The sequence below is a fragment of the Schistocerca serialis genome, chromosome 6, assembly GCF_023864345.2.
Source record: "Schistocerca serialis cubense isolate TAMUIC-IGC-003099 chromosome 6, iqSchSeri2.2, whole genome shotgun sequence".
Taxonomy (NCBI): domain Eukaryota; kingdom Metazoa; phylum Arthropoda; class Insecta; order Orthoptera; family Acrididae; genus Schistocerca; species Schistocerca serialis.
The window spans coordinates 659,442,199-659,586,377 of NC_064643.1; the positions used below are offsets into that span (position 1 = coordinate 659,442,199).

Below are 144,179 nucleotides of genomic sequence, written 5' to 3' on the forward strand. Positions count from 1 at the left end.
AATTTGTTTATGTTGATGGTCAAGTGCCACTCCGTGCACCCAGTGGTTTTCCTCTACAGGTCTTTCCGCGTTTTGTTAAATTCTCTGATGTCACGGCTTCTCTCTATGCAACAGAATCACTCTCGAAAAGCCTCATGGATGTTCACACTTTATCTACTAGCTCATTTACGTATATTGTGTGGAGTATTTGTGCCATAACAGTTTCCTGGGATATGCCCAAAATCATTTTTAAACGTGAAGGCTTCCCTCCATTCACATGACATGCTGTGCTCTGTTTCTTAGAAACTCTTCAGTCAACCCACTCAGATTGTCTGATATTCCATACGCTCCTGTTTTGTTCATTAGATGGCAGTGTAGAATTGCGTAAAACGCTTTTCGGAAGACAGAGATCACGGTAACTACTCGGACGCCTCAATTCTGTGTCTCGTGAAAGAACAAAGAGAGCTCGGTGTACAGTATCCATTTCAATTAATAGTTGTACTCCACCAGTTAGTTTTCGGAGAATATTACCGAATGCGAGGAAGAAATTCCTTTACGAACGTCGTTCCGGCGAGGCGTCCTCTTTTGCCGCACCAGGGGAACGCTATGGTGGGCACTCTGCAGGCAAGCGCTTCGCAACCTCACACTCGCACGAACTCCTGCCGGAGTCCACTTCGCGTACCGCCTTTGATCTTGCGCAATACGAGCCGCAGCACGCATTCCACTACGCACAGAAGGAATGTCTTGCTTTTGCATGCGGAGACGACTATCGCGAGAAATTTTTACTGTGTGAACGGGCTGCCAGACTGCATTTGGTTTCACGCTTGACAGAATCTGGGATACGAAGGGAAAGAAGTCAACACAAATCCATGTAGAAAATTGAGTAGATACCTTGCGTTTATTTAATGTCTATGTGGTTTTATTATGCTGGTAAAAGGGTTGATTGTCCTCACTTGTCATTTCTTATGATGCTATTAGTGACTATGAAATCTACATCTACATCTACATCTACATCGATACTCCGCAAGCCACCCAACGGTGTGTGGCGGAGGGCACTTTAGGTGCCACTGTCATTACCTCCCTTTCCTGTTCCAATCGCGTATGGTTCGTGGGAAGAACGACTGTCTGAAAGCCTCCGTGCGCGCTCTAATCTCTCTAATTTTACATTCGTGATCTCCTCGGGAGGTATAAGTAGGGGGAAGCAATATATTCGATACCTCATCCAGAAACGCACCCTCTCGAAACCTGGCGAGCAAGCTACACCGCGATGCAGAGCGCCTCTCTTGCAGAGTCTGCCACTTGAGTTTATTAAACATCTCCGTAACGCTATCACGGTTACCAAATAACCCTGTGACGAAACGCGCCGCTCTTCTTTGTATCTTCTCTATCTCCTCCATCAAACCGATCTGGTACGGATCCCACACTGATGAGCAATACTCAAGTATAGGTCGAACGAGTGTTTTGTAAGCCACCTCCTTTGTTGATGGACTACATTTTCTAAGCACTCTCCCAATGAATCTCAACCTGGTACCCGCCTTATCAACAATTAATTTTATATGATGATTCCACTTCAAATCGTTCCGCACGCATACTCCCAGATATTTTACAGACGTAACTGCTACCAGTGTTTGTTCCGCTATCATATAATCACACAATAAAGGATCCTTCTTTCTATGTATTCGCAATACATTACATTTGTCTATGTTAAGGGTCAGTTGCCACTCCCTGCAGCAAGTGCCTATCCGCTGCAGATCTTCCTGCATTTCGCTACAATTTTCTAATGCTGCAACTTCTCTGTATACTACAGCATCATCCGCGAGAAGCCGCATGGAACTTCCGACACTATCTACTAAGTCATTTATATATATTGTGAAAAGCAATGGTCCCATAACACTCCCCTGTGGCACGCCAGAGGTTACTTTAACGTCTGTAGACGTCTCTCCATTGATAACAACATGCTGTGTTCTGTTTGCTAAAAACTCTTCAATCCAGCCACACAGCTGGTCTGATATTCCGTAGGCTCTTACTTTGTTTATCAGGCGACAGTGCGGAACTGTATCGAACGCCTTCCGGAAGTCAAGAAAAATAGCATCTACCTGGGAGCTTGTATCTAATATTTTCTGGGTCTCATGAACAAATAAGGCGAGTTGGGTCTCACACGATCGCTGTTTCCGGAATCCATGTTGATTCCTACATAGTAGATTCTGGGTTTCCAGAAATGACATGATACGCGAGCAAAAAACATGTTCTAAAATTCTACAACAAATCGACGTCAGAGATATAGGTCTATAGTTTTGCGCATCTGCTCGACGACCCTTCTTGAAGACTGGGACAATCTGTGCTCTTTTCCAATCATTTGGAACCCTCCGTTCCTCTAGAGACTTGCGGTACACGGCTGTTAGAAGGGGGGCAAGTTCTTTCGCGTACTCTGTGTAGAATCGAATTGGTATCCCGTCAGGTCCAGTGGACTTTCCTCTGTTGAGTGATTCCAGTTGCTTTTGCTTCAGTTGAAAACGTAAGTTCTACCTACGTTGTCACACTCTTTTTAACTCTGATATTACCACGTAACAGGCTTTTGGATGAAGGAATGCGCTATCAATATAAAATACTCCTACTTGAATTAAATATTTCTGAATGTAACTTTGTGAGATTGATGACTGATGTATTGCGCCAGGAATTATAGATAACTTGACTGTTTATGTAGACAATATACCACTGGCAACTCCCACATGGGAAGAACTTACCGCTCTATTGGACAGGGTGCTATAGGAAAAGGAGGTATGAAATTAAAGTTACAGAGGTCGGAGTGTGGTAGAGACAAAATAAAATTCTTAGCAGGGAAAGTATATTACCTGATCCTTCAAAATTATCAGTCATGGAAAAGTTTGAAGCATCCAGGAATAAAAAGCAGCTCAGGCCAATGAACGATTTGTTAGGGTTTTAACGCCATTTTGTAAAGATCACTTGTTTAATACACCTTGTTAAAGACGAACTTCCGCATTGAGTTCGGACTGAAGAGTGCCTGTCAGATTTTGAAGAATTACAAAACTGTTTGATGAGTAGTCCTCTATTACATATTTCAAATTTTTCAAAACACTGTTCCATATCAGTTGACGCAAATGGTTACGGGATTGCAGTAGAAGTGTTTCAGACTGAAACAGAAGGAACGTAATAAGAGAGGAACATAAAAAAAAAACTGCGTCTACGAGTCGTTCACTCAAAATTACGGAATTTCTCTACCAGAGGCACTGACTATTGTGTTTGGTTTACAGAATCATTATTTGTTAGGTCACAATGTGATAATATATAGTGATCACAGCGTATCACATTCTTATTCATGGTAGATTAAGAATCATTTGTACCTGAAGTAGAACGTTCTAATAATAGAACTCGATAACATTCATGAAATAATACAGCTGTATCAAGTTTATAAACTGTATTGTAAATAATAACGGTTACAAAGAATCTTAAAGAGGCACTTCAGAGGTAAAGTTCTACTGTTAGTTCCATTCTAAAATTTCTGGCCGAGAAATTTAAATGCAGTCGAGCTCAATTTTTTTTTCTGTAACTGAACTCTATGTAAAAACTGAGAAGATTGTAAATTGTTAAACAACAGAGCCATTAATTATTACATGTCCTTTAAAGGAGCCATTTAAATACCTGTACCTAGGGCGGTTAACGGCAGACGTTGTTTTGCGGCCCACTGCGCTCCTATGTAAATACAGCGAGGAGACAGTGGTGGGTCCACACTTTGCGCTGAGATACCAAACTGTCCGCATCAGACAAACGCCCGCATGCGTTGTACCTCGGCTGACATCAGAGCTCCGCAGACAGGAATGCGTTTTCGTTTAACGTAGGAAGTAAACTCGTGAGAACTGTATACCGTCCTGGATCCCTTGGATTTCACGGAAGAAACTGTTTGTGTGCCACTCGTAATGGTGGCAGAACCGAGTGGCCAGTGACTACATTATTTCACACTTTTAAGGCGTGCATTAACGTTTGTTAATTAGAAGTCATTTTACTTGGAAATTACCGTAAAAGTCGCCTCTGAACTGTTAATAGTGCTGTTTCTTGCTGGGATATTAGTTACAATACTAAGACCTACATCTTTAGTGTGTAAACTCTTACAGTTTATAGCAATGAGTTAAAACCCAAAACTTTTATTTACAGTCATAAATGGTTCAAATGGCTCTGAGCACTATGCGACTTAACTTCTGAGACCATCAGTCGCCTAGAACTTAGAACTAATTAAACCTAACTAACCGAAGGACATCACACACATCCATGCCCGAGGCAGGATTCGAACCTGCGACAGCAGCAGTCGCTCGGCTCCAGACTGAAGCGCCCAGAACCGCACGGCCACTCCGGCCGGCTTTACAGTCGTAGTTCCGGACCTGCCGAGTAAGCAGCAAGTGGAAAGATTTTCCATAAGTGATCACAAAGAGTAATGTGGACTTTCAGACTGGAAATTATGGTCAGTTTGCTATCCACCGCTTTCTGGCTCTTGTAGGTTATAGAGGTTGGTGGAAAGGACGTACTGTCTATTCATAATGGCGTAATGAACTAACGACCATATGATTATTACTCGCCATTTCACAATTTGGTTTGCCATTGCTTCCTCTTTTTTTAATTTTCTATTACCTACCCCTAACGATAGATTGGGCTGTAGAAATTCAACAGACCTCTGTCAGGGGCTGTTCAATCAAATAACAGGCGAACAAGTGGTGGAGCATAAGGAGCCACACCTGATTATAATAATGGGAGGATTTTCAGTTTCGATCTTTTTCTTGCAACGAATGAGCAGAGCATCTTAACTCTGGTACAGTGACCGCTATACTCGTATCTGAGTCGACTGCAGAGAATATGAATGATGGCGACTGCTCCCCCTTCGCCAGAATGGCTTGTGCAGCTGTGGACTGTGCAACTGAGGGAGCTATCCATACAACATGTTGGCAATCTTCCGTCCTTGGTAGCATATTGATGCCCATTCAGGGCCAATTTTCATCAAATTGAGTGTCTCAGGCTTAATAGACTCTCACCAACACCTTGTACTTTAATCTCCAAACTACAAAGCTCATGTCAGTTATTTCTTTCAGAATCGTTTAGTGTCTGTACCAGTTTCTATAGGGAAGACATTACCACTAGCCCTTAAATATTTCGCGGTCAGTGGTTCGTCAAAACATACTAGGTATAAGCATTTCTTTGGGGCCTCACACGTGATTTGAGTCTACACTCGAAATTTCTAATGTCAACGTACGATATCAGTCGACAAATCTGGTAAATAGCTTATTAGTAAACATTTTGTGAAGAGATAGACGAATGTGGGCAATGATCATGAAGATTGTTACTGAACGTATTACAGTTAATTTCTTATCTTTAGTCTTTTTATCTTGTGCCTTCTACTTTGTGATTCTTTATTGGCATTCCAGCTGCCGTTTCTGATGTGAATTATACTAAAGACCCAAAGAAATTGGTAAACCTGCCTACTGTCGTGTAGGGCACCCGCGAGCACGCAGAAGTTCCACAACACGACGTGGCCTGGACTCGACTAATGTCTGGAGTACTGCTGAAGGGAACTGACACCATGAATCCTGCAGGGCTGTCCACAAATCCGTAAGAGTCTGAGACGGTGGAGATCTCTTCTGAACAGCACGTTGCAAGGCATCCCTGACATGCTCAATAATGTTCGTGTCTGGGAAGTCTGGTGGCCAGCGTAAGCGGTTAAACTTGGAAGAGTGTTTTTGGAGCCACTCTATAGCAATTCCGGACGTGTGGGGTGACGCAATGTCCTGCGGAACGCACAATGGGTATGAATGGATAGAGGTGATCATTCAGGATGTTTACGTACGTGTCACCTGTAAGAGTCGTATCTAGACGTACCTATCACTCCAACTGCACAGGCACCACTCCATTACAGAGCCTCCACCAGCTTGAACAGTCCCCTGCTGTCATGCAGGGTTCATGGATTCATGAGGTTGTCTCCGTATCCGTACACGTCCATCCGCTAAATACAATCTGAAACGAGAGTCATCCGAACAGGCATGTTTCCAGTCATCAAGAGCCTAATGTCGGTCTTCACGGGCACAGGCGAGGCATAAAGCTTTGTGTCGTGCAGTCATCAAGGGTACACGAGCGGGCCATCGGCTCCGAAAGCTCATATCGATGATGTTTCTCTGAATGGTTCTCACGCTGACACTTGTTGATGGCCCAACATTGAAATCCGCAGCAATTTGCGGAAGGAATGCACCTCTGTTATATTGAACGATTCTCTTCAGCCGTCGTTGGTCCCGTTCTTGCAGGATCTTTTTCCGGCCGCGGCGGTGCCAGAGATTTTATGTTTTACCGGATTCCCATATCCGCGGTACACCGGTGAAATGGTCGTACGGGAAAATCCCAACTTCATCGCTACCTCGGAGATTCTGTGTCCCATAGCTCGTGCGCCGACAGTAACACCAAGTTCAGACTGACTTAAATCTTGATAACATGCCGTTGTAGCAGATGTAACGGGTCTAATAACTGTTGCTTTACCGACGGCAGTGCCTTATTCTGCACGTTTACATATTTCTGTATTTGAATACGCATGCCTCTACGAGTTTCTTTGGCGCTTCAGTGTAGAAGTGAGATGGCCGTTATGGTAATTATGTCGGTAGTTGTTCGGCACGGTTTTGTAAATATATTTGCTGTTATCATTGAACAAGTCACATAGAAACGCTGAGTCCTACACTCCGTTACCAAGCTTGCAGGTGAGGAAACAGCCATAGTTCTACGAAGGTAAAATATCTAGGTCACACGGGCATTAGAATACGCGGAACCGCATGCTCTTTATTTTAAAGATAACACTCGTAGAATGAATGTAACGTTGCCATAAAATTATGCTATATATAAAAGTACTTTGAGAGGATATGTTTCCTTGTCTTTTTTGCAAGAAGCCGAAATCTACAGTGAGGCTCTTTATTGCCCTCTACAAAGCAGTGTTTTACTCGGTTTTGCTACGGACAAGAATCTCCTCTACCAGCTGTCACATTAATACAGCAACGGAAAAGCTGTTATGCGATTTCGTTAAATCTAATTACAAAATAACGCCGTATGTCGTTAGTTCTAGTATTCACGCTAATCGTCTAACAAAACGGGGAAAAGATTCGTAATTGTGGTGTACGATGGCTTGTCGGTAACAATAGCCTATCGCATTCTGGTTTCGTTTCACTGCCGTGGACGCGATAATAATGCTGCTTCAGTTATGATGGGCGTGTAGTAGTTGAGGAGCCATTCCTTGCCGACGTTACACGATAATCACGTACTGCTGGCAGCGCTGAAGACAGGATGTAATTACACGTTTCTGCGGAATGTCAGCACGGAGACTACTTCTGAATATTCGCAGAGAGATGTGAGGCTACGCGTGCTGTAATTGACATGTTGTATCTAACACAGAACGCAGTGCCGTATTCCACTGACGGTAATTACCACGGATATGTTCGGCGCCGATCCTTGGGTAAATTTGCTGCCGTTATCGAACTGGCAGCGTAGTAGCGCTGTATCGTAAGCTCCGTTAGCAACCTCCAAGGTAAGGAAGCAGCCATCTTTCTACCCATTTATGTGTCTAAACCATTTTGGAATCATGGAGTAAATAGTTGATTGGAATGTAAATTCTTATCTAAAGCGTTGTCAGACATTTCATTAGGAGCAATCAAGATATCATAAGACATAAAAATGGACATAACAGACTAGTCACTGATTTCGTCTGTGGTGAGCATTAAATCTGCCATCCAAGTTCAGTTTCGGTCCTCAATCAATTCAAACAAATGACAGAACGGCTAAGAATAATGTAAAACTCAACATCTACGGTTGTCTTGGCCTTAGTTTCGTCCGTAATGACGATGGGACGTTGAAAGAAATACCCTTCCTCCTGGATACAGAGCGCTGACTACAAATTCAGGTTGACAGAAGGAAGTAAGTATGTTATTGTGTTTGAAATAAAAAGTTTGTCGCACAGCAAATCTGAGATACTAACGAAAATATGTAGTCGAATGTTTCTTGAATTCTGGGAAGGACAATGACTACAATGTTTGCGTATTATGATAAACACAGAGTGGTTTGAATATGAACGTAATACAAAAGAGCTGGATATTGAAATTTCTTGGTTACTTAGAAAATTCAATTAGGTCAACCACCTATTACACATACTATGTGATCAAAAGCATCCGGACGTGGCAGAAAATGACTTACAAGTTCGTGGCGCCCTCCATTGGTAATGCTTTAATTCAGTGTGGTGTTGGCCCACCCTTAGCGATGATGACAGTTCCACTCTCGCAGGCATACGTTCAGTCAGGTGCTCGAAGATTTCTTGCGGAATGGCAGCCAGTTCTCCACGGAGTGCTGCACTGAGAAGAGGTATCGATGTCGGTCGGTGAGGCCTGGCACGAAGTCAGCGTTCCAAAACATTCCAGAGGTGTTCTGTAGCATACTGGTCAGGACCCTGTGCAGGCAAGTCCGTTACATGGATGTTATTGCCATGTAACCACTCCGCCATAGACCGTGCATTATGAACAGGTGCTCGATAGTGTTGAAAGGTGCAATCGCAATCTCCGCTTTGCTCTTCAACAGTGGGAAGCGAGAAGGGGCTTAAAACATCAATGTTTTCTTGTGTTGTGATAGTTCCACGCAAGAAAACAAGGGGGCGAGCTCCCTCCATGAAAAACACGACCACTCCATAACACCACCGCCTCCGAATTTTACTGTTGGCACCACACACACTGGCAGATGACGTACACCGGGCATTCGCCATACCCACACCCTGTCATCTGATCGTCACACTGTGTACCGTGAATCGTCACTCCACCCAACGTTTTTGCACTGTTCAATAGTCCAGTGTTTACGTTCCTTACACCAAGCGAGGCGTCTATTGGCATTTACCAGCTTCATGTGTGGCTTATGAGCAGTCGCTAGACCATGAAATCCAAGTTTTCTCACCTCACACCTAAGTGTCGTAGTACTTTCACTGGGTCCTGATGCTGTTTGGAATTCCTATGTGATGGTCTGGATAGATGTCTGCATATTACACATTACGACCCTCTTCAACTGTCGGCGGTCTCTGTCAGTCCACACATGAGGTCGGCGTGTACGCTTTTGTGCTGTACGTGTCCCGTCACGTTTCCACTTAACTACCACATCGGAAACAGTGGACCTAGGGATCTTTAGGTGTGTGGAAATCTCACGTACAGACGTATGGCCCAAGTGACACCCAATCACCTGCCCACGTTGTCCGCCCCAATAGCTGAGTGGTCAACGCGACGTAATGCCGTGAAAAGGGCCCAGGTTCGATTGCCGGCTGGGTCAGAGATTTTCTCCGCTCAGGGACTGGGTGTCGTGTTATTCTCCTCATCATCCTATGATCCCCATCGACTCGCAAATCGCCGAAGTGGCATCAACTCAAAAGACTTTCACCATGCGACTGGTCTACCCGACAGGAGGCCCTAGCCTTACGACATTTCCATTCTACCTGACCACGTTCGAAGACCGTGAGTTCCGCGGAGCAGCGCATTCTGCTCTCTCATCATGTTGAATGACTACTGAGGTCGCTGATATGGAGTACCTGGCAGTGGGTTGCAACACAATGCACCTAATATAAAAAAGGTATGTTTTGGGGGTGTCCGGATACTTTTGATCACATAGTGTAAGCAGTGTGTGACAGAAGTATTCATCCAATAATTGGTTTAATCTAAAAAAATAATTAAAAAATTGGCATGAATGTAGTGCTCACATTATTAGTAAAATATTAATATATTCCCAAGTAACTTTATGGCAACTTATTGATTGGCGACTCCATGTTGTCTTGTGCACTACGACCAGGTAACAGGTATACTTGAAAAAAGAGACAGCATTGGTCGTATATTTTTTACTATTGCAAAATCGATTTTCTGTCACTGAGTGACCATCTTCAGTGCTATATTGTATAACTTAAATTGGGATGCACTGTTGTCACTAAGCTTACGGCAATCACATGTGATTGCCGTAAGCTTAGTGACAACAGTGCATCCCAATTTAAGTTATACAATATAGCACTGAAGATGGTCACTCAGTGACAGAAAATCGATTTTGCAATAGTAAAAAATATACGACCAATGCTGTCTCTTTTTTCAAGTTTATGGCAACTGTTGTTCATGTATGTGAGGAGATTCACACGTATAGTAACAGTAGTACCATCTCATCGACCAGACTCTTACCTGACCTTCACCTCTCAACGATCTGAGAAGGAGCTGAATCTATGATTACCCCAATCACAAAGATTGTGCGAAGCTGTTGCAGTAAGGTGACACAATGATAAGACATCATAAAATATGTATTTCAGTGGAGGAATCTTCTTCAAAAAGCGGCATTTATTCCTTATGGAAATTTTGCTTCAGTTGTTTTAGTAGGTATTTATAGACAATGTAAGTAGTTAAGTACTGCGAGTTCTGGACAGGGTAACGATCTTATCTCAAGGTCACTGATAATGACTTCCAGTCTCCAGTTACATACTTGTGATAGTTATATTCAACCCCAACCCCAGTCCCCTCCAACAGGAAATAATCACATGTCTACGTGGCTCATCCAAGGTCATACCTACACACTTTAGACTAGTTAAATTCAAAGTCATGACATGACTATATACCGATTATGTCGTCTTGTGCCATATAAAATCGGCGGGAAACCCCTCCTATCCCTCAGCCAATTGGAACAAACTAAAATAGCACGAAAACCCTCACCTCTGATCTGGGACCAACAAGATTCGAGCTCCACACCCACTCCTCAGTCTTTATAGCTAGCTCAGTTGCATAGGCCTCTTCATTCGAGGTCAGTGGATTATTTACAGAGGTTCAAGTTTGTTATAAACATGTTTTAATAACAATAGGTCCATGATAAAAGAGTTTGGGAATAATTAGAATGATGTAAGAAATTAACTAATAACAATATTTGTGGAGTTCAGTTAGTTGACAGTATTGTTACATTTTTGTTAGCAGTTTCTTCACCATTGGTCATTCTCTATAAATTTTCGTCATTTTCTTTCTATAGGTGGGAAATAAAAATAATGGCTAACAGCAACAGGTGAACAGAAACCATACATACGCACACATATATATATACACATATTGTACAGTGAGGCAAGCATATTCACACATACATAATTATGACAGGTACTTCATCCAAATATTCTACTAACATATTCGACATTTTCAAATAAAATAACCAGCCAGACAATCATTTAATTACTAGTGAGTGTATGGGAAGGATCCAGTGTCTCCCCAACCCCCTCCGATGGACCATTCCCCATCATTACGTGTTAGCCCTGCTTTTAGCTACAGTGCAGTACGTACCTCACGGATTTGCGATCGGAAAACTGCTTGGCGCGCAGTATGTGAAGCGGCGCCAGTATAGTTGAGCAGACTCATCTTTTGTTCAAAAATGCCTGGCGTACAACATGTGAAGCAGCGCCAGTCTCCTTGAGCAGATCCGGCTTGTATTCCTCAACTGAGTGAGCCTTTGAGGCTAACAAACCTCTGTGTGTCCCCTGCATAACAGCGGTATGTATACGTATTCGAGCTAGCCCTGCAAACTCCACCATCTGTAAACATTGACCTCACCTTTCATCAGTCTGATAACATTCTTCTTTTGTGGTGCAATTCCACAAGGATTATCATTCACATATCGAGTTGTGTAGAATTTATCGTGATTGTACTTAATTACTTCATATGGTTTGCAACCTTCCATCCAGCCGATGGAAGTCTCTGTAAAAGTACAAATTAACTTGCGATCGGTGAAGTTTTCCTTTGCAAACTTCTACTTGAATCGATACTTATTGAGTCCGGACAGGTTTGGAACATGTATACCAATACCGACAAGCTTCCTGAACTGCTCTGAAACCTTCGCTGTCTCTACAGAGAGCTGTCCTTCATTGAAGATGGTGGCCTTTGTGAAATTTGGCTTTTTCACTAACACCCCATCCCAACCCCCAGAAAAGGAAAGTAATTTAGTTACATTTTATAATCTCTTCCATGTCTTTTTCTGAAAATTCAATCGTTCATTAAATAGGCGAAATATTTTTGAAAGTCACATATCGCAGAAGCTCTCTGTTTCGTGTTTACATTAATGCACTCCTTCAAACACTGATGTTGCTTGAAGAAGATGCTGCTGGTAATTCTAACACGTTTCATCCCCACACTGAGGCACTACTGGAGATTTCTGTAATGCAGAATATATCGCAGCCTATTTTCCGCCATTGTCAGCAGCTTTGTTTCAGAACCATTTCACGAGACTAGGTGCTACAGAAGCAGTGAGAAGTCACTGTACTTATCATGCATATGGGCAGGATGTGCCAACTCTCCCTCCAGAATCCATCACCAAACTCTGCAGCCCCATCATAGACCTTTTCCTTCAGCCCAATGATTTCCTTTTCGGACAACCATCGGAACAGTCTCCAAATGCCAGACTTCACTCCATGGCATAGACATCCACATGGTGTTTACATCAAAGTGAAAGATGTGACACACAATGCCATATCGCCTCACCCTCATCCAAAAACCAGCTTTCCCTCCAACAGCCATTAAGAAAACAACTATTAAGAAAACAACAAAACGCTGACATCATCTCTCCCACATATAAAACATTGCAAACTATGCCAGATGACATTCAGCACATGGACACCAGACCTCGCCTTCCGACATTTTCCCCTGCCATCCTTATCTTCATTCTCTCTAGGTGAGATCTAACGTTTCTCAAGTCCAGATTCCTGCTCTCAGGATAAAGAAATACCTTCCATACCTCCATGACCAACAAATTACCCCAAAAGAAGATTCCATATTACTGAAGTTGCTGAACTCCAGTTTTACACTGGCTAATTCTCTAAAATTCCTAGTGTCTCTGAGCTTTCTTAGCACCTCCCACCACCACACCCTGGGCCAAACAATCTCAGCCTCTCCACTGCCCTCCCATCGTGACTGCAGTGATTGCCAAGATCGACCTTAACATCACAGATGAGGAAGGGCATCTGAAATGGGAAACCACCTAGATACAGAAGTTCAGAAAGCCCCTCAGATCAATATCGACCTTTGCCACATTTGCCTCATTCGGTTTTTTCCTTGGATGTGTCTCCACTATGGATTTTCTCCTTACAAAGGGAATCCTTGTATGCCACTGACTTAAGATCAGTCCTTCCAAATCCCATCTTGAGTTCTACCGCTGCCAGAAACGATTCCATTCAAATTATTACGTCATTGCAGTTTCTGGAAAACCACCACTTGTTCACACTGCAGAACATTCCATTTTCCTTAACAAAGCCTTAGCTCTGCTTCCCATCTTACGTGCAACATCTGTGAAAACTACCACCCAAACTATTCTGTGAAACGCAAAGCCAAGTCACAAACTACAAACCAGCTAACGCCACGCACCCCAAATACTCATTCCAGTTACTTCCCACTTCTGAAGATATCATAAAATACAGGAAAGTCACCCTCCAAAACATCAATCCAGCTTAACATCCATACCCATTCAAACAGGTATCCCTTCATGCCTGTTTCAACTTTGATCTCCGTCAACATCCTGGTCTAAACCAATAAACCCTCAGGAGCCTTCACCCACACAAACAATGCTTATGCCTTATAATGGAGAGATAGCACTACAAATTACAGTACCACAATGTCTGTTCCTTACCAACCAACAGACGTCTTTCAATACGTACCATGTCCCAGCACAATTTCCATGCCATCATTCTTAATGAAACATTTCTCCCAAGTTGTGACACCAGTAGAACGTCTCCTTATATCCCAACTGGGTAAACTTGGGGACTACATCCCTTCACCATCCACATCGCTACATTACCTTGATATTACCCATCATCTCGTATGCAAATGTTGCATATATATCCGCCCAACCTAAGTTTTATAAGTTCCTCCAAACCATGCATTTCATCTCGCTTTCCCAATCTGTCTATTGCCCCCACTCCCCCCCCCCCCCCCCACAAGGATCCTCCATCATCTCCTCAAATTCCTGTCTCTCCCACACCAAGCCTCTTTCTATCTCCCGCATTATCCACAAACCTGATATGTGTGATGTCATTGTTTCACCTATCATCACAAAAACTTATATAGTGCCACGCCTTTATTAACACATCCCACCGTCCCTACACATACACACACTGCATAACCTATCACATCAGAAATTTAATCGACTTCCTCTTGCATCCAATTAATTTCAATCCATTATTTATCTGTCCTACCAGCCATATCTTTCTCCACCTATTTGCACTCCACATCAGGCTCTCCCTTCTATCCTCTCCACTCCTGATATCTCGACCTGTCTACCCTTTAAACTGATCCTTCATTTCCCTCTTTGTCAGTATCGTCTCTCATTCCAAAAGCGTTAAAAGTTCAGACCCCCGACTAACCTAACGTTCAATCACCCCACGCCGTCTTTACCCAGCGCAGCTCCTTCAGCTTTTTAGTGAAAGGGCAGATCTTCTTTCTAATGAACATCGCCATTCTGTTAGTTTTTGAATATCTATTTTATCTTTTTATCTTTACCTGTCACATGCTTTATTTCCTTTTTAAGTTTGAAATGAAGAAAACATCATTGTATATTTGTAATCGCATCTACACTATATCTCAAACCCCATCGTATTTTGCTTGCGTAAATATCACTTGTAATGTCTTCACATACTTCCTGTAAATAGTCTATGTTTGAAGATCGGTATGTTGTACTGCTGACAACCCAAACAAGGGCAAGATAGTCCATCATACAGACCATAAGCCCCACAGATACTGATAAGACTGCTGCCCGTATTCAGAAACCACAGGTATCCGTCCATTGTGGTTGCGCCTATGGTATCGCCCTCTGTGTTGTAAAGGTACATAAGCCACCCCACCTCGATAAGCTCCACAATTGAAGTGGGAATATCTATGTTACATGTCTAACTTATTTTGTTTCACCTGGTTCATGAATAAATGTTTATGGTACACAAAGAAACGTATGGTTTCAGTTGGAGTGACTGTAAATTATCTGGTATTTCTTTTGTGTTCTTTCATGTGATAACAGGATTTTCCTTTCTTAGGCTCTGCTAGCTGATTCTTGATGGCTAGGTAAGTAAATAAAGGGTTATATCGACCAAGATACTATAGACTTAAGAGTTACATTGAACGATAATTCTGTTGAAGTCTGTGGCACACTACATATACAGGTTTCCAGAACGTAGAACACTTAGTCTAATTCGGTAGTATTCGGCAACACCAGTTCGTCTATGTAATAACATGAAATTTAATAGATCGTGAGGATTTCCAGAGAAATGCAGAAAGCAGAAACCAATTATTTGTTATCTGCTCCCGAGTAATCTATTTACAGTAGCTGTAATCAGTGTCGAACGGCCAGAAGTCAAACTCCTTTCCTAAATGAAGTGCCTAACGCAGCTATTGGATGCAGACACGAACTTACAGAGTGTCTTGGTGTTGAAAGATTTCTGCCTCCCAGTTTGTAGCTCATGAGGAGAGGAGAGGCACTAATCCTCACTTTCTGATTCCTAAACGTATCACCACAGCATCCAGCGTTAGTACATCTCTCCACAGTGTCTCATGGGGTAGGAGGATATGACAGTTTTGATTGTGGTAAGTTAATCAAACAGGGACGTGATGCTCGGGAATTTGATGTTGTCAGAGAGAAATAGGTGGTCTCTCCTCGTCATCAACAATTTAAACATGACTCTAAGCACCATATGTGAAGTTCAAAGTCGTTAATAGTGGTCAGACACATTTGAGACACAACATTCCTTCTATGCAATAGAAGGAGAACAGGAGATGAGAGGAGATGAAGGATGGGGAGATGAAAGGAGATGAGGGGATTCAAGAGGAGGGGAAGGGAATGAGGAGAAGAGCAGGGAGAGGAGAGGAGAGGAGAGAGAGGGGAGCTTGTGGGAAGCAGTAGGGAGAGGGCTTGGGAGGGAGCAGTGGGAGTAGACATGGGAGTGGGTGCAAGGGGTGTGTTGTGCAGGAGCCTGGGAGTAAGGGTCAGGGGGCCTAAATGAGCCAGCTGGATGGAGAAGGTAATGAGAGGGGGAATGGAGAATACATGGGGAGGAGGAGGGGCAGGGAGCAAGAAATGGTGGTGTAGTGGGAATGGTGAGGGTAAGGGCTGTTGTAGAGCTGGAGGGATAGCCAGAGAGGAAGGTGATGGGAAGAGCTGTGAGGCAGAATGGAGGGGGAGGGGAGAGAGAATGGGGCGAGAAGAGGAGGAGAGGTGATAGGGTATGAGAGAATAAAATAAGAGAGAAGTAAGCTTTTTCAAAGTAGGGTACTTCCAGCTAACAATCCAACCCACCTTTATCATCCTCTACAAATGTCAATTATTTCGAAGTTATTTTGATACTTGTTTTGTTTTTTATTAACATTATGCATTATGGAACTTTCGTAGACTCTGTTTTGAATGTGAAAATAAAATGCATGGTATGGTATTGCTCCAGTTCCATTTGCTGGAAGATCACCCCAAACTTGTGCACTTGCAGCATAGGTGAGGCATCATGAAGAGTGAACAAGAAGACAACAGGAATGTGGCGATGGACTTCCTGGTCACCCTGATGCACGCGTGGGCCCTCGTATCACGATCGATCTCTGGGCCGTGGCTGCTAGTCCATCACTTTTATAAAGCCATAGTATTCATCTGTATGGGGTCGCTGCTCGTCTCTGAGCTCATCGCCATAGGAATCGGCGGCGACGACATGCTCACCCTGTCGCTGAACACCTGCGTCATGCTTTCTAACGCAGTCGCTATATACAAGGTAATATCACAGTAAAATTGTGAAATTAATCTGATACAATGGTGTGCAGTTCAAAACTGAGTCGTTTTCCGACCAGTCCATTTTGCTTCACATTTTAAATTTGTCCTACGATTATGCTTTGTAGAACCACAAAAAATGGTATACTTAGGATACATCTTTCTATGTCAAAACGAGAACGGCGACCAATGTATCAGTAAGAGCTGATGTGTGCCTTACTCACTTTCCTACTCACAAGAGTAGTCAATCGCTTTGTAACGAGGACAGATATGAAAATGAATTTCTTTTAATCAGAAACGAGTAATTTTCAAGTAGACGTTGCGTCACCACACTGCTGAATAATAACAAACCAGCTGTAGTAAGAACATACACAGGTCAGAATTTACGTTTAAGTGAAACTTACAACAGAACAAAGTACATCCACTACTAGAGAACGAAGACCAGATAATTATAATTAAAGTAGACTGAAATTCAAACAAGGATACTGTTATGCCAAAACGTCATGGCTAGCGCCCGCTGCGAAAATGAATGTGGCAAAGTAATGTTACGGGCACATGATGCGATAAGGGCAGTATATAACGGAACAGAGGCGGGTGAGGACACATCATGGCGACATTATGAGTAGCAGATTGGGGAAACGTATGGCGTCCGCGATTAAGACAAGGGGCAGACTTTTATGGCGCAGCACATTGGAAATGAGCATTTTAGAAACGGCAGAGGTGGTCGGCTGTTCGCATGCTGTGCAAGATGGCTCGAGAGTAAAACAAGTTGTTCGAAGTCCACGCCGCAGCAAGGAAGATGGTGATAGAAGAAATGCCCTCTCTTTAAAGGAGGCGATCAGTGGCATATCTGAAGACAGAGTATACTGGTGGTGCCGGCACAAACGTTTCGCAGCACACGCTTCAACGCACACTGCTGAACAAGGGTCTCCACAGTGGACAAAATTTACATGTTTCAATGTTAAGCCAACGGGATTTCATTAGATGCGGCATCATCGAGATTGAAGGGAAGGTGAATAGAATCGTGTTTCCCGGGTGGGTGAATCACTTTCCTCCTTACAGTTAGTGGACCTTCGTGTCTGGATACACCGTAATAGAGACGAACGATTGCTCGAAACACATTATCGACGCAACCCGGTAATGGCAATAGAAATCTACGTAGCACATGTACCTGGGCGTCCGTGAGACCTTGTGGCGGTATGCCACATAACATGATAAAAATGATATTGAGTAACGTCGCAAAAATATCAAAACTGACGTCGATACTCAGAAAAATAACAAAGACTCAGTAATCAATCATTATGATCTGCAAACGTAATTGCAATCTGTTTTTTGTGCAAACATATCGCTTGTTCTTCCTTTTTGTTTCTTCGTAGTGTAAGAAGCCATTTTATTATGAGTCACGAAAACGTCTCATATAATATGTTGCCTACATGTAACCAAATATTACTTAAAAGTTTTGCTAATGTTTATCTGTACCAGTGGTAAGTTTAAATTCTTTACGCAAAATTTTATAGGAGAACTTTGGCGCAGAGGGCAGCGCCATTGATCTAAATGGTAACGGCCCAAAGTCGTTATAAATATATCAGTAATCGCCAAATTTTACAAGTAAAATTAAATGTAAAATGTAGATTCCTGATCATAAGCTGTACTTCCTTCGAAACAATAACAGCATTCACTTCGGACCCCTATTTGAGCCTGACATTTCCGAAACACTAGCGGAGTCTGCTGGATGGTGGTGTCCTTTAATATAAAAACACCGTGTTGGGCAAACCGGCTGCGAGATACACCACAGCTTACTTACGAAAATAGTATTCCACTTATGAATTAGCTCCAATAACATTAACTCCAAATTTTCATAATATATAAATACCAATATATAAGGCACCACCATAACCTGTGGCAATAGCCAGGCCCGCATGAGACTTGTGGACAACGTAAAATATTATTGTACACCAACTGCGCTCCCTTCGTGTTTCACTTATTCCTTGACGCCGGTGGAATCTTCCAGTAGGATAACTCTTTGTGTTTCAGAGCTAAAATGGCGGAGCAGTGATCTAACGAACGTGACAGTGAATGCACGATGTGTTGGCGACACGCCCCCCCCCCCTCCCCCGCCGGAGGTACGACTCCTCCCTCGGGCATGGGTGTGTGTGTGTTGTTCTTAGCATAGGTTAGTTTAAGTTAATTTAAGTAGCAGTTTTGGCCCTTAGGAATTCACACACATTTTTTTTGTTGGCGACATAATTCGTCTGTCACCTGATGTCAACCGTATAGAGTTGATCTATCACACTGTCGGATCCCTTCTCTGAGCTCACAAATCACCAGACCATAATCTATGTGAACTGTACTTGTACGCTGGCGAAAACGTATTAAGGCAAGGACTTGTAGAATCTCTGGGAGGGAGAATCACTGATGTGTGGAATTTCGAAGATGGACCATATTGCTATTAAGCAGGTAGTCTAAATATTCTGGCTAATTTGTGTATTTGCATAAGAACAAGAATTATGAGGTGTGAGTTTCGTTATTTACGTTGACAATTGGCATGGTGGTCTAATAAAGTATCCTGTATACAAGTTTATGTCCTTGCGTCTCGTATTTCCGCAAATTTTCAAAAAATAGCTCTGAGCACTGTGGGACTTAACATCTGAGGTCGTTAGTCTCCTAGAAATTAGAACTACTTAAACATAAGTGACCTAAGGACTTCACACACATACATGCTCGAGGCAGGATTCGAACCTGCGACCGTAGCGATCACGCGGTTCCAGACTGAAGCGCCTAGAAACGCTCGGCCACAGCGGCCAGCCGCATATTTTCAAGAAAATAATGAAGTCAGTCGAGAATAACAGCTAGCAGGCCTTTGTAGGATGCATAGTATGAAAAACAGAAAAAAACTATTATATTGAATTGAAATACAAAATAGGAAAAAGGTTTATTACATTTGATAATCATGTTTAAATATTGACATAATCAACAGATTCTTATTTAACAAAAATGTTAGTAATTCCCTTGGATAGTAACACAATTAAGAGCAACATTTTAGAGAAATTGTAACGAACGACGCTGAGCTATTCTGAAACATTCGGCGTAGAATGACAGACACTACAGCTAAAATACTATAAAAAGTTATCAAGTAGAACACAATCTAACATTCACCGCCACCTGAACTACTAAAGCCCGCGCTCCAACTTACTGCTTAAATGTGTAGAAACAGTAATAAGATAGGCAGTTTTTGTTTTCGAGAAAGTAATGTATACGTAACGTAGGGCTTAAGTCTCAAAGGTATGTGCAGGTGAGGGCCAGGGATCGTTCCGCCATAGCCCTCCATGTGAGTTTGATGTTTCTCTGTTATACTGCCTCGCTCAGCGGCTAAGTCCCACTCAAGGTCACCCGCCTTACACAGTAGCATACGGAAAACGCACACAGCCATCGAAATAACCCACCCACCTCCCCAGGGGTCGTGACCCCTGCAACCCACAGAAGATCCATTGTTGTACGATTGTTGCGCTCGCTTACGCCATTGTTGTACGATTGTTGCGCGTCCCGTATATTTACTTGATCCGTGCTGCAGAAGAACTCACTTCCGGTATGTGTCATTCTTATGGAGATTGTTGCGCTTGCTTACGTCATTGTTGTACGATTGTTGCGCGTCCCGTATATTTACTTGATCCGTGTTGCACAAGAATTCACTTCCGGTCTGTGTTATTCTTACGGAGATTACGGCGCTGATAACGAATAATTGCTTAAAAATAACTTATTTAAACAGTATACGTACTGTTTGGGTGATCTACTGAGTTTAGGAGAGGGGACGGTGGCTGGGTATTGTGTATTACGCGTTTTACTGCACTTGACCTTGAATTCGGACTTAGTTTCTGGCCGCTGCAACACAACACGGGTCCTAGTATTACTAGACCCATGTTGCAGAAGAATTAATTTCCGGTTGCGCAACGGCGCTGATAACGGCTGCTAAGCCTGGCTGCAGGGGTCCAGCGGCACTTCCTGTCTCAGTGCCAGTCGCTCCCCGCTCCCGCCGAGCAGTGCGGATCTGTAGTGCTTCACATTAAGAGGAGCGTCTAGCGTTGTATTTTAGAGATGTATGGTATGCCAGCCATCCCCCGCACCTTGGCGACCCCACTATATTTTCAATAGAGAATCTCAAATCTGATATTGACCACCCGCTTATTAGGCAGGGGCGACTAGTCGGCAGGTGGCGAATGTGTACGACTGACTCAATGCACCTTGGAAAGATAAGATCGCTCCGTAGCGTCAGAGAGGAAACTCTGCCATTTCGACGAACTTTTCATCTTGCCGACGTCTCACGTGTGGGCACTGTTAATAACAAAGTCCACATTGAGTAGTGAAGGGAAAGGAAGGGAGTGGCGACTGATCGGCATTTGCAAACTATGGGAAAGGTGGCTTACCATTCGTTGGCAATCGCAGATTCCCGAAAATGATCCGACTGCTTGGCATAATGATCGCACCAATTTTTACACGAGAATTTACGTAGCCAGCGTCTGAGACGTTCGTTTAGTTTGATATACCACCAATTTTGATTAATTTTGGAGGGTACAGGTATAGAGAACAAGTTTTTAGAGCGAATAGAGTGAGACTTTTTTGTACACAGTGGCTGAAGGGACGCAAACTTGGCAGAGGATCATTCCCTGCCATTGCATTTCACCTCTGCACTCTTTAACTTTACAGTTTACATAGCAATGTGGTGAGCGAGCGACAATCTTCAGGGATTATGCAAGCTCTGATATCACTTGATATTAATCGGTCACTCGTTTTGGCTGTGGTTTTGCTGTTGGGCTTCCTCGCATTCTTATCCACTACTATCACCAGATTGTGTCCGCCTGCTTAGCTGGGTGGTAACGTGCTCGCTTCCAGTGCAAGCGGGCCCGGGATCTATTCCCGGCCGGGTTGGAGATTTTCTCTATTCCCGTCCGGTTTGGAGATTTTCTCCGTTCGGGGACTGGGTGTTGTGTTGTCCTCATCATCAATTCATCTTCATCACCAGCGCGCAAGTCGCCCAATGTGGCATCGACTGAAATAAGACTTGCACTTGGCGGTCGAACGTCCCCACCTGGAGCCTCCCGGCAAACGATGTCGTACACTCATTTCATTTTTTTTTTTTTTTACAAAACTGTGGCAATTATCACGATCAGAGCGACCCTGCGATTAAACCTGATTACACTCTGTGTGCAGCTGAGTTACCTGAGAAATTTCCTTTCCTTTATGACCTACACTGCTCACCCTAACAGATTATCGTACTTATTTCCATTAACTTTGGCCTTACACACGTTTCCTTTAAGAAAGCTAATATGTTTACTTGTGTACGTCCGGCGATAATCTCCATTAAACTCAGTTCTCAATAAGTTATAAAGTGTGTGAACACCTATTTCATTCCAGTAGGCATCTGTCTCCAATACGGCTCTCATATTTACTATCATATTCTTGTAAGATTCCCCGCTATAGTTCATATGTCAGCATCATCCTTTTCTTCTGTTTCCTTGCGTTTACGACATTACCATGCATTTGCATCCTAGTGGGACGATTTGCATATCGAGTGCGGGTACTCGGTGCATATCAAAGGCTCGTTTAGCACAACATGGCCCTAGCCAAAGAGGTGGCTTTTACTGTCACATAAAGAGTGTTTCCTGCAGGTCAAAACGAAGTAGCGGCTCAGCACGTTATAGTGTTAGGTGGAGATTTCAATTTACCAGATATATACTGCGACACTCAGATGTTTAGGACGTGAGGTAGGGACAAAGCATCGAGTGACATTATACTTAGTGCACTATCCGAAAATTACCTCGCGCAATAAAACAGAGAACCGACTCGTGGAGATAACATCTTGGACCTACTGATAACAAACAGCAGACCCGAGCTTTTCGACTCTAAGCGCAGAACGGGGAATCAGTGATCATAAGGCCGTTGCAGCATCCCTGAATATGGAAGTAAACAGGAATATAAAAAAGAGGGAGGAAGGTTTATCTGTTTAGCAATAGTAATAGAAGGCAGATTTCAGACTACCTAACAGATCAAAACGAAAATTTCTGTTCCGAGACTGACAATGTTGAGTGTTTATGGAAAAAGGTCAAGACAATCGTAAAATGCGTTTTAGACAGGCACGTGCCGAGTAAAACTGTGAGGGACGGGAAAAACCCACCTTGGTTCAACAACAAAGTTAGGAAACTACTGCGAAAGCAATGACAGCTTCAGTGCAAGTTTAAACGCAGCCAAAACCTCTCAGACAAACAGAAGCTAAACGATATCAAAGTTAGCGTATGGAGGGCTATGCGTGAAGTGTTCAGTGAATTCGAAAGTAGAATTCTATGTACCGACTTGACAAGGGTCATTGAGCAGATGCGCAAAACTATAGACCTATATCTCTGACGTCGATTTGTTGTAGAATTTTAGAACATGTTTTTTGCTCGCGCATCATGTCGTTTCTGGAAACCCAGAATCTGCTCTGCAGGAATCAACGTTGAAACACGTATGTAACGTAGCAGCGATGGTGAGGCATGATAAAATCTTTGACCAGAGAGCCTTTTATCGTGGTAGGTCTGCGCTTGACCGCGCGAGTGTTACGAGCAGTACTCTAGTAGTCGTCGTGCAGTGCACTCTGTCGGTAGCAGTAGCTCAGTTCAGTTGCGTCCAGTAGTCGGTCGGTAGTAGTCGTGCAGTACAGTTGCGAGCAGTCTGTCAGTGGGCAGTCTGTGAGCAGTGCAGTATGTCGGTAGTAGCAGTCCAGTGCAGTTGTGTGTGAAGAGTCGGCGGGCGTCGACACGGCATTCTGGTCAAGATACAGGACGAGGTATATTACTTTTAAATGCGCTCAGCTAATAATGTAAATTAACTGTAACTAATTTGTGCAATAATCGCCCCAATAATAATTTTGATTTCAAAGCAATTTTTTACAAAAGAAGCACTTAATTGAACTAACGATCTCCTTCCATTTCCTTTAAAGAAAAGTTTCAGTCAAATTTCAAAAAAAAATAAAATATTATTTGCAATGCATTTCCTCCAAGCCGTGGCCAACAATAAGAGCAGAAGTTTGACATGCAGTTATACTGAGGTAAGAAATTAATTCTGATTTTTTTGCACACGGCCAAAGACCGATATTTCGGTTTAATTGGATTTTCATTGTCACTGAAGTTTCATTGGCATTGAATTGTTTTTCATTATTTTCGTGACAGCTTACACCTTGAGTCAGATTGCGATTCTCATTATCATTGTCATTAAATTTATTTGCTGGGAGGTTACATTAGGTTGTATTCTAGTTAACATTTAATTATTGTGTTTCAAAATTTCTCTGGGAGGTTACACTTAGCACAATGTCCATTAGCAATTAAAATAATAACTTCAAAATTTTTCTGTGGGGAGGTTACACTTGGCGACACCTAGTCCAGGATCGTATTTCGTTGAGAATCTTTTGAAAAACAGTCAGATATCTGCTCTTATTTGCTTAGATATAATTAGGATTTGGCGCAACGCTTTTACTAAAATTGTGACTTTCTTTCTACATGTCAACGGCAATTCGTTGCTCTGTTGTATTTGTTTGTTGCCTTTTTGTATTTGTGCTTATTTCTTTTGTGAATAATTCTGACTATTGTAAAAATGCCGCGAAAGACTGTGAATAGTGTATCGCGAGGTATTATGAATGAAATTACCGACTCAAACAACTTTACCGATAGGACTTGTGACACGCAATGTAATGATGACAATCCTGCGTTCACTGACAATCAATGCGTTCCAACCACTAATGATGACTTTTGTCTTAATGATGAACAAACGAACTCGGTTATGTCCTCTGTTGATTTGACGACAATCGATGACGCGGGACGCTCTATTGTAATGAGCGCTGCCCAGCCTAACACAACCGGTTTACTAAATTTACGTGATGAACACACAAATTTGACTAATGAAAATGAAAAGGTTACACAAAGTACGACGGATTTATTTAATTCCGAAATAGTGTCTGACAGTGTACATCCGACTGATAATCCTTTTTGTAAATTGCAGAATGACCAAATGGTCACACAAAGCGCGACAATTGCAGGTACACCGTTAAACAGCACTAAGAATAGAAATGCTAATTTTGGTTCGGATCAAATTATGGCACTATTGCTGCAACGAGTTAACCAAATTATTGAAAAACAAGACAACCTTAGTGAGGGTAACAAACAACTTAGTGAACAGGTCAAACAACATAACGAAAAACAAGAAAAACTTAGTTAACAGGTCAAACAAGATAACGAAAAACTCAAACAACACTTAAATGAAAAATTAGACGACAATTCCAGACAGCTTAGTGAACAAATTAGAGCCGTTGCCGCGCAGTGCCACGACACTAAGGAACAGTTGCGCGTGGAAATTGAGGCTAATTCAAAAAAAAGTAGCGAAGAAATTAAGTCTGTTGCTCAGGAATTAAGGGAATGGCAAACAGCTGCAACAGAATCACTCAGAGACGAAATTAGCGGAGTCGCTAAACAATGCTCTGAAAAAGCTACACAATTACGCGACGAGTTTAAAGCAATGACAGCAGAACTTTCGCGCACAATGGATGAAAAGATCGACGCGAAATTCGACCAACAGAACACTCAGATCGACGATCGCTTTAATCTCCACATACAAAACAGTGATACGCGTTTCCGCAAATTTATTCAGGATCAAAATAAAGTCAAACGTCAAGTCATGGAAACAATCACTGCACAAAGACAAGAAGACAAACGTAAAATGTTCGCGAAAGCGAAGACGTATGAAGACAATAATATTACTACAGTGTCCGACAAAATTAATACCATAGAACAGTTGAACGCGGAATTCATCTCGTGGTCGTGCGGTAGCGTTCTCGCTTCCCACGCCCGGGTTCCCGGGTTCGATTCCCGGCGGGGTCGGGGATTTTCTCTGCCTCGTGATGGCTGGGTGTTGTGTGATGTCCTTAGGTTAGTTAGGTTTAAGTAGTTCTAAGTTCTAGGGGACTGATGACCATAGCTGTTAAGTCCCATAGTGCTCAGAGCCAACGCGGAATTACGTGATGAAATTTCTGATCTTAAATCAAAAACAGATACACACACAGTAAATATTCAAACAGTGACAGACAGATTCGAACAATTAGAACTAACACAGGATTGCGATGTCATTAAAGCTGATGTTAAAAAACTGAGCGAAACTACACGTAAGTTGCAAAAACAGATTAATGCGTCCGATTCTAAAACCGATGATCAGGCAAAAATACTGACTGAAAAATATGATGAATTAGCCAGTCGTATTGATGAAATTGAAAGTAATAATGATAATAAATCAGACGATACTGCACCGATTTCATTTAACCAAACACCTGAATTACAAAATTTACAGCAGACAATTAATGAGATCGATTCGTCTAATAACACGTTGCGTAGAAAATTGTCGAGTTTACAACAAGAAGTAACAGAGATGAAAAACATATCAGTTAATAACATACCACAACAGACGCCACTTTATGAACATTTGTCAGACTCACGCAGCGCGTGTAATTTGGGTAATCTACAGAGAGTACGGGAGTTAGATTCCGAACAACCACAGTTCAATAGATTATCTTACAATCCTGAACCTGTTCCATCAAACAGAGACGATAATTTCGATTACAAACACTTTCTGTCGGTGAGAAAGTTTAAAGTGTTTAAAAACGACAGAACACAGATTCACCCGCCGACTCTTCAAACACAACTGCACTGGACTGCTACTACCGACATACTGCACTGCTCACAGACAGCCCACTGACAGACTGCTCGCAACTGTACTGCACGACTACTACCGACCGACTACCGGACGCAACTGAACTGAGCTACTGCTACCGACAGACTGCTGCTCGCAACGACTACTAACAGAGTACTGCTCGCAACACTCGCGCGGTCAAGCGCAGACTAACTACGATAAAAGGCTCTCTGGTCAAAGATTTTATCATGCCTCACCATTGCTGCTACGTTACATACGTGTTTCAACGTAGATTCCAGAAACAGCGATCGAGTGAGACCCAACTCGCTTTATTTGTTCATGAGACCCAGATAATATTAGATACAGACTCCCAGATATATGCCATTTTCCTTGACTTCATGAAGGCGTTCGATACAGTTCCGCACTGTCGCCTGATAAACAAAGTAAGAGCCTACGGAATATCAGACCAGCTTTGTGGCTGGATTGAAGAGTTTTTAGCATACAGAACACAGCATGTTGTTCTCAATGGAGAGACGTCTACAGACGTTAAAGTAACCTCTGGCGTGCCACAGGGGAGTGTTATGGGACCATTGCTTTTCACAATATATATAAATCACCTAGTAGATAGTGTTGAAGTTCCATGTGGCTTTTCGCTGATGATGCTGTAGTATACACAGAAGTTACAGCATTAGAAAATTGCACCGAAAGGCAGGAAGATCTGCAGCAGGATAGGCACTTGGTGCAGGGAGTGGCAACTGACCCATAACATAGACAAATGTAATGTATTGCGAATACATAGGAAGAAGGATCCTTTATTGTATGATTATATGATAGTGGAACCAACACTTGGAGCAGTTACTTCTGTATAATATCTGGGAGTGTGCGTGCGGAACGATTTGAAGTGGAATGATCATATAAAATTAATTGTTGGTAATGCGGGTACCAGGATGAGATTCATTGGGGGAGTCCCTAGGAAATGTAGTCCATCGACAAAGGAGGAGGCTTACAAAACACTCGTTCGACTTATACTTGAGTATTGATCATCAGTGTGGGATCCGTACCAGGTCGGGTTGACGGAGGAGGTAGAGAAGATCCAAAGAAGAGCGGCGCGTTTCGTCACAGGGTTATTTGGTAAGCGTGATAGGGTTACGGAGATGTTTAGCAAACTCAAGTGGCAGACCCTGCAGGAGAGGAGCTCTGCATCGCGGTGTAGCTTGCTGTCCAGATTTCGAGAGGGTGCGTTTCTGGATGCTTCCCCCTACTTATACCTGCCGTGGAGATCACGAATGTAAAATTAGAGAGATTCGAGCGCGCACGGAGGCTTTCCGGCAGCCGTTCTTCCCGCGAACCATACGCAACTGAAACAGGAAAGCGAGGTAATGACAGTGGCATGTAAAGTGCCCTCCGCCACACACCGTTGGGTGGCTTGCGGAGTATAAATGTAGATGTAGATGTACCGATCTTCATCTCAGTGTGTACTGTGTGAGATTTAGTTTTATAACACCTGCAAGTTCAAAACAAATTCATTTTCACTAGAAGAACCGTGTTCTAGGTAGCCAGTTGACTCTGATATCTCAGTGATCCATTGTCGCATCTATTCCTCCCCTGGTAGCCTCCGTCAAGATACACCTTTTTAGGATGTCTTTCAGGCTTCTTTTTTACCTTCCTAATATGCATCCGCTCCCTAGTTTCAGAATAGTACAAAAAATTTGTATTGACTTTCTTTGTCTAAAATAAGACGGTATAATCTCATTTACATTGCTGGCCATTATAATTGCTACACCATGAAGATGACGTGCTACAGACACGAAATTTAACTGACATGAAGAAGATGCTGTGATATGCAAATGATTAGCTTTTCAGAGCATTCACACAAGGTTGGCGCCGGTGGCGACACCTACAACGTGCTGACATGAGGAAAGTTTCCAACCGATTTCTCATACACAAACAGCAGTTGACCGGCGTTGCCTGGTGAAAAGTTGTTGTGATGCTTCGTGTAAGGAGGGAAATGCGTGCCATCACGTTTCCGACTTTCATAAATGTCGGATTGTAGCCTATCGCGATTGCGGTATATCGTATCGCGACATTGCTGTACGCGTTGGTCGAGATCCAATGACTGTTAGCAGAATATGGAATCGGTGGGTTCAGGAGGGTAATACGGAACGCCGTGCTGGATCCCAACGGCGTCGTATCACTAGCACTCGAGATGACAGGCATCTTATCCGCATGGCTATAACGGCTCGTGCAACCACGTCTCGATCCCTGAGTCAACAGATGGGGACGATTGCAAGACAAAAACCATCAGCACGAACAGTTCGACGACGTTTGCAGCAGCATGGATTATCAGCTAGGAGACCGTGGCTGCGGTTACCCTTGACGCTGCATCACATACAGGAGTGCCTACGATGGTGCACTCAACGACGAACCTGGGTGCACGAATGGCAAAACGTAATTTTTTCGGATGAATCAACGTTCTGTCTACAGCATCATGATGGTAGCATCCGTGTTTGGCGACATCGCGGTGAACGCACTATGGAAGCGTCTATTCGTCATCGCCATACTGGCGTATCACCCGGCTGTGATGCTATGGCGTGCCATTGGTTACACGTCTTGGTCACCTCTTGTTCGCATCGACGGCACTTTGAACAGTGGACGTTACATTTCAGATGTGTTACGACCCGTGGCTCTACCCTTCATTCGATACCTGCGATGCCCTACATTTCAGCAGGATAATGCACGAACGCTGTTGCAGGTCCAGTACGGGTCTTTGTGGATACAGAAACTGTTCGACTGCTGCCCTGGCCAGCACATTCTCCAGATCTCTCACCAATTGAAAACATCTGGTCAATAGTGGCCGAGCGACTGGCTCGTCACAATACGCCAGTCACTACTCCTGATAAACTGCGGTGTCGCGTCGAAGCTGCTTGGGCAGCTGTATCTGTATACGCCATCCAAGCTCTGTTTGACTCAATGCCCAGGCGTATCAAGGCCGTTATTACGGCCAGAGTTGGTTGTTCTGGGTACTGATTTCTCAGGATCTATGGTTCAAATGTCTCTGAGCACTATGGGACCTAACATCTATGGTCATCAGTCCCATAGAACTTAGAACTACTTAAACCTAACTAACCTAAGGACATCACACAACACCCAGTCATCACGAGGCAGAGAAATCAGGATCCACGCACCCAAATGGCGTGAAAATGTAATCACATGTCAGTTCTAGTATAACATATTTGTCCAATGAATACCCGTTTCTCTTCTGCATTTCTTCTTGGTATAGCAATGTTATTGGCCAGTAGCGTAGTAACATAGTAATATTATACCAGTTTACGTAACAACATAAAAAATTTCTGGTTGAATTTGCCTCTTGTGATTTCCGCCAATGACAGTCTTCTTCTCTGATATTAGTAAGGCTCGCCCCCCATCATCTTTCCTTGCTGCGTAAGTTTCGAGGCAGTCCACTGTCGCACCCTACAAGAGTAGTACGGCATATGTGATAGCACTGAAGTGAAAATATTTTATTTTTTTTTAAATGAAGCGGAACCGTTACAATAAGTATAAAGTTCGGAAAACAAGCAGTGAAGTCTAACATCCATGCTATCACATCAGCCAAACATTCGGCGATATTGTGTCAGGTATCGATGTGTCAGTACCAAAGTATTACGTGTACACTGTTCATTAAGACTTTCAGATCAATGTCGTGTATCACTTAATCGAAACACAGGGGGGGGGGGGGCGCAGTGGTTAGACACTGGACTCGCATTCGGGAGGACGACGGTTCAATCCCGCGTCCGGCAATCCTGATTTAGGTTTTCCGTGATTTCCATAAATCGCTCCAGGCCGGCATGGTTCCTTTCAAAGGGCGCGGCCAACTTCCTTCCCCGTCCTTCCCTAATCCCATGAGATCGATGACCTCACTGTCTGGTCTCCTTCCCCAAACCAACCAACCAACTTAATCCAACTGGTACTGTATTTGTACACTGGGCATCAATAATTGTTGGTGGAAAAAGTGTAACGAGTCTTAAAGGAAAATTAGAGCTTTACGTACCATCAAAAAGACGGTTCACCATTGACTCTTAAATTGTTTGCCAATGATGCTGTTGTGTACCACCTTACAAAGTCATCAGATGATCAATACAAATTGCAAACTATATGGTGCGATACACGGTAAATCACACAAATCTAAAGGCTGTAAATGCTACTACATACTTATGGATTACAGTTACGAATAACTTAAGTTGTAACGATCACTTAGCTAATGTTATGGGTAAAGTAAACGAAAAACTACTAGCACTGAGAAAGTCATGCAGATCTATTAAAGGGACGGCCTACGTTTCGACTGTACGTCCCCTCCTGGAGTACTGCTAAGCGGTGTGTTTCAAATGGCTCTGAACACTGTGGGACTTAACTTCTGAGGTCATCAGTCCCCTAGAACTTAGAACTACTTAAACCTAACTAACCTAAGGACATCACACACATCCATGCCCGAGGCAGAATTCGAACCTGCGACCATAGTGGTCCGCGGTTTCAAACTGTAGCGCCTAGAACCGCTCGGCCACAACGGCCGGCGAGAGGTGTGGTGTGGGGACAGCACCGGATAGAATCGACAGAGGACATCGAAAAAGTTCAAAGAAGGGCACCTCGTTTTCTACTATCGGGAAATAGGGGAGTGAACACGACCGATATGAAACGCGAATCTTTAAAACAAAGACGTTTCTCGTTGCGGCAGACTCTTTCATGGAACTTCGTTCACCAGCTTTCTCCTCAGATTGTGAAAATATTTTGTTGGCGTCCACCTACGTAGGTTGGAATGACCATCATAATCAAATCAGAGAACTCACTCACATTAAGAGTTCGTTTTCCCCGCCTATGTTCGAGAGTGGGACGATAGAGAACCGATTTGAAGGTGGCCCGTCGATAGCTCTGTCAGGCACTTGATTTTGAATTACAGAGTAACGATGTAGATGTAGAACTGCCACATCTATTACATGTTTGATAAGGTAGATATCAAATGAACGCACACGCCAGAAAAACAGCGGTGTCAAAATTTCTATGACGAAGACTTTGACGTACTTCACCAAATATGATTACTCTTTGTACGACATCAATACCGCTAGAGGAACAGCGGTACCATCGACTAAAGAACGTGCGTGAAAATGCATTATTGTCTGGATGAATTGTGATTGCGGTTCGCCTATTTGTTGATTGATCTCTTTTCTGGAGCAGAAATATTTCTGATGATCGTCTTTTTCTCTTGCTTCAGAGACAACGTTTAATTATGTGTGACTTATTCATGAATTAGTTAGATGGTATGATTTTTCAATCATTTAGAGTCTCGTAATTTTAAAGAACTGCAGTGAAGTCACACTGACTGTTAAACGATCATTAGTTTCAAAATGTGAAAAAGTTTCTCAGACCCCGTTACGATTCCCAAATTTGTTAGTTACCTAAATTATATAATGTTTCCACAAGTTTCGAAGTGTAAACCTCAGTCTCAGTGCACAAAGGCAATACAACAATATTTAACAAAAGTACAGACAGATGTTAAATTTATTCTGTACAATCTTTTCATATGTAGTGGTCAGCTTTGTTCATATGAAATGGCTGTCTTCTTTTGGCGTGTTCAGTTGCCATCATTGCTATGAAGATAAGTGAACACCCCAAAGAAAGGCAGCCATTTCGCGTGAACAAGGATGACGACATCACATGAAGCACGGTATAGAATAACTTCAGTACCTACATGTAGTTCTGTTAAAAAAATTTATCTTGCTGTTGTAACCTCAAGATGAGGTTTATATGTCGAAACATGTTGCATCATTAGATAGTTTATGTTGTTGACAAAGTTAGCGACTTTGGAGGACACCGAAAAACCTATTTACACTCCTGCGAATCCTGATTGGCTACAAGCGTACACTTAAGAGAAAAATGTGAATTTTCTTGACCGTCTAAAATTCAGACGAAATTTATTTTTGTTGTACACATGTAAATGTCGTGTGAGTAGGGCCTCCCTTCGGGTAGACCGTTCGCCGTTCGCCGGGTGCAAGTCTTTCTGGTTGACGCCAGTTCGGCGACTTGGGCTTCCATGGAGATGAAATGATGATGATTAGGGCAACACAACACCCAGTCCCTGAGCCGGGAATCGAACCCAGTCCCTTAGGATTGACATTATGTCGCGCTGACCACTCAGCTACCGGGGGCGGACTTCGTTGCATATATCATGTGGTATAAAGTTCTTCCACCATTGTACTCCCATAGAAAACTAAAAATCGTTGATTTCACTGTTTAAACTTTTGCAGTGCCATCAAGATTTTCCAGTGCCATCAAGATCCATTGTTGCATCATTTTAAAAAAAGTTCATGTGTTTTAGCAAGCAGCATATCAGTGGAGGCAATATGATCTGAACGTCGATATTAAACTATTTGATATCCATTAAGCGAACGATTTGGAACTAGATTCCCACCATCATCTTACTATATTGTGATGTGTTACCGATTTCTCCCATTGTAAGAAGTAAAAAAAACTTTTATATAACACCGCATCGTGAAACAGCTGCTACTGGTTTTTAATTTTGTTTCCCAACTTCCTTTAGGCACTAATATGCTCTCTTCAGTTGGCCTCGTTTGTGTAAAAGTATGGTACAGGTTTTAATAATTTAAGACTGAATTTGAAATACCGTGCATCGTTTATGACTTGTGTGTAACAAGATAACACTATGCACATTGTATATTAGACGTAATGTCATGTGTAAAGTAAGGAGGAATAATCACTTTATTTAATCTACACTCCTGGAAATGGAAAAAAGAACACATTGACACCAGTGTGTCAGACCCACCATACTTGCTCCGGACACTGCGAGAGGGCTGTACAAGCAATGATCACACGCACGGCACAGCGGACACACCAGGAACCGCGGTGTTGGCCGTCGAATGGCGCTAGCTGCGCAGCATTTGTGCACCGCCGCCGTCAGTGTCAGCCAGTTTGCCGTGGCATACGGAGCTCCATCGCAGTCTTTAACACTGGTAGCATGCCGCGACAGCGTGGACGTGAACCGTATGTGCAGTTGACGGACTTTGAGCGAGGGCGTATAGTGGGCATGCGGGAGGCCGGGTGGACGTACCGCCGAATTGCTCGACACGTGGGGCGTGAGGTCTCCACAGTACATCGATGTTGTCGCCAGTGGTCGGCGGAAGGTGCACGTGCCCGTCGACCTGGGACCGGACCGCAGCGACGCACGGATGCACGCCAAAACCGTAGGATCCTACGCAGTGCCGTAGGGGACCGCACCGCCACTTCCCAGTATATTAGGGACACTGTTGCTCCTGGGGTATCGGCGAGGACCATTCGCAACTGTCTCCATGAAGCTGGGCTACGGTCCCGCACACCGTTAGGCCGTCTTCCGCTCACGCCCCAACATCGTGCAGCCCGCCTCCAGTGGTGTCGCGACAGGCGTGAATGGAGGGACGAATCGAGACGTGTCGTCTTCAGCGATGAGAGTCGCTTCTGCCTTGGTGCCAATGATGGTCGTATGCGTGTTTGGCGCCGTGCAGGTGAGCGCCACAATCAGGACTGCATACGACCAAGGCACAGAGGGCCAACACCCGGCATCATGGTGTGGGGAGCGATCTCCTACACTGGCCGTACACCACTGGTGATCGTCGAGGGGACACTGAATAGTGCACGGTACATCCAAACCGTCATCGAACCCATCGTTCTACCATTCCTAGACCGGCAAGGGAACTTGCTGTTCCAACAGGACAATGCACGTCCGCATGTATCCTGTGCCACCCAACGTGCTCTAGAAAGTGTAAGTCAACTACCCTGGCCAGCAAGATCTCCGGATCTGTCCCCCATTGAGCATGTTTGGGACTGGATGAAGCGTCGTCTCACGCGGTCTGCACGTTCAGCACGAACGCTGGTCCAACTGAGGCGCCAGTTGGAAATGGCATGGCAAGCCGTTCCACAGGACTACATCCAGCATCTCTACGATCGTCTCCATGGGAGAATAGCAGCCTGCATTGCTGCGAAAGGTGGATATACACTGTACTAGTGCCGACATTGTGCATGCTCTGTTGCCTGTGTCTATGTGCCTGTGGTTCTGTCAGTGTGACCATGTGATGTATCTGACCCCAGGAATGTGTCAATAAAGTTTCCCCTTCCTGGGACAATGAATTCAAGGTGTTCTTATTTCAATTTCCAGGAGTGTAGCTCTGTGATTTATGCCAATGTTATATTCTACAGTGACAGTAGGTATCATACTAAGTTAATCTCCATTACTACATAGTGCTTCCTCGTTGTGTCGGTTGATATGTTTCCACCATACGTTCGCAGGTAACTTGTTTCTTCCGTCTGTGAAATATACGAAATGGAAAAAGTAGTCAAAGAGAGGAGTTATACGACTGCTGCTCTTCACCTTCACATCATGTTGCTTTTGCCTTGTGTGAAATTAATTTGAATGTTAGTTTGTGTGTGTATCGTAGGGTCGTAGGGAAAAGCAATAGTGTGTGTGTGTGTGTGTGTGTGTGTGTGTGCGTGTGAGGGAGGGACGGAGGGGTGGGGAGAGAAACAGAGAGAGAGAGAGAGAGAGAGACAGGGGGGGGCGGGTTTGTGTTGTTTGCGGAAGTGTCTTTCCGTAAATAGTTACGTATGGGAAATAAAAATACAAACTGGTTTATATTCATGCTGTAGCTTATTGTGTGTGTAAAGTTTCCTCTGTTGTTAGTTGTAGGTACACACTATTACTTTCTGTAAAGCCGTTCATACCGGGCTCATTATTATTTGAGCAGTATTCTTCCTCCGTGAGAGGATCGCCAAAAAACGAGTGGAATGTGTTACGTTTTAATGCTCTGTACTGCACAATACAATTTTAAAACATATAATAGTTTGACCTACTACGCAAAACAGACTCTCTGGAATGGCAGGTTAGCTAAGAGTTGTCACTTTCGTGGAATTAAAGAAAAATGGCTCTGAGCACTATGGGACTTAACATCTGTAGTCATCAGTCCCCTAGAACTTAGAACTACTTAAACCTAACTAACCTAAGGACATCACACACATCCATGGCCGAGGCAGGATTCGAACCTGCGACCGTAGCAGTCCCGTGGTGCCGGACTGAGCGCCTGAACCACTAGACCACCGCGGCCGGCTTGGAATTAACCTCGAAAGATTTTGAATGTTGTGTTGTGTATTGTTTGTGAATGCGTTAAGTACTATATCTATATTGTCGCATCAGAGGCTGAGTAACATCGTGATGAAGTGGTTATGCTACTAAACTATTGAATAGACAGTCGGGAGTTCAAAACTCACGTCAACTTCAAAACTTTTATTCCTCTATTCGGTTCGCGTACATTCTACGAGTATCCACAAATGTCGAGAATCATTGTACTGGAAAGTTCTGTATCTGTATATACGTGCGGTAGCGTTCACGCTTCCCACGCCCGGGTTTCCGGGTTCGATTCCTGGCGGGGTCAGGGATTTTCTCTGCCTCGTGATGACTGGGTGTTGTGTGATGTCCTTAGGTTAGTTAGGTTTAAGTAGTTCTAAGTTCTAGGGGACTGATGACCATAGCTGTTAAGTCCCATAGTGCTCAGAGCCAAATCTGTATATATACTGTATGTGTTCTAGCCGGACGCAGTTCCCTCCGCACTCTTGTATGTGCAAATGCTGAATAAACCTTCATTAAGAGAAGTTAGTGTTCGTCATTCATCTAATAACACCATCTTCTACGTGACATTATTCTGGTGGAGGCGCCGAGTATTGTGATAGCGCACATTATCGACGACACAGTGGCTCCCATCAGGCCACTACAGAGCCGCCGTTTACGTGGCGAGAAACCCGAGTTCCAGCCATGTTCAACAGACCGCAACCTATCGGAGACAGAAGAAGAAGAGGACGTTACGATGATAGCTACTGTGAGCCACCACATCAGACATCCTTCCAGGTACTCTGGTGGCGATGGCCAAGATCCAAACAAGTGACTGAAGATATATGAGCCTATAGCCAAATATAACAAATGGGATGACACTGTGTGTTTGGCTAACGTATTTTTCTACTTGGAGTGCTCTGCCAAGCAATGGTATGAGAACAACGATGAGAAGTTCACAAGCTGGGAAGTATTCCAGGCGCAACAGCGCAAGAATTTCGGCGACACACATCGACAGAAGTGCAAGGCTGAAGATAAATTAAAGTACAGGGCACAGTATCCAGGAGACACTGCAGTATCCTACATTCAAGACGCCTTGGAGCTGTGTAAAATAGTGGATCCTAGAACGAAGGAGGAAGATAAGGTTGCTCAGCCGTGCACGGCTCGTGTTCACGCCATTTATTGTTTTGTCATCTTCTATTACGATACTGCCGCCTCTTTTTCTCATTCCATTTATTGGTGTCACTACCTTCCTGCCTTACTTGCCCGTGAACGCCAGCAGCAGCGCGTATCGATAAGTCGATAAGTGCAGTGTCGTACCATCTGTGGAGCGACCGATAGTATTTCAGGGTCGGCGTGCGTCTGGCATTCAGTTGGAGACGGACCAGCAGTGCAGTCGGGACACAGCAGCATGAAGTCGGGGACTGAGCGCCGCCGGCCGTTGTGGCCGAGCGGTTCTAGGCGCTTCAGTCTGGAACCGCGTGACCGCTACGGTCGCAGGTTCGAATCCTGCCTCGGGCATGGATGTGTGTGATGTCCTTAGGTTAGTTAGGTTTAACTAGTTCTATGGGACTGATGACCATAGATGTGAAGTACCATAGTGCTCAGAGCCATTTGAACCATTTGACTGAGCGCCAGTGCTCGCCGACCGCTGGCGACACACATGAACTGTCCGACTGAGGCAGATTGGAGCGGAACGGCCGTTGGTTGGTCGTTCGGTTGGTCGTCTCATCGGCCGACGTATATTTAGTCCTTTCGCTGTTTCCGGGCCTGGGCAGTCGGTCGGTTGGCGTGGAGCAGCAAGGAAGTCTCCATCACTCTTACTTTGGCCGGGGCCGCTGGCGGTGTGCACGCGCGGTTGCATTGTGGGCTGCTGCTTGCGAGTGCTACGAAGTTCGTCGCCCACCGATCTTGGACATCAAGTTGAGTCCTCACTTAACCTACTATCAAGCCTCAGCTGTTTACATTTCTTCGTTTGATCCTCGTTGTTGCTTTTTGGGACATTGCCGCGAGCAGCGAGGTGTGTGTGTTCAAGTCGGCTAAGATTCCAGCCGTCATCCTATGGAGTTTAACTTAATTTATTTCCCGTTATTGAAGTTGACCTGCGGTATACTCTGCCTTGTGGCCGTTGACGTTCCGGTTACCTACCCTGATCGTTGACATAATTTTCGGCAGTGTATTTTCCTCGTCGTGTTGTTGCTGTCCAGCGTGGCGAGTAGTTCGACAGCTGAGGTGTTGTTAGTCGTTGTGGGCGCCAATATTCTGTGTGTCGTTGTATTGAAATCCTGTGGTCGTTTTGCTGGTTGCGTGGAGCGGAACTGATCTTGTTCATTGGTCGGTCGGCTGTCTGTCGGTTGGGTTGCCTTCAGATTAAGAAGTCGTTGGACAGGCTGCCTGTCTCACCTAAACTGGCGTTAGTGTTATAACCCCAGGCCAACGCTTGGGAACTTGTGAGCACTGTTCCTTGTGTGTTACATAGTAATTTCACACTTCGAGTTTTAGCTATTTTGTTGATCTGCTGCCTTCAACCGAGTATCAAGATCTCTTAAATTAATGTTCTTGTCTTGCCCTTAAGGCATGAGATTGTTATTCTTTATAGAGGACTTCAACCGAATTTTATATGAAATGTTTTAAGATACCGGCCTTCTGCCTTTTAAAATTGAAACTCTTCTTTCTAGGGCTTCAGCCATTAATTTATTTGCTGATGTGTGGCCTTCAGGCGAGTTTTAATATCTCTTAAATTAATAATTTTGTCTTACCCTTAAGGCATAAGATTGTTATGCTTTTGTGTGGGCCTTCAGCCAAATTTTGGGTGAAATATTTTGAGATATGGCCTTCTGCCTTTTGATTAAATTACTTATTATTGCTTAATATGCGGCCTCCAGCCAAGTTGCATTAAAATTAAATTGCTAAGGCCTTCAGCCTGATTAGATTGTGAAAATATTTTTGGGTGAACCCTCCAGAAGAACCTTGAATTTCAATAACTTGCTTAGGCCGTGCGTTTTGAATTTTGAGTGTGGTTTTCAGCCGATCTAAAGTTAATCAGAGGAGGTCGATTAAAGTTTGGAGTGTTTTGCATCCGTATTGTAATATTGTGTGTTGATAAACAAAGTTCGTACGTTGAGTGCAACTGACAGCAAGTTATTTAGGCTCCTATCCACAACCTAATCCGCTCTGTCCTGGTAGCCCAGGAATTTCAGTTAGGACTTGTATCAAGCCCTACTCCTGAAGGACGTTTCGACAGCAGACGACTTCATAAAATGGTTCCAGTATATCGAGACAACGCATCAAAAACGAATTTCACGCAAGAAGTTTAAACGGATTCCAAACGTTGTATCGATGTCTGTGATGGAGGAAGCAACTGATTTCACAAGTGGTCTTCGTCAGATAGTGAGAGAGGAAAGTCAGAAGGCACTTGGATTGCACGGCGAGCAATAAACCGAGACCTTTCAAGAGGTCATAAGGAAAGAAGTGGAACAGACATTGAAATCTCTCGTCCTTCATTTCCCTTTAAAAAGGTGAAAAAGTCGAGACCCAGGCGAAGTTAAGTCGCTGCAGGCCGCATGAGGAACCTGTTTGGGCACCAAGGAAAACTGACGTCTGGATGACACAGGATTACCAACCAGTATGTTTCCACTGCGGAAGACCGTGACATATGGCGCGCTATTGTCAAGAACGGCGGCGAATATTTGATGACGCCCGCGCCAGAAGACAGCAGACTGAACTTATTCGACGCCAACTCCGGGACGACGAAGATGAACAAGAAGATGTGAGTGCAGGGCGACGTAGGTCACCATCGCCGCAAGCTTGCCGCTGTAGAGGACGCTCCCCAACACGCCCATCAAGGTCTCCATCGCTGTTTAGAAGCTGCAGCCGATCACCTAGCCGCCAAAACCTGGAAAACTGAAGAGTGCGACCTTCCTTAGTGGTGAGGCCGCCGAAGAGAAAAATCCTCCGCCGTCGATCACTACAAAAATGATAGGAAACTACGTCGATATTCTTATTGGTGGCCGACCAGCCCAAGCTCTTGTGGACTCTGGAGCAACATATTCAGTCATTCCGAAGAAATACCGTCGCCAGTTGCAGAAAACCGTATTAGTCGACAGCAAAACATCTCTGCTGAAGGTGGCTAACGAGAAATATGTAAGACTTACAGGAAGATGTACCATTCGTGAGGGTATAAGTGGCCATACACAGTCCTTAGAATTAATCATCTAACAAGAGCGTAGTCATTTCGTCATTCTCCGATTGTACCTTTAGAAAGCCCCTCAGTCAATTATAGACTGCGGTCACTCGAAGATTATGTTAGACGAGATGAGATACTGTGGACAGGAAGATGCGCATCCGAGTGTGTGGAGACTATGTGTGCTGGTTGAAGTGATCATTTCCGTGGTCAGCGCTAGAATGGTAACAGTCACGTGCCATGCCATGCATCAACCCATGGATCTTGTAGTGGAATGAAAGAGGAACGTATTACTGGAGAATAACTTGGTCATCCCAGCCTCTGTCGTCTCGTTTAAGAACGGATTCGGCGAATTGTGGATAGTTAACTGTCGCCGAGAACCACAGATCTTTCCAAGACGTATGTGAGTAGCAAACGCAGAACCGTTAATTGCCAAACAGCTGAGCATCATAAAAACCTCCCGTGCCGAGTCTGTGGGGGAAATTAGCGCTACCACAACGAGATAAGATCTTCTAGGTCGACTATCACCAAATCTCACTAAGGAACAACAGCAGAAGCTACTTGGCATCCTTCAAGAGCTCTCTGAATGCTTAAATCCACAGGTGAAGAGCAAATTAGACAAATCGACGGTGAAGCACCGGATTAGCAATGGGGACCATCAACCAATAAGCCAGAGAGCATACCGTGTGTCAGTAACGGAACGTCGAATAATTCGTGACGAGGTGGAGAAGATGATGGAGAATGACATCATTCAGCCTTCGCAGAGCCCATGGTCATCACCAGTGGTCCTCGTCAGGAAGAAGGATGGCAGTTGGCGTTTTTGTGTTGATTACAGGAAGCTTAATAAGATAACTAAAAAGGACATTTACCCTCTTCTGCGAATTTGCGGTACACTAGAGTGTCTGAAGTGGGATAAGTTTTTCTCAACCATGGACATGTGCTATGGATACTGGTAAATCGAAGTAGATGAGGCAGATCGTGAGAAGACTGCATTCATCACCTATGAGGTTTCACGTAATACCATTTGGTTAGTGTAATGCACCAGCAACTTTCGAACGGATGATGGATAGCCTTCTTAGGCACCTGAAGTGCACGATGTGTCTTTGTTATTTAGATTACATTATACAATTCTCAGAGACATTTGATGAACATATAAAAAGACTGACGGCCGTTCTTAAGTGTCTCCAGCAAGGCGGACTGAAACTTAATTCAAGAAAGTATCTCTTTGGCCAAATGAAATCAAAATACTTGGACACCTTGTGTCAAACGAGCGTGTGCGGCCAGCCCCAGAAAAGGTGAGATCTATAACGGAATTTCCTATTCCAGAAAGTATTAGACATGTGAGAAACTTCCTCGGATTATGTTCTTATTACTGTCGTTTTATCACAGACTTTTGTTTCAAATACAGGCCACTGCAAGAGTTGATAAAAGCTGACGCTAAATTTATCTTACTTTGTTATGCTAATTACCGCTATTCTGATCAGATGAAGCGTCATCTGTCGGACATTTTGTGAACTTTTGTATTTATTAGGTTCTAATAAAACCCCTTGTCATTCCAAGCATGTGTGTCAATTTGTACCTCTCTATCTACATTATTCGGTGATTTACTCAGTTTTCAAATTTATACTGACTTTTTGATCATCCAGTGTATATGTCTATATGTGTGTGTGTGTGTGTTCTGGCCGGAGGCAGTTGACTCCGGGCTTTTGCGCCGCTTCCGAGTTATTTAGCATTGAAGTTAGCCAATCAGATCGTCGCGCGCGTAAATTCAAGTTTCAGCTAACGAGACAAAGCACTCGTTGGGCACACATTTTCTGACTACCCTGTATATGAATCTTGACAGTTGTGGATACTTATAGAATGTACTCGAACCGCATATATGTCCACCATCATTCCTCAACAACAGCTGTAGTCGAGGAATAATGTTGTGAACAGCACTGTAAAGCATGTCCGGAGTTATGGTGAGGCATTGGCGTCGGATGTTGTCTTTCAGCATCCCTAGAGATGTCGGTCGATTACGAAACACTTGCGACTTCAGATAACCCCAAAGCCTATAATCGTACGGACTGAGGTCTGGGGACCTGGGAGGCCAAGCATGACGAATGTGGCGTCTGAGCACGCGACCATCACCAAACGACGCGCGCAAGAGATCTTTCACGCGTCTAGCAATATGGGGTGTTTTTTTTTTTTTGTTCTAATAAAACCCCATGTCATTCCAAGCATGTTTGTCAATTTTTACCTCTCTATCTACATTATTCCGTGGTTTATTAAGTTTTCAAATTTATACTGACTTTTTGATCACCCGGTATAATGTATGTGTTCTGGCCGAAGGCAGTTCGCTCCGAGCTCTTGTATGTGCAAGTGTTGCATAAACCTTCGTTAAGTGAAGTTACTGTTCGCATTCATCTAATTACAACTACTTCTACGTGACAATGTTATCTGTTCTCTGCGCTACATCCTGTGGAAATTTTTGTAACTACAGTATAGTATTAGCCATGTGTTGCTTCTGTGTTTATCACAACGTCATTTCTATTTTTGTTGACACTGATATTCTACATGTAATGTAATGTTTCCTCAGTGACTTATGTACTTCCTTTGTCAAGCCGTTTTTTTGTTTGATGTGTTACGACCATTTTCCCTTGGTGTTTTCGGTGTCACTTTTAGTTCTTGCATGTGCTTGATTTAGTACAGGGAGTTGTGGTAAGACTGAATGGCATGTAGCCGTACGTGAATTTTGAAAGATTCTACGAAATTAAATACGCAAGGCAGTAGCAAATAAAGAAATCTTACTTATTCTGCGTGTGCATTATAACAGGAAAAATACATACTTATATTAGTATGTATGTATAGGGTATATAATTTACGACACAGAGTTACCGCATCTTGCAGCAGCAGTTGCTCCAATCCGGAGGAGGAGGAGATTAACTTTTAACGTCCCGTCGACAACGAGATCATTAGAGATGGAGCACCAACTCAGATTATGGAAGGATGGGGAAGGAAGTTGGCGGTGCCATTTCTGAGGAACCATCCCGGCATTTGCCTGAAGCAATTTAGGGAAATCACGGAAAACTTAATCTGGATGGCCGGACGCGTGTGTGAACCGTCGTCCTCCAGAATGCGAGTCCTGTGTGCTAACCACTGCGCCACCTCGCTCGGTGTTCCAATCTGGTTGGATGAAAGAAATTATCTCGGTCATGTGGAGCACTACAGCCGATGTATTTTAACCGACAATAGTAACCACCTCAGCCGTGTAATTATCCCAGTGAGGTGGTTTAAATTAATCATTAAAATGACAGAAGTGCTTACGTCATTCGACGTTTCGTCAACTCCATGTCAGAGTTCGTCACTTGCACCGGCTGCAAAGTGGTGGTAAGGAAGTCTCTCACAGCTCATGAGCAGACGTTTCCAAGTGAAGATATAGGCTATCTGGAAGACGTGATGCCGATGCTAACAGTCGGACACCACTGTATCGAGACTGGGAAGGTAATCTTGGACAACAGGCGGTCTATCGTTATCTTGTCGAAAGATAATGTCGCTGAGGAAGGAACATCTACTGGCCTCAGTCATAAATGCAGCGACTGTTGTCTACGTTAATCAGATGTGAAAGTGCTGTGTAGTCAGCGGCATTCCACATTTTTTCATGAGGTACTGATTCCAAATGAGGATGAAGCATGCGATCTGACAACGTCCATTCTCCTCGGAGCTTGCACATGCAGTTACAGCTATTGCGACGCTGCATCGGAAAAGATTCTCGTCTGTAGGAACGACGTTCTGCCTCTCCTGTGTTCGTCGTCTTTGTTGCTCCCATCATCGTAGGTGCGCTTCGTGACACGGAAAGTCACAGCAATTGTCCCCATCCTGATAAACCATCGTACACCAAAAGTCGCTACACTGCCAGTGGTCGTATCGTCTTTGTGTAAATGGGCTCCATTTCGTGACTCAGGGTAGAGGTGGTGGACAAAAGTATGAAAAAATGGGAAGAAACGGATGCTTAAACACGGATGCAGATGGTAACATTAACAACGGGCTGCGCCGATGCATTTGATTGCGAGCGGCATATGTATAATGTTGTTATATATTGTGAGTGTGAGTAGAGGGCAGTGTTCTGTGAAGTTGTGAGTGACGTTGGAGCTGACTGAATTCGAACGCCGACAAATTGATGCCGCTCATGCGGTGGGGGCTTGCATAAGCAAAGTAGACGAAGTGTTTGGTGTATGATGAGGAGCTCTGTCGAAGATTTACGCCGTATACAAGGAAAATGGAGTGAAATCATCGAATAAGTCACAACGGGGAAGGAAGTGTATGTTCAGTGTATTAAAGATGGTTCAAAATGGTTCAAATGGCCCTCAGCACTATGGGGCTGAGCATCTGAGGTCATCAGTCCCCTACACTTATAACTACTTAAACCTAACTAAGCTAACAACATCACATACACCCATGCCCGAGGCAGGTTTGGAACCTGCGACCGTAGCAGCAGCGCGGTTCCGGACTGAAGCGCCTAGAACCACACGGCCACAACGGTCGGCATTAAACATGCACTGTGGAGCAATGGAAGAAAGTAATTTTGTCGGATGAATCTTGTTTCACACTGTATTCAACTTCTTGCCGAGTTTACTTGTGGAAGAGTGAAACATGGCGAGGGTTCAGTGATTATTTTAGCAGCCATATCGTGGTGTTCCATTGTCACTCTGGGAGGTCGGAGTACTGTCAAGGATTAAGTGAGCCTTTCGGCTGATCACATCCACTCTATGGTACAGTGGTTGTTACGCAATGGGAATACTGTGTTTCAAGACGCCAGGGCTCTGTTCACAATGCTCGCATCGTCCAGGGAGGGTTTTTCGAGCACAAGGATGTGTTGTCAGATTTTCTCTGCCCACCACAGCCACAAGACCTCCGTATCACTGAGTCTTTGTGGTCTCGCTTGGAGTGAACAACCAGTGATGGCTATCTACCTAGATTATCGTTACCTGTACTTTCCAATAAGTTGCAGCAAGAATGGTATAAAAATAAGATCCCCTTAAAACCATACAGGACGTGTTTTACCAAATGGTTCAAAAGGCTCTAAGCGCTATGGGACTTAACATCTGAGGTCATCAGTCCCCTACACTTAGAACTACTTAAACCTAACTAAGCTAAGGACAGCACTCACATCCATGCCCGAGGCAGGATTCGAACCTGCGGCTGTAGCAGCAGCGCGGTTCCGGACTGAAACGCCGAGAACCGCTCGCCACAGCGGCCGGCCGTGTATTACCTATTCTGCGACGACTGCAAGCTGTTTTGAATGCCAGCGGTTATCCAAGACCGTATTAGGCATGGTAAATCGCTGTGTTTGTGGTGTTTCTATACCTCGGCCCCCTCCTTCCCTTTGTACGTGACGCGTCTGTAAGGTCCCGCACGGTGGAGTAAACCTGGCGCACGTCGGATCGTGACGTTGGAGCTCTGCAAGTCGTTGAGAATGGCTCTCCTGAACAAATCAATTTCATATTCGTGACAGTCATAGAACTCTACTGACGTGAGCATGAGTATCGTGAAATGATTACTTGTATTCTCCACAGCGCACGGTCCTGCCATGTCCGACATAAAATGCAGAGAGTTCCTGGTCTTTGATGTGGCGGAACACGATTATCTCAAAGACAAGCAACATTTAAAGCTGATATCAGATTGAGGAACATGGCTTGTAGAACTTCGGCATTTTTTATAGCTTTACTCACACGTACATTATGCTGATGTGTTGGAATGCTAATTACTTACTGTTACGAATCCATACTGAAAAGCAATATCTCCGAATCTTTAGTTCTGTTGTCGCTTGAGGTATTACATGTCATGTGTGCAGATCGGTCGACTTTCTCGCGTCACTGATACAAGTTATAACCATCTACCGCTAGAGCCAGTGCTTGGGAAACACCATTCTGTAGTTAAGGAGTTCGTCCGCTCATGGAAAACTCTCTCTTTTAGCATTAACAGATCACACACGAGTGCCGGATCTGACACCTTTGAGTCACTCCAATCAGTCACCCTCCATACATCCCCAACGTGGTGCGGTCCAGTTTTCGGATGAGTACAAAGCTTAGTGATGAAACGATACAAGCGAAGGTGGGACTGGGGCTCCATCAACAAAGTCATACACTCTACAAAAAAAAAAAAAAAAAATCAACAAATTGGTCTCTCGCTGGTAATAGTGTGTTCCTCGCCACAGTGACTATGTTGGGAAATAAGTATGCACATTCATGCTCATAAATTAAGGATAATTGCAGAATGTGGTGCCACACAACGAGGCACTACACAAAATGGCACTAATAGCATAAGCACATAGGGAACACACACGACACAAATCTTTAAGTCCACGGTATTGGTGATAAGTTGAGAAAACCGTCCCGAAACACATGTGCTACAAAACGCCCTGTTTCCTGCGCATGTATCCGGACATCAATATGGGATATGATCACCATGCCCTCTTACACAGGCCACACAACGGGTTGGCATACTTTGGATCAGGTGGTCGAGCAGCTGCTGGGGTATAGCCTCCCAATCTTGCACCAGTGCACGTCGGAGCTCCTGAAGTGTCCTAGGGGTTAGAAGACGTGCAGCGATACGTCGACCGAGAGCATCCCAGACGTGCTCGATGGGGTTTAGGTCTGGAAAACAGGCAGGCCACTCCATTCGCCTGATATCTTCTGTTTGAAAGTATTCCTCCACGATCGCAGCTCGGTGGGGGCGTGCGTTGGCATCCATCAGGAGGAAGGTGGGACCCACTGCACCCCTGAAAAGGCGGACATACTGGTGCAAAATGACGTCTCGATACACCTGACCTGTTACAGTTCCTCTGTCAAAGATATGCAGGGGTGTACGTACACCAATCATAATCACACCCCACACCATCAAACCACGACCTTCATACAGGTCCCTTTCAAGGACATTAAGAGGTTGGATCTGGTTCCTGGTTCACGCCAGACTCGTCCGTGAACACAACCTGGGACCACTGTTCCAATGACCATGTACTGTGTCCTTGACACCAGGCTTTACGGGCTCCCCTGTAACCAGGGGTCAGTGGAATGCATCTTGCAGGTCTCCAGGTAAATAAACCATGTCTGTTCAGTCGTCTGTAGACTGTGTGTCCGGAGACAACTGTTCCAGTGGCTTCGGTAAGGCCCCGAGCAAGGCTACCTGCAGTACTCCGTGGCCGTCTGCGGGCACTGATGGTGAGCTATCGGTCTTCTTGTGGTGTTGTACACTGTGGACGTCCCGTACTGTTGCGTCTGGACACGTTTCCTGTCACCTGGAATCGTTGCTCTAATCCTGAGATCACACTCTGTGTCACACGGAGGGCCCACGCTACGACCCACTATGTTTGACCAACCTCCAGTCGTCCTAGTAGTCTGCGCCTCATAACGTCATCAATATGTGTTCTTTGAGCCATTTTCGACACACAGTCACCATTAGCACGTCTGAAAACGTCTGCACACTTACTCGCAGCACCGCACTCTGACATGCACCAACACACCTCTGCGTATGTGGACTGCTGCCAGCGCCACCGTGCGACGACGGCTGGTGACATGCACCGCATGGTCATACCCCGAGATGATTTAAACCCGAAAACTGCTCATCAGAGGGTTTATTCACCATGTATCAGCAATATACACTCCTGGCCATTAAATTTGCTACACCACGAAGATGACGTGCTACAGACGCGAAACGTAACCGACAGGAAGAAGATGCTGTGATATGCAAATGATTAGCTTATCAGAGCATTCACACAAGGTTGGCACCGGTGGCGGCATCTACAACGTGCTGACATGACGAAAGTTTCCAACCGATTTCTCACATACAAACAGCAGTTGACCGGCGATGCCTGGTGAAACGTTGTTGTGATGCCTCGTGTAAGGAGGAGAAATGCGTACCGTCACGTATCCGATTTTGATAAAGGTCGCATTCTAGCCTATCGCGATTGCGGTTTATCGTATCGCGACATTGCTGCTCGCGTTGGGTGAGATCCAATACTGTTATCAGAGTATGGAATCGGTGGGTTCAGGAGGGTAATACGGAACGGCTTGCTGCATCCCAACGGCCTCGTATCACTAGCAGTGGAGACAAAAGGCATCTCATCCGCATGGCTGTAACGGATCGTGCAGCCACACTCGATCCCTGAGTCAACAGATGTGGACGTTTGCAAGACAAAATCCATCTGCACGAACAGTTCGACGACGTTTGCAGCAGCATGGACTATCAGCTCGGAGACCTTGACTGCGGTTACCCTTGACGCTGCATCACAGACAGGAGTGCCTGCGATGGTGTACTCAACGACGAACCTGGGTGCACGAATGGCAAAACGTCATTATTTCGGATGAATCCACGTTATGTTTACAGCATCTTGATTTTCGCATCCGTGTTTGGCGACATCGCGGTGTACGCACATTGGAAGCGTGTATTCGTCATCACGATACTGGCGTATCACCAGACGGGATGGTATGGGGCGCCATTGACGGCACTTTGAACAGTGGACGTTAGATTTCAGATGTGTTACGTCCCGTGGCTCTACCCTTCATTCGATCCCTGCGAAACACTACATTTTAGCAGGATAACGCTCGACCGCATGTTGCAGGACCTGCACGGGCCTTTCTGGATACAGAAAATGTTCGACTGCTGTCCTGGCCAGCACATTCTCCAGATCTCTCACCAACTGAAAACGTCTGGTCAATTGTGGCCGAGCAACTGGCTCGTCACAATACACCAGTCACTACTCTCGATTAACTGTGGTATCGTGTTGAAGCTGCTTGGGCAGCTGTATCTGTATACACCATCCAATCTCTGTTTGACTCAATGCCCAGGCGTATCAAGGCCGTTATTACGATCAGAGGTGGTTGTTCCGTGTACTGATTTCTCAGGATCTATGCACCCAAATTGCGTGAAAATGTAATCACATGTCAGTCTAGTATAATATATTCCTCCAATGAATACCCGTTTATCATCTGCATTTCTTAACTACCAGTGGGCCCATGTAGGCACAGGTAGTGCTCTTCCTCAATTTGTGTTGTTGCATGCCGTGTTCTAGAATCTGCTTCCTTTCTCCCTCCCCGCGCAGCTGGTGCTGTCGACAGTGTGGCCGGGGCGCTACCGCAGTCTGGTGGCACACGTGGTGCGCTCCCTGCCCGACTACCTGAGTCACGACGCCGCGGGGCGCCGCCGCCTGGTGGCAGACTCTCGCACCGCCTACACGTTCACCATGGGATTCGTCGTCTGCGGACACGTCACGGTCGCCTCCTGGTCTCTGCTGCCGCTGCTACTGAAGCCTGTGGAGAAGCTTCGCCTGCCCCTCGTCGCCTGGACTCCGTTCGACTCCAGCTGCGGCCTCGGATTTCTAGTCAGTAATGTACACTCTGCAGTCTACATCTACATCTACATCCATACTCTGCAAGCCACCTGTCGGTGTGTGGCGGAGAGTACCTCGAGTACCTCTTTCGGTTCTCCCTTCTATTTCAGTCTCGTATTGTTCGTGGAAAGAAAGATTGTCGGTATGGCTCTGTGTGGGCTCTAATCTCTCTGATTTTATCCTCACGGTCTCTTCGCGAGATATACGTAGGAGGGAGCAATATACTGCTTGACTCACCGCTGAAGGTAAGTTCTCGGAACTTCAACAAAAGCCCGTACCGAACTACCGAGCATCTCTCCTGCAGAGTCCTCCACTGGAGTTTGTCTATCATCTTCGTAACGCTTTCGCGATTACTAAATGATTCTGTAACGAAGGGCGCTGATCTCCGTTGGATCTTCTCTATCTCCTCTATCAACCCCACCTGGTCCGGATCCCACACTGGTGAGCAGTATTCAAGCAGTGGGCGAACTCTTTTACTGTAACTTACTTCCTTAGCTTTCTTCCAATGAATCTCAGTCTGGCATCTGCATTACCATTAGTTTTATATGGTCATTCCAATTTAAATCACTCCTAATTTATGGAATTAAATGCTTCCAGTTGCTGAGCTGCTATATTGTAGGTAAATGATGAAGGATCTTTCTTTCTATGTATTGGCAGCACATTACACTTGTCTACATTGAGAATCATCAATTGCCATTCCCTGCACCATGCGTCAATTCTTGCAGATCCTCCTGCATTTCAATACAAATTTCCATTGTTACAACCTCTCGATATACTATAGCATCATCCGCAGAAAGCTTCAGTGAACTTATGATATTATCCACAAGGTCATATATATATATATATATATATATATATATATATATATATATATATATATATATATATGGTGAGTCACCTAACATTACCGCTGGATATATTTCGTTAACCACATCAAATACTCAAATACTGACGAATCGATTTCACAGACCGAAAGTGAGGAGAGGGGCTAGTGTAATTGTTTAATTCAAACCATACAAAAATGCACGGAAGTATGTTTTTTAACACAGACCTACGTTTTTTTAAATGGAACCACGTTCGGTTTGTTAGCACATCTGAACATATAAACAAATACGTAATCAGTGCCGTTTGTTGCATTGTAAAATGTTAATTACATCCGGAGATATTGTAACCTAAAGTTGACGCTTGAGTACCATTCCTCCGCTGTTCGATCGTGTGTATCGGAGAGCACCGAATTACGTAGGGATACAAAAGGGAACGGTGATGGACCTTAGGTACAGAAGAGACTGGAACAGCACATTACGTCCACATGCTAACACCTTTTTATTGGTCTTTTTCACTGACGCACATGTACATTACCATGAGGAGTGAGGTACACGTACACACGTGGTTTCCGTTTTCAATTACGGAATGGAATAGAGTGTGTCCCGACATGTCAGGCCAATAGATGTTCAATGTGGTGGCCATCATTTGCTGCACAGAATTTGCAATCTGTGGCGTAATGAATGTCGTACACGCCGCATTACATCTGGTGTAATGTCGCCGCAGGCTGCCACAATACGTTGTTTCATATCCTCTGGAGTTGTAGGCACATCACGGTACACATTCTCCTTTAACGTACCCCACAGAAAGAAGTCCAGAGGTGTAAGATCAGGAGAAAAGGCTGGCCAATTTATGCGTCCTCCACGTCCTATGAAACGCCCTGTCAACAGGGAACATCCTGTCAAGGGTCAGCCTAGTGTTAACTGCGGAATGTGCAGGTACACCATCATGCTGATACCACATACGTCGACGCGTTTCCAGTGGGACATTGTCAAGCAACGTGTACGTGTGTACGTGTACCTCATCCCTCATGGTAATGTACATGTGCGTCAGTGAAAAAGACCAATAAAAATGTGTTAGCATGTGGACGTAATGTGCTGTTCCAGTCTTTTCTGTACCTAAGGTCCATCACCGTTCCCTTTGGATCCCTACGTAATTCGGTGCTCTCCGATACACACGATCGAACAGCGGAGGAGTGGTACTCAAGCGTCAACTTTAGGCTGCAATATCTCCGGATGTAATTAACATTTTAGAATGCAACAAACGGCACTGATTACGTATTTGTTTATATGTTCAGATGTACTAACAAAACTAACGTGGTTCCATTTAAAAAAACGTAGGTTTGTGTTAAAGAACATACTTCAGTGCATTTTTGTATGGTTTGTATTAAACAATTACACTAGCCCCTCGCCTCACGTTCGGTCTGTGGAATCGATTCGTCAGTATTTGATGTGGTTTACGAAATATATCCAGCGGTGACGTTAGGTGACTCATCCTGTATATATTGTGAATAGCAACGGTCCTGAAATCACTCTTACTTCGGAAGACTTCTCTCCATTGAGAACGAGATGCTGCGTCCGCCTCCGGTAGCTGAGTGGTCAGTGCGACAGACCGTCAATCCTAAGGGCCCGGGTTTGATTCCCGGCTGGGTCGGAGATTTTCTCCGCTCAGGGACTGCATGTTGTGTTGTCCTAATCATCATCATTTCATCCTCATAGACGCGCAAGTCGCCGATGTGGCGACAATTAGAAAGACTTGCACCAGGCGAGTGGTCTACCCGACCGAAGGCCCTCGTCACACGCCATTATTATTATTATGACATACAGCGTTCTGTTAGCTAAGATCTCTTCAAACCAGTCACACAATTGGTCTGATAGTCCATATGTTGTTACCTTGTTCATTAAACGACAGTGGGGAACTGTATCAAACGCCTTGCAGAAGTCAAGAAACACGGCATCTACGTGGGAACCCATGTCTATGGCCCTCTGAGTCTCGTGGACGAATAGTGCGATCTGCGTTTCACACGATCGTCTTTTTCGAAACCCATGCTGATTCCTACAGTGTGGATTTCTAGTCTCCAGAAAAGTCATTATGCTCGAACATAATACGTGTTCCAAGCCTCTACAACTGGTCGACGTTAGAGATAAAGGTCTATTGTTCTGCACATCTGTTCGACGTCCCTTCTTGAAAACGGGGATGACCTGTGCCCTTTTCCAATCCTTTGGAACGCTACGCTCTTCTAGGGACCTACGGTACACCGCTGCACGAAAGGGGGGGGGGGGGGGGGGGGCAAGCCCCTTCGCGTACTCTGTGTAAAATCGAACTGGTGTCCCATCAGGTCCAGCGGCCTTTCCTCTTTTGAGCGATTTTAATTGTTTCTCTATCCATTTTTCATCTATTTCGATATCTACGTCGAGGGCCGATTCAAATTTGACTGCTACATTTAAGTAGCCATAAAGTTGCATTCAGAACTTTCAGCACAACAGTTCAAGTTTTATATAAAAGGTTACGCTAATTCCACACACAATATATATTCAAATAATTTTAAAGTTTACCTTTGACGAAAAAAGGCATTTAAAGTGAAAACTACACAAAATGAACATAATATTATATTTTAATGTTGTTGCTACTGAAACTCAAAAACCCTGCACTCCAAATTTTACTTTTTGCCACATTTTTATTGTTCATTACACACGTAATAATAAAAACATAAAATTTACTGATTAAACATTTAATAAAAGAAAATTACGCTAGTACTTTTTAAGTCTTTAGTTTCCTTCTCAGAGGCCTTCTATGCACTCACCTGGAAATCTTTGTGGGGATTTCAGGTCACTTCTGCTTCTTGCAACAAATATAAAGTGCCTTTCTCTTCTTTTTTCGATCACAGTAGGAGCATGTTTTGCGTTTTTCCTACCGTTATACAAGAACTTCAACTCTTGGTTCTGCTACACCCAAACCATGATGAAGGATGCACGTAGCTCACGGGGTAAGCGATAATTGTTGACTAGCTTCTATCTGTTGTGTCACTAAGGAGGTTACAAACTTCTTCAAAACCCAGGGCGCTTCACCTGAGTATTGTCCTTGTAGGAAAAATAACGCCATGTGCCATCTTTGGAAGAGGCTTGGACGAGCAGCCATATTTTTTTTCGATTTTCTGGCAGAACCTCTTTCTAATGAGTCAGTCTCCGCACATCTGTCTTTATCAACTTTGTCACTTGTTTCATTCTAGGAATTCACAGTTGGTAAAGTAAATTCGCCTTGACTTTCTCACTGTTTATATGCTGTATTAGGTTCGTTTTCAATTTCGTGGTCACTGTATGACCCAATTTCGCTTCCTGACGTGTCGTCAGACCATTTTAAAACAGTATCCTCAAAGTCAGGGTCCATTAAACATGAACAGTAGTCGAAGATCTGGCTACTGAACCCATAACGCAAAGTCAAGTTGCGGTCTTAGAAACTGCTAGCATCAAAGGAGCAGTAAAATTATAGGTCCAAACGGCTACTGGTAAACGAAACCACGGCAGTTTGGGTAAAGAACAACTAGACAAACGATGTAATCTCCTACTTCACCATTATGTATTATCAACAGAGCAACAATAAACTCTGGTGGTCTGTGACACGACACCTGGCACGTTATGGTTTAAAGGGCGCTGGGTGTATGCTTGCCGGCTAACCACTTCTCTTATCACCACGGCTGCCGTCTAAACGGTGCAGTAGCTTGTGGCGAGAGAACACAGCAGACTGTTACGACAGTAGAATACTTCTTACACATATTCCTCAAGTCTGGCAGAGAATGAAACAAATGGACCGTAGTAAATTACTAGTTTAGCTGGTGTTTTATGGCTGGTGTTTTATGTTGATCCCAGAAGACAACAAAAAGAAATAGGATGTTGAGGGTTAAAGACTTGCACCAGGCGAAATGTCTATCCGACCGGAGGTCCTAGCCACACGACACTTCATTTTCATCTGGCCAACAAGAGAAGAGACGATGACGGGACATTTCTTACACTTTTTGAGCACTTGAGAAATGGTGATATATTTTTCAACTATAATCTGAAGCCAAAAAGACGACGCGCCACTAAGGAATTATCCGAATGGGATGAAAATCGGTAAATGTGATGGACGTGTATAGGCAAGCAGTTGATTACAGTGTCTGAAAATAATGGTTGATATTCAAGGGGAAGCGTTTCAAAAATTGGGGAAGTCAGTAATGCGTTGGTCCACCTGTGGGTCTTATGCAAGCAGTTATTCGGCTTGGCACCTGTGGACAGTGTTGCTGGATGTTCTCCTCAGGGGTATCATGCCAAATTCTGTACACCTGGCGACTTAGACAGTCAAAATACCCAGATGATTGGAGGGCCCTGCCCATAATGCTCCAAATGTTCTCTGTTGGGGAGAGATACAGCTACCTCGTTGGCCGAACCAGGATCTGCCAAGCACGAAGACAAGCGGTAGAAACTCTCGTCGTGCGCGGATGCGCATTATGGTGCTTAAATGTGAGCCCAGGGTGGCTTTACATGATGGGCAACAAAACGGGGCGTATAACGTCGTCGACGTACTGCTGTGCCGTGCCTGACCACCAAAGGGGTCCTGCTATGAAAAAAATAAATTGCAACCCAGACCATCTCTCCTGGTTATCGGGCCATATGGAGGGCGTCAATGAGCTTGGTATCCCACCACTGCCCGGGGCGCCTCCTGTCAATCTGTCACTTGCCATCGGGTTCATTTCGAAGTTGGACTTATTACTGAAGGCAATTACACTCCAGGCAAAGACGTGCAACAATTTTTAAAATTTATTTTAGTGTGAATATTTAAACTTTTGACGATCTGTTTATAAGCATAAAGCCTTCAACCCAACGTCGCAACAAATACTTGAGGCAATGAACCCTATCAGTACACATGTTGATACCCAATCCAGGTGACTGAAAAAAAATGAAAGGTCTCAAATATGACTGTAACTTTTATTCCTTTTCGAAAGGATTCCAACAAAATTGTTAAGGCTTTCGTGGCCACTTGTTGACTTGCAAACCAAAGGTGTGGTATAGATACGTCGATGATACTTTCGTTGTGTGGAGCCATGGTGAAGAATAGCTCGGTGACTTCCTAAGACACTTGAACAGCCTCCATGCCATCATAAAATTTACCGTGGAACTGAAAAGGACAAAAATTTGCCATTTCTAGATGTGCTGATCGCAAGGGATGGCGAAAACCCGGGACACAGCGTGTATCGAAAACCGACACATAGGGACTCATACCTGCACAAACTATCAGACCACTACCCGAGCCAGAAAAGAGGCATGATTAATACGCTCGTAACGCGAGCCGGACGAATATGTGAGCCGCAGCACCTCAGACGCGAAATGCCACAACTAGAAAGTGTTCTGAGTAGCAATGGGTACTCCTCAAATGGTATTACAACTGTAACAGAGTCAAACACACGGTGAAGTAAGGAACCAGAAAAAGAAATGTCAGGTACGGCCTTTCTGCCATACATTCCCAGAGTGACGGACAGAATCGGCCGTATATTGCGCAAACATGGCGTAAAGACGATTTTCAAATCGACAAGATCAATGAGTGTCTTAGATCGGCAAAGGAGAAAAGGAACCCACTTGCAATGTCGGGAATATACCGTATACCAGCAAATGCGGAAAAGTTTATGTCGAAATCACTGTACGATCAATCAACACCAGGATCAAAGAAGATAAGCGATATTGCAGGTTGGCGCAGGTGGAGAAATCGGCCGTGGCAGAGCACGCACTGAGTAAGACCGACCACGTAATAAAATTCAACGACACGGAAGTTCTGGCTGTAGAGAAGCACTATCACACGCGCTACTTCAGAGAAGCTGTATAAATACAAAAACATGCGAACACCTTCAACAAGAAAGAGGAAAGCCTTAAGGTAAACGGATCCTGGCTTCCCGTACTGCAACAAACGACCGTCGCAGGTAGCAAGAGGAGAACCGCACCGGAAATGACCGCGGGGAAGTCCTCGGACGTTGGCGCGCCAGGTACATATAGTCTGCGGCCGAGAGCTCGGCACCAGTTCACCACCGGCATTGGAGGGTGAAGCTTTGACAATGCCAGCAACTCGTGCTGGCGAAACGTCAGTAAAATCATTAGACGAACATCAACCGAAGAACCCGAGACAGGTTCCAACAACATCATTTACCTGAAAGGTATTTAACAGACCTATATATTAAAAGAAAATGTTGTAATAGACAAAAATCTCAAATGCAAAACGATGTTTAAGAAGAAATCTATTTACTTAATCTAGAAATCTAATGAATCAAGTTACTAGGTTTCGGAGGGGTATATGATAGCGGCGATGTGCTAATATCCTTGTGAAGTGTTGGTGATGCCTGTCTTGTGATGAAATGAAATGGTCTTATCGCTTTAATGGCCGGCATTCCCCACGTGGGATGTTCGGCCGACGAGATGCAAGTCTTTTTCTCGACACCACATCGGACGCGTAGCATGTCGATGGTGTTGAAATGGTGATGACGACAACACAACACCCAATCCCCGAGCACAGATAATCTCAAACCCGGCCTTGTGATGTAAGCGACCCCGATATGTTAGGATAAGCAGTCATACTTGGATTTACGGATGCTTTTTTGCGCTTTTCTCAATTGCAGAAATGAACGACAACATTCTCAGTGGAATTCCATTATTTCATCGTCACTACGACTGTCTAAGGAAGTAATCGTACAAGTAAAATGAGAAAAAAACGTGAGATCAAATATAATTTCGCCGAACGGTGTGGCCGAGTGGTTCTAGGCACTTCAGTCTGGAACCGCACGAGCACTACGGTTGCAGGTTCGAATCCTGCCTCTGGCATGGATGTTAGATGTCCTTAGGTTAGTTAGGTTTAAGTAGTTCTAAGGTCTAGGGGACTGATGATCTCAGATGTTAAATCCCATAGTGCTCAGAGCCATTTGAACCAAATATAATTTCACGCCAAAAGACACAGAAGGATTTAAAAATACAGCAGGAGTCCGATACCGCCAGATGTGAATGCCAACCGTAGCCCCTATTCCATTGGGCGCCCTTATACCACATAGTCCACTGCTTTTGAATAGCAGCAATGGGGCCACCGTGCTTAACATAATCATCCGATGGACACGTCACAATCACAAGTATTACGTGCCTTAGCCTCATGACACACTGCGGACAGGTTTGGAATTAAATCATGGATAATGACGCAAATACCGATGGTCAGGAACTTTTCGCCATCATCCGTCTTCTCCTCCTGCTACAATCGGACAGTGTGAATATTTGTCCACCAGTATCGTAAGTGGCTTACCTACTAGTTGAGCACCAACAATCAACCGTGCGTTACCTTGTGTGTTTGTATTCCTAAGCGAGGAAATTGCTGATGTCATCGGTCTCTAGACTTACACACCACTTAAACTAACTTATGCTAAGAAAAACATACACACCCATGCCCGAGGGAGGACTCGAACATCCGGCAGGACACTTTCTCTCTTTCTCTCTCAGTCCGAACAGGTGTTGGAGGCCCCAACGGTACCGACCGGTCGCCGTGTCATCCTCAGACCACAGGCTTCACTGGAGCGGCCGCGTAATCCGTGACATGTCGCCCCTGACCGCGAGGCCACTCCGCTCTGCATTCGTTAGCGACTTCGGCTTTCGAGGCGTGGCCAGTTTCGAATACAAAACCTAACTCAAAATGAATAGAGCTTTTAGCCACGTTCCTTTCGGCTAAAAATGCTGTACTTTAACCAGTAACTCTTCTCACAATCTTTATTCATTTTAATATTTTATGTAGGCGATGATGAACAGATTTTTGTAAGGTTAAATACTGCATTATAAAATACACTGCTGTACGGTTAATTTTATATTGAACAGAATAGATTTCGGTGCGAGTTGCAAGTACCAACTGTGAGATTTTGAAATCTCTAGTAGTCGATTGTTGGACCGAAATCTATTTTCTTCTACAAAAAATAGCAGTACAGCTATTATTGTTATAATGCAATTCATTGATTGTTTCAGAATTTATATCACAGCTGTGCTAAACGTGCATACGCACAGAACAGCACTCCATTCAGAAACTGTTGCTGCATTTCTGCACTGCTAACACTTACCATTTTCTTCTTAGTTACTTTAACCTCTAAGTTGCTTAAGACTTAAAAGTACGTTCAGAATCGTCTGTTCACTAGTTCAACATGTTATTTCTATGCCAAATGAAAATCTAACAGCGCATCAAATAACACCGTATTGGTTATTATTCAGTGCTACAAATAATAATGGTGGCGTTATATCGCTCCCAGTCTTTGTTGTTATACCTCTAACGCTTGTCAGTAAAGGTTTCGTCTCATCCACTACCATGCAGCTGTGTCTAAATTTGTCATTCTGATTCTACAGTTGTCACACTTCCTTGTCTTGTAAATCAGTTTAACTGTTTACTTTAATAAAAATGCAAATTTCAACAGTGAACAGTACTGCCTCTTCAGTTGACAAGCGGTACAAATCATTTATATAACTCAAGCATTACAGAGGGCCTCACACAGAGATTACAAGCACCTCATCAATAACTTTCGTGTATCATGTAAAGCAGTTATTGTTTTCATGATATGTTTCTCCCCTCTATTATTCAGTTACTTGCAGAATGTTGCAGACAACTCTGCGTCTCTATTTCTGTTGACAATAGTACATGTTTCTGTGGTACACACTGACAGAAAAAATCGATATAATTAATGTCACGTAGTGAAATTTCGGGAATACATTTGTTTGTGTAGCATATTTAAGTGATTTACATTGCCAGATGACAGCGCGAGGAAAGCCATTACCAATGTGAAATGCTGGCACATTAATATCCAGCATAACTATCAGAGTGTTGAATGCAAACATGCAAATGTGCGTACTTTGTGCTCTATAGACTCCGGACGTCAGTTTGTAGGCTGGAGTTCCGTGCCTGTTGCATTTGATCGTTCAATACAGGTACGGTTAATGCTGCTTGCAGATGACGCTGGAATTTTCGTCCGATGATGTTCCATATGTGCTCGGCTGGAGACAGATCCACTGATAGAGCACGCCCAGGCCACACTTCGACACTCTGTGGTTCATACTGGGTTACAACAACAGTCTGAAGGCGAGTCTTAACCTGTTGGAAAACTGTCCCTGGAGTTCTGTTCATGAATGGCAGCACAACAGGTAGAATCACCATACTTACATACAAATGTGCAATCAGGATGCGTGAGGCAACCACGAGAATGTTCCTTTTGTCCTATAAAATCTCACCTCAGACCATAACTCCATCTGTAGGTCCATTGAGTCTAGCAGACAGATTGGCTGGATGCAGATCCTCATTTGGCCTCCTCCTACCCAACACTAGGCCATCACTGACACTGGGGCAGAACCATCTTCCATCAGACAACACAGCAGACCTCCAAGACTGTCTGCAGTATCACAGAAGAAGCATCAAGCTTCTCGTGCCGCTAGTACACGGCATCGTTTAAACTCAGTGATGCGCTGACAACGGAGTCCTAGTCCCCTTAAAGGTTTTTCTCAAGAACATCAACTCATCTCATGCAATCTCAAACGTAACTACCGCTCACGACAGTTACGGCGTGTATGTAAGACAAACCTGATTTGCACTCTCATTGTGGCGCTACTAATGCCCCTCCCATACGACTGGCGCGAATTTCGAATGCGCGTCACATTCCACATGTGGAAACACACCTACCAACATTCGTGTATGTCGCCAAGCTCCTTGTTGGAGTTGCGATTTTTTTCTCCGTCAGTGTGTATTTCTGGTCTTGTGTTTCCTATTTGTAACATTATTAAAGCCTGTGCGTAATGGAAAAATTTTGTGGGATGATGTTACCACCTTTCATCTACGTGAGTTCTTTTTCCATCCCTGAATTTGTCATCCTCCTGTGGCATTCGCTGTGTTATTCAGTGGTTTGGTATTTAACTAATTAGTGAATGAAAATGATAACGTTATTTCATTACAGTGAGTAATTATAAAATAATTTTTTTCCTGGCTAAAGGTTTGGTCAAGTTGCTAAAGAAATCCAAGTTAAAGTGTTGTCTGTAAGTTGTGTAAGTGTCACTAAATCACAGTTCGTACAACAGATTCCACGCAACTATCTATTATTTAAACTAGTTGTCACTTGAGAGGCAACGGGCAGCAGGGCTCCCGCCACCAATAAACCAATGGCAGCCGGCGCTGTCGGCTGCCACTGCGTTGCCACTTCGCTCTGCTGAGCTGACTAAGGCATTGTGCCAGCCAGTCCTCAGCGAGCCGCTGTAGACGTGCGGGTGAGAGTTTTGAGTGACTTGTAGCTTAGCGAGTTTACAATGTCTGATGAAAGCAGTCGCAAGAGAGGGAGGCCGAGAGGCTGCACACTTCTCGGCAACCTCCAAAAAGTGGCGGACATGGCGTCGTTATACGCAGTCAGGTGCGTTAATATGTGTGTTCCTTAAGGGAGTATTTTGAGAGAGAGTGGGATGCAGGAGTGCCTCTCGTTCCTTTGGATAAGGTGGTGGAGCGAACTGCAGCTGCTCTGCAAGTTAGCGAACGATCAGTAATAAGAATCTCCAAGGAGATATTCACGAAAGAAGGCTCAAGTGAATCGTCTAAATTGGAGACACCTGGGAAAAAGTGGCGACTAGAGAAGAGGGTCATAAAACTGGACTCCTTTCAGGAAGATGCCTTTCGTCGTCAAATATACGCATTTTATTCGAGGAAGAAGTATCCAACACTCAAAAAACTACATGCTACCCTCACAGCGGCTGACCTGTTTCAGGGTAGTAAATCGTCTTTGTTACGAGTCGTGAAAATGTTAGGATTCCATCTCTGGCAGAAAGTTACTAATGAAACGCCAAGATATTGCAGCCTGGCGATGCCGGCTTCTTAGAGAATTGGTGGAGACAAATTTTGATGATATCGTTTGGCTTGATGAAACGTGGGTGAATGCAGGACACAATTTAAAAAAAGGCTGGACAGACGGTACCATCAGCGGTAGAATGGCAGCTCCGATCGGCAGAGGAAAAAGGATAATTGTAGCACATGCCGGAATTTAAAAAGGCTTCATTCCAAATTGTCTGCTGCTATTCAGTTCAAATAAGACCTCCGACTACCACGAAGAGATGAACCATAATACTTTTGTGAAATGGTTTGAAGACTGTGTGCTCCAAAACTTAACAAAAAACTCTATCATTGTTACGGATAACGCTCCTTATCACTCAGTAATACGAAATAAAGCACCTACAAAGGCAACAAGGAAAATGACATTGTTAGCTGGTTACAGAAACAGAAGGTACAGTTCGACAGTAATTTGACAAGGGCAGAATTATTAGAACTTGTGTCGCAACACAAGCCAAAGAACCCGATTTACATTGTGGATGAAGTAGAAAAAAAATACGAGCATAAAGTGCTCCGATTGCCTCCTTACCATTGCCATTTCAACGCTATAGAGTTGATTTGGGCTCAGGTTAAACGGCATATTGCTGCAGAAAATAAGAAAGTCACAATAACCGAAGTGGAACGCCTTTTGAAAGAGGCAGTTGAAATTGTGACGTCGGAAGACTGGCAGAAGGTAGTACATCAGGTGAAAGGAGTGACACAGGACGCTTCGACAATGAAGGTATCTTACAACAAAGTGTCGAAGACTTGATTATAGTGGCCGAGCGGTTCTAGGCGCTACAGCCTCGAGCTGCGAGACCGCTACGGTCGCAGGTTCGAATCCTGCCTCGGGCATGGATATTTATGATGTCCTTAAGTTAGTTAGGTTTAAGTATTTCTAAGTTATATGGGACTGAAGAGCTCAGAATTAAGTCCCATAGTACTGAGAGCCATTTGAACCATTTGAACTTGTATATAACTGTCAATACGAGCAGCGACACGGATAGTTCCACTGACACTGACTCTGAATTAAGTGGTGTTTTCGCATTGTCTGATTAGTGTGTAGTGTACTTACTGCCATTAAATACTGTGCTTGTGAATTTATTTCGATTAATTCTTATTCTTGTTGTGAGACTAAGATATACTGTTTGGCCAGCTCTCGTCATCTCCTTACGGTAAGTTAGACTCAATTTTAATTGTATTTCATTTTGTATACACACGAAGGTGTTATTCAATGTGTGTAATAGTTTTCGAGATATGCAATCTAAAGAAGAAAAAAAAGAAGAAAGAAGGAAGACGGGAAAATTTCTCACACTTCAATATTTAATGTAACAACGGCCCTAATTAAAATGAAGAAAATATATTTGATATGCTTATAGATACCACTGAGGCCGATACTGTACGTAAATGTCAAAATATTTACATAATATTTATAGGAGATTTTATAATATTTATTTTATAATATTTATAGGAGATTTTAAACGTCATGCTTGTTTCGAGCTCAGAATTGATAGGGTTGCTTAAAAACGCTGTTGTCAGAAATTTGTATACAGAAAGCATAATGCACTACGATAACTTTTAAGGAGCCTTTGCCGAGTGTGTTATTTTGGTAATGAATGAAAAAAAATATTTTTCTATGAGTTTTTCAGTAATGACGTGATAAGTTAGAAGCTGTTTGCGAAATCGAGAATTTAAATGGTTTCAAACAAATTAACACAACTCTTCTCCTAATTAAAATTAAGAATGGAGATTTGACACATTGAGAGACATTGTAGAGATATACATCATATGTGGGTTTGAAATTTTTTACTTACTTTTTGTAGAAGATACAGGATTTAAAACGATTTTCTGTCTCCGGGGGTAGCGATGCGCTGAGGCGGCTGCCTCCAGCCAGTACGTGACGTGACAATGCCGCAACTTCGGAGAGCAAACGTCAAGTGACCACTACTTTAAAACAGACTGAACTGATTATGATGGAAACAGTTATCTTCAGCAAAATGATCATTAAAACCACCGAATATCAGCCGCGCACAACGCTGACGTATATTACCTGAAACAACATTCTTCGCAGCTCGTGCGTAATCAATTTCGGCTCCATACATCAGCAAGAAAAAAGTTGGTTATATGGATCGTGCTATGAGCACTGTTTTTAAAGAACCAATCTGATTCGAATTTTTGCATTGAAATGAGTTCGGGACCACAGTTGCACATTTATCTACACACATTTTTATTACCTTTGGTATTTATGTCTGCAGAGTTGCGTAATTAGAATTTGCAGCTGTGATAATTATTAAGATGGTGGCAGACAATTGACAGAGACTTTCTGTTGCCAGAGCAAAATACCTTTTAACAGGATAAGTATCTGAACTAATGCAGATCAAACTTTACTTTTATACTGTGCACTATTTACACTAATTTTCGTCAAGCAAACTTTTGATACTTTGCTAAGAAACACAGATAAAAATGCGATCCAATTCGGTATCATCAATGGCTGCTCTCCTTGCAGTGGAAAGAAATAATTAACACAGATAATGCTTATTGAGAGAGGAATTAAACTTACAAATAATTATTCACTCATATTTATTATAATAATGAACTCTATTCTCAAGCAATAATTAACAAATAATTACAATTTCTTAACAGACCTCAGTTTGATATGCGTCTTGCGCCCGCAACCTATAAAAGCCAACCAAAAACGGCAAAAACAAAGGAAGACGAACGCTGATCATAAAAGGAATTTACAATTATCATTATCTTCGTATGATACACATCGATATGTCCAATTACATCATAAAATATTATATAACTAGTTAACATTTATCATCGTTTTCTTTTCTTTTACTGTTTTTCTATATATGGGATAGATAATGTTTATAACTGTTAGAGACATAATATCCACTCGTCGCACTGTAGCTAAAATTTATCTCGTGGATATAACTTTGCCCCTGGGGCTGAGAAAAAAAAATCTGTTGAATCGAGTACTTTAAATGACTTCAGTGACTGTATTATCTCGGATGTTGCTGCGGATACTTCCCGGATTAACGTATCCCCCCCCCCCATTTGGGTTCACTGCACTCGGAAACCAGGGGATAAAACCGTCCAAGGAGCTTCAAGAAAATACAGTCACCTACTTTTAAGTCAGGCTTGACATGAATGTAATAAAATATGCTGGAAAAAAGCAAATTTATGACTATGTTGTAAGCATCTGGGATAATGAATGTTTTTTCATGGTGGTATATCATAAAATATCCAAAGTTAATGTCACTGATTCATCGAATGTCATAACAATATGCCGCTAACGTCGTAAGATCGCCCCCGTGTCGAGCCGTTGGAATGCAGACAGGTAGTGACTGCTTTGCTTCTCCTTTCCCACGTCCCTCAGTTTAAGACTGGTACATGAAATGTCAAAATATAAGCATCTGTGACAAGATAAATATTATTCTGATTGTGTGGAAAATTTTATTAGTGTCCATTTCACTCGCATACACACGGATGGAATTAGACTGTTTTTGGAAGGTGTTCTGTATTTTGACACTGTTCAACACAATGAAGTGATTTGCATGTAAGTTTATCACAATATGCACATTTTGAACACTGCACCGTTAATCATACAAGTGTCCGTAGTGTGCTTCGTTTACTTTAGCGGAATGTAAATATTTTAGCGACGCGCTGCGTAGCCAACGTTGCATTATTGTTTTGCCGCGCGTCTGGCTGTACAGTCTGACACATTAAGTTTGGCACACGTAGACGCTTCGTATCAAACTACTAAAGGTCATCAGTTCATGTAAATTATTAATACAGTCGAGTGTACTCAACGTTCATAGCGTGGCTGCTAACTTTGACACTCTAAGAGCGTTCATAATGTTACATGATCACAGTTTTTGTCACTGTTCACTATTATTCACAATATAAAACACAGTTCTTCACGCATCCACTAGCTCCTGCGAAACACGCTTCGCTGGTCTGATTTCTGTCAGTAGTTTTCCACAGAACTTTAACAGACAATTTATATGCAAATGACACTTTTCAAGTAATGAGGTCTGGTACACTTGCCATGACTGAATAACAAAATTTAAAATTTTACACTGTCACATAAGCATGAGACAATATAAAACTTTCAGAATCTGCAACATTATCTTGACCATGAGATCTTTACTGAACTGTCCAGATAACAGCACATTTCCAATTTTATTACAGATACACATATTTATATATTTCTATTTTTTTATTGAGATTGTTATTTACCATGTTTTTGGGACAGATGTACATGTTCGGCTTACCTAACTGGAATGTTGCTCATAAGAGCATTTTTTATGACTTTGTAAAGAAACCGTGTACGTAAATCAGCACACATACAGATCTCGCTTCACTAGTGGTGAAAGCAGTCTTTTTTTTTATTTTATTTTATTTTTACAGTCACACAGCTCACACACCACAACACTCGCTACGTGTGTGGCACTACATGACACAATCTTACGAAAATATTTTTATTGTATCCATTCTTACACATGAACAAACACGTTATTTAAAAATTTTAATCATTTCTATCCTACGTATGGAAAGGTAAATTTCCTCGCATTTAATGCAAGTGAACTTTTATCAAGTTATTGATCCCTTTTAGAGCAAAAATACATTTATTATGGAGATTCTCTACTCCTTTTTTCAAATAATTCAAGCCTATTACAGTGTAATACTTGACATAAAAGCTTATAAGCTAATACATACATAATATTATAACTTTATTACTGCTAATTATCTTTCCATAAACATTATACTTGCGGTTATGCGATAGTGCACTTGCACTTCTGATTGGTCCTTTGTATATTCCAACATTTAAATTAGTTTTCCTATAGCAAATATTTTTTATGTCTTTATGACAATACAGTCCTTTTCTCTTTCCCGTATTGATATTCTCTAGTATATAGCACCCCTCATGTGAGATATTAGCTATTTTATATGGTCCTTCATACACTAATTGCCATTTTTTATTTTTTCTCTAGATTATCAATGCCTTGGGATGCGTCCTCAATAATACTAACTCATCGATACAATGTTGTTGTGTTTTAGTAAGTTTTTTGTCACTCTTCGCCTTGCGGAGCTCTGCTTGGCGATTTACGTTTTGTAGAGCTGTATCTAGTATCTCCTGATAAGTTAATTGTTCCTCTTCGATCTTCGGTATTGGATTAACTCATTCGCTCTGGTAATATTGGTGGAAAGCACTATCATCTTGCTGAAACAATGCGTCCCTGATGTTCTTCCATATCGGATCCTTTTCTTGGCACTGTTTCAGCCTTTCCCACAACGTTAAATATTTTTGTCTGTTAGCTTTGTCCTTTATAAATAGAATTTTATATTCTGTATAACTCTCTATTAGAGCTGCAAACGCTGGTAATCCTCGTGGTAGCCTAGATAATGCGTCGTCAATTACATTATCTGGTCCATGGACATGTCTAATTTGAAAGTGATACTCATGCAAGGCGAGAGTCCCTCGAGCTAAGCGCCCGTGCAGTAATTTGCATGTTAACATGAAACTCAGAGCTTGGTGGTCACATAAAACATTGACATGATTCCTATAAACATAGTATCTAAATGTTTTAAAGGCAAATACTACGGCAAGTGCCCCAAGTTCGGTCACGGTGTAGGATCGTTCACATTTGGTTAAGATCCTACTTGCAAATCCAATCATCTTGAGTTCTAGCTTGTTGTTGAAACAGGCATGCTCAGATCCCATAATTTTATGCATCTGTTGCAATATAGAAATCATTTGACATATCCGGCTGATGTAAAATTGATGCATTGATAAGTCCCTCTTTGATATTGTCAAAGATTTCTTTGCGTTTAGATGTACAGCACCATTTTGCATTTTTCTTTAGCAAACTCAATAACGCTTCACTGTTAAGCTGTTGAGTTGTTAAATATCTTCTGAAGAAAGATGCTAAGCCAATGAAACTCTTAAGTTGTACGGAAAATTTGCAACTGCCTCCATTTTGCTATGGTCTGGTTTTATACCTTGTGGTGATATTACACGACCAAGGAATTTTATTTCCTCCCTAGCAAACTTAGATTTCTTCAAAGTCTCTGTCACTCCTCTTGCTAGAAACTTGTCTGGCACGTCTTGTATTAAATGAAGGTGTTCTTCCCAGGTATTTGTTGCTAGCAATAGGTCTTCCACATATGCTGTGACTCAACCTAATAACTGGGGTCCTAGTACGTGATCCAACGCTACTATGAGCACACCGGCACTGATATTTAATCCAAAGGGAAGAACACGAAACTTATAGCTTCGGACTCCAAACAAAAGGGCGGTATATTGCCTGGATTCTTCTGATAAGAGGATTTCCCAAAATGAAGAACGCAAACCCAGTGAGGTTAGATATTTCTTGCCAAAAACCTTCTGGATTTGTTCGTCTAAATTTTCAGGTCTCGTTCACACTGGCACTATAATCTTATTGATGTCTCGTGCGTCGAGAACTAAGCGTATACTTTTATCTGCTTTGATTATTGCTAATAGGGGACTGCTATATGGCGAATTAGATGTTTCAGTAATGCCTCAATCCACCGTTTTTCGGATTTATTTCATCACTTCGTTTTTCTTAGTCCAGGGAACCGAGTAAGACGCTATACAATAGGTCTTGTGGCGATATACTTTCATATTATACTGGTAATCGTCTATGATTCCAAGGCGTTCAATGAATACTTCGAAATATCCGGATAATAATTCCGTTAATTGTCTAGCCTCTGAAGCATTAATGCAAGTGGCCTCCTGTACTTTCTCTTCTATTTATGTGACGACGTCACTCACGTTGCTGTGTGAATCGTTATTTCCATTTTTTGTGACACATTTGTGGGTGCTTATGATACAACGCTAATAACTTCTGTTTGCTGACAGAGAGAGATTCATTTTTCTCATCAGCGGAAGGTTCGCACCGAATTTCCGATTCAGCATTAATATTATCGGTCTCTGCTGGTACTTAAGTGCACATGTCCCATGGGCGAGATCAATTACAACTTCCCTTTCCCAAGGAAACTTCCACCTGTGTCTGGTATTTTATACTCTGTGCCTTTTTTCCAAATGATCCTATAACCTTGCAACTTGCAACAGGAAAAATCAGGCACCTTCTTATCTCCGAAACCTTCTTGAAAAACTGCGTGTTCATAACTGATACATTTGCCCCTGTGTCGTGCAGAATGGTAGTCGTTACACCAGTTACAGCTCCGGTGACACTTGCTTGGATATTTTCCCTTTGTGGCTTATCAGAGACAGCAGGGTCCTGATATAGTTCATCTTCGATCCTGTTGCCATCCTGATACCTTATCATGTTAATTTTTTGTTTCGTCGACCTACTGCTTTCATTGTTGCTCTCGGTCACCTGGCGAAGGACTACAGGGACCGAAATTAGTTTATTAGATTCTGAGTGTTTTCTTTTGCTTCTGAAGGCACCTCCCACTATTCTAAAATTTTGTGAGTTTTCAGTCGGAGGTGGCCTGCTTCGATCCCACCACGGTGGATATTGATTGCTTGATATAGGTACAGCCTGTACATAGTTTATTGGCTGACCTGAATTGAAAGAACTTTGCTGCGGCTGCCAATGACTTGGCCCTGACTGTCGCCAATATTCACTGTCACCCCGCATATTTTTAGGCTTGTCTTTATGTGGACTGTCTGACCTGTTGTCATTTCATCTCTTTCGATTGCTATTGTTATTGTTTGGATTTTCATTGTGGTACTGTCTCTGGTTACCATTCGGTTGTTGGTGTTCTTCAGCCATTTGATAATTACTGTTATAATTATTAGGATAACTAAAATTTTGGTTGTATGGATTCCTATTATTATTATTATTATTATTATTATTATTATTGTATTTTCTGTTACTATATGCTTTACAATTATTTTACGTCGGACTACCTTCGCCCCTATTTCCATTGTTTCCATTCCATGAATTTTTCTCATTAGGAATATGGTATTGCTGATCACGTGAGAATTTTTTGTGGCGTCTTCTTGCACTAAATCCAGAGAATCAATAAGAGGACAGAAATTCTTTCAGATCGGTGTCTGGAACATTAAATAAATTTTCTCTAATTTGTATGGGTAATCTAGCTTTTAACACTTGAAATAAGTCTCTGGTGGTTGCTGGCTCATCCCAGGTCGTGTTAATATATTTTTCAAAGTACTTCCTTAAGGGACCTGACTTCGGATTGTACATTTCTGCATTGTAAACAGCTTTATGGAGTCACTCATGAGTATACGCTGACCAGAATTGATCTAGGAACGCCTTCTCAAAGTCGTGGAAAGTCTTGCAAGTTTCTGCTGCATTTAATGCCCTGAGTGAAGCATCACCAGAAATATGTGAAACCACAAACAGTATTTTCTCTTCTTCCGACCATGAATTTGGAAGAACACTTTTGGAGTTTCGAATGAAAACTACTGGATGTATGTTTTTCTTGCTTTCTTCGTTAAATATTTGAAACTGTCTATGCTTAATCAGGCTTTCTTCATGCATCAAAGTAGTTAAGTGCATAGAATTGCTATCATTCGCAGGTGGTGTGGTTACTTTATTACAAGTACATTCTATTTCACTATTATTGCTTCTCGGTGTCACATATTGCTCTGTTAATATATGTTGTTTACCAAAATTTGATCTGCCTTGTGGTGAATTAAAATTCGCTGTTAGATTATCTGTGATCTTTTGCCTGTCAGTATCAATATTGTCATTACTGCATACTGTCACATTTTCAAAGTTTGGATTTTCAGAGTTCAGTACGCTGGCTACTTCTGTTCGGACTTCCTTTCGGATTTCCGAGGAAATGTCCTCCTGCATTGTTTCCACAGCGGTAGCCAAAGCTTTGAATTGATTCTCTAGTTTATATACTTCAGTTTGAAGGCTATTGACCTGAACTGGAATGTTTGTTAACGGTTCAATAGTCGTTTTTACTGCGTCGATCTCCTGCTTAAAGTGTGTACAAATAGCATTATCACGATCGACAAACACTTGATTTATCCTACAGAAGTTTCTTTATCTCTTTCCAGAAAAATATTGTTTATGTTTTCCATAAATTTCTTTTCCTTTTTTTGGTCCCTGAGCTCCTGTTGTTCTTTTATAAGCTTTTCCTGTCTACGTTTTTCCTCTTCCTGCTGACGTTGTCTTTCACGCCCCTGCTCTTTAAGCTCACGTTGTCTTTTACGCTCCTGTTCTTTAATAGTAAACTTTTCAAATAATGCTCTTAGCATATCCTGTATCGGCATAGCTTGAGCATTGCTAACTTCTGCCTGTTGCCCAGAAGAAATATTGTCATTAATTCCTAACTGGTTGACTGCAGGAGTGTCAGTTTGTTTTGGAAACTACATCTACATCTACATTTATACTTCGTAAGCCACCCAACGGTGTGTGGCGGAGGGCACTTTACGTGCTACTGTCATTACCTCCCTTTCCTGTTCCAGTCGCGTATGGTTCGCAGGAAGAACGACTGTCTGAAAGCCTCCGTGCGCGCTCTAATCTCTCTAATTTTACATTCGTGATCTCCTCGGGAGTTATAAGTAGGGGGAAGCAATATATTCGATACCTCATCCAGAAACGCACCCTCTCGAAACCTGGCGAGCAAGCTACACCGCGATGCAGAGCGCCTCTCTTGCAGAGTCTGCCACTTGAGTTTATTAAACATCTCCGTAACGCTATCACGGTTACCAAATAACCCTGTGACGAAACGCGCCGCTCTACTTTGGATCTTCTCTATCTCCTCCGTCAGACCGATCTGGTACGGATCCCACACTGATGAGCAATACTCAAGTATAGGTCGAACGAGTGTTTTGTAAGCCACCTCCTTTGTTGATGGACTACATTTTCTAAGCACTCTCCCAATGAATCTCTACCTGGTACCCGCCTTACCAACAATTAATTTTATATGATCATTCCACTTCAAATCGTTCCGCACGCATACTCCCAGATATTTTACGGAAGTAACTGCTACCACTGTTTGTTCCGCTATCATATAACCATACATTAAAGGATCCTTCTTTCTATGTATTCGCAATACATTACATTTGTCGATGTTAAGGGACAGTTGCCACTCCCTGCACCAAGTGCCTATCCGCTGCAGATCTTCCTGCATTTCGCTACAGTTTTCTAATGCTGCAACTTCTCTGTATACTACAGCATCATCCGCGAAAAGCCGCATGGAACTTCCGACACTATCTACAAGGTCATTTATATATATTGTGAAAATCAATGGTCCCATAACACTCCCCTGTGGCACGCCAGAGGTTACTTTAACGTCTGTAGACGTCTCTCCATTGATAACAACATGCTGTGTTCTGTTTGCTAAAAACTCTTCAATCCAGCCACACAGCTGGTCTGATATTCCGTAGGCTCTTACTTTGTTTATCAGGCGACAGTGCGGAACTGTATCGAACGCCTTCCGGAAGTCAAGAAAAATAGCATCTACCTGGGAGCCTGTATCTAATATTTTCTGGGTCTCATGGACAAACAAAGCGAGTTGGGTCTCACACGATCGCTGTTTCCGGAATCCATGTTGATTCGTACATAGTAGATTCTGGGTTTCCAAAAACGACATGATACTCGAGCAAAAAACATGTTCTAAAATTCTACAACAGATCGACGTCAGAGATATAGGTCTATAGTTTTGCGCATCTGCTCGACGACCCTTCTTGAAGACTGGGACTACCTGTGCTCTTTTCCAATCATTTGGAACCCTCCGTTCCTCTAGAGACTTGCGGTACACGGCTGTTAGAAGGGGGGCAAGTTCTTTCGCGTACTCTGTGTACAATCGAATTGGTATCCCGTCAGGTCCAGTGGACTTTCCTCTATTGAGTGATTTTAGTTGCTTTTCTATTCCTTGGACACTTATTTCGATGTCAGCCATTTTTTTGTTTGTGCGAGGATTTAGAGAAGGAATTGCAGTGCGGTCCTCCTCTGTGAAACAGCTTTGGAAAAAGGTGTTTAATATTTCACCTTTACGCGTGTCATCCTCTGTTTCAATGCCATCATCATCCCGGAGAGTCTGGATATGCTGTTTCGAGCCACTTACTGATTTAACGTAAGACCAGAACTTCCTAGGATTTTCTGTCAAGTCGTTACATAGAATTTTACTTTCGAGTTCACTGAACGCTTCACGCATAGCCCTCCTTACGCTAACTTTGACATCGTTTAGCTTCTGTTTGTCTGAGAGGTTTTGGCTGCGTTTAAACTTAGAGTGAAGCTCTCTTTGCTTTCGCAGTAGTTTCCAAACTTTGTTGTTGTACCACGGTGGGTTTTTCCCGTCCCTCACAGTTTTACTCGGCACGTACCTGTCTAAAACGCATTTTACGATTGCCTTGAACTTTTTCCATAAACACTCAACATTGTCAGTGTCGGAACAGAAATTTTCGTTTTGATCTGTTAGGTAGTCTGGAATCTGCCTTCTATTACTCTTGCTAAACAGTTTTACTATCACTCGGGACACCAGTTACTAAATTATCATTCATAATAAAATTTTCTGATAATTCGGCAGAAGTATGGGTAGATTGTTCTACCTGAGACTCTGATGTCAGTTCGGCATCAGTATGCTCATTCAGTTTAATCTCTTTCTTTTGCTTAACCATTGTATCACCAATATAGCACAACAAATATATAAATCACTGACAAGCACTAACTGACACAAAATAATCTTATAATTAACACATATACACAAATAACACTTTCTAAATAATTCACTCTGTGCACAAAATCTTTTGTAGAATTGCTACACTTGAAAATAATACTCTCGCAGGCAGAATATTCAATTATTACTACTTATGGCTGTAGCTAGTACTGTCAACTGTTCGTGTAACAGTCGACGCTTGTTTGTTGTACGTTGCTGTATAACTACCGATCATGAACGCCTGTTTGTACCTTTGTTGCTAGTGAGTAGTCGACAGCACTGCCTAGATGACGCTACTCGTGTTTCTCGCACGTACAGCGCAGATTCAGATTCGTAAAGCAGTTTGGTAGCAAGATGTCAATGCTCATGAAACAAGTAAGAATACTATGATTAATAGTAATAGATCACAATTTCAGTTATTAAAATGAATAAATGTGCACTTGAGGCCCCACGTTGGGCGCCAGTGTGGCGTTCGCTGTGTTATTCAGTGGTTTGGTATTTAACTAATACGTAAATTAAAATGATAATGTTATTTCATTACAGTGAGTAATTACAAAATAACTTTTTCCCGGCTAAAGATTTGGTCAAGTTGCTAAAGAAATCCAAGTTAACGTTTTGTTAAAGTGTTGTCTGTAAGTTGTGTAAGTGGCACTAAATCACAGTTCATACAACAGATTCTATACAACTATTGATTATGGTGGAAACAATTATCTTCAGCAAAATGATCATTTGCTATATGTGGGATGGATGATATTTATAGCTGTTAGAAGCATAATTTCCTCTCGTTGCACTGTAGCTAAAATTTATCCGTGGATGTTACACTCCGCATTTTCAAATCTATATGCTCTCATTACTACCAAACTTTGCGACTAGGCTCTACGCTTCTTCCCCTGCCGCTGTGCACGTTTAATTGTTTTCATATTTTCATTACCGTTCCACTGGAAATTATATTTGTTGGTACATTTCCTGTTTCCGAGAACGGTTTCCTAAATATTGTCATTGCCCTTACACTACTTGGAGCAGGTCGTCAGATACCTGTGCCACTCTTTCGTAAATCTCTTTTTTGCCGTCGCTGCGATTTGTTGCCCTATCAGAATCCATCTCTGTTCCTTTTCACGTGTATTCTTTCGATTTCTTGAATCACAATTTTTATGATTCCATGGATGAAAATTCCCTTTGCTGCTAGGCGAAACAACTTTCCGGTGCCGGCAGTTGTTACCGAGCAGTTCTAGGCGCTTCAGTCCGGAATCGCGCTGCTGCTACGGTCACAGGCTCGAATCCTGCCTCGGCCATGGATGTGTGTGCTGTCCTTAGCTTAGTTAGGTTTAAGTAGTTCTAAGCCTACGGAACTGATGACCTCATATGTTAAGTCCCCTATTGCTGAGAGCCATTTGAATTTTTTTTACTTTCCGGTGTAAGCAATTCACTCTTATTAATGCAGTTCGTGACCCTCTAACAACTATTAACTAATTCTTCTAGAGTCAGTATGAACTAGGACCGTTAGTAGTTAGCTGGAGACGATTGCATGATAATTACTGAACTTTAATAACGGTGATTACTGGAGTAGACAAGTTCTCCGTTGCCTGCATGCGGTGAGATCTGTCATCCATTTACCCGTCGGCTGCTGCCCCGACCTTGGCTGGCATCGAACTTGTTTTCTTCTAGCACAGGTTCTTTTGACAGTTACTTGAACTAATGAACAGGACAACAGGTGAACCTACAGATCAGAAAAGATGCATCTGTTCTGGTAAAATCACAGTATATTGCACTTCCAGCAGCACACAACAGGAAGATGAGTTAGCCAGAGTTACAAGTACGACGGTAAATTTATAAAAAAGCATTTCCTGAGTCTTTTTGCTGCAGGTGAACAATACTACAAAGAAAACATTGAATCGATAGTAAAACCTTGAATTAGCTTTGTCCAGCCCCTGAACTATGCGAGAGTGCGAGGAGAGAAACCACGGAGACCGTTGATTATCGGCAAGAAAGGTGACGGAAGTCCGGGCAGGGCACTTCGTACAATTACTCAGTAATCATTTTAAATACCGCTCAGTCTATGGCTTGCCAAACGATAATCAGGATAACCGCCAACGCCGCTGAATGTAGATAACGATAGAACTTAGTTACTGTCATCTCGGCAGTGTTACGACCGCGACGGGGAACGGTGTACTAAATTTGATCGCCGATGCCAAGATGGCGGTTGGCGCCGGAAAAAACGACCGTTGTGGTTGTTATTATCCGTTTCACTCAGTCCACTAGTAAAAACTGCCTCTTCGTGGCATCTCTCACGAGGAGCCCTCAGCACAATACTTTTGTGTCGACTAGAAGATGGGCGTACAGCCATCGCAACTAGCATGGCTGTTACCTTCAGCACCCTTGCTTAGTGGTCAGAGGCCCCAACTCAAAGGTTTGTTCTCTTACTTTGGCGGAAATTCAGCTGAAACGGTGGGCCCTCTGCTGTCCTTCCGTGGCTAGTAGCCATGGACTGAATTTGAAGCTAATGGTCGACGAGCGTGGGCCGATATTCGCCTTCTTGCAGTATCGCAGAATTAACTAAATTTGTACCCTAATAATTTATCCACTCCACGAGCCCTATTGCAAGGTTAGTCAAACCAACGGTTGTCTAGAAATGGTTTGGTGATATTAGTATGAAATAGCATGATTTAATTTAATCTTTGCAATCCCGCTTTGTCACTGAGCCGGACCATGCTTCAGTGTAGGCTGGTCATAGGCTTTGTGACCAGTCCACGAAAAGTCTCCACTCTACAAACTGAAATGTGGTAGGAATCTGGTGTTGAGTTTAAAGATTCTCAGCCATAATGAATTTAATAACGTTTCTAAAAACACTAATGCATTTATTTTTTAAAAGCAAACATCCAGGAATACCGTTAACTGAACAGACTAAATTTCAATAACCAACTGGTGACAAACTCCTCAAAAGGGCAACAGTATAAAATCACTTCCTTTTTGTAAAGAATATTAAATGAAATAAAAGAAAAATACATTTACATTACCAACAGCAAAACATATGATAAAATGGTTATGTCACAAATATCGACCAACGGCTATTTCCAGTAATTATCAAAACCCATTGCCATCTGAGCAGATAATTGACTGACAATGGTAGTTCAAATTTATGATTATAGAGGCGGTGGCAGACACGACGCCAGTAGGAATGTTGTTGTTGTTGTTGTTGTAGTCTTCAGTTCTGAGACTGGTTTGATGCAGCTCTCCATACTACCCTATCCTGTCCAAGCTTCTTCCTCTCCCAGTACTTACTGCAACCTACATCCTTCTGAATCGGCTTAGTGTATTCATCTCTTGGTCTCCCTCTACGATTTTTATCCTCCACGCTGCCCTCCAATGCTAAAATTTGTGATCCCCTGATGCCTCAGAACATGTCCTACCAACCGAACCCTTCTTCTTGTCAAGTTGTGCCTCTTCTCACCAATTCTATTCAATACCTCCTCATCAGTTATGTGATCTACCCACCTAATCTTGAGCATTCTTCTGTAGCACCACATTTCGAAAGCTTCTATTCTCTTCTTGGCCAAACTATTTATCGTCCATGTTTCACTTCCATACATGGCTACACTCCATACAAACACTTTCAGAAACGACTTCCTGACACTTAAATCTATACTCGATGTTAACAAATTTCTCTTCTTCAGAAACGCTTTCCTTGCCATTGACAGTCTATATTTTATATCCTCTCTACTTCGACCATCATCAGTTATTTTGCTCCCCAAATAGCAACACTCCTTTACTACTTTAAGTGTATTATTTCCTAATCTAATTCCCTCAGCATCACTCGACTTACTTCGACTACATTCCATTATCTTCGTTTTGATTTTGTTGATGTTCATCTTATATCCTCCTTTCAAAACACTGACCATTCCGTTGAACTGCTCTTTCAAGTCCTTTGCTGTCTCTGACAGAATTACAATGTCATCGGCGAACCTCAAAGTTTTTATTTCTTCTCCATGGATTTTAACACCTACTCCGAATTTTCTTTTGTTTCCTTTACTTCTTGCTCAATATACAGATTGAATAACATCGGTGAGAGGCTACAACCCTGTCTCACTCCCATCCCAACCACTGCTTCCCTTTCGTGCCCCTCTACTCTTACAACTGCCATCTTGTTTCTGTACAAATTGTAAATAGCCTTTCGCTCCCTGTATTTTACCCCTGTCACCTTTAGAATTCGAAAGAGAGTATTCCAGTCAACATTGTCAAAAGCATTCTCTAAGTCTACAAATGCTAGAAACCTTGGTTTGCCTTTCCTTAATCTTTCTTCTAAGATAAGTCGTAAGGTCAGTATTGCCTCACGTGTTCCAATATTTCTACGGAATCCAAACTGATCTTCCCCGAGGTCGGCTTCTACCAGTTTTTCCATTCGTCTATAAAGAATTCGCGTTAGTATTTTGCAGCTGTGCCCTACTAAAATGATAGTTCGGTAATTTTCACATCTGTCAACACCTGCTTTTTTTGGGATTGGAATCATTATATTCTTCTTGAAGTCTGAGGGTATTTCGCCTGTCTCATACATCTTGCTCACCAGATGGTAGAGTTTTGCCAGGACTGGCTCTCGCAAGGCCGTCAGTAGTTCTAATGGAATGTTGTCTACTCCCGGGGTCTTGTTTGGACTCAGGTCTTTCAGTGCTCTGTCAAACTCCTCACGCAGTATCGTATCACCCATTTCATCTCCATCAGCATCCTCTTCCATTTCCGTAATACTGTCCTCAAGTACATCGCCCTTGTATAGACTCTCTATACATTCCATCCATCTTTCTGCTTTCCCTTCTTTGCTTAGAACTGGGTTCCCATCTGAGCTCTTGATATTCATACAAGTGGCTCTCTTTTCTCCAAAGGTCTCTTTAATTTTCCTGTAGGCAGTATCTATCTTGCCCCTAGTGAGATAAGCCTGTACACCCTGACACGTGTTCTCTAGTCATCCTTGCTTGGCCAATTTGCACTTCCTGTCGATCTCATTTTTGAGACGTTTCTATTCCTTTTTGCCTGCTTCATATATTGCATTTTTATGTTTTCTCCATGCATCAATTAAATTCAATATTTCTTCTGTTACCCAAAGATTTCTACTAGCCATTGTCTTTACCTACTTGATCCTCTGTTACCTTCACTACTTCATCCCTCAGAGCTACCCATTCTTCCTCTACTATATTTCTTTCCCCCATTCCTGTCAGTTGTTCCCATATGCTCACGTTTATCCAGGTCCCATCTCCTTAAATTCCCACCTTTTTGCAGTTTCTTCAGTTTTAATCTACAGTTCATAACAAATAGATTGTAGTCAGAGTCCACGTCTGCCCCTGGAAATGTCTTACAGTTTAAAACCTGGTTCCCAAATCTCTGTCTTACCATAATATAATCTGTCTGATATCTTCTAGTATATCCAGTATTCTTCCATGTATACAACATTCTTTTATGATTCTTGAACCAAGTGTTAGCTATGATTAAGTTATGCTCTGTGCAAAATTCTACCAGACGGCTTCTTCTTTCATTTCTTACCCCCAATCCATATTCACTTACTATTTTCCTTCTCTCCCTTTTCCTACTCTCGAATTCCAGTCACCCATGACTATTAAATTTTCGTCTCCCTTCACTACCTGAATAATTTCTTTTGTCTCATCAAACCTTTCAAGAATTTCTTCATCATCTGCAGAGCTAGTTGGCATATAAACTTGTACTACTGTGATAGGCATGGGCTTCGTGTCTGTCTTGGCCACAATAATGCGTTTGCTATGCTGTTTGGAGTAGCTTACCCGCACTCCTATTATTTTATTCATTATTAAACCCACTCCGGCATAACCGCTATTTGATTTTGTATTTATAACTCTGTATTCACCTGACCAAAAGTCTTATTCCTCCTGCCACCAAACTTCACTAATTCCCACTATATCTAACTTAAACCTATCCATTTCCCATTATAAATTTTCTAACCTACCTGCCCGATTAAGGGATCTGACATTCCATGCTCCGATCCGTAGAACGCCAGTTTTCATTCTCCTGATAACGGCGTCCTCTTGAATAGTCCCCGCCCGGAGGTCCGAATGGGGGTCTATTTTACCTCCGGAATATTTTACCCAAGAGGACGCCATGATCATTTAACCATACAGTAAAGCTGCATGCCTCGGGAAAAATTACGGCTGTAATTTCCCCTTGCTTTCAACCATTCGCATTACCAGAACAGCAAGGCCGTTTTGGTTAGTGTTACAGGGTCAGATCAGTCAATCATCCAGACTGTTGCCCCTGAAACTACTGAAAAGGCTGCTGCCCCTCTTCAGGAACCACACGTTTGTCTGGCCTCTCAACAGATACCCCTCCGTTGTGGTTGCACCTACGGCACGGCCATCTGTATCGCTGAGGCCCGCAAGCCTCCCCACCAACGGCAAGGACCATGGTTTATGGGGGTGGGGAGGCAGTAGGAATGATTATTCCAGTAGGAATAATCCCTCATTTTGTATTAACGTATGACGGCGGTTGCCGCTACCACAGTACTAGAAATCTTTATTAAAAATTTCAGTCATGATACTCAGGCATTTTTAAAAAGATCACGGTTAACAAGAGATACAATCACCGATCCTGTAACACAGAGACAACTGGTCAATTATTTAATGAAAGTTAACATACTACAAATGCAGAAATTCTACTGTAACTTTTTTTTTTTTTTTTTTTTTTTTTTTTTTTTTTTTTTTTTAGATAGAAACAATTCAGTAAACAGCTAGAGCTCGTGATACTGACCAACAGGTAACTATAGACATGCCTCATAAATGAGGTAGCCAGATTCCACAATTTTCACTGACTATAAAGAATAATTCATAAATCAGAAGAATTACAACTGAAGTCTATACCCTTAGATTTTAAAATCAGTTTGGAATAATGACGGCCACAAACCCACACACATTGACAGAAATGGGCTCAAGTAGTACCAGCATCCCATCCTCATCGTCAGTTGTTGGGTCCTGCTCACTCGTCTCGTATAGGGTGCCTAAGGGATGCTGCCTTCTCGGAATGCTGTACAACAATTGAAGCAAATAACATGAGTAGCTTTATTCCTATAAAGCAGATTGACAATTCTTAACTTTGGAGTTACATCGGTGTCGCAAATGACATGCAAACAGCAATAATCTTCGCTATAGACAAATCCCAGTAAGCATTTGATACGGATCGCTACAATCTTTTCTGCGAGGGCCGGTCTACAACAGTTCACTAATGTCAGGCCGAGGTTGGCAGGAGCGGCGCTTATATTCACTTCTTGCAGAGGCCGTTCCAGGCGCGGCACGGTCGTTGTCAGCGGGATATTGACTGACGTTTTCTAACCGCCTTCTCTGGTCCTGCGTTCTTCCTCTTCGTTCCGTCGCTTGTGGTTACGCCAGAACAGAAATTACACTCCTTTCTACATCATCTGTGTTCACATCGTCACCTCCACTATTCATTTTATGTCTTTTCTGATTGTCCTTTGTATTTACGCCAGCCACAATTTTGGTATCAACATGTGCCAAGTGCAATCTCGAAGTTTTCTCCTCAAAATTTATGTTGACGCTCGGTTAATTATTTGAAGTTTTCCTTCTCATCCATCACCTCCTTCTGTAACATATTTTTTTCTGTTTCATTTTATGTATCTCTCGATCCTTTACTCTGCTGTCATTTTGCGTCTTGACAAGTTCCACTATGACTTTTAACTTCGTAATCTATCCCTCATGGCTGTTAAATCGTTTATTCTGTTTCTATTGCTTGCCTGTTACTTCCTCAAAAGTATTTTCAGTATTGTTCATCACCGAGTTTTTGTTCTCTAGCAAATTATTCGCTTTTTCTCCTTACGTGCTCCCTCTGGTACCCGCCCATTTTTATTATTATTTGTTTTTGGTCTTCACCCTGTTTGATACTCGTCATTATTTGGAACAGTAAATGTAAATGGTCTGGCTTTACTCGGGTATTCGCCGTGCAGCTCCCGTGCGTGTCTCCAGCTGGCTCTGTAGGTCAGAGTATCGTAAAAATAAGGGCTGGAGGCCATCTTCTGCTTGTTCACCGCGGCCGGTCTCCTCTCGGGTTAACTGCATGTGCCCCCGTTCCGCCAGCTGCGCACCCCGCGTCGTCTCACTTCCCTCAGTACTCTCTCTCTCTCTCTCTCTTTTCCGCTTCTGCGGCCTATCCACTTGCACCGTCGCCTGTGTTTCGTGTGTAACGCCCACTGCTAGCATTTCGCGTGAGTCATCACTCCGCCGCAATATCGAAAGGCCATAGTCCTCCGCTTCCGCTTTCGTTGTACTTCTCCGCCCCGTCCTTGCCACTGTCTCTGGCATTCGTTCTGGCGGCTACATTTGTTTTTTCTCTTCATTTTCTGTTGCGCCTAATGGTTGATTTTTTGTGCGCGCCCGAGTCGAGCCCGTCGCTCGATTCGAATATACGCTGCCCTGTTGATATGTTACACGAAACTTGTGCTGTCCTTTCTTCCTGTCCGCGTGTTCCACCACGTGTCGTGTTGTGTGTGCCGCGATGGCTTTGCCACGTCACGCTTACCTGTTTCGTCGAATTCCGGTCCTACATTTCTCGAGAACTACAGTAGCTTTTTCTTAAAATTCCGTTCTTCTAAACGTACCTCATCATCCTCATTCTTTTTCCTGTCATGTAATTTACGGTCTCGTTCTCATAACTGTTAATTTGAATGTCCCACAAACAAACGAAAGTATCCCCACATAATTAGTCCCATAAACATTCTTTGTATATTAAATAATATAACTACGCACACTTCTAATTGCAGTTCATTCCAGTTCAACTCTGTTCAGCACAGTTTACGTGACTAGAACGCGTATCTCATTTATGATCTCATCACACGAAACAAATTGTTTATATTTTCAAACGGTTCTGGTACTGTTAGTATCCTCATATCCTTGATACTCTTCTAAATGCCTGCATGTGTAATTTCACGGAGTACCTAACTGTTCAATTCAAGGAAATTCAATAAGTTTTACTGTTCTCCTTCCTGTCGATTTATTCAGAATTTTCCACCTTTCTGACTCATAGCATGGTTACCAAGTATAGATACCCAACCTGTTTCTTCATGCTTAAGATACCACTAGTTGTAACGTCGCTGTATGGTAAGTTGTTAAAGGCTGTTTTATTGGCTGGCCTGACAGTGATTTTGATGACATCTGACAACTTTTCTGAACTGCATTTACTTGCCCATGAAGTTTGATTATCGTCATTGCGTCACGATAAAAATTTATCTATATTAGTTATAATAAAACGACATCCTCTTCGTCTGGGCAAATGTGTTCTAAAGTAAGAGGTTACCATTTGCTGACACAGTGTGCCAATGAGCTGCGTTATTCCTAGCCACACTGAAATTACGTATCATAGGATTCGATTAAAAAATATAAGATGTATTGGAGCTCACTTCATTTCTCTTTCTAATCTCACTTTAGTTATTACATCAACTGTTCTTGAGATAATTATTACCAGATTTCATAGGCTTTACTTCCCTTATTCAAATATTTACTTGTTTACGAGACTAGAATCCCACATTACTCCATCCCAGTTGTCTCTATATTATTCTTACGTGCTAATCATTCTTAATCTGCCTCCTCCTCCATATCTGTTTACTTGGTAAGTCTGTGACTCCCTCTCCTATGCGCTGTCATCCCCTCTCTGTTTTTTTTTTCGCCGTCTACCCCAAGCTTGCGTTGCCTGTCGATATACAGGATGGCCACAAACGGTCTGAAAAGCTTTCAAACGTGCTGAAGGGTAGCTTGCACAGGAAATAGCTACACTCCTGGAAATGGAAAAAGAACACATTGACACCGGTGTGTCAGACCCACCATACTTGCTCCGGACACTCCGAGAGGGCTGTACAAGCAATGATCACACGCACGGCACAGCGGACACACCAGGGACCGCGGTGTTGGCCGTCGAATGGCGCTAGCTGCGCAGCATTTGTGCACCGCCGCCGTCAGTGTCAGCCAGTTTGCCGTGGCATACGGAGCTCCATCGCAGTCTTTAACACTGGTAGCATGCCGCGACAGCGTGGACGTGAACCGTATGTGCAGTTGACGGACTTTGAGCGAGGGCGTATAGTGGGCATGCGGGAGGCCGGGTGGACGTACCGCCGAATTGCTCAACACGTGGGGCGTGAGGTCTCCACAGTACATCGATGTTGTCGCCAGTGGTCGGCGGAAGGTGCACGTGCCCGTCGACCTGGGACCGGACCGCAGCGACGCACGGATGCACGCCAAGACCGTAGGATCCTACGCAGTGCCGTAGGGGACCGCACAGCCACTTCCCAGCAAATTAGGGACACTGTTGCTCCTGGGGTATCGGCGAGGACCATTCGCAACCGTCTCCATGAAGCTGGGCTACGGTCCCGCACACCGTTAGGCCGTCTTCCGCTCATGCCCCAACATCGTGCAGCCCGCCTCCAGTGGTGTCGCGACAGGCGTGAATGGAGCGACGAATGGAGACGTGTCGTCTTCAGCGATGAGAGTCGCTTCTGCCTTGGTGCCAATGATGGTCGTATGCGTGTTTGGCGCCGTGCAGGTGAGCGCCACAATCAGGACTGCATACGACCGAGGCACACAGGGCCAACACCCGGCATCATGGTGTGGGGAGCGATCTCCTACACTGGCCGTACACCACTGGTGATCGTCGAGGGGACACTGAATAGTGCACGGTACATCCAAACCGTCATCGAACCCATCGTTCTACCATTCCTAGACCGGCAAGGGAACTTGCTGTTCCAACAGGACAATGCACGTCCGCATGTATCCCGTGCCACCCAACGTGCTCTAGAAGGTGTAAGTCAACTACCCTGGCCAGCAAGATCTCCGGATCTGTCCCCCATTGAGCATGTTTGGGACTGGATGAAGCGTCGTCTCACGCGGTCTGCACGTCCAGCACGGACGCTGGTCCAACTGAGGCGCCAGGTGGAAATGGCATGGCTAGCCGTTCCACAGGACTACATCCAGCATCTCTACGATCGTCTCCATGGGAGAATAGCAGCCTGCATTGCTGCGAAAGGTGGATATACACTGTACTAGTGCCGACATTGTGCATGCTCTGTTGCCTGTGTCTATGTGCCTGTGGTTCTGTCAGTGTGATCATGTGATGTATCTGACCCCAGGAATGTGTCAATAAAGTTTCCCCTTCCTGGGACAATGAATTCACGGTGTTCTTATTTCAATTTCCAGGAGTGTATTAAGAAAACGAAATTGGTATGTTGCGCCGTTTCGGAGTTAATTAGCATTGAAGTTAGCAAATCAGGCCGTTTCGAGCACGAATTCTACAGATCCACCAGATACAATTAGATTCAGTAGTTCTCACAGCATAGATGATGGCTCACGAAACTTCTCAGCCTTTGGCTCAAGTTCAGTGCTTACTACTGCCCCATGTCCCCTTTTTTGGTCGCCGTCTTGTTCGGTGTTAGGAAGCAAAACGAAGAACACGTTTGGCTACTTAACGGCCTGATTGGCTAACTTCAATGCTCGGAAACGGCGCAAAGTACTGAAATTTTTTCTTAATGATTATTTCTCAGCACAATCTACCCTGCAACACTCTTACAAGGCTTTTCAGACCATCTCACTTAGTTGGTGTCTCAAAAGGTACGGTATAACTTTAATGTTCTGTAGCTTTCAGACTTGGCCTATGTGAGACAGTGTATCACATAGGTTTTATGCCATTCAGTCAATTTCTACATGTGCGTCTTTGATGACTCGCTTATAATCAAGTCTGTATTAGAGATCTACCCACCCTCGACGTAACATGTTCGCATTAACCGTGGCAACGGCAGCAACGATTCGGTTCTTTAAATCATTGATTTTGCTGACAGACGTCTGACAAGTTCTGTCCTTTAAACACTTCCATAAAAAGCAGTCCACTCGAGCATAGTCAGTCGACCTAGGGAATTAGACCACAACTGCCAGTCCAGCTATCTGTAAACATCTGGACTAGGGCATTGCGCAAACTCTGAGCTCAATGTGGCAGTGCCCCAAATTGCTGGAAAACGACTGTGTATTCCGGGCCAGCCGGTTGTGGTAACGCGAACACCTCACATCAACGTAGATTAACCTCTTTGGCTCCACAGTACGCGGTTTGGTCGTGCCCCAGATACGAACATAGCGTATGGTTACCTTGGAAGGGCGCCTACATCTGTAGGCTAGGGGAACCGAATACCCCCTCTCCACCCCCCCCCCCCCGAGCCCGCCCCTAGCTCTCAAGGAAAGGAGAAAATATAGCGTATTCAGATGTTTCTATTTCAAGAAAACGATTTAAAAGCCTGTATTACACAGGTTTTCGACATGATCAGATCTGAAGTTCTGAAGTCGCCTTTCGCCTTCCAAAATATTAAAAATATACCATTTTCAAGGTCTGCAGCCAACCTTCCCCCCCCCCCCCCCCCCCCCCCCTTCTACAAATTACTGTGTGGGTGACCTTGATACCTTACCACACACGTGGAATTTTGCTTCGTCAGTAAATGCTAGGTTGTTAAGATAATATGCATTCTTCTCTAAACGGTGAGTATGTCCACAGCGAATTGCAATGTGTGCAACAGTTGAAATCGACGTGAATACATCTGCAAATGTTTCGGAGAGACACAGTGCCAGATATGCAATGAACGATGGAGAGCCAACCCTATCCGTTCTGCGTCGGCTACATCGTTCCAAGTCGCCCAGAATGATGTTTGACAACAACGCTTCCTGTCTACATAAAGTTCCTATACCGCCGGCGTATCGATATCTGCGATGACAGATACTTCCTTTAGCGTGTTTCGAAGTAGCTTGGGACTTGCGTGTCCGATTTGGTCTGAATAAACCATTCCACACAGCGAGCTTTTCTTGAACAGTTACCGTTATGCTCCACTCACACGATAACCAGAAACGTAAACAAACAAAATGTTGTAAATTGGTCTGTCAGATAAGCTGATTGGTTCAAAATGGTTCAAATGGCTCTGAGCACTATGGGACTTAACATCTGAGGTCATCAGTACCCTATAACTTAGAACTACTTAAACCTAACTAACCCAAGGACATCACACACATCCATGCCCGAGGCAGGATTCGAACCTGCGACCGTAGCGGTCGCGCGGTTCCGGACTGAAGCGCTCAGAACCGCTCGACCAAAGCGGCCGGCAGCTGATTTGGTGTGAACATATTTACTAGTTTCGGTGCTATAACACACAGAGGTAGTAGCGTACTTTTGAACACACGGGGTACATCTTCGATGGACGCTACGATGGCGTGATGCCACTGTCCCCACCGCTTGCCCCGTTATTCACAATGCGTATCCATATCGCGCAACTGAGCCTTCAACAGCTGAAGGGCTTATTTCAATAGTGGTACAAGTCCATTACCGCCACTTTTCTGCCTATAATGCTTCTGAAATTAATGATCCAAACAAACAGAAAGAAAGGTTCATCTCTAGCTAGAAGCCATATGCTTGAATATTTCTGGTATCTCAATTACAGATTATTCAGTGCTCATTTAACTTTAGGTCACTGTATCTCAAAATGAACAAAGATGGACTTCTACCACTATTGAAATAAGCTCTTCATTTGATGTCTACACTAAGGAACTGTCTGTACTAAAGAAAAATCAAGATACGTTATAGGATTTTTCGACCTGGACAAAGCGTTCGACAAAGTAAAATAGGAATAAGCTATAGAGGCAGACAGGTAATATACAGTAAGTACAGGAGCCAAGAGGGAATAATAAGACTGAACGACCAAGAACGAAGTGCTCGGACCAAATAAATATTGGAAACCAGACTCTATGTAAAGTAATTGATGAAATTACATGAAAATGAAAAGAGCCTCTTCCATCCTTCACTCCATCCCATTCTTTCACAACGCCCCCTCCCCCACATACTCACAGTTTCATTTCACTTCTAGCCCCACACCTTTTGCCGTAACTAACACTCCATCACACTGCTATACACTTATGTCCATTCATCCTGGTTTCGTGGTTTCGCCCTCCCCTATACTGAAAAAAAAAATTCCTGCTTCACTACTGCTTCCCTACTATCACACAGTATTTAAATACACAAGAACATAATTAAATAGAATTACACACATATATTGATAAATAATTAAAAAAGATTGTAGGTAAGAGACAAAGAAGTTGAAATATGATGTTGGCACACTACAAAAATGGCTCTGAGCACTATGGGACTGGCACACTACAAAACACAAACTGCAGCACGTGGTTAGAAATACGAAAACAAACAGAATACAGTGGTGTGTATTAAAGTGTGTTGTGGAAAACAAAAAAAAATGCTTAGTGCTGCAGAACAACTAATTATTAGAGCAAAATTATCAGTGCCCAACGCAGATAAACAACGATGTGCTAGCAGAAGGCATTTCCCGATGTAAATGAGAAATCAAGTCAAAATCACTGCAAGTACATATCAACATATTATTAACGAACTGTATTTCGATCTAAAAGCAAATAAAAACGTAAATAATTTAATTACAGACTGCTGATGATGCTTTACGTCCATAAAGCGAAACGTGTCTGGTGAAAAAAATCACGAGTTTTTGTAGTTGCGAGACAGAACAAAAATACCCTCAAAAATGTAGATATCTTTCCGTTTTTGTTGTCTAGCATCAAACTAGAAATTAAAACATTCTTGTAAGTCTTAGAATTCCTGGGACTGGTAAGTTGCCTGTATCATTGTTGATAACAGGCAAAACCCTTCAAGATTCTCCTTTCCTGGACTGTATGAACTGACTGTATACACAATTAAGTCTGTACGGAACTCACAGTGTGTGACTTCTAACCGTACTTGGTCATTTTCTTTTGAATAATTTTCTACTGCTGTAACGGAAAGTCGTCTAGGGATTTGCTGTTGCAGGTGACATACGTGTACCAGTTTACGTGCACCCTGTTCATGGCGTGGACGTCTGGAGCGACAGATCTCATCTGCGTGAACGTCGTCATGCAGCTGTGCAGCCACCTGGAGATTCTGTGCTGTCACCTGCAGCGAGTCGGCGCCCAGTGCTGCGGCGATGCGGGAGGCAGCTGCGACCACGGGTACCTCGGTAAGAGCGCGGAGAAACCGACTCCAGATAAAGACGACCTCCGCGATCAGCTGCGACGCTGCATTCGGTACCACCAGGAGATCATTAGGTATAGTCACTAGTGTCTGTAAACGGAGATACTTTTAAAATATTCGTTTTGCTTTTATTGTGTGATCTATCGTAGCCCCATACTGGGAGCCGAATCACAAGTATTCGTACATACTTTGTTATGATATAAATGCAAATTTTACGTACTGGATAGAGGTCCACCTGTTATGCAAAACACTGTATTTTTTCTTTACGACACAAACATATTTCAGCACTTATGTCCCATCATCAGTTTGTTCTCTTTATCCACACCTGGGAAATGTGAATGTGTAAAGTCATAAATAAATTACGAAAACTAGACGTACAAACAGTTTTTGTTGGTCGCTGTCATTACCTTAGTTTTACGTTATAGGTTTATTCAGGACCCTCTCTATAGCATCGGATGCTGGTAGCTTGCCACCTGTAGCTAAATGCTTTTAATGTGAATTACGTTGCCGGTTTAACACATCGCTTTACATACAAAAGAAATTTTGTTGTGAGGAGAGATTTTGCAACTAAAATTTACGATTATTTAAATATATTTTTAGCAATCCCTTTTTCCTTAGCACTTCCATGAAGTGCTGAGAAGCACACACAAACGCTATACACATCAGGCAGGAATTCTTTTATAAAGAAACACTTATCAGCGTTGCCAAAACACAGTGCAAATGTCGTTAATGTGCGGCAAGTTCCAGTTTGCGTTCACCTGATCTTACGTGAGTTTGGTTCGGAATCTGATATTTGTTTACTTTTTTTTCAAACCTTCCCTTCTTCTTTCCCTCTCTTTCTCTCTTTCTGTGTGTCTGTGTATATATGTGTTTTTGTTTAGCTATTTAGGTTGCCTGCGTTCCTTCAATGTGTCAGATATTGTGTAGTGTAATAATTTTAAATTCTTTTTCTCCTTACTAGTGCCTTCTGATTGTGCAAGTTTTCTTCTGTTCTCACTTCCAGATGAGTGATGGTTTTGGGTGGTCACAAGTATGGATTTGGAGCTGATACTTTTTAAAATTCTTAGGTGTCTCGAATATCTTCTTTTAAAGGCTATATGAATTTGACCTATGTATACTTACTGACAAGTGTTGCTTATAAGTTCATTTATGTGTGAGCTTTGAATATAACTTTGGGCGTTTGTTGTATTCCGTAAATATTGTTGGACTATGATCGTTATCAGCTTAAAATGAAATTTACCGTAATAACATGAATGAGAAAATTAATTACGAGACCGTCACATCTTTTAGACCTAACCTATATAAATGTACGCAAATGGAATACTTGTTGTTGTCAAAGGTTAAGGTTCAAAAATGGTTCTGAGCACTATGGGACTTAACATCCATGGTCATCAGTCCCCTAGAACTTAGAACTACTTAAACCTAACTAACCTAAGGACATCACACAACACCCAGTCATCACGAGGCATAAAAGGTTAAGGCCCTAGCTGTGAATCGATAGGCCTAATACCAAAAATGAAAACAACTAAGGTGCTAACAAAAACGAGATTGAATGGCCACATAAATTCAGAAATGCATATGATTATCTGACAAAGTTAAAATACAGAAAATGAATCACGAGCTTCAAATGATGTGAATCTTCAGGTCGCTAAAGTTATTACGACAGATTCAAATACCACACATAGCCGCACCTCACGCTCTGAAATAACTGACCAATTTTCTATTGCTCGATTACAGGGAGGAATGTTAAACTGGAAGAAACGTGTGACCAAACCACAGATGAACATGGAAGAATGAACTTGCAATGCTCAGATTTGTAAGAGGGATTGTCCCATTGCGCCATGCTGCTATTACTATTCTCCCTGATATATCTGAAACATGAGGATAGTGCTCCCTACGTCTCTAGCTCACTGATGTGTGATGGTAGGGTTGCGCTATTACAGACTCGAATTTACGACTCCAAATCGTTTGCTGCAGGCAAGGTTGACCCAGACGAAATGTGCTCTGCACCACAACCTGCGCTGAAGTTCCCTCTTGTCTGTCCGTCTCGAGCAGCCTGCTACTTCCTTCCCACACACAAAACGTAATCACCATTCATTTTACAAGTACTCTCTGTCCACCAATGGCGTAACTGTTTCTTTAGCAATACACCTTGCCAAGGATGTGCATGTTAACAAACTGCTATGACTTCTCTGAAAAACTTCCCTCCATGTGATTTGTCTTCATGACGTCAAATAAATTTTAGCAATGGGCATTTTCACGTCCAGCAACTAGCCTCGCTTCACATATACTGGGAAAGTTAAAGAACTGAACCGGCGATTAGCTGGTAGTTCTGTGACATCTTCACGGTTTTTGGAAACCCGGAAATTCATGTCTGCTTAAGCACTATTCCGAGCACAGGCAGTTATCGGGCCTCATGCTGATATGAGTTCCTTCTCCAATCCAACAGCTCTCTGCTCATCCGGACGGAGTAAAAACATGACATAAAACTGAAAAATAACTGTGGTCTGGAAGGAAGCCTCACAGAGACGCAATTTTCCCCATGAAAACCCTTATGCTCTAAATGTGGCATGGCCTGACTCTGTTTGTGTGAACACTTTTGTGCTAGCTGATTACCAAGGCCTGGTTCTTTTCTGCTGGATGTTACATCATGTGTGTTGAGTCAACAGTGAGTGTGAGTCCCAAGCTCACTTAGAAAAGGAACGCATAAATCCAGCACAAGGTTAAATGTGAAAACGATAATTAAGTCAAGAGGTCACCAGCAAGTCAGCTCATACAGTCATTCCAGTGATATACTCTCTTCAAGGGTATTACTGTAGGTCCTGCCTCCTGATTATCCTCTGATTGAATTAATTATCAAATGTTTTTTATTCCAGTCTTTGATTCCAACATCAATTCTTTTGACGATGACCAGTTTCAGTCAGTAGTGACCATTCTCAGATCTTTTCTACACTATGTCCTAAAGTGATAAAGCCGTAATGGCATCGTCAAAACATATATACTCAGCACAGCATCGTCACGTAGATCTAAAATAAGGTGTTGCCTATTCTACAAAAAATAAGGTGATGCGTATTTTACACCTTATTTTAGATCTATGTGATGATGCTGTGCTGAGTATATTTATATGTTTTGACGATGTGTTTTGACGATGCCATTACGGCCTTATCACTTTAGGACATGATGTAGAAAAGTTCTGAGGATGGTCATTACTGACTGAAACCGGTCATTGTCAAAAGATTTGATATCGTGATCAAGGACTGGAATAAAAAACATTTGTCAGCATTGGATCACTGTTAATATACGCGACTATGTCGCATCTGGTGGAATTAATTATCATTAAAAATAAAAAGAGAGAAGCAGAATGTCTTGAAACTATTCATATTAACCTGCTTGTATCAAAATTTTACGCCGAAGGTGGCCATCTCAAGAATGAAATTGAGGCAAAAACAAGCAAAATTTAAAGGCAACGATAGACTGTATTCAAAGAGAAAAATCAAGCTGATCTATATGTCAAACAACCTCAATGGCAGCCAAGAAAGTACATAAATGGAATCCTTCCCAAACCCTATCATGTATATAAGGATCAAGCAACTGAAGGAAAACACATAAAATAACAAAGAAACCACTGCAATACATTCACATTTAGTGCTGTCCTGGATATTGAAGGCAATCCTTGACAATTACTGAATGTACACAAATCTAAACATGATTTCTTTTCCAGGAGGTCATATATCATTCACAACTTTATCAAGATCAAAGTTGAAATTAAATTATAACAATTATTTTTGTTACTCTACCCATCAGAAAGTGCAGTCCCTTCTCAGTTCACTACATGATAGGATAAAATGTTCAGAGACTGAAGGACCACACATATCAAGTGCTTTGAAAGTAGATCCGTATAGCTATGTCAAAGAATATACAGAAAATACATGTACTGCAGAAAACATACAGGTTTTTATACTGATAGGATTCTTCCTTTGAATAATACAGAGGTATCCTAAAGATATATTCATCAACGAATTCGACGACAGATACATGTGAAAATTTAGCAAGGAGGTACATCCTAAAACATAAAAGCATGGAAAGTAACAAACTAACATTTAAAAGATACACAACCCCTATATATATATATATATATATATATATATATATATATATATATATATATATATATATAATTATAGCTATACATATTTTCCTGTATGAGAGAAGCACTACTTCCATACTATAAGAAATGAAAAACAATAAGATGTGACAAGGACTGCTTCAAATAATTCAAATGACTTTATCTGTGATAACATGATTTGTAATTCTTCTAATGTGATAATGGCAAAAACGTACCTATGCATTAAGTGAGTCATGGAATTTGTAAAAAAAAAAAAAAAAAAAATGCATGCTTTACTTTCTTCAGAATTCAAAATTTTTTCTAGTGTAATATTAGGCTGAAATATAAATAAAACAGCAAACAAACTATGCCCATTGTTATTCATGTCGGTCCAGAAGATATTAAAAATGTTTTTTTATCTAATGATATAATGTGAAAATCTTGAAGTCACCATAGTACTTATTAATAAAACATGAAACACAGTATATGGAAAAATAACATTGTCATAAATCAAAAAGGTCCAGGGAAAAAGGACACTTAATAGCATAGAGTGTGAACTTGACCTGAGGTTGAAATCATACTATATGGTTGCAGAAGATCTGTGGGGCATTCACCATGCCTCATGAGTGTGAGGGGGATTAATCGATAGATGACGTACAAAGAAAGGGCTGTGGATCAGTACAATGCTCTTACATGTGCTAAGGACTTGCAGTTTGGGAGCATTGGCAGTAGGCAGCAAATGTATCACATCTGCCAAGTGAACAGGAGAACTCAGGTTCGAATTCCAGCCTTGGAACCAATTTTCAATTATCGATTGCCTCTCCATATCTCCATCATGGATGTGTGAGATTTGAAAATGTCTCTGGAGTCCTACAATTTCATCAGATTAAACATATATGGCTGGGTTTGAGGCAGGATCCCCCTTTTATTCCTGTACAATGCGTATGAGTTTAGGGGGAATACCAAGTAGGCTGAATCATGAATAGGAAGTTTCATTGAGGAGGGAGGTGTGCTAGGGTTGTCTGTGCAGTTGTCCAACGCCATTGTGCCAGTGTGGTATAGTGGCTAACAAATATGTCTAGTGAACAGATGACCTGGGTTCAAATCCTGCCCTTGGTACAAATATCCATTTATCACTTCAGTCTGCATGTATACATAATAGATGTCTTAGACTTGAAAATGTCTCAGGGATCATACCGTTTCAGTTGATTAAACCACCTAGGCCTGAGTTTCAGGTACAATCGGTTTCATTTGACCCTCAGGTGCTAATGTAATAGAGTTGCAGTGGCTCTGCAATGCTATTTCAGTTTACGGGGTACCAAGTGGACTGAGTCTTGAACGAGGATTTGGTTTGAGGAGGGAGGAGTGCCAGGGTAGTCCATGCAGTTGTGCAAACTCACAGTGCAAGTGAGGCATAATGGTTAGTGTATCATGGCACACTCTTAGAAAAACTCATGTTTTATGGAACTGAAGGCTATACACACAGCTGGTTTGAATCATACTTAACAAACAGAAAGCTAAAAGTTGTTCTGAATAACACAAATAATGTTGGGAGGGTGGTAAATTCTAGTGAATCGGGAGTTATCACAAAGGGAGTCCCACAGGGTTCAATTTTGGATCCTCTGCTGTTCCTTATTCATGTTAATAGCCTCTCACTCAACGTTCAGCAAGCCGAACTATCACTTTTTGCAGATGACACGAGTTTACAATAAACTCGATTCGAGAAATAGCTGCTAAAGATATTGTTAAGGATGTCTTTCAAAGAATTATTAAGTGGTTTTCAGGAAATTGACTCTCCTTTAATTTTGAAAACACTAACTATGTCCAGTTCTATACACCGAATAGTCATACTGACAATTGATGTAGCTTATGAACAGGGTTTAGGTAACTGGGTACTTTTCTCCAAATTTATGGGTGTTCACATTGATGGCAACTTGGACTGGAAGAAGCATATTACTGAGCTTCTCAAACAATTAAGTTTTGCTTCTTTCACTCTTCGTATAATAGCTAGTCTTGGTAATAAACAGATCAGCCTCCTATGTACTTTACATTTTTCCACTCAATAATATCTTATGGAATAGTTTTCTGTGGCAACTCACCACTTAGACATAATGTATTGATTGCACAAAAGAGAGCAGTGAGAATAATTAGTGGTGTTCATCCAAGGATGTTGTGTAGGCACCTATTCAAGGAGTTAGGTATTTTAACTGCACCATCAGAGTGCATTTATTTGCTAATGAAATTCGTTACAAATAATCCATCTCAATTCACAAAGAACAGTGATGTTCATAAGTACAACACTAGAGGGAAAAAATTACGTTTTCTATTCGTTATTGAAGCTGTCAGTTGTTCAAAAAGGAGTACATTGTCCAGCAACAAAAATCTTTGATCATTTGCCCAACAACATAAAGTGTCTGGCAGGTAGCAGGTCAAGTTTTAAATCTAGCTTAAAATTATTTCTTTAGGACAACTCCTTCTATTCCATGGACGAGTTCCTGTTTCAGAACTGGTAAAAATGGAATTATACCTCTAAATGTAGTTGCCTGTGTATAACTAAAAACTTCAGTAATATTTATATTAGCACTATTCATGTCTATATATATGTATCTTGTAATCTGACTTGTTCCACAACATATCGATAAAATAATCGTAAAAATGATCTTTGGAACATGACATAACTAAACTAAACTACCTACTGATCCGGAGATGCAGATTCGACTCCTGGCATTGGTACAGATTTTCGTTCTTCGCTTCAGACTATATATGTGCAATATAAATTGATCTTGATATACACAGAAATACCGAGAGTGATGGCAGACAGCAGTTGCGGTATTCTTACTAGGAGAACAGAAATATGAAAATCAGTGGTGTCCGTTTTAGCATAGTACTGTGTTGAGGTACAGACAGACTACCGTGTAAATCTTTCATATGGAAGGAATGTGTGACTGCATCGATGTAATGTGGGTGAGGGGGGGGGGATCATTTTCGTGATTATTTCTGTAGGCAAAAATGATCATTGCATATGGCACAGCACGAAAACGACCAATAACCAGGACACGGGCACTAACAACCTTAGTAGACATCAACAGCTCTGTTGTCCCTGATTGTAGTACGACCCCGATTTGAGTGTGAGCCATACTTTTTTCTCAGTCCCCTCTCTTCCCCTAGGAGACTCCAGCCGACTCTCTTCTAATCAAGTGCTCCTTAATTAATGCCCCTGTCAACAGTGAAAGCGATTAGCCCACTATAACTCGACGATCTTGGCCATTTCCACCTCTAGTGTGGTGCCTACTCACTGCCCGTCATCCTGGTCTGTTATCGCAGTCCCTCCCCACTCCTCGTTCGAGAATCTCCACAGTCCTTGACAACATATTCAGAACAAAATCATATCCTACTACAATATTAAACACTACACAGATACTGTAATTGCTTCTTCAGTAAAATGTTAAAACAGTCAAATGACTTCTCTATCCATCCCTCTTTTCTAAGAAAAATTCCCTCTACGTGATCTGATCTCATGATGTCGCATGAATCTTATCACATATCAGTTTCAAATGCAAATGGTAGCCTCGCATCTCAGGTCTCGGGGCAGTTAAACAACTGTGCCCAAGAATAGGCACTAATTCTGTACCATCTTCAAGTTTTTGGACAACTGAAGGCTCTGTTCTTCGTAAAGGCAATGCTCCAGCCTCCCGCTGACGTTCTTTCTTCCATCCTACAGCTGTCGGCTCAGCTGGCCAGACTGGAAACATCCCATAAAATCGAACAATAGATGCGGGCTGCCAGGGAGGTGCCTGAGTACGGAACTTCTAGCCTGACAATGCTTCGCTCTCCACCTGGCTGGCACAATTTCCACGAGTGCCTGTGTCTTAGTTGCATGAATAGGCCCATATTGTTTCTGCCGTGCCCTAATTCGCCTTAGATGAGGCCATTATGTATGCAGTTCTCAAGCACTCTCAGAAAACTAGTAATATACCCAGCATCAGGTTACATGTAAAAACGCTACTTAAGATAAGAAGTCAGAATATACAGTCATTCCAGTCACATTTACTTTCTGAAGCGTTTATTGTTGGATCCTGCCTCCCTTCCGTTGAATTAATTATCACGTAGGATGAAAAGAGACAAGCCGAATTCCTTGCTGCTTTTCAGTAGAAAAAATATAATGAGAAATAACGGAGATCCTTTTCATAAAACTAAACAGAGTTTACCAAAATGTATCTCATGTGCCGTAAAAAGATAGTCTACAGCGTGTGTGGGTCAAATGGCCCTGAGCACTATGCGACTCAACTGCTGAGGTCATCAGTCGCCTAGAACTTAGAACTAATTAAACCTAACTACCTAAGGACATCACACACATCCATGCCCGAAGCAGGATTCGAACCTGCGACTGGAGCGGTCGCTCGGCTCCAGACTGTAGCGCCTAGAACCGCATGGCCACTCCGGCCGGCTACAGCGTGTGTGGAGCTATGTCACTGAGACATAAGCTATTGTTAAGAAAGCCTTTTAAAACCTAATGGTGCCTCGGAGAGCAATGGAGAAATTAATACTATGAATTGCTAGGAAAAACCGGAAAGAAAAGGAATTTAATAAGCTACATATTCGAGAGTAATGGATAATAATTATCAATAATCAATCAATAAATGTTGATACAACTGGCATTTTTAAGGAAGTAACTTCAAAGTCTGCACGCGACGAGGAAAGACACAATTACCCAACGGAAGATGAACACGTTGCATCATAATGCACTCAGCTTATCACCAAAGATGGTAACGCAAAGGCGTAGGAACGACAATTATCCAGTTGTAGAAACCATGTACCTGACATGGACGGTTATGCTGTTTGTTAAGGTGCTTACTGAACGAGTTTGCATCGTTTTCCATGGTTCAAATACGAGGATGAGTCAAATGAAAACCTTAAATTTGTAATAACAAATCGAAATTTCGCGACGTTATCCTGTAAGTTGGTAAGCGTGCTACAGCGAACGTGCAGAATGGCCTGTAGGTGGCCGCACAGTGCAGAGGCACACATACCGTCGCAGTGTCAGCATAAAGATGGCCGCCCCACTTGCGACTTGCACCAGGGAAGAACAGAGATCTGTTATTCGGTTTTTGCGTAGTTAAGGTGTGAAACCTATCGAATTTCATCGACGAATAAAGATTCAGTACGGTGATGCATGTTTGTCACAGTAGCAAGACTACGAATGGAATAGGAAGTTCGCAAATGGTGTGACTTCAGTGAAAGATGCTCCCCGTCCAGGTCTGGCACAACAAGTTGTAACTCCACAGAAAATTGCAGCAGTTGAAGCCATATGAAGGAAAACCGCCGAGTGGCACTGAATGACATTGCAACATGTTTACAGAATTGTCATGGGTCAGTACACCACATTGTGCATGATGTGCTCCAGTTTCACAAAGTTTCTGCAAGATGGGTGCCACAGCAGCTGACTCCTGAAATGAGAGAACGACTTATTGATGCTTGTGAAGATCTTCTTCGGCGCTTGGAACAAGAAGGTGATGTCTTCCATGCAAGAATCGTTACTGGGGACGAAACCTGGGTTCACTTCTACCAACCTGAAACGAAGAGAGCGAGCAACCCAGACCTTGCCCCGAAGTGATTTCCATATGTTTGGACCACTCAAAAGCAATGGGAGGAAAGACGTTCCGTTCTGATGAAGAGGTACGCTACGCGGTGCATGAGTGGTTGCACAGACTACCAAAAGAATCCTTATCTAAAGTAATTTATGCACTTTGTAAGCGCTGGAGGACTTGCATTGAGCGTGGGGGAGATTATGTTGAAAAGTGATACAGCTTTGTACAACTTCTGCACAATAAATAATATTTAAAAAAATATTTAAGGTTTTCATTTGAATCACTCTCGTAACTTTAAGCTTCGTGGAATAAGGAGACCTAAGTAACAAATACACCAGTGCAGTTCTGTAATTCATATGGTGGCTGGACGGTTGCATGAGGTGAATCTGTCTGGCATATAATGCAGGCAGAACGATAAAGAGATTGACTTCCAATTATGTTTTATTTATGATTCATAAATTTTAGAACATAAGATTGCTTTTTTCTTATTCAAGATAAGTAGTGTTGGTACGATTTGCATTCTAGGTTCAGAAAACGTCCGCAACGTGGTATTAATGAGCACAGTTCCTCTCAGATGACATGTGTTAAAATGTCATTAAGACTTAGTCATACTTCTGCCATTACAATCTATAGACGGGAATAGTTTTACAGTAAACTATATTACTTTGATCGATTGAATATTTTTTAATTTTCCAATAGTGTATCAATAAGATGTTTTTTTGTTTGCTCCTGCCTCAGTGTGGCTCGTGAAATGGACAGCCTGCTGTGGTCGATTGTGTTAAGCCAATGCCTTTGCGGAATGTCCGTCTTGTGTCTGCTGTTATTTCAGATGGCTCTAGTGAGTACCATTCAATTAAAATACCTAACAATAAGAATAACATCCTTCTGATTTCTTACTTGATAACAGGAAACTACCTTTAGTGTTATATACCCATCATTCATTTGCAATAAGTTCGAAGTTGGACAAACTATAAAATACATGAGTCGACCTGCATGTTACCCAAAGAATAAGTTGTCAGTATTTGATTTTATTTATCTGTTTTTCCATTCTGATTGAATAAATTTTCACAGTCGCCACCATGGTGTTAACATGTTATATAGTATGTTTAAAAAAAAGCGTGAATGGTTGAGCTTGGGTACCGTCGATTTGTATACTTAGGGTACAGTCCACATGACACACGTATAGAGGTGTAAGCTCGTTGAAAGAACTATCCTGGCATTTAGTTTAACCCACTTTAAGGAAATATCCAATTGTTAGTGTGTAAGAGTGACATAATATCAAGAAAGGAAACGTAGCAAAAATGTTCAGTTACGACATAGGTTATAACTTCAAGAACAAAGAACTAAATAAGAACTCTGTTTAAGAATTAAAAGCAAAACATGTAAATTCGTACTGCATGTATGATGTAAACGCACAGTGACACTCCTGTAAAGAACATCTTTCAAACCTTATGTGATTCTATTATATTATGTTTGTTTGGACAGCATACGTTGACTATCGAGACAATTGCCAAGTACCTGAGCTACATGGCGTCGATACTTCTTCAGATCTTCTGCTACTGTTGGTTCGGAGACAGTCTAAGTTCAAAGGTAAGTAATAGTAATATCCTCTTTTATATCCAAGCCACCTGATAACCGCGTATTGCCCGGTTCCATATTTATGCAGTTAATCCATTACAGAGAACAGTAGTCAAATATATCAAGCAATCTTATCTACACGTGTTATAGGTATGAGAATTGTGCACAAATTGCAATGTAAATACTTCAGATATACCTTACATTATGTATTAAACTCAAGTCTAGTTTATACGAAATATTTTTAATTTCCCTGTAAAAACAAGGCTGATTTGTATGCGAATATACTCTGCATCAAGTAATACAAAATAGGTTGTGAGAGATATACGGTTCTCTGCCCCAGTAACATTGCTTAACAGATTGCTTTGTGAGCTGTTGGTCGCAATGCGGAAGTCCTTCAGGAAATTTCAATACTGTAAAGAATGACGGATGCCGTTTTCATGACTTTTATTTGAATTAAAGCGTCTGGCAGCATCTAGACACGTGTTGTTGAAACACTTCACAGTTTTAGCGATACGAGGAACATACAGATTAAAATAAAGCGAAACCACATTTTACTCAAAAGAGGTCGTGGTAGTAACTGAGTTCAATATGAGAAGCTGGCTTCTTTCCGAAAAGTGGATCTAGTTGGTACGTTTATACCTTACAACTGAACAACTATATCTGTGAGTTAAATGTCTATTTAGGAATTGTGTCTACTTAATCGGTTTATCAGTGCTCTGTGTTACTTTCAAGGTATCTAATATTTCGTTTCGTCTTGGCACCCAGCAGAACACATCAGCAAAACAGAAACTTTCTCAACATAGATATCCATTGCTTCGATCCGACTCTGCGACAAGCTACCACATACTAATCGTTACTGTAACACTTTGTTGCATACAAGAAAACTGTGAAGCACTTCCTCAGATCCCCGCGGTATCCTTCCCGTAAAAATTAACATATATGACAATTTTGCACTGTAAAACAATGAAGCGGAGCAAATTCCTGCTTCTATTGATCTTCCTACTCTTTTCGTAACCGTAATATAATATTTTCTTATCAAGTAGTGCTACAATATAATGCGACTGCACTATTTGTGACGTTGCGTGCGCAGAACGGCCACGAGACCCGGAAGACAGCAGACGCAACCGACCAAGTTGATACTGTGTTATTTGTTATATGGAAGGGGATCGATATCGTTTAGACGTGTTACCTAGTGAATATTAGCGATTAAAGGTCTTCTAAACCACCTACTTCGTAGATGAAATACATTTCTCCCAGCCCAGAATATATGACCAGTTCAGATGATAGAGTTCCCAGCAACCAAAGCACAACAAATGGCTATTATCCGTGCAGAGTCTTCAGATTTAAACGTAAGTTAAAGTGTATGCCAGTGGGGTGAGTTAACCATGCATATATTAGTAAATAAACTAGCGGATAATGTCGGAATGTCGAGGATACTGTTCCCAGTTAACACAGAAGTTACAAAACCAGAAAACTGAAGCGACATTTAGGAAGACCTGCACGTGTCCTTTGCTTGCAGCTATTCTCAATGTAAGCAAATGTAATTAACTGTACGTAATTGGACAGGATAGTTGCCGAATAATCACTGGAAACAACTGCATCCATTAAATATCTAGGAGACCACAAATAAACCGAAAGAACCACACAAAATCAGTCACGGGAGAAGCAAATACTGGACTCAATTTCATTGGAAGAATGCTCAGGTAATGTATCACAGACATGAAAAGTGTAGATTACAAAACCATCGTTCGTCCGATATTTAAAAACTGTCACTCAATCTGGGAAGCTGTTACACATTATTTTTATATTCATGCAGCCACCTCATTTTTACACAATTATTAAATCAGTTTAATGCATATATTGACAAAAGTTTCACATCGTGAGAGCACTCTTTCCCACAAACCCACTTACAAATATTGTCACATCCGAACATTTAATGTCGCATTTCTTACATTAATAAAATTATATTCTTTTGTAATGCTTCATTGTCATATATCCACACCTTTAGCAGTAACCAAGCTTTGTAACAGTTTTAAGGTTCTTCTGTTGATGGTAGAGAGAAACGGTTGTGCCGCAGCGATGTACCATGCATCCCAAGTTCAGTAATTTAAGAAGTAGGATATTCTATCAGCAAAGTTATTTATGTCTTTTTGCTTTCCTACACACAGTAGGACGAGTTCATCTTCCCAATTTGATATGGATGTTGCGTAATGTGTCCATGTTTGAATTATAAGTGTACCATTGTTAAGTATTCTCTCCATATCTGGGTTCGTTCCTTATACCAGCGGAATGCAGCAGTACGTATACGTACTTCGTTGTAGCGGGGTCATCTAGCAGCACGAGGTATTTCCAATTCCAGACCCATTTCTACTGACGTTTCCTTGAAATGGATTACGAAATCTGAATAAAGGGTACTATCGTACTCCTGCCCGACTGTAGAATTTGTTTCTTTCACTAGCATGCCAGCCAATTCATTCCTCGAAAGCTTAGTAGCTTCTGTTCCTCTCCTGTTAGTACCAGACCTGCCGGATTACCATGTGGTATTATTTATGATAGTTTAATACTTCTAGTATTGCTAAAAGGTTTGCAATAGGTATGTTTATAAATAAATAAATCTTCTGCTGCCAGTCACGGTTTATCATTAATTTAATTTTCGCACGACGCGTTTCAAGAAATAATTTCCATTTTCAAGTGCGTTTTTTGTGTGTATTAAGCCATTTCTTTTGATGTTGTCAGTGTGTTTGAGTCTGCTTCATTTCGTTGACTTTTACTGCAATACATAAGAAACACGCGATTTTTTATTTGGGTATCAATTCTTTTTGTGAAGTTAGTGGCGAAATGTAGAAGAATTTGTACTTACAGTTTTCTAATGGTCCATCTGTACACAGTCTCACACGCACTTAACATCGCATACAACTTTTTGTATACTTTACACATCGAAAATATCTTATATAAACAAAACAGTAACAAAGATCGTCTTACAGGTAGTCCACAGAAATAACATTATAGATCTTCCACAGATTATAATATTCTTTTGTACAGAGGTTACTTATCTTAACAATTTAGCACATTAAAAAAGACCAAACCAAACAATTTCAAAGTAAGATTAAGGGACAATTAAAGAACACACATTTCCTGTTGACAGAAACTGAAAAGAAATACCTTACATGTATGAATCCAAAAGCACCACACCTAAGAGCACAGCCAAAAATTCACAAAAATGGAAACCCGATACGTCCCGTGGTTAACTCTATAAATAGCCCAGCATACAAACTGTCACAAAAACTTAATAACATACTGATGAATAATTGTACATATAAACAACATATCCCATAAAAAACAGCATGATTCTAGCTAAAGAACTAGGAACCAGAAAGCTCCCCAAGATGCACAGTTTAAATCACCTGACATCACCAACCTATACTGAAACACACCCATACATGAAGCTCTAACAGTAATACAAAAGAACCTTATTTAACAGAAGAAACTTTCATACACAGAGATTGTCGATTTTATGGAACTCCTCCACTTAACCATAATTTACAATTATTGTACCTTTAGTGACAACATTTATAAACAACTAGATGGCCTAGCAATGGGATCATGTATATACGGTACCATAGCTGACATATACATAAATCACTTAGAACAAAAATTATTTGACAGCCAAGAACCTTACCTAAAGAAAATAGAATTTTGCAGAAGATATGTAGATGACACACTACTGTCGGTGAAAGGGGATACCAAAGACATCACAGATTTTCTAAATCATTTTAACAATCGAAATGAGAAAATCAAATTTATAGTGGAAAATGAGCAAAATAGAAGTATCAACTTTTTAGACCTAAATATTACAAGACAAAACAACACATGCACTTTCAAAATTTATAGGAAAAACACAATGACTGACCCCACATTCCCTGCAACCTCATATCCATAAACAGGAAAAATACAGGTCAATACTGCATATGGCAACAAAAATACCATTGAACCAAGAAAGTATGCATCAAGAAAAAAACACAGTGAAAAAGATTGCTTTTGCCTTTCGTTACAATGCTTCCATGGTTGACACAATCTTAGACAAAGTGAGGAAAAACCAAGGTACAAACTGCACCACAGAAGAAAAAGTGAAAAACAAATGTATATGTTGTATTCCATACATAGGCAATGTATCACAGAAGATTGTTTTGCTTATATAAGATATTTTCGATGTGTAAAGTGTACATCAAGTTGTGTGTGATGTTTAGTGTGTGTGAGACTCTGTACAGACGGACCATTAGAAAACCGTAAGTACAAATTCTTCTAAATTTCGCCACTAACTTCAAAAGATTCCGGAATAGTCCCCCATTCGGATCTCTGGGAAGGGACTGCCAAGGGAGGGGGGGGGGGTTACCATGAGAAAAAGATTGAATAATCAACGAAAGGATAACGTTCTACGAGTCGGGGCGTGGAATGTCATAAGCTTGAACGTGGTAGGGAAACTAGAAAATCTGAAAAGGGAAATGCAAAGGCTCAATCTAGATAAAGTAGGGGTCAGTGAAGTGAAGTGGAAGGAAGACAGGGATTTCTGGTCAGATGAGTATCGGGTAAAATCAACAGCAGCAGAAAATGGTATAACATGTGTAGGATTCGTTATGAATAGGAAGGTAGGGCAGAGGGGGTGTTACTGTGAACAGTTCAGGGACTGGGTTGTTCAAATCAGAATCTACAGCAGACCAACACAGACAACGATAGTTCAGGTATCCATGCCGACGTCGCAAGCTGAAGATGAACAGATAGAGAAAGTATATGAGGATATAGATGAAAGGGTAATGCAGTATGTAATGGGGGACGAAAATTTAATAGTCATGGGCGACTGGAATGCAGTTGTAGGGGAAGGAGTAGAAGAAAAGGTTACAGGACAATATGGGCTTGGGACAAGGAATGAAAGTGGAGAAAGACTAATTGAGTTCTGTAACAAGTTTCAGCTAGTAATAGCAAATACCCTGTTCAAGAATCACATGAGGAAGAGGTATACTTGGAAAAGGCAGGGAGATACGGGAAGATTTCAATTAGATTACATCATGGTCAGACAGAGATTCCGAAATCATATACTGGGTTGTAAGGCGTACCCAGGAGCAGATATAGACTCAGATCACAATATAGTAGTGATGAAGAGTAGGCTGAAGTTCAAAACATTAGTCAGGAAGAATCAATACTCAAAGAAGTGGGATACGGAAGTACTAAGGAATGACGAGATCCGTTTGAAGTTCTCTAACGCTATAGATACAGCAATAAGGAATAGAGCAGTAGGCAGTACAGTTCCAGAGGAATGGACATCCCTAAAAAGGGCATCACTGAAGTTGGGAAGGAAAACATAGGTACAAAGAAGGTAGCTGCGAAGAAACCATGGGTAACGGAAGAAATACTTCAGTTGATTGATGAAAGGAGGAAGTACAAAGATGTTCCGGGAAAATCAGGAATGCAGAAATACAAGTCGCTGAGGAATGAAATAATAGGAAGTGCAGGGAAGCTAAGACGAAATGGCTGCAGGAAAAATGTGAAGACATCGAAAAAGATATGTTTGTCGGAAGGACAGACTCAGCATACAGGAAAGTCAAAACAACCTTTGGTGACATTAAAAGCAACGGTAGTAACATTAAGAGTGCAACGGAAATTCCACTGTTAAATTCAGAGGAGAGAGCAGATAGGTGGAAAGAATACATTGAAAGCCTCTATGAGAGTGAAGATTTGTCTGATGTGATAGGAGAAGAAACAGGAGTCGATTTAGAAGAGATAGGGGATCCAGTATTAGAATCGGAATTTAAAAGAGCTTTGGAGGACGTACGGTCAAATAAGGCAGAAGGGATAGATAACATTCCATCAGAATTTCTAAAATCATTGGAGGAAGTGGCAACAAAACGACTATTCATGTTGGTGTGTAGAATATATGAGTCTGGCGATATGCCATCTGACTTTCGGTAAAGCATCATTCACACAATTCCGAAGACGGCAAGAGCTGACAAGTGCGAGAATTATCGCACAATCAGCTTAATAGCTCATGCATCGAAACTGCTTACAAGAATAATATACAGAAGAATGGAAAAGAAAATTGAGAATGCGCTAGGTGACGATCAGTTTGGCTTTAGGAAAAGTAAAGGGACGAGAAAGGCAATTCTGACGTTACGGCTAATAATGGAAGCAAGGCTATAGAAAAATCAAGACACTTTCATAGGATTTGTCGACCTGGAAAAAGCGTTCGACAATATAAAATGGTGTAAGCTGTTCGAGATTCTGAAAAAATTAGGGGTAAGCTATACGGAGAGACGGGTCATATACAATATGTACAGCAACCAAGAGGGAATAATAAGAGTGGACGATCAAGAACGAAGTGCTCGTATTAAGAAGGGTGTAAGACAAGGCTGTAGCCTTTCGGCCCTACTCTTCAATCTGTACATCGAGGATGCAATGAAGGAAATAAAAGAAAGGTTCAGGAGTGGAATTAAAATACAAGGTGAAAGGATATCAATGATACGATTCGCTGATGACATTGCTATCCTGAGTGAAAGTGAAGAAGAATTAAATTATCTGCTGAACGGAATGAACAGCCTAATGAGTACACAGTATGGTTTGAGAGTAAATCGGAGAAAGACGAAGGTAATGACAAGTAGTAGAAATGAGAACAGCGAGAAACTTAACATCAGGATTGATGGTCACGAAGTCAATGAAGTTAAGGAATTCTGCTACCTAGGCAGTAAAATAACCAATGACGGACGGAGCAAGGAGGACATCAAAAGCAGACTCACTATGGCAAAAAAGGCATTCTGGCCAAGAGACGTCTACTAATATCAAATACCGGCCTTAATTTGAGGAAGAAATTTCTGAGGATGTACGTCTGGAGTACTGCATTGTATGGTAGTGAAACATGGACTGTGGGAAAACCGGAACAGAAGAGAATCGAAGCGTTTGAGATGTGGTGCTATAGACGAATGTTGAAAATTAGGTAGACTGGTAAGGTAAGAAATGAGGAGGTTCTACGCAGAATCGGAGAGGAAAGGAATATGTGGAAAACACTGATAAGGAGAAGGGTCAGGATGATAGGACATCTGCTAAGACATGAGGGAATGACTTCCATGGTACTAGAGGGAGCTGTAGAGGGCAAAAACTGTAGAGGAAGACAGAGATTGGGATACGTCAAGCAAATAATTGAGGACGTAGGTTGCAAGTGCTACTCTGAGATGAAGAGGTTAGCACAGGAGAGGAATTCGTGGCCGGCCGCATCAAACCAGTCAGTAGACTGATGATAAAAAAAAAAATTCATAAAAAGAATTTTACCCAACTAAAAAATCGCGTGTTTCTTATGTATTGCAGTAGAAGTCAACGAAATGAAGCAGACACACACACACTTACAACATCAAAAGAAATGGCTTAATAAACACAAAAAATGCACTTAAAAAAGGGAATTATTTCTCGAAACGCGTCGTGCGAAAAGTAAAATAATAACAAATCGTGACTGGTAGCAGAAGATTTATTTATTTATAAACAAACCTATAGTTTCTACAGTGGCAGACTTTCAAAAATTATTTATAATATATCAAAGTAAAAAGGTTTGCAAATCAGTTTATAGATGTGTACTTCAGGGCAGCCAAAACTACTGACAATACTTCTGTCATAACTCTTTTTTCTGGAACAAGTTTAGATCACCCGTACCCCATGTGGGAGATATGATGAACAATAAAGAGAAGAACGGTATTTTGATTCCTCCGTATACAGGATGAAGAAAAATTCGCGCTCTCGCAGCCCGATTACTCACAAACTAGCAATACAAAGACACCTGTCACAAAATTTCGGCTTGCCCATGTGTCCGTTAGTAAATGGACGTTAAAGATAGGCAATATGGCAACGTTGTAATTACGGTAACTGTCTCCACCGCACATAGCAGTAGTGCAGTGCGGTTGGTGCAATAGATAGCTTTTGGGTTAGTATCGAGGAGCTCGAGGGTTCGATTCTGGGTCGAGGCGGATTCGCTTTCATTTGCCAATTTCAGTTTTCCATATAGTACTGCAGTATACACCGTTTCTTAAGCTACATGATTCCGACTTTTACGTAGTATACTTTTATAAATTATTTGTAAGGCACGTTGCTAGCCCTGCTGGCGATTTAAGGTCACTAGGAAATGTAATGGACCTGAGCGTGCCAAGACTAATAATATCGGTACTAATCGATGGAACTATTCGGGGACGCTACACAGAAAACGGGTTTGGAATCTAGCATATGCAGTGGTGTGGAACAATTTGCGTCCACAATGAGCAAAAGGCTGGTTCAAAAGTTGACCAGTGAAAACGATTGTACTTTCATTTCCGCGTACGTAGTATGAGAGCGCAAATGTTTTGTAGAAAATCCGCCGCAATCGCTGTATGACGATTAAGTTACCATATATGGTACCACATAGACTACATGTAGGAAATAAAAGCTAATATGCCTCGACAGAGAATCGAACCCTCAGTCTCCTGCATGCTAACCCAAAACGCTATCCACCGCGCCAACAGCACATTTGTACGCCGGTATTTACCGTACAACTGATTGCAGTGTTTTCAGACTGCCAATCTTTAAAGTCCATTTACCATCGGAAATATGTGCAGGATGAAACTTTGTGATAGACATTTTTGTATTGCTAGTATGTGAGGAATTTCCCTGTGAAGTCCGAGTGCGTGAATTTTCTTCACACTATATATAAACGATCCTAATCCTCTGTGACTCTTAGCCAGCAATAGCGCGCTATTCTTTCCTTTAGCGAAGTACTCGGTTTTAGTGGAGTTAAGTTATACATCGAAAACGTAAATGCGGAAGAAAGTAACATCCGATACAATACTGTTAGAATGTAGGTAGTTTCCGGAGCATCAGGTTGTACGCCGCACTCTTAAGGCGTTACAACTGCACAGATGCCTGTGATACTTGTGTGTGGTCTACTGTGCCGGCAGAGCACTGCTGTGGCGCGGGTCGCCTACAGCTGCGCCTGGACCAGGGGCTCAGCGGGGTTCGGGCGGTCGCTGTGCATCCTGATGGCGCGCGCCCAGAGGCCGCTCATCGTGTCCGGCGGCAGCTTCTACATCCTCTCCAGGGAAGCCTTCATCAGGGTCAGTTCTCTCACTGGCGCTCCTTAATGTAATTGATTGTTTACTAGATTTTCTGCAATCTCCAGGTGACTGCTGTTAAATGATGGACTGTTCGGCACCTAGTTTCGCTCCACCCCATTATATATATCAACTACAGATGGACCTAGAGGTAGCCCTTCCATTTCCGGTGATAGGAAAATGTGACGCACCTTGCAAAACACTGCCTACAACAATCGTACACAAGCTGAGTCACATTTACCTGCCTTCAGTTGCCTCCATGACATGTTACTTCTGTCCGTTCAACATTATAACCGGTCCAAAGAAAATGTTGTGCAATAGCTCATTTGCAGTTCTGTCACACCATAAGTTGGTCAGGCTATCGGGACGTTGGAGGAGGGTGTAGTTTGTATAAAAGTCGCACAAAGTTACTACAGACGAGCAAATCAACTGTTGCAGAACACTGTCTTGGCACTTGCCATCCTATGGAATATAAGGGAGATTCAGGCATGCACTTAAAGCTATTAGGATAGTCTTATTAAGCAAGCAGTTGAAATTAAATTACCACATAACATGATAAATAGAGCTGGAGGTTTTTCTTTAAATTCTGCGTGAAATCCTGCTCTCTTTCGTGTCAAATAACCGATTGACAGAATTAATGTTATCCCACCCTTTGCTTAGTAATTTTCACAATCGATAACTTCTGGCGTAGGTCATTTTAGGTTGTATGGTGGTGCTAGTGTGTACAGTGTGTGTGCGTGTCTGTCTGTGTGTGTGTGTGTGTGTGTGTGTGTGTGTGTGTGTGTATCTGTGTGTGAGTAGAGAGAGAGAGAATTATTTTTTGGAACTGCTATGCAAACCGAAGTTTTAAATTAGCTTGCACAGTGCATACATTCTGCAATTCTGCCTTGAAAATGACGGGATGCTCACCTGTCGAAATATAGTCGATTGTCGACGACGTCACCTGCCTGCCTTCACGATTGTGTAAAGGTCGTTAAATACGATGTCATAGCTTCAGGTTCCTGAGGAAGCAAAGTTCATGATAGTGTAGAACCACTAACAATACCCGACCAAGCAAAACAAATGGCTTAGTGAGGAAGTCTAATAGATGTTGCAAAATTTGTAGAAATAATTAAAGGCAATTTCTTATTATATAAGTTCCAGGTAGTGCTGATACAGCGCCTGTACCTGAGAAAATTGTAGGATTATTGTACATCACGGGTGGTGTTGATATAGCGCCTGTAACAGGGAAATTGAGAAGATTATTGTGCAGAAGAGGTGGAGCTGATAACAGCGCTTATAGCTGGGTCAGTGTTACCTTTTAGAGAAAGAGGAATTAATAAAGAATGAAAACAATAACAGGTTATAAGATTTCAAACAGTTTCCCTAGTCACAATGTCTTCAGACCATGGGCAAAGCTAGGTTACTATCGATCTCCTGCTACTGTAAATAAGCTTCTCCATATTGCTAAAATATTAGAATATGGAGCAAAAGGGCAATGCGGTAACGGCCAAGTTCACACAAGCCAGTATCATTAAATAATAGTGCAGTTGTGTTTGCATGGGTCAGTTTATTCCCTATAGATTAAGGCAGGATTTGGCCCACAGTGAAGTATTAGCGTAAACTTGTAGATGATGATACGTGGAAGTCGCACGGTAGTGCTAAAAGTCAACCCGAAGCGGCACACAAATGAGAAACAGTTAGAACAAAGGACACCGTTAACTATGAACAACCACTCTGTGTTTTGTGCGTTTGGTGTCGTGCAGCTTGTAGAAATTGAAAAGCATCGTAAATTTTTCGACAAAAGCTGCTTCTTGGTAATATTTTATTTCGCCGGACTATTTTCGGGCGTTGCCTATCATCAGAGGTATATATGTTAAACAAAAGACAGATATTTGATGTAATGCACTCGTAATTGGCTTACAGTGTATATTGTACTGTTTTATTCACATGAAATTTTGATATTCATTACTTGTGCTGGTCATTGAACCGCGTGCTCAGCAGATTCGACTGTCTCTGTATTGTTATAACATGCATGAAATGATAAATTGTATATGTATAAAACGGTACAATATAAAATGTACATGACTTATTACAGGAAATATGTGTCTCTTGTGTGATACAGATACTGGCGATGATGGACAATTCTCGAAATTAGTCCGGTAAAAAGAGATACTACCACAAATCAGCTTTTTCTGAATAGCTAATTAATAATATGATATATTTACAAATACACACTACATAAAGCCAAGTCTTAGCAAGGTAGAAAGAAGTTAAGTAGTGAAAAAGGATCACACGTCACTATGAGGAAAGTTAAAATTATAAAGTGTAAAGACTAGGAAACGAATTGGTGCTCACGTTGCAGCAAAAATTTCAGTTCAATCCGAGGATGGATATCTTACTAGGATGGAGGAACCGAAAGGGACTGAAAATAAAACAAAACTTGGAGCGAAGACGGAGCCAGATCAGTAATCACACGACAGCCAGATTCATCTGGTGCTGAGCACTGAACTGCTTGATCAGCAGAGAAGATGCTCCCTGCGTCGTCGCACCACGTGTACCGCCCCAGGGCCAGCAACCACGAAATGCTACGGCCACGGCCGGTACCGGTTAAAACAGTCGCTTTGTAACTCATATCCAGATCGTTCAGCATGACATACACAAATAGCAGCTATTGTGACGTCAGCAGGGAACTGCAGCATTTAAGGCAGGGTGGTACAGCCCATCATCACAGAACAGTTGGGGTGGTTACGTGACGCCCAGTCTGTGATGGCGAATGCCGTGCAGAAGAAGCCGGCATATTTACGTCAACTCCGGACTTTGCCGCCTCCTGAGATAGTGTCGCGATGGCCCAGTCGTCCTACCTCCGCCGAGGTTTCAGATCAGGACTTCAACCCGCGGGGGTACGAAATCACCGCAGCAGGACCGCCCACACTTTCACAGCGGAGTATGAGCTTCTCTCAACGCAGCAGAAGGGCAGCGGAGCGTACGATAAGGAACCAGAGACGCTGTGTCGGTGCATTCACGTCGCTCGCAGTCTTCTTTTGCTTTTCCTAAATGCCATAAGTGCCATGATTGTAATTAAACAACAATAAAAAAGTTTATGTAATTCCAAAATTCCAGCCCAGTCAGCAATCGCGATATTCTAATATATAAGAAACTATCAGCCTCGATTGTAGTAATGAAACCAATCGTTACCTAGGGTTCGGTCCAAATAATTGAGTCTTCTTCACAAGATATACGTGAATCTATAATTTCTCTAAGAGGGCATGGTCTATAAATAAAACTCAAACAGCCTGAATAGGCGTAGTCACATTTTAAAAATGCGCTACGTAAGTACCAAGTCGACACCAAGACTTGACTTAAGCCCTGGCGTGCATCTCCATGGACGCCGTGCAGTGGGCCTCGGGAGCTCACGTGAAACTAAGTAGGACTAGATAATGCACCTAAAATCAACATGGCGGGGAAATGGAGCGTCAGGTGACAAGATGAAGTTTAGCCGGTCCGTCTCGACCTTTTGGGATTTAATTCCCTTTACATTTATTTGTAGTTGCAATCCAGAGACGACTTCATCCTTGTCCATTTATGGCATGCACATGGGCATATTAGCAGCTATCTTTTATTTATTTTTAATTCTTCCCTGTGAAGAACATGCCGTTTTCTCACGTCAAGTGTCCATAATATTATCCTACGTGTCCTTTCGGGTTAAGCACGTTTCATCACATCATATCTGTTTAACAATAGCCTTTAATTCTCTTTTGTAGCTGAAATTGACCTCTGTCGGTCGATAGAGCATAAGGGCGATGAAAGGGCGATGAAAGGGCGTTGCGCGTCCGTTCACGCAATTACCATATTTTTTAAACGTAAAACATAATTTGACCTATGCTGATCATTTGCTATTACATGGCGATGAAGAGGCGTTGTTCGTTCACTCACGCGTTGTTTTTAGTCATAAGATAAAAAGTTAATCTTGATAATATTCTTCATGAAGTGCGTGTCAGCAGTACGAAGTGTATCTATACAACTGATGAAAACACCTACTCGACCATCTGTGTACAGTTTTAATCGAGATTATTGCGTTATGCCGTTTACATACTACAGTTTCACTGTTTTATGTCCTATGTCATCTTTCATTAATAACAATGGGTGCGTTATGCAGCATTCGCTGTGAAAGGGCCGATGTACTGTAATACTGTAAGTCGCGTTAGTGCGTTCGAACTTATATAAATCCATACAAACTTCGTTACATTTTAGTCATAACCTGGTGCAGAGGCTTTATGTTTAAGATTTTCAACCTTTCTATAAGTTATTTGGTTTAAGATATAACTGCGTTGGTCTTGTATCTTTGGCAGTCATGGTCTCAGTTAGACATGCGCGATGTTCCCCACCATGTTGATTTGCAGCGCGTGTGCTAGTCCTACTTAGTTTCACGCGAGCTCCCGAGGTCCACCACACGGCGTCCATGAAGACGAGGCGCACGCCATAGCTTAAGTTAAGTCTTGATGTTGACTTAGTACTTATGTACCGCATTTTTGGAATGTGACTACGCCTATTCGGGCTGTTTTAATTTTATTTCTAGACCATGCCATGTTAGACAAATTATAGATTCAGGTATATCTTCTGAAGAAGGCTCAATTATTTGGGTTGAAACCTAGGTAAAGGTTGGTTTCATTACCGCAATCGAGGCTGATTGTCTCTTATATAATAAAAACGTTATTCTCTCGCTGCACCTTCTTCCATTTTCGGATGAGAACCGCCGCCCACACCCAGCCCTACTGTCGCTCCTTTATGCAGTCCATGCCACGGACTATAAAATTACTGAGATGTTCTATCCTTTCTTTCCTTTCTGAGTTTCTACTCTGAAATATTCCGTAGAAATTTGACGTGGGCTGAATGTGTAATACCCTGTGTTTGATGCTCTGAGACACGCGCGTGAAGGTGAATGTGATCCTAGAGCCGGAATGCTTCTTCTTCATAACAAAGCTCCATTCCCTCACCATCACTGCTGAGAGTCGCAGTGAAATGGAGCAAGTAAATCGAAGACAACTATTTTAACGTTGGATGCTGCGTGATGTTGAAAGCGGCGAGAGGGAGAGGCAGATAGAAAACGGCGGGCTTGGATATGGAGAAAATTGCCCTTTCAGAATCTGCGGAACACGGCTATCTAGCAGAAATTCCAGCTCCCCGACTGCGCCGTGAAATCTGACGACATCCTGTATTGCCCACGATAATTTCGGGCCTTGGGTTGTCCTGTCTTTCCCGTTGGATGGCATCTGTTGGAATTTATTACGATTGCAAAATGTGAATAAAAATGCTAAAGTAGTGTGGAGAGAGGTTCGAGCTCATGATTGGTATGGAGAAGCAGATATAAGAGCCTGTCTAGAGAGAAGGGTTATCGGAATGCGACACTTGTTCTTGGATCTCCATGAGCGGCTGACGTGCCAGACTTTGTAATCCATAGGTTTTAGTATAGTGACGTCCTACAACATTGGCGAGATGATGTATGCGTTATTTTGCTCTGTTGGTGCTGTCTCCTTCTCAATGTTCAGTTCAATGCGCAGATTTTCAACGTAAATCATCTATATAGGAATTAACTTGTGCTGCAGATATGGAATGCGTGTAGTAATAACATGTAATCTTACCTTGCCTTTGGTTTGTTTATTCCAGGTTGGAAACTGGTAGCACCTCGGTGGTCTAATATTTCCTGCTCATGTTGTGCACCCGTTATATGCTCCGTGTAGAAAGATGCATTGTGCGAATTCCAAAGAGATAAAGGTATAAAATTGGCAACAGTTTAGGCAGAGCAATACAATGCGGATCTCGGTCCACTGGGTTCTGATGGTGGCGGAATCTTACACACCAGCCAGCTCAATAGTGACATTACCGATACCCAGTAAAGCTAATCACAACTTATACCATTGCAGGTTACAGACAATAGTTTACCAGGTCACAACAGAGGACCATTACATCATTCCCCAGCACTCACATGAAGATGTTAGCAAGTGTCACTGCCTAAGATTTATATAAAAATGAAACAACGATTGGACCAGCAGAACACTCGAAGAGTACTTTCAAAATGGGTTTAAGATCCATTATATTAGCTCCTGATATTGTTTGTTAACTTATCTCAAATCATATTGATTTGTTTCATAGTTTTATCAGATAATCCTATATCATAAGAATTATACATAAATTTAATAGATCTGTTAATAAAATATCCGATAATGTGAAACATTTCCCATTGGCAGCTCAAAATCAAATCGCAGAGACGGCTAGGATACACAGTCCCGTACGTTATATCCAACCAACGAACACTAAAAAGAACATATGTAGACATCTCAAATCAATATATACCTAACACATGATGTTTTCTCAGGAATACCCTTCTATGCACATCTGCAACAGTAATTCCTATCAAGATCGTTGCTAACGTAACGTTGTATCACTGAATAGTAAAAATTACATTGAAAAAAGATCAAATCGTACCTACATATAGCCTATAGTTTCTCTAATGCGTTTAAAAGAGAACTGATAAGATCTGTTTTGCTTTTCAGATACTGAATGCTTCGTACAGCTACTTTGCTGTCCTGTACAGCATGAGCGATAAATGAAGGTAGACATTTGGGAATAGCAGATGATTTCTCACGTCTGTGCATAATACCCTACACACAAATAGATCCACATTTAGACACACATAGTAAATTACACGCATACGCAAGCACACGCACACACACACACGCACGCACAGATATGCATATCAAAGTTATTGAAAACATTCTCCATTTCCAAATGAATTTCAAAATAAAACTCTCCTTGTGGACGCAGGATAAAACTCATAGGATACAAATGACTTTTAATAAGACCGTGGGTACAATTCCGAGCTGTTCTAAAACTTTGGGGCCTGAAGTTACGAAAGAACTATGAGAAGTACAGCTGTTCCTATGATTAGATCGTTCATCAACTGTACTCTCCTTACCTAGAAACTCCAGGCATATACGTACGTTGGTTTGAATACAAAGCTCTCTCTGTATATATATTGACAAAACCAGGTTAACATGGCGTCAACGATTCTCACGATACGTTGTACTTCATATAATTCTCTGGATGCTTAATAGCAAGTAATGGAATCGGTAAAAACTGCTGAGACACGATGGAACTCATGTGTTCGTTTCGAGCTGATAATTTGACTATATTGAAGAGAATTCAAACCGTGAAAAACACAACTTAGGTAGGCCAGATTTTCACTTAGAATCATAGCAAATTTTGGGGAGAGAGAAACCATAAAATTGACATATTTTGCTTATTTTCATTCAGTAATGTCATATGGAATAATGTTCTTAGAGTATCTCATCTTTAAGAAAGAAAGTCTTCGTTGCCCAAAACCGTGCTGTGAGAATAATATATGGTGCTCAGCCGCGATCATCTTGTAGACACCTATTTAATGAGTTGGGCATTTTGACTACTGCTTCACAGTGTATTTGTACCCTCATGAAGTTTGTTGTAAATAATCCGCTACAGTTCAAAAGGAATAATGAGGTACAAAATTACACAGCTGGAAGATAAAATGACATTCATTACCCAACATTAAGGTTGTCTTTAGCACAGGAAGCGGAGCACAACGCTGCAACAAAAATTTTTGACCAATTACCCAGTGATATAAAATGTCTAACAGACAGCAGGGTAAAATTTGAAAATAAATTGAATAAGCTTCTCCTTCACAACTCCTTTTCCGTAGAAGAATTTGTGTGTTTGGATGTGTGAAAGGTGGTGGGTAGGAATTGCTAACTCAATCTGTGTATCTTGTTTTCATTTCAAGAATAAAATAATTATATTGTGATGTTGAGAGTACAAATAGATGTACAAATTAATTTGCAATGTGAATGTAAAATGATCCTTTCCCCGTCGTGACGATTTATCGTGCAAAATGATCCATGGAACATGAAAGAAACTAACTAACTAACTAACGGTTTTAAGAACTGTCGCTACATTGTAGATTTTGGTAAGAAAATCGCGCCATTACCTTTCTACTGCTATACTTTGCTCGTTGTATTAAATTAAATTTTATCTAAATAAATAATAATTTTGAAATTGAACTAGACAGATACAACTTTCGGCGTTTTGTTGTGACATGGAACCGTCATAACACAACACGAAAGCTTTTAAAGAATAATTATTTCCGCTAAATAAGTTTCCCTGCACACTTAATTAGCAGAACCGTTTTCCATTTTATGCCAAAACAAATATTTTTGATTGATGTACAGTGTACAAAAACTTCCGATTCAAGAAACGTATGATGTATTTTTAAATTCTGGAAAACAGTTTTAGTATAAGCGTCGTTTAGTAAGAATGCTGACACTGCGTCTGAAGCAGGAGCCAAGCGAACGTAAAAAGAACATAAGGGTCCCCATTTCTTAGTACTTTTACTACTCAAAGATTCACAGTATATGCTATATGCCATGTTTCAGACTTAATACTAATCGTTTCGATTGACTCTTAATAGGATTTTGCGTGTACTGGTCAGCATCCACTGTATAATTCTTAAAGGATGTCATTTCTGCGCGTAGGCTGTTTTTTATTTTGGTATACCCAATGTCATCATTTAGCTTTCAGTTAATTTCGTCCCTTCGTGCATTATAAAGCTACTGCAGTGTCTCAGTCTAAAATTACGTATAAAGTACTATGTTTTATGAACGAATAATTAATGTCTCTGTTCAAGTGCCGTATATCTGCTGCAACAAAGATGTGGCGCGGTTAATTACATCTCTGCAATACGTTTACTCGCTGCTGTGATCTGACGAAATAATGCTTATTTAATCATCAGTTGTCCATCATACAATGATCATGTAATACGCTGTTAGTTGTTACGGGCAAATAATGCGCCATTTCTGTAGACTGAAGTTAAGGAAATTAATTGGTGAGCATTACAAAAAAATACTGATGTTATGTTTCATTTTCTGCAAGACACTAGGTTCAGGTGGAGTAGAAACAACGTCGGTCTAATTTGCTACTGTTTTCTAAGCAGTCTGTAATAGCTGCCTTGAGAATTACAACAAAAAATGTTATCTCCGTGAGCGTAATCATCTCTTTTGCCTTTTTTCATTTTGACAAAGATGTAATTTCGTGTACCTATTTATTATGCATTCAGATAATGCGATATAATTGGAAGAGACAGAAGTATTGGAAATGGTGATCAGTAAATACAAGTTTCAGTATTTCGCTAATTTTTCATCTGTTAAGCAACGTAAATTATTATTAAATGTGAAAATTTAAATATTTTTTAAATTAGAAATATCCTTTTCTTTTTTAATTAATGGGGAGAGATTTTGCATGATAGAGAATAAGAATAATATCAAGAAATTATTCACTGACATAAAACAGAAGCAAAATTTCTAAATTTCTAAGACGGACTCATCGGGGGTGGAGGGAGCCAAACGAAGTTCGAAATGAAAAATTAGCCATGCACCGTCTTCTGCTAGTATCTGAATATTCTGTAGTACTATCAGTATAGAAAATTCAGCTAGTAAAATTAATACCTCTATCAGCATCGAAAATTTAGCTAGTAGAATTAATAGCTCTCACTAGTAGTGTAGTTATAGTTATTACAGCATTTTAAAGGGACATAATTGACTGCAGATGTTCGGGAATACAGAACGCTGACAGACTCTTGCGCTACATTAGACGAAAAAATTTGTATATATTTGTAAGTTAAAATTATAGAAATTAATTTAAGACAAATAAAAACAAGATTTTGATTCTATCTATTTTTAATGAGTGTGGCAGAGATTGGCAAACAGCAAAACGTGGTTGCATACGAATCAAGTAATACTGATTATAACATAGATATGGGAGAATTATCGGTTCAGATAATTGAACTCGTCGATCAGATTGCAGAAACGTTTCACGCAGACGCAACTTCATCAACGCCAATTACGATGACAGATGAGGTTGCTGAAGTTACCAAAGCACCGAGAGGGGTGGCCGAAACAGTCTAGAGATTAAATAAGTAGTATTTATTTTGACGAGTACAGCAATACTACCCACATAGGTGTTTGCTGGCCTAGGAGATTTCTAAACTGACTTCTGAGAAACACAAACAAACTGATGAAATAACAACCACAAAATTTATTGAATGGGGAGGAAAGGCTAACAAACAACTTAAATTATATCAAATAGAAAAACTAAAAATAAATTAAAATTAACATTGAATATCGTCTTCACTGACGTTCATGTTGAATAATAAGCCAGTGTATGGAGAGTCCAGACAGAACTTAAAGCATTAACGGATCAATGCTATTTCGGAAAACATAAAATAAGCTAAAGAGGAAATTGATTGTGTGTGAGAAAAAGTGTGGAGTCACTCGCGCGTGGCACTGACGGAATGTGTCGGTCTGTCGTGAGCTACAATACACCAAAACAGTTTCGTTAGAAACCAGCACCTTAGGTTCGATTCGAGCAAACATATGGAAAAGGTGCTGCAAAATTCTAACGTCTTAACCGCTTAAAAATTCTAATACGACATGGCAGTATTATTACCTCATAAGCGATTCATAGATCCAGTAGTTTCGAAATGTACTGCTACATTCACGGACAGATGCAAAGAGGATCAGATTCGTCAGAGGACACACATAAGTAGGCTACTGACGCAGAAAAATCTTGTGAGAGTAATGAAGATTTCGAGCCTTTTCTACTTGCAAAATATTGGTCCAAGGATTTTCGGGACAGACTTTGAAGGGAAGTATTCAGTCTGTCCTGATAAAGCACAAACGAAGGGAATCTGAGGAAACACTTCTAAATGTCCAACAATAAAACGAAATACTGGGAAGAGGCAATTTGAAACAGATGTGTGTTAAATAGACCTAAGACCAAGTAGCATACTGAATTAAGGGAAAGTCTTATCATTATGACAAACTGTCTATTGGCTTCTGTCTCGGGTTCTCTGGCCGACGTACATCTAATGATTTTACTGACGTTTCACCAGCACGAGCTGCTGGCATTGTCAAAGCTTCACCCTCCATTGCCAGTGGTGAACTGGAGCCGAGCTCGCGGCCGCAGACTATATGCACCTCGCGCGCCAACGACCGAAGGCTCCTCCGCGGTCATTTCCGATGCGGTTCTCCTCTTGCTACCTGCGACGGTCGTTCGCTGCAGTACGGGAAGCCAGGAACCGTTTACGTTAAGGCTTTCCTCTTTCTTGTTGAAACTGTTCACGTGTATTTGTATTTCTACAGCTTCTCTGAAAAAGCGCGTGTGATAGTGCTTCTCTAGAGCCAGAAATTCCGTGTCGGTGAATTTTATTACGTGGTTGGTCTCATTCAGTGCATGCTCTGCCACGGCCGATTTCTCCACATGCCCCAACCTGCAATGTCGCTTATGCTCATTGATCCTGGTGTTAATTGATCGTCTAGTCATTCCGACATAAACTTTCCCTCATGTGCATGGCATACGGAATACTCCCGAAATTGGAGGTGGGTCTCTTTTCTCCTTCGCCGATCGAAGACACTTTTTGATCTTCCCTGTCGGTTTGAAAATCGTCTTTACGCCATGTTTGCCCAATATACGGCCGGTTCTGTCCGTCACTCTGGGAATGTATAGCAGAAAGGCCGTACCCGACATTTCTTTTTCTGGTTCCTTACCTCGCCGAGTATTTGGCTCTGTTACACTTCTAATATAATTTGTGGAGTACCCATTGCTCCTCAGAAGCCTCCAGGTTTTGCATTTCTCGTTTTAGATGCTGCGGCCCACATATTCGTCCTGCTCTCGTTACCAGCGTACTAATCATGCATCTTTTCTGACTCGGGTGGTGGTTTGATAGGTTGTGCAGGTATCGGTCCGTGTGTGTCGGTTTTCGATACACGGTGTGTCCCAGATTTTCGCCGTACCTCGTGACCAGCACATCTAGAAATGGCAGTTTCTAGTACTTTTCTACTTCCACTGGGACAAGATCGACAGCATCACTTACAGGAGCATGCAGAACGAACTCTAGCGCTGCACCGAGCGACAGAAGAAAAAGTTTGAAAGATGCCGGAAGCAGACCGGCAAGGCGATTCCCGACATGTCACACACAGTGGTCAACCTCACTGAACAAAAATTGACCGAAAAGGAAGTTTCTGTTCTTCAAAAAGGAGGGAATTTAGCTATCGTCCCGAGAACTATACCTATGGAGGACATCAATGCCAACACCGAAGTAGCCATTCGAACCCTTCCTTGTGAAAGGGCAGAGGAAATACGCACTGAAACAGCCAGGATACTGCACCGAGCAAAACCACCAGCTTGCAACCTGAAGAAAGAAGAGGTACAAGCCATTAAGAATCTCAACGCTGACGAGAGTATACTGGTACTGCCTGCCGATAAGGAGAATTCGACCGTACTAATGAAGACCGAAGATTATGAGCAAAAGATTCGAGACCTATTAGATCCAACGACGTACCGAAAACTAAGCGCAGATCCGACGCATCGTATCACACGGAATACGAATCGATTAAGCAAGGCGTCTTCTCTGCCGGCGGACATACAGAGAAACCTGCGCAACACAGAAGCCCTACCACCTCAGCTGTAAGGATTACCCAAGATCCATAAGAACAACGTTCCACTGAGACCGATCGTTACCGCTGCTAGCTCACCGACATATAAACTGGCAAAACACTTGGCCTCTCTGCTCCAGCCACACGTGGGGAAGACCGACACACACTTAAAGGACTCAGGACATTTCATTGAGAAGCTGAAGAAACTGAAACTTGCACCAAACGACATCCTGGTCAGCTTTGATTTTGTTTCGTTGTTTACGAAAGTGCCACTCAGTGACCCTCTGGAGCACATCGGTTCCATTTTCCCGGAAGACATCAAAAAGCTCTTCCATGCACGTCTCACCACGACCTATTTCACGTGGAATGGCGATTTCTACGAACAGCTGGAAGACGTCGCCGTGGGTAGTTCTCTTAGTCCAGTGGTAGCCAACTTCTTCAAGGGACAATTCGAAGCACAGGCACTGGACGTGGCGACTTGGAAACCTAAGGTGTGGTACAAGTACGTCGATGATATTTTCGTGGCGTGGAGCCATGGCGAAGAGTAGCTCGGTGACTTCCTAAGACACTTGAACAGCCTCCACGCCAACATAACATTTACCATGGAAGTAGAAAAGGACAAGAAACTGCCATTTCTAGATGTGCTGGTCACGAGGGACGGTGAAAACTTGGGACACAGCGTGTATCGAAAACCGACACACACGGACCGATACCTACACAAACTATGAAACTACCACCCGAGCCAGAAAAGAGGCATGATTAGTACGCTCGTAACGAGAGCAGGACGAATATGTGAGCCGCAGCACCTAAAATGAGAAATGCAACACCTGTAAACTGTTCTGAGGAGCAATGGGTACTCCTCATATTATATTAGATGTGTAACAGAGCCAAACACTCGGCGAGGTAAGGAACCAGAAAAAGAAATGTCGGGTACAGCCTTTCTGCCATACATTCCCAGAGTGACGGACAGAATCGGCCGTATATTGTGCAAAAATGGCGTAAAGACGATTTTCAAACCGACAAGGAAGATCAGAAAGTGTCTTCGATCGGCGAAGGCGAAATGAGACCAACTTGCAATGTCGGGAGTATTCCGTATACCATGCAACTGCGGAAAAGTTTATGTCGGAATGACTGGACGATTAGTTAACACCAGGATCAATGAGCATAAGCGGCATTGCAGGTTGGGGCAGGTGGAGAAATCGGCCGTGGCAGAGTACGCACTGAATGAGACCGACCACGTAATAAAATTCGCCGACACGGAAGTTCTGTCTGGAGAGAAGCACTATCACACGCACTCGTTCAGAGAAGCTGTAGAAATACAAAAACACGTGAACAGTTTCAACAAGAAAGAGAAAAGCCTTAAGGTAAACGGTCCTTGGCTTCCCATACTGCAGCGAACGACCGTCGCAGGTAGCAAGAGGAGTACCGCACTGGGAATGACCGCGGAGGAGCCCCCGGACGTTGGCGCGCGAGGTACATATAGTCTGCGGCCGCGAGCTAGGCTCCAGTTGACCACCGGCAATGGAGGGTGGAGCTTTGACAATGCTAGCTACTCGTGCTGGCGAAACGCCAGTAAAATCATTAGATGAACGTCGGCCAAAGAACCCGAGACAGAAGCCAATAGGCAGTTTGTCATCAAGTGGCCACGAAAGCCTTAACAATTTTATCTTATCATTATACCGGAAACGAGTCTGGGTGAATTGATCTTAATAGTGGATTCTATTGACATTTTACAATGTGAGAGGAAAGTGCAAATCAGTAATGTGCATCATCATAGCAACGACCATGCATATTCAACAAACTTTTGTAAACCGACATAGGTCATAACACAGTCATTTTGGATCTTACTACCACGCTGGGGGTGATGTATGATTTCAGGTCATCTGTCTTTGGAACGCAAGAAGCGTTTATCATAGCGATGATGGTCAAGCAGCAGCTTTTAAGACCTGTGGTGGGCATAAACTGACCTAGATGTCGGGCTAAGGATGCAGATATGGTATTAGTACACGCTTCAGGTGTTTACATGAACGTTCTCAAGAACAACGACTCTGGTTTATAACTTGAGTAGTGGGATCCACTTAATGTAAGTGTAAACCACAGACGAAGCTGGTAACCTCAAGCTATTACTACTTATTCCAGTCAATTATCAGAGTGAATGACCACACCAGCTTATCACTCTATTAGAGTGCTCACAGTGATGTCAAAATACGCTATTCAAACCATGGATCGCCGGCTGCTGTGGCCGAGCGGTTCTAGGCGCTTTTGTTAGGAACCGCGCCGCTGCTATGGTTGCCGGTTCGAATCCTGCCTCGGGCATGGATGTGTGTGATATCCTTATGTTAGTTAGGTTTAAGTAGTTCTAAGTCTAGGGGACTGATGACCTCAGATGTTAAGTCCGTTAGTGCTTAGAGCCATTTGAACCATCAAACCATGGATCTTGAAAGGAGCCAGTTAGTATCGCTTTTATCGAATCCCTTGGTTCATTCACACTTTATAATGGAAATGACAACCGTGCACAGATACACTTAGGCATACGTATGACGGACACCTCCAGTCCCCTTCTAGAGGTACATTCAGCCACGTTTTACTAGCTGTTTTTTGTGTACGAGATTAATTCAGTCTTCTCACTCACATAATTTCTGCTGTCAGTTGGAAATCATCCTAGGTGCTGCTTTCGAAGTACGTCAGGGTGAACTTAGCTTTTGGGTCAAACTTTGCTCCGATTCTCGATTGACGATCTCTATATACTGCATTTTGGCCTGTTTTTATGCCTCGTAGATCGTCCCACTTTGCGAGAAGATAGTAGCAGCTATGGAAAGGTAACCAGTACAATACCAATAATCAATACGCAACCGGATGGCAAATATGTTGAGAAGAGTAGCAAAATAATTCAGAATTTGACCGTCGTGCTTTGTAGATGAGGGTGGAAGATGTTAATGGCTTTACTATCATCCCCAAATAGGAAAATTACGGGTACCATATTAAGATTTAGAATGCTTGTTGCTTGCACAGTTGGGAGCAGTAACAATGATGTGAACATGCTCCATTATAATAGAGGGATTGTTACACTTGATGAATTGACTTAAGTTACAGAACCCAGTATGTTGTCATCGACGGCGAAGGCTCATCAGAGACGAGGGTACTGTCAAGAGTCCCTAAGGGGTGACCGCTGTTGCTCTCTATATACATAAATGATTTGGCGAACAGAGTGTTGTTTGCCGTTGTTTGCTGATGATGCTGTGGTGAACGGTAAGGTGTTGGAGTGTAGTAAATGTACATACAAGATGACTTAGACAAAATTTGTAGCTGGTGCAATGATTGGCAGCCAGCTGTAAATGTGTAAAAATGTAAGTTAATGCGGATGAGTAAGAAAAACAACCCCATTGTGTTCGGATGCATTCTGCTTGAAATCTCGTTTAAATATGTGGGCGTAGCGTTGCAAAACGATGTGAAACGGAACGAGCGTGTGCGGACTGTGGTAGGGAAGAGGAATGGTCGACTTTAGTTTATTGGGGCAATGTAAGGAAGTGTGGTTCATCTGTGACACGACCGCATATAGAACGCTAGTGCGACCTATTCTTGGGTACAGCTAGAGTGTTTGGGATCCATAACAGGTCAGATTAAAGGAAGACATCGAACCAATTCAGGGATTTGTTACGGTATGTTCGAACAACACGCAAGTGTTGCGTAGATGTTTCTGGATCTCATATGGAAGTTCCTGGACGGAAGGAGACGGTCTTTTCGAGGAACAATTTTAAGAACCGGCATCTGAAGCTGGCTGAAGAACAACTCTACTGCCGCCGACATACATTGCGTGTAACGAACACGGAGATAAGAGACGAGAAATTTAGGCTCATAAAGAGATGTGTAGACAGTCGTTTGTCCGTTGCTGTGTTTTGGAGTGAAGCAGGAAAGGAAATGACAAGTAACACAGCATAAATATGTGAAAGGGATTTGACAAATGTCTCTCAATATGAAGAGGTAAAGCGATAACTAGGAATAACTACTACAATTAAGGTGAAGAAGTGACTGCAATCATAGCATATGAAAGTGTAGTCACTTGTATAGCCTAACCAAGCACTTTTGAACTGTGTCTTAATTGTAAAGGTTAGTAAACGTTTCTCATGGACTATGGACAGCAGAATAATTCTTGAAATAATATCTACTCCTTTAGCCACTTTTCAGTTATATTTAATTAGCGCGATGCTTTTAGCCAGCATGCTTGGATCATCAGCTGCATTATAGTTACACTCACATTTCACTTCTATGAACTGTGAAGAGGTTAATGTAACGTACACTCATTGACATAATACCCGGCCGGCAGCTGGGAGACGCATAATCCAACTCCTCACAGATTATGACTGAAACAAATAACACTGCCACACTGATGATACTCTGTGTCCACCTGCCTGCAAAAATTAGCAACATTGTAAGCTCCAGCAGTTTCTGGAACTAGCCTTGTTTTCTGTTCGAGGTGTTATACGTTATGCCTATGCTCGTGGTTTTCCAGTGAGCCGCGCGTCGTTTGAATGCAATCGAAGCCTCTCATTGCCTAAGTTTTACAACGCCTTACATGTGAATGCTTAATTGATGAGTTTAACAGTAGCATAACTAAAACGATTTCCTCTTTGTGACCAAACGGTAGCAACACTTCTTTCCAGGAATATATTTGCCGCGTGCACCACGGCTCTCCAAGACACGTTTCCTGGATACCGCCAATGACTCTTGGCGTTGCTGTGCTTCCCCACCCTTTGTCGGAAGTGTCAGTTACGGATCATCGCTCTGGATAGTACAAAGTTAATTAATGTTGTTGAATGATGTTCTACAAAAAATGTCTATGATTTACGTATCACGCCCGACAGCAATGAAGGCAGACGACCCGCTTTAATATGATCAATATTGTATTACACTAATATGTAACACATGATGTAACTCTACTGTAGACTAAGATTGACGATGAGTGGAAATATTATGTGTATCGGGAATAATTTGCCTGGTTTCTTATTTTCGCGACCGAGTCAGCATAGAATGTCTAATGTGCACCAATATTGTTCGTATTAGCAATTAAGACTACGTAAAATTAAATAGCAAGCGGGTCCTGAATAATTATTAGGAGTTCGCAGTGATTTCAGTGAGGCAGCCGTAATGGAAACTAAACAGACATAGCCCAAGCCAGTGATTCGTCTTCATACATTCGGACTCATCCGCATTCCAGGGCAAAATTTTTCAATAACATATCAAGGGTATTAGTGGTATAAAATAAAAGAATATGAAAGTGTTTCAATAAAATTGTGCAATTACTCTCACTCAAAGAAACTTATATTAGTACAAGCGTCATAACAGATCGTGGATTGGAGGAAACAAGGTGAAGAGGGAAACTGCAAGTGAAACATGTCAGACAAGACTGATATTGCTCTGTAAACATAACTTGCTTACGAAACTAATTACTCCACACTTTGCATGCTATGACAGTATGTTCCATATATACGAGTTTCTTTTTCACCTTAAATAACACATTTATAGGCAGAATACTACGCATGTTGTAAGAGAAATAGTTTCATTGAAATAAAAGAAAAAAGAGGAAATTACTAATAATTGTTGTAATCAGTATAAGTCAATTTAAATTTCATAGTTTTATGAAAAGAAAATGCCTCATCACTTTGTTTAGTGTTACGATTAATGATTTATATTCCTTTTTTTTCCTTATAGAAGCCACCGTTCATGCAATATTTTCGTTCGGAAACCATAAGTCGTTCTCAATCCACTCTGGTGTAATGTATTTTACTATCGTTGCTTGATTTCTTATTGTAAACTATGCAGATATCTTGCAGTGCATCCTCTATAGCAGTATATAGACACTGCACATTTTGAGGTCAATGTATGGATTTAGGCAGAACTAAACGCTGATTCGAAGTCATATTTAAGATATTTAATTAGAGTTAAACAAAGAAAACAAAAAAGTAACGATTTCCCTGACAGATGGGTGCTATGTGACGAACAAATCTCAACTCCGTACCTTTTGCGGTGAGTCTAAGCTCCTCAGGGCTCTTCGTGTAGTGAAGAAGCTTGGTATTCGCTAAGGAGATATCTGTGACCATTAACACAGCTTACTGTGAGTCGAGCTTGTTAGGAGACTTACTGCGTAAAGGGGTTCTTCAGGTTTAGTTATATATTTCCTCTAGCAGTTTGCAGCTCCATTGAAAACGGAAAATAAAAACGTAGAGTACACTTATCTGCTCTGCAATAAGAACTAACACACGCCGCCATTGAATCGCACGACACGTGCAGATATTTGGAGTTAACGAGACACTGTTGGGAGCAGGTCTCTCTCATCGCAATATTGGTCGTTGTGAATCACAAACCAACGTTAAAAGTAAGAACAGTTATTCTTATTTGAAGTACGGCATTACTGTAGCTCAAAAATTAAATTTTCTGTCTCATATTATATGAGGATTAAGTAACGTAAGTCATCGAAGTGAAAAGGGCATGCCAAGTGAACTAAGCGGAGCAATTGACGATCACTTGCGGAACTAAATGCACTATTACAGTTTTGTTAAATATTCATGACGTTGTTGTCAGTTCATGGCTGTGCTAGGGGCAGTTATGCAGTGAAAAGTTTGTCGTGCTCGTCTTATATCTCTCAGAGGAAAGGTGTGACCACGTTTGGTCTTTAAGCAGCGTTCTTTCAAGATCCTTTCTAGCGTCATCTTTCATGCTATCGACATTTAAGGAATTCAATTAGATTTAATCTACAATTCCCCAGTTTTGAAGTTTCATGGCATGTAAGGGGACTGTCAACGCGGCTGTTATATAATTCCATGCTCAGAAATATCATATCTGTTGATGTGGAATTTGGAGGTATCTGATTTTCAAACGTGATTACGAATTGGCAAAATATATAAGAACAATAAACCTACATTAAGAATTTGCAACGAAAACTAACGTAAGTTGAATAAAAATTTATTGGACGATTCAGAAGGAGAAAACTGAGCACTGTGTTCATTAACACTAGCTTCTTAACCGTATATAATATGCTATTCAGCTCTTTCATAGGCCTTTCATCTTGATAAACGTTCATATAATGGATGCCTTTTAATTGCCTTCGTAACGTTCACAAATTGTTTGGTCCCTAAACGATGGAAACAATCGAAATCCATGTCAGTGATTGTTCCTTTGAATCTTTCCAGTGACGTATTTTATGTGTTGCTGCTTGGTATTCGTTTATCAGACCACAATGCTTGCTCCCCCTAGGTACTGTATGAGGTAGCCAGATGGTCTACGAATTGTATCTGTAATGGAATGATACAATGGATACTTACTGTTGGCTACCAGGAATTTCCATATCACTTCACATAGATGTGTCAAAAACGGACGATGAAACCCTAACTTATGTATTGGCGTAACTTATTTGGACAGAAGCAGAGAAAAATTACCCAACATGCCCGTCTATTGAGAACTTTATAACAGCAGCTGAGCCAGTGGTAAAACATGGTGGTAGTCACATATTCGTAGCCATCTGTTGTAGTGGCTGAGTCCACTCTACTTATTAGTTCTATAAACAATACACAATATCAAGCATTCCTCTGTCGTCACAGTGTTACATCAACGGAAATTGTTGCAGATTTCTGCCTGCATCATCAGTCTCTAATAGTAGTCTTTTTGTATTGGGCTTTCCCTACGGCCCTGAAAACGACATACCGACGTAATGTGCTAATTGATCATAGCCAAACATCCGACATTCAATTCTTCCACATTTACGGGTCATGTGCATCCGTTGTTGTTGTTGTTGTGGTCTTCAGTCCTGAGACAGGTTTGATGCAGCTCTCCATGCTACTTTATCCTGTGCAAGCTTCTTCATCTCCCAGTACCTACTGCAACCTACATCCTTCTGAATCTGCTTAGTGTATTCATCTCTTGGTCTCCCTCTACGATTTTTACCCTCCACGCTGCCCTCCAATGCTAAATTTGTGATCCCTTGATGCCGCAAAGCATGTCCTACCAACCGATCCCTTCTTCTAGTGAAGTTGTGCCACAAACTTCTCTTCTCCCCAATCCTATTCAATACCACCTCATTAGTTACGTGATCTACCCACCTTATCTTCAGCATTCTTCTGTAGCACCACATTTCGAAAGCTTCTATTCTCTTCTTGTCCAAACTAGTTATCGTCCATGTTTCACTTCTATACATGGCTACACTCCATACAAATACTTTCAGAAACGACTTCCTGACACTTAAATCTATACTCGATGTTAACAAATTTCTCTTCTTCAGAAACGATTTCCTTGCCATTGCCAGTCTACATTTTATTTCCTCTCTACTTCGACCATCATCAGTTATTTTACTCTCTAAATAGCAAAACTCCTTTACTACTTTGTCTCATTTCCTAATCTAATTGCCTCACCATCACCTGATTTAATTTGACTACATTCCACTATCGTTGTTTTGCTTTTGTTGATGTTCATCTTATATCCTCCTTTCAAGACACTGTTCATTCCGTTCAACTGCTCTTCCAAGTCCTTTGCTGTCTCTGACAGAATTACAATGTCATCGGCGAACCTCAAAGTTTTTACTTCTTCTCCATGAATTTTAATACCTACTCCGAATTTTTCTTTTGTTTCCTTTACTGCTTGCTCAATATACAGATTGAATAACATCGGGGACAGGCTACAACCCAGTCTCACTTCTTTCCCAACCACTGCTTCCCTTTCATGCCCCTCGACTCTTATAACTGTCATCTGGTTTCTGTACAAATTGTAAATAACCTTTCGCTCCCTGTATTTTACCCCTGCCACCTTCAGAATTTGAAAGAGAGTATTCTAGTTAACATTGTCAAAAGCTTTCTCTAAGTCTACAAATGCTAGAAACGTAGGTTTGCCTTTTCTTAATCTTTCTTCTAAGATAAGTCGTAAGGTTAGTATTGCCTCACGTGTTCCAACATTTTTACGGAATCCAAACTGATCTTCCCCGAGGTCCACTTCTACCAGTTTTTCCATTCGTCTGTAAAGAATTCGCGTTAGTATTTTGCAGCTGTGACTTATTAAACTGATAGTTCGGTAATTTTCACATCTGTCAACACCTGCTTTCTTTGGGATTGGATTTGCGAGTTAATGAATAACATTAAAAACAGTATCAGTTAAGAAAATAATAAACGAAGATTTTTGCATTACAGAAGATGGTTGCTGATTAAGAACAGAAAAAAAGAAAACCAGGCTGATCATTTAGCTGACGCAATGCAAAATTTTGTTAGTACTTTCTTACCGAATTGTGTTCTAGCTATTTTCAACGAATTTCTTACCGAATTGTGTTCTAGCTATTTGCAACGAAAAAAAAAAAACGTAATTGGAGTACATCGGTAGGCCAACGAGATCTGAAACAGCAACTACACTTGCCTTACATCACGGGACGAACGTCGCTTCAACGATCTAACACACCACGGCTTTGTTTAGCTCTCTACCAATGCTCTGGTGGTTGTTAATGCAGACACTTTACAACATCAAAAGCAGAACCAGTTAAAATATAAGCCTGGAATAAGCTTCCTAGGATCCAAGCTCACGTTTATGATCTAAGTGACGTATCAAAATGATGACTCTTCAGACTGCTTCATCTACATCTACATCTACATTTATACTCCGCAAACCACCCAACGGTGTGTGGCGGAGGGCACTTTACGTGCCACTGTCATTACCTCCCTTTCCTGTTCCAGTCGCGTATGGTTCGCGGGAAGAACGACTGTCTGAAAGCCTCCGTGCGCGCTCTAATCTCTCTAATTTTACATTCGTGATCTCCTCGGGAGGTATAAGTAGGGGGAAGCAATATACTCGATACCTCATCCAGAAACGCACCCTCTCGAAACCTGGCGAGCAAGCTACACCGCGATGCAGAGCGCCTCTCTTGCAGAGTCTGCCACTTGAGTTTATTAGACATCTCCGTAACGCTATCACGGTTACCAAATAACCCTGTGACGAAACGCGCCGCTCTTCTTTGGATCTTCTCTATCTCCTCCATCAGACCGGTCTGGTACGGATCCCACACTGATGAGCAATACTCAAGTGTAGCTCGAACGAGTGTTTTGTAAGCCACCTCCTTTGTTGATGGACTACATTTTCTAAGCACTCTCCCAATGAATCTCAACCTGGCACCCGCCTTACCAACAATTAATTTTATATGATCATTCCACTTCAAATCGTTCCGCACGCATACTCCCAGATATTTTACAGAAGTAACTGCTACCAGTGTTTGTTCCGCTATCATATAATCATACAATAAAGGATCCTTCTTTCTATGTATTCGCAATACATTACATTTGTCTATGTTAAGGGTCAGTTGCCACTCCCTGCACCAAGTGCCTATCCGCTGCAGATCTTCCTGCATTTCGCTACAATTTTCTAATGCTGCAACTTCTCTGTATACTACAGCATCATCCGCGAAAAGCCGCATCAGTTCGAAAAGTCAATATCAGAGTTTAGAAGAATCACTCATTAGCGACCTTGAAAGTGAGTGAAGGATCCTGGGCCGTCAAACATCTTCAGAAATGTTTCCAAGTCGCAAGTGTCCTAAAATATGAAGAAATTCATGAACATCTCAAAGTATCCTCAGTGCTGCCCGCCCGATTGCCCGTACGGTCTAACGCACGGCATTCCGGGCGGGAAGGAGCGCCTGGTAACCGGCACGAATGCGGCCGGCGGCTTTGTGTCGAGGTCCGGTGAACCGGCCAGTCTGTGGATGGTTTTTAGGCGGTTTTCCATCTGTCTCGGCAAATGCGGGCTGGTTCCCCTTATTCCGCCTCAGTTACACTGTGTCGGCGATTGCTGCGCAAACAAGTTCTCCACGTACGCGTACACCACCATTACTCTACCACGCAAACATAGGGGTTACACTCGTCTGGTGTGAGATGTTCCCTGGGGGGGGGGGGGGGGGGGGGGGCGGGAGGTCCACCGGGGGCCGAACCGCACAATAACCCTGGTTTCGGTATGGGGTGGCGGAGGCGTGAAGTGGACTGCGGTAGTTGTCGTGGGGTTGTGGACGACTGCGGCTGCGGCGGGGACGGAGCCTCTTCGCCGTTTCTATGTCCCCGGTTAACATACAATACAATACAATACAATACAATCCTCAGTGCTAACCACAGCCTGTTCCAGATAGCCCTCAGTGAAACTGCGCTGCGAGGCGCCGGTTTAAGGGATGTTATCAAACAATATTTTTTGGCTTGTGGCGAAGGCTTACTTTAACAAAATAAAAAAGGAAGTGAGAAAAGTGGCGTTGTTCAAAATATCAACTTATAGTAAGCTTCTGTGTACTGTTGACCTAAAACGCACAGTCCTGTGTCACACACAGCTAGAATATCAGAAACAACCACAAAAATATGAAAACAATACAGATATAAAACTAATACATCAGTGAAACGAAGTAATGAATGAAATTGTGGATTCACCGTAGAAACTGAATGTATGACTGTCGAAGGAGAGTGAAAACAGAACAAATAGACAAATGTGCAGTTGTGCTCTTCCACACCTGTTTCACCTCCCAATCTGCCGTTGTTGATGCGTAATAACAAACTTGTTCACGCTTCTGTAGTTTCTCCATCTTGTTTGATACCGAGGTGATAAAGAAAATCCAGATTTTTGACATTGTCAGTTACATAAAATCTGTTCAAGAGACTTTCCCTTGTTTTGTTGGTGCTGCACCTTGGTATCAGGAAGCAGAATATTCTGGCTACTCCTCTGTTGTTACCAGGATGTTAAGATTTGTCTCTTAGTTACGACAATTAACAGCATTATTAAAGTGGTTGTAAAAGCACGTAATAAGATACATGTTTTGCAGCCACCACTTTAGAAAGTGAGCACTTGTCAATTATACAGACAAGGCATTGCATCAACAAACACTCTTTCATAACCAATGATGTTGCAAATTCTTATCTATGCTAGTGGGATGAAGGATCCGTTTTAGTAGATGAGATCGTTCCGAATCTACTACCGAGCGAGGTGGCGCAGTGGTTAGCACACTGGACTCGCATTCGGGAGGACGACGGTTCAATCCCGTCTCCAGCCATCCTGATTTAGGTTTTCCGTGATTTCCCTAAATCGTTTCAGGCAAATGCCGGGAAGGTTCCTTTGAAAGGGCACGGCCGATTTCCTTCCCAATCCTTCCCTAACCCGAGCTTGCGCTCCGTCTCTAATGACCTCGTTGTCGACGGGACGTTAAACACTAACCACCACCACCACCGAATCTACTACTCGATTGCACCTAATGGCTTGATTGGTACAAAAATATCGGCATATTGTAATGGGAATTACTATCGAGGTGTAATAGTTAAAATACCTTGGTACATCAGTTGCATTCAATTTCTACATAAAATTAAATTCCATACGTCTCTTCATGATGTACAGACTTGATTCCGAGCTTCTCTCACTCTCTTTGCCTCATTGATATCGTAAAGCGTTAGTCGCCTGGCAATCAGGTGGTAAAGCAGACTTGCAGAAATCTCTTTAATTTTGTATAGCATCGGATCGTTTCAGCTTGCAAGTGGCTCCTTACAGAAATTCGAAAATAAAAATGGTCTGAAGCTTGGAGGGCACAGTGACTCGTCCTAGACTAGATGTCCCGATCTGATCACTCAAGATTCCAGCTACGAAAAGGCATTCTTCTTGCCGTTAACGTAATCGAGTATTTGCAGTGTCGCACACATTGGTTGATAGCTCTGTTGCCTGTGTTTTGCAGCTGTGAGATTGATTTATCCTCCTAAAATCTATTAACTTCAACTTGTCATTTCGGTGAAATATCCCAAATAAACCCCACTTAAGGTATCAGTATAGCTTTAAAATCTTCAGAAATTATTATTTATCCTGTATTCCTGCTATCCTATAATATCTAGTATCTGCATGGTTCCATTATTACTTATCTTAATTAAGATTCAAATCCAGAAGAGAAAAAGTGCTTTATGAGAAACATCGTCTCAAATTGTATTATCTCCACCAATTGGTTACATTGTGTTTGACCCGTTTTTGTATGGTTTCCGTACCGGTCTTTATGCTGTGAGGTCAGAATATAACAAAACCCATTCACTGACGTCAATAGTTTCGAAAGCATAGCTATTGCCTCATATCATATTCATTCCTCTGCAGTGCGTGTTTCAACTCATATTGTGACCAAAGTTAAATCTATCTAAAACAATCTAGTCATTTTGCTGAGCTGGCCATACTGACAACTGGGGCACATTTCTCGACAGTGCTACACGTTGATTAATGACTGTTATTTTGTGAATTTTGTGCAATGGTGCAGCTTCTTCGATTATAGAAAAGAAAATTGCCGTTGGTGATAATTCAAGAGGAAGCCAAAGGAGACGAAAAAAAACCAAGCTCATCAACATAAATCTGAGGCAAAGTACATAAAAATAATGTGTAGAAAAAACACTGAGACTGTATATCTTCCTACAAATGTAAACGTGATCTTATAAAAACACTAATGAAAATTTTAACCCTGTAATTTAATGCAGAGCTGACTTAACATTCAGGTTAATGACTCTCTTCCAAGTTTTTTTTTTTTTTTTGGTAGGAACTCCGATAAAAATCCTGATATGACCGTCTTCACACGACAATGCCACCTCAGAATAAGTTGTTTCCATTGATGTAATATACCAGCTCATTTCCCACTAAATGGCAGCAATTAAGTATTTGGAGTTATAGGCGAAATTGTGATTCCTTTCCTTCACCAAAGAGAAACCACCTAACAACTTACAATAATGATCGTTAAGTATCTCACTGCAATAAACAGAGCTTTTGGACCAGTGTATGCAAAAGTTTTTGCCAGACTGTTTGGATTCGTGGCGAGTCGACTAAATATAATTTATATATCAGTTATGGATGGTGGAGAATGTAAAGGTCTCATAGTATGTTGTCACAAGAAAGAGAAATTTGGAGCAAAGATAGATAATTCCTTTAAAGTCAGTACCACCATTACACTGTTTTTATATCTTGTTTTTGTTTTAATTTGCAGTGTCGCATTTACACGATCGTGATTTCTGCTTTAAGATGCCATTATCAAGTGTTTTAATGTTATACAGTGCCTAAGATGGCATACTGTCGTATTTAAAATACACTATTAGACACATTACCTAAGGGTCAATATTTCTGGTAAAAGCCTTGCTTTGTTTTATCTCTGAGTATGCCATCTTGACTTATTACGACTGTGGTCCCACATTATGAAAAAAATTATTAAAGATAGATAAAGTTATTAGTTTCATTTTGCACCTAAGGACTAGGGAGAGCCATTGTTCTAGGAAGAAGTGCCAACGATTGTACACTTCTTCACAGCTAAGCGTCAGTAAGGTGTCCACAATTATAATTCAAGTGTATCAAGTCAATAGCAAGTAAGAGCTGGTTCTTTTAAAAATATTCAGCTTAAAATGTTACTTAGGTACCCAAACAACTGCCTCACATACCTGTAGCTTTTGCCTTAACATATCTCATAGATTGGCTACAGCTGCCCAAAATGAAAAACCACATAGTCTGACCAATTTGAGTGCTTGTAGATAAGGGTAAAGCTTTCCTTCAAATTTTGAGAGAGACGCCCCATAATTCAGTAACCATATGCTTGGATGTGAGGCAATTACAAGTCCTTCCAAAACTATCAATCAGTCAGGCATAAATATTTATGTCAAACAACCTATCACACTCTATGTAACAGATGTGGATAATAAAAATCGACACTTCTGTGTTTGAAGAGAAAATGAAGTAGTGAAGTTCTGTCGAGATTGCTTCAGGTGTCTGTCATTACCTGGAAAGATTGAGTTGCCTACTGAGAATGGCAGCTTGATGATTTTTGTAGCTGACTTTGCAGGGGAAAATGAAATACCTATGTAGTAAATGCTTTGTCTTTTTATACTTAAGAAAGTTCCTGAGAAGCTTAGAAACATAACACTTTTTTTTCAGTAAGAGGCCACTCATTTTTTTCCTGCTGACACCGTTTTAGGAGTTTCATAAATCTAAGATACTGACACAAAGATTACATAGCGTTTATAAATCCGTAGCTTCAGTTCACGTTTTAGTTAAGAGAAATGCAAACTTATCGCCCTAGTGATGCATTCAAGAGGTTCAACCCAATGCTAAATAAATGGAAACCCATGTACTGTGTTGCTGGACCATCTGTAACTTCACCACATATTAGAATGGGTGACGCATGGAAGACTGAATAATTTCCTACAAAATTCTTCTGGGGTTGATTGGAAAAATATAGGAGATTTAGATTTTTATGCTAACATCATCGATGCCACTGCTACAGGACCTGGCAGCGAGGAAGGAGTTAGTATGTAAGCTTGTAAAAGGATTGTAAAATTTTGTAAGAAGATTCTACAAATCAAAATTTTTACCAGGAGATTTATAATCTTGGGTAACATTGTTGTTTAATAATGAGACAAACAAGCATTTATATAACACAATATACTGTTAAAGATGTAACGCAGAAAGACATTGTGAATTCGATGTAAAAGGATTAATGTGAAAATTTATACTATGTAATAAAATGGTTTTCAAAGTCGATTGGGAGCAAGAAGGTCGTTATGAACAGTCTTTACATCAAAATATCTTACGAAAACTTTATTTTTGTGTTAACACATAGTGGTATTCTGTAACAATAACAAAAATAAATTTTCTTTATTAATCGCATCTTATTTGTATAATTTAGAAATTATTGAATCAAAACACATTGAGTCCAGCACATTTTCCTTACGTCTAAAGAACACAATTGCAAATTGATTTCGCTTTTTCGTGTTCCTAGAAGTATACCTGAAATAGAACTTCACATTTTAAGATTTTTGAAAAATTTGCTAGGTTAAATACATTTAGCTCTTTGCCTTTTCTGTAAGATAGGATTTTTGGACATAAAACAATTTGAAACGATTCTCCTCTTCTGGTATGACACATTACGAATGAAACACACAAAACACTGGAGCAACATTACACAATATTTATTATTTGTTTCAATAACCGGCTTCGCACTTACGCCATCATTGGGTACAAAGATACATTGTGTAACTTATGTTCAACGCCAGGGAATTCTCTGACTCTTATGATTCGGACCTGAAATATTATCAACATTATTGGAAAAGGAAGAAGTGATCTAAAATAGCTGAAATACAGAAATTGGCGCATTACTATTTCTTGTAACGCTTACACTGCTAGATGAAAATAAATGAACTATCCTAAAGGTCAATGTCATTATTTGAGAAGTGAAGTGGTAGATAATTCATCATTGTTGGAGTATATGGTAACGAATTCAGATCAGATGAAGCACACATATCACAGCTAATGTTGCTTAAATGGTCGCATCAGTACACAATGCACCCCACTCTGGCGGTGACGAAGACATGTATTTTCGCAATCAAACGATCACAAATGTGTCGAAAGGCTCCCTGCCACAGGCTGTCCCAAGCATTTAGAACCTTTTGTTGCAGTTGAGCAATGGTTCTTGCAAGTCCCGGAGAAAGAGTAAGTTCTCGCTTTATCATATCCTATAAATATTCAATCGCTGAGTTATCCGATGATCCTGCTGGCCAGTGCAATTGCTATGCACCACGAAGAGCGCGTTGCGTTGCTGCAGTCGTATGTTAATGTACACTGCCCGGCTGAACAAGCACATCACCTTCCTGTCAAACAAATTGCAGTAGCACAGAGATAACAGTGTAGCGGGCATTGGTTACTTTACCCTGCAGAAACACAAAATGAGACAGTTATATGTAACTGATGTCACCCCACAGGACGAAACCTGGGATGGGACCTGTGTATTGTGGACAAATGCACCCTGGGAAAAGGCAGTTTCCCAGGTCTATACTGTACACGTACATGTCTATAACTTGCATACGCACAGAACCTACTCTCATCGTTAGAGATGGCTTTGCGCCCTTTCATGTGTGCTCTCTATAATACTGTGATGGTACTAAATTAAAATAACAAAAATAGTAATTGACACTACAGTAGTACTTGAAAAATATAATATATATTTTTATTTTTAGAGAATAAGCACGACAAGCTCATATTAGGCTGAAACACGAACGTTTTGCTTAAATTATGCAGTAGACGAAGTGGAATGTGAGCAAGGAGGAGCAGAAACGCTTTTGTATGACGTTATACGTTTTGAGTAGTATTACCTTTATGAGAAATAGGGTAAAGTGTAACCCAGCAGTTAGCTAACGAAAGGAACTTTCTCTGACGAATAAAATACTCTCTTAGATGTGGCATAGAATGGGAGACATAAAAGCTTATTAACTAAAACACGGACAAAGAAATAATTGTGATGTACCCAAGTCTACTGCATAAAGACAGTAAATTGCAGTCTGAAATTACGATTTCAATTTAGTCAAAATTAATCATTAACATATATTATACACAATACAAAAGGTATAATGAGGTAATTATCAAGTAAATGAGGTAATTATCAAGTGAGTGATATAACAAAGCAACGAAAACTGCCAGTTTGGCTGCCGTAATTGAAAAGAATAGATCACTAACCTAAAATATTCTGTGAATAATAAAGTAATTGCTGGAGAAATTGGCCAGAACCAAACAGTAACACGAATTAAAGTAACATACAGAAAAAAGTGGTACTCAAAAAAGTAATGCCTCCGAATTTCTTATGTAAAATCTCTGAAAGCTTTTTAAATAAAGCAAATATTGCCGGCATTCAACACATTTCTTCTTCATGACTACGCACGTTCAATCCCCTGCAGCTAATGGGCTGCGAATTGTACCGGGTAACATGGTGGTTGTTAACGTAACTACGTCGGTGCGTGATAAATAGCGTTCTGCAATCGACTTTCGAATCCGCTGAGTTCGTCCGTACTTGGGGCATCCCCTACTTCAGCATAAAAATGTCAGATCACACACGAGCGCAGCGGCATCTGCCACAATCCGACGCCTTGGGGTCATTGGCATCGATGTTCCTCTGTCCAGTGCCAAATTGGCCCCCTAGGACTTTCATTCGTTTCCAAAAATTAAAGAACACCTTCAAGGATATCACTTCGAAAGTGATGAAACGGTATAAACAGAGGTGAGGTTATGTCTCCGTCAACAAAGTGAAACATTCTACAGCGATGGTATCAGGAAACTGGTGTCTCGATGGGAGAAATGTGTTCGTCGCTATAGTGGCTATGTTCAGAAATAAATATGTTGGCATGAAGGGTAAGCATTTAAATGTTAATAACGTTTGTCGTACTTTAAAAGGTGTAAGAGTTTTCACATATAAAAATTGGAGACATTAATTTTCAGCACGCCTTCGTATATCTTCCAAGGCGCTAGTATGTATGACGTGGAAACGACCAGAATGTGGGGGAATATTATGGATTAAAAGTTGTTGTTCATCGAATTGATTGTATGCCTCTCCGCCGAACTAAAATGTTTTCAGTGGCGCATGAAAGGTCGATATAAGTGGATGCTTCATTCCTTATTTCAACTTATTTATTTTACAGAGAATCTACTGGTCTTCTCATTGTACTCAAATGAAACACTGTTAAGAAATCCTTCCTGTGTGTTGTGAGGTTGCAGCTCCTCTCCGATCTTCAATGCGTCAAACCCTCCATATGCTAATTAGTGTTGTTCTTGTTCTTCTTCGTCAGTTGAAGCCTGTTTCTTCTTCACTGAAGCCATTTGTTTCGCGTTGTTCAGCATTTGTCTTTCCTTTATTTGTTTCTGAGTCATCAGTCTTCTGACTGGTTTGATGCTTCCCGCCACGAATTCCTCTCCTGTGCTAACCTCTTCATTTCAGAATAGCACTTGCAACCTACGTCCTCTATTATGTGCTGGATATGTTTCAGTCTCTGTCCCCCTCTACAATTTTTGCCTTCTACAGTTCCCTCTAGTACCATATAAGTCATACCTCATGTCTTAACAGCTGTCCTATCATCCTGTCCCTTCCCTTTATCGGTGTTTTCCACGTATTCCTTCCCTCTCCGATTCTGCTCAGAACCTCCCCATTCCATACCTAAGCATAACTTCAATATTCGTCTGTAGCACCACATCTCAAATGCTTCGATTCTTTTCTGTTTCGGTTTTCCCGCAGTCCATGTTTCACTATCATACAATGCTGTACTCCAAACGCACATTCTCAGATATTTCTTCCTCAAATTAAGGCCGATATTTGATACCAATAGACTTTTCTGGGCCAGGAATGCCCTTATTGTCATTGATAGTCTGATTATGATGTCGTCCTAGCTCCGTCCGTCACTCGTTGTTTACTGTAGCAGAATTTCTTAACTTCGTCTACTTCGTGACCATCGATCAGGATATTAAGTTTATTGCTCTCCTCATTTCTACTATTTCTAATTACCTTCGTCTTGCTTCGATTTATTCTCAGTCCATACCATGTACTCGTTAGACTGTTCATTGCATTCAGCAGATCATGTAATTATTCTTCACTTTTACTCAGAATAGCAATGTCATCAGCGAATCGTATCATTGGTATCCTTTCACCTTGAATTTTAATTCCACTCCTGAAACTTTCTTTTATTTCCATCATTGCTTTCCCGATGTACAGATTGAACAGTAGGGGTGAAAGACTACATGCTTGTCTTACACCCTATCTAATATGAGCACTTCGTTTTTGCCGTCCACTCTTAATATTCGCTCTTGGCTGTTGCACGTATTGTATATGACCCGTCTCTCCCTATAGCTTACCCCTGTTTTTCTCAGAATTTTGAACATCTTGCATCGTTTTACATTGTCGAACGCTTTTCCCAAGATGACAAATCCAATGAACGTGTTTTCATTTTTCTTTAGTCTTGCTTCCATTATTAACCGCAACGTCAGAATTGCCTGTCTCGTGCCTTTACCTCTCCTATAGCCAAACTGATCGTAATTAGCGCATCTTCAACTTTCATTTCCATTGTTCTGTATATTATTCTTGAAAGCAACTTGGATGCTCTAGCTGTTAAGCTGATTGTGCGATAATCCTCGCACTTGTCATCTCTTGCAGTCTTCGGAATTGTGTGGATGATGTTTTTCTGAAAGTCAGATACATTTGGCCAGACTCAAACATTCTACACACCAAAGAGAATAGTCGTTTTGTTGCCACTTGCCCCAACGATTTTAGAAATTCTGATGGAATTTTATTTACCCCTTGTGCCTTATTTCATCTTAATTCCTCCAAAGTTCTTTTAAGTTCTGATTCTATTACCGGGTACCCTATTTCTTCTAAATCTACTCCTGCTTCTTCTTCTATCACAGCAGCCAATTCTTCCCAATCGTAGAGATTTTCAATGTTTTCTTTCCACCTACCAGCTCTCTCGCCTGCATTTAACAGTGGAATTCCCTTTGCACTCTTAACGTTAACAACCTTGTTTTTAATGTCACTGAAGGTTGTTTTGATTTTCCTGTATGCTGAATTAGTCGTACCGCAATCTTTTCTTTTTCGATTTCTTCACGTTTTTCATGCAGCCATTTCGTCTTAGCTTCCCTGCACTTCCTTTTCATTTGATTGCACAGCGGCTTGTATTTCTGTAAACCAGAGTCTCCCGGAACGTTATTGTGCTTCCTCCTTTCACCGATTAATTGAAGTATTTCTTCTGGTACCCATGGTTTCTTCATAGTTACCTTCTTTGTACCTATGTTTTCCTTCCCATCTTCTGTTATCGCCCTTTTAGGGATGTCCAATCCTCTTCAACCACACTGCCTACTGATATGTTCCTTAATGCGGTATTTATATACTTAGATAACTTCAAGCTTATCTCGTCACTCCTTAGTACTTCCGTACCCACTTCTTTGTGTATTGATTCCTCCTGACAAATGTCTTAAACTTCACCCCACTCTTCATCACTACTATGTTGTGATCTGAGTCTATATCTGCTCCTGAGTACGCCTTACAATTCGTATCCGATTTCGGAATCTCTGTCTGACCATGATGTAATCTAACTGAAATCTTTCCGTATCACCCGGCCTTTCCCATGTATACCTCCTACTCTTATGATACCTGATCAGAGTATTCGCTATTACTAGCTGAAGTTTATTACAGAACTCAATTAACCTTTCTCCTGACTCATTCGTGGTCCCAAGCCCATATTCACATGTAACATTCTTGTCTACTCGTTCCCTTACAACTGCATTCCAGTCCCCCAAGACTATTTGATTTCATATCACTTTACATACTGTATTACCCTTTCAATATCCTCATACACTTTCTCTATCTCTTCATCGTCAGCTTGCGACGCCGGCATGTGTACCTGAACTGTTGTTGTTGGTGTTGGTTTGCTGTCGATCCCGAAAAGAATAACCGTATCAGTGAACTTTTCACAGTAACACACTCTCTGCCCTATCTTCCTACTCATAACGAATCCTAGTCCAGTTATACCATTTAGAGCTGCTGTTGATGTTACCCAATACTCGTCTGACCAGATGTCCTTGTATTCTTTCCATTTCACTACTCTGACCTCTACTATATCTGGATTGAGCTTTTTAAATTTCACTTTTCAGATTTTCTAGTTCCCCTACCACGTTCAAATTTCTGACATTCCACATGCCGACTCGTAGAACGTTATTATTCACTGTTTCTCTCATGGTAACCTCCCCTTTGGCAGTCGCCTCCCGGAGATCCGAATGAGGGACTATTCCGGAATCTTTTGCTAAAGGAGAGATCATCAAGTCGCTTCTTCAAATACAGGCCATATCTCCTGTGGATACACGTTACGTGTCTTTGATGCAGTGGTTTTCGTTGCCTTCTGCATTCTCATGCCGTTGATCTTTGTGGATTCTTCCGCCTTTTGGGGCAGTTTCCCATCCCAGGGACAATAGAGTGCCCTGAACCTACGCACACTCCTCCACCCTCTTTGACAATGCCATAGGCAGAATGAGGGTGATTTCTTATGACGGACGTGTTCGGCCACCAATGCTGATTTTTAATCAAAATTTGAGCAGTGGCGGGACTCGAACCCGGGACCGAACACTAGTCGATTATGAATGAAAGACGCTACGCCAAGACCACGGGTAATAATTTGCGTTTCCTGTAGCTGTATAACTGATTACCTGCTTAAGTAATCTGTCTCCCCCCACTCTCTTGATGTGTTGTTTCCATTTTGTGCATCCTTGCTTCGTTTTTCCTTTCACGTTTACAGTACATATGAAATTCTCCTGATATAATATTGCTTTGTATTAGATCTTAAAAAAGTTAACTTTCCATTGTGGGTCGACTTCAGCCGATTGTATCCCCCTTTTCCCTCTTACCGTGAACGTCCTACATGTTCCACCATATATCAGAATAGGGGTACCGATTACTTTCCAAAAAGGTCTTGTATCCTCCTGCGTGTTGTTACACAGTGTTCTTTGTATTATGACGCATGACATCTGAAACTTATTTACTTTATTGGTGACGTTTTCATATTTATAAGTAACGTCGTTGCCTAACACCTGAAATTGTGAAACCTGTTCTGTTGATTGTTCACCTAGCACTAATTTCGAACGTACTAGGTATTTCACCCTCAAGGCCATTACGTTACTTTTTTTTTTTTTAACTACAAATTGTTGATGATAATACGTACACAAGCGAGATGAGAAATTTGTTGTAGCTGGATTTTTCTTTCGTTTTCCTTATGTCTATTATTTAGTACCGCAGTGTACCATCGGGGAATGAATTACTGCTGAGTAATGCATATTTTAAAATGAATAATGTTATAAATCAATCTGAAAGAATAAATAACCCAGAACAACTAGCAAATTCTCTAGATTTTACACAATCTTGCCTAACATCGCATTAAATCTGCGGCGTAGCATTAGCAGCTGATTCAGTACAATTAGACTGCAAAATCAGATACTGCCAGCTTGTAGGTTCTAATCCAGGAACCAAAGAAGAAAAGAAGATGAGTTGGACAGATGCACACCACATTTCCCGAAGGTGTATTAGTTGCTCCAGCATTCTCGTCGCTTCCGTGGTCTCGAAAAGTGCGTTACGTGTCCTGTCAGCCTAGGGAGAAGCCTGCCTTAGACATCTGCCAAGTGACATGCCCGTTTGCTGTGGAACAGCGAAATTTCACTTTCATTTCAGCGGAATATCAAGCTACCCACTTATTTGCCGAGAACGATGGAACATCAATGAAATGTGAACAGCGTCAGCACGTGTACGAAGGTCAACCCTGCTTCTTATTACATAGCACATTGAAGAATACTCCACAGTGTGGCTTGTGACAGGTGCCATTCGAGACAGCACAGGGCAAGGATAATCGCTCTAAAGCATTGATTACTCTGTAACATTGACCGTCTGTGTGTTTGTAGGAGTGGTTAAATCAGAGTGTATTGTAAATTAGTGCCACATATTTCCCGCAGCTGGTGCCAAATAATTGTCCACTGTGCATGGCGTTGCTGAGCACTCATTGCATTCGCCGCTACTTCCCGCGATAAATGTTCATGTAACTGAAGATTGTATGTTTGTTGGACAGCTGGGGATCCACTGTAGTCACAGTCTATTTGATTATATGTATTTCCTTATTTTTTGAGTTACCAGTCTTCTGACTGGTTTGATGCGGGCCGCCTCGAATTCCTCTACTGTGCCAACCACTTCATCTCAGAGTAGCACTTGCAACCTACGCCCTCAGTTACTTACTCTAGGTATCACAATCTCTGTCTTCGTATAAAGATTTTATCCTGTACAACCCCCTCTAGTACCATGGTAGTTATTCCGAGATGTCTTAGCGAATGTCCGATCGGCCTGTCCCTTCTTCTTGTCGTATTTTCCATATATTCGTTGCCTCTCAGATTCTCCGGAGATCCTCATTTCTAAAGTAAT

General features: G+C 42.0%; 1 protein-coding gene across 1 annotated transcript; it reads left to right on the plus strand.

The window, feature by feature from the left end:
* The first annotated feature begins 16,513 nt into the window (after positions 1–16,513).
* Positions 16,514–114,517, plus strand: LOC126485019 (uncharacterized). Its single transcript, XM_050108623.1, has 5 exons — positions 16,514–16,771; positions 48,841–49,149; positions 98,722–98,826; positions 107,775–107,930; positions 114,461–114,517. The coding sequence occupies exons 1-5, from the start codon at positions 16,514–16,516 to the stop codon at positions 114,515–114,517; spliced, it is 885 nt and encodes a 294-aa protein (XP_049964580.1).
* The last annotated feature ends 29,662 nt before the right edge of the window (positions 114,518–144,179 follow it).

Excerpts from the sequence above, each read along its gene's own strand:
- LOC126485019 (XM_050108623.1), top strand. The coding sequence starts at position 16,514 with ATGAAGAGTGAACAAGAAGACAACAGGAATGTGGCGATGGACTTCCTG. Across the intron at positions 16,772-48,840 it reads ACGCAGTCGCTATATACAAG|AATCTGCTTCCTTTCTCCCT; the intron begins GTAATATCACAG and ends GCCGTGTTCTAG. Across the intron at positions 107,931-114,460 it reads CCAGGGAAGCCTTCATCAGG|ATACTGAATGCTTCGTACAG; the intron begins GTCAGTTCTCTC and ends TTTGCTTTTCAG.